At 40.3% G+C, this 129,164-nt stretch overlaps 5 protein-coding genes across 5 annotated transcripts; 3 read left to right on the top strand and 2 right to left on the bottom strand.

Moving 5' to 3' along the window:
- Positions 1 to 6,194: 6,194 nt before the first annotated feature.
- Positions 6,195 to 10,511, top strand: zranb2 (zinc finger, RAN-binding domain containing 2). The gene is made up of 10 exons (XM_079158064.1): positions 6,195 to 6,304; positions 6,985 to 7,037; positions 7,128 to 7,236; positions 7,396 to 7,478; positions 7,573 to 7,649; positions 7,826 to 7,975; positions 8,066 to 8,250; positions 8,680 to 8,739; positions 9,274 to 9,423; positions 9,635 to 10,511. Exons 1-10 carry the CDS (start codon positions 6,249 to 6,251, stop codon positions 9,690 to 9,692), a joined length of 981 nt encoding a protein of 326 aa, XP_079014190.1. The 5' UTR covers positions 6,195 to 6,248; the 3' UTR covers positions 9,693 to 10,511.
- A 1,319-nt stretch (positions 10,512 to 11,830) lies between these two features.
- ptger3 (prostaglandin E receptor 3 (subtype EP3)) lies at positions 11,831 to 14,111 on the top strand (the record flags this gene model as incomplete). The annotated part of the gene is made up of 2 exons (XM_079158664.1): positions 11,831 to 12,619; positions 13,443 to 14,111. 2 exons carry the CDS (start codon positions 11,831 to 11,833, stop codon positions 13,731 to 13,733), a joined length of 1,080 nt encoding a protein of 359 aa, XP_079014790.1. The 3' UTR covers positions 13,734 to 14,111.
- A 46,033-nt stretch (positions 14,112 to 60,144) lies between these two features.
- LOC306694659 (cystathionine gamma-lyase-like) lies at positions 60,145 to 72,099 on the bottom strand. The gene is made up of 12 exons (XM_079157591.1): positions 71,883 to 72,099; positions 70,001 to 70,082; positions 69,719 to 69,814; positions 69,405 to 69,514; positions 69,010 to 69,144; positions 68,833 to 68,890; positions 68,531 to 68,608; positions 66,998 to 67,150; positions 66,231 to 66,352; positions 65,603 to 65,655; positions 64,001 to 64,139; positions 60,145 to 61,349 (listed from the first exon to the last, which is right to left on the bottom strand). The coding sequence occupies exons 1-12, from the start codon at positions 72,066 to 72,068 to the stop codon at positions 61,332 to 61,334; spliced, it is 1,230 nt and encodes a 409-aa protein (XP_079013717.1). The 5' UTR covers positions 72,069 to 72,099; the 3' UTR covers positions 60,145 to 61,331.
- Positions 72,100 to 75,167: 3,068 nt separating this feature from the next.
- Positions 75,168 to 98,883, top strand: LOC306695388 (ankyrin repeat domain-containing protein 13C-like). Its single transcript, XM_079158618.1, has 13 exons — positions 75,168 to 75,810; positions 77,971 to 78,012; positions 83,671 to 83,775; positions 88,830 to 88,915; positions 89,576 to 89,621; positions 90,356 to 90,422; positions 91,748 to 91,892; positions 92,089 to 92,220; positions 93,175 to 93,336; positions 96,326 to 96,405; positions 96,584 to 96,682; positions 97,132 to 97,232; positions 97,392 to 98,883. Exons 1-13 carry the CDS (start codon positions 75,435 to 75,437, stop codon positions 97,520 to 97,522), a joined length of 1,572 nt encoding a protein of 523 aa, XP_079014744.1. The 5' UTR covers positions 75,168 to 75,434; the 3' UTR covers positions 97,523 to 98,883.
- A 22,365-nt stretch (positions 98,884 to 121,248) lies between these two features.
- LOC306695132 (zinc finger BED domain-containing protein 4-like) lies at positions 121,249 to 123,661 on the bottom strand. Its single transcript, XM_079158281.1, has 5 exons — positions 123,555 to 123,661; positions 123,167 to 123,290; positions 122,812 to 122,951; positions 121,659 to 122,724; positions 121,249 to 121,579 (listed from the first exon to the last, which is right to left on the bottom strand). The coding sequence occupies exons 1-5, from the start codon at positions 123,651 to 123,653 to the stop codon at positions 121,254 to 121,256; spliced, it is 1,755 nt and encodes a 584-aa protein (XP_079014407.1). The 5' UTR covers positions 123,654 to 123,661; the 3' UTR covers positions 121,249 to 121,253.
- Between the last annotated feature and the right edge of the window lie 5,503 nt (positions 123,662 to 129,164).

The raw sequence follows: 129,164 nt of genomic DNA on the forward strand, positions 1-129,164 counted from the left end.
TTTAGCTGCCAGCCACTAGTTCCCACTGTGCCAAATGGGCACTTACAAATGGCCAGTTAACAAAACCTGCACACCAAGGAGCTTCTGCCATATTGTCCACTGGACAGCACTCCCCCCAGAGGAAACCCCTCAAACAAAGGTAACACGGTGGAGAGGAATGCCATGAAGGCTCTATCTCATTCCTCCCTGCCACTCACACGGCTCACACATCAATCACAGCCCGCCGGCCTCAGATCCGAACGACTCCTTGGATGCAATTCGTCACAGGTCCTTAGGCTCTGACATGCTTCTTAAAAGCTCAACTAATCTGCCTAACATAACGGTCTCAGATTTCCTTGGTGGGTGTTAATCAAAATGATCTGCTCTGTGTCCAAGAAATGACCAGTGGCCACTATGAGGATGGACGTTGCAATTAAGTACATCGTTAAGCTAATGTGAATGGATGGGCACAGATGTTGGGGTGATTTTTGACACTTTGAAGAAATGCTTCTTTTTTAAAAAGGGAAAGATGATGTTGGGAATGATTAATGAGAGATCTACTTTTTTATAGAAAAGCATACATATATGACAATATGGCAAAGGAAAATGTCAGTGAAAAACCTCAATCTTTGGAGAGTTTTGATTCTACTTTAATATTTGAAGTCTCATTCTTAGATTCCTTTAGCGTGAACTTTTCAATCCGGCACAAAATTACTCATGAATAAGGGCTTACATTATTCAGTGACTGGTGCTTTATTCACCAGCCTGCATGGTGGAGGAATACTCCAGCAAGGAGGACACATGCCACCCCTTCAAGAGCAATTGCCACTTTCAGTGAGCCCTCCATGGGAGCAAGCCACTGAGAGGTGGGTTGTGATGGGCCCAATTTAATGCTCCATTATGCAAATTGATCATCTCAATTGACCATCACTCTGGTAATAGGACGGGCTGACTGGGTGTGAGGGGCAAGTGTGTGTGTGTGTGTGGGAGGGGGGGGGGGGGGGGGGGGGGGGGGGGGGGGGGGCGGGTGGTTTTTAATCTTAAAAAAACATCAGACCAAAGTCCCAGGTGCTAAGAATAAGCGAGGTGAGTAAAAACATGAAGAAATGCATCACAACCTCCACCAATGAGGCATGACGGGGTAGAGTGACAGGAAATTAATGGCTGTCTTGGTGACCTCTCTAACAACCAGCCACGTTTAAAAGTCACCTGTCTCGGCAGTCCTCTGAGAGATGTAAGAAAAAACTCCAGCATTTGCATGATGAGTTTTAGCTTGATAACATTTTCACACTTACTGTATATTCATTTGGGGTACGGTTTTTCCCTCCAAAGCCGACTCCATTGTATAATTCCATTATTCCAAATAGATTAGAGGAGCAAAGCAGTGGTATTTGTTTTCATTTTAATCCAACTTGAAGTTAATATTCCACAAATCATGGATTGTGGTTAACGCAAACGGAGTCAGATATTCTTTATTTAATGGGGAGATTTTCAGCACGCTTATCCCCTCGGGACCCTGTGGAGAATCACACGACACACTTGAGTTTCCCCCAGAATGGACAGGGCGCAGGAAAGTCAGAGTATGTGCGAATTAATTTTGTCAGTGCCTAATTGCATTTATTGGCCATGCCTGGCACCTCCTAATCCTGGATTATGATGATGCATTAACAGCTGTGACTGGCTGTTTACAAGGCATTTATTAGCCGGTGTCAACATAACGAGACAAATTCCACCTATCACATTAATCACCCCACTGCCAGAACTGTGTCACTGCCAAGAGCAGAGCCAGATGACGCATAGGCCAAGGCTGCGCCGAAGCTGCTTCCCATTTTCCCGCATTAGCCATTGTTATATGGCAATCAGATTACCTCCTCAGTAACTGTCAGCCCGGCAGTGAGGTGGTGACGTGAAACTTGAAGTGAATAAAGAGCAATGAATTGGGGGAGGTTAAAGATAACGGGAGAAGAAATGTGGGATCAAATGCACGGTTGAGTGCGTCAAACCAGAGAGACAATTTCCACACATAATGCTTCTAATTGAAGTCAGGTCACTTAATTACAGTCTATCTACCGAGTATTGTTTACTGTGAACCCATCTCCTCTTTCTTTTTCTCTGTCAATCTGTCAATTTCCCCTCTCTCTACCTCTATTTCATTTTCATTTTCTCTCCTTTGCCACAAGAATACACAACAGCCAAACAACAAAGCTGTTGTCTGTGGAGAGTGAAATATTAGCAAATTGAGTGGTGCAAAAATTGAGAAGATGGTTTCATGAATTATGTTTCATAATTGATTAAAGGCTGATTCAGTATGAAGCATCTTCACGGTTATATTACCATCAAATGAATATAAACAGCTTTGGTACAAAACAATAAGCATGTTACAATATTTTTAATTACACTCAATTGAGCTATAGCAAAAGGGTTACACGATATTTTCCGATGGAACTTCTTTTGACACAAAGGGGTGCCGGGTGAGTGATACTTTATTTTGCCTGGGGTTGGAGCAGGAGCGACATTGATTTCTATCCTTTTCAAGTGATCCCCAAAAGTGATGTGCAGCAATTAAACAAGAGTTTGCGAGACAGACCTGACAAAATCATTTGAGAAATGACATTGGAGAACGTCCCGCTGGCCTTGCTGTCATGGAGGCAAGTGGTATAGACATCGCATTTTGTACAGACGCACAGGAATCATCGAATGAGATCGCCGCTCGTCCTGTAAACACTTTATCTGTGGGGTTGTCTGATTCCATTTGAAGAACAACGTCTGGTCTCGGACTTTGTGCCAGCATCACTCGTCCAGTTTTCGGGTCAGTCAAGAGCAGCTGGACTTGACACATTAATATTGTCGGTGAGGAATGCTCAAGATCTCCTGCTATTTCAAAGTATGGTTGTTACAAGAATGTGATTATGAAAATGTTCTTCTTCATGGTGATTTTTTACTGCTTCAGAACATGAGAAAATATAAATTGGCTTCAAACTATCAGCACCAGTGGATGAATGCTTGACATGCACTTACACAATCAAAACTGATGATCCAGTGGAACTCGCTTCGTCTTGCATTTTATTACTGCTAAACAGTGGATTTATTAGCTACTATCACTTTTTTTTTTTACACATGTAGATTGCTTTTACAACAAGTGGTGAGACTGGATTGTAAAATGTGTGCTCTCTGGCTCCCAAAATGAATGTGCTTTAGTGATAAGGACCGGATGAGAGGATGTGAGATACGGCACAATGCAGCGGCGCATCTCCCAGCACAAGCTGTTTCACTGTGCAGTAGTCTGTGTTATATAATTCTGATGGGGTTCGCTGGCACCTTACAGTTCACCCCCCACCGCTAAAGTGTGAACACGGGGCCAGCTCTCTGGTTTTCCGTTGGACTGTCCTCTGACAAATGTGCAGAAACAAATTGACATACAGACATGCCTCATAAGGGCAGAGAAGTGGACTTGTGTTTGGCGCTTGGGAAATACATGTCATCCTCGTGATTAATGCGGAATCATGATACTGAGATAAGAGCGGTGGGTGGAGTGCACCAACGTCCACCGGCCTCCAACACCCTCACAGCACCCATTTTCTCGGGGAACAGCTCCCTGCCATCTGTCAGTATTGGAAAGCCCTTGTGGCTTGCTCCAGGTTTTTCCAAACCTATATACATGGCTGCTTTCCCCTGTCAGAGACTCTGCTGTGCATGACGCTTCAGCCGTAACCAGCCACTGGGCTAGAAAACGGTGTCAGCCAAGCCAAAGCCTTATTGACACCATGAAAAATCTCTCTTAGTAGTGTTATTGACCCCTGGACATAATCAGCTGGTGGGCTGTACATTGGCCAGAAAAGGAAACAGTGAAGTTAAGAAAGCACTACCCCCGGTGAAGCCACTTTAATGTAATTGGACGTTGTTTACCTAAGTGCTATTTAATCGCCGGACTGCTCGCTGAATCTTTCATGAAACTCTGTGCCGCAAACAAACATACAACAGCATTGGCAATGTCTCCTTATTAGTTATTCATGGCTTCATTTGCTTCATATCTCTGCTCACTCTTTTTTGTGCAACACTGAAAGCTAGCAGAAAGGACATCCTCAGCTGAAACCTGAGAGTGTAGATGGCTCCTGTATTATCTGTGAGGGGAATAGATGCTTCCTTTATCAAAAATGACTTCAATGAAGTCAAGAAAACTCAGAACAGAACGGAGAGGATGCCTCATCTTCAACAAATAATAATATGTGTTTAGCTGTTGTTTTCATGCAATATCACACTACTGGCTTCTACGTGCAAATTATATCAAAGGTGCAAGAGTAATTTCCTTTTACAGAAATGCGCCTCTCTCCCCTCTGGTTCCTTTTTCTTGCTGGCCGCTGTAGTCATAATAAACCTAGCGCTCATAAATCAAGTGCATGTCTCCCTAACAGATACATGATGATTAAAACAAAGTATGATTAAAAAGACTTGTTCAGTTCATCTCGAGTGTACTCAATTAAATAAACCCCATCTTGTCCAAGACATAAACGACATGCATCAACAAATATTTCAGCCCTGTGAAAGCAGGCAACAGGAAAAGAGGGCAAAGAAAAGAAAGTAATAGACTCCAGTTGAAATACTGAAATGGCTACTTGTGTGGCCTCAGGTTCCTGGACCAGCTGTGACAGCGACCTCCAAGAGTCTTTGACTTTGACCAACAGCAGATTGGGTGGACAAGGGTGCTTCTAGAGCACCCGAAGCTCTGCTGTCTACCTAAGTTATAGCTTTTGTTAAGTATTTTCACAGTGCAACTTAAAGCATTTCCTTCTTAATTAATAGCATTAATATCTCAACATATGGCGTGCATCTTAACTATCCTGATATTAAGAGCAGTCAAATGGACTGACCCTTTTCTTGCAAGGTCCAATCTGATTGACAGTTCTTTTTGCAAAACAATATATGTATAAAATATCTAATAATGGTAATACAATTTGTGATTCACACTGATATGTTGGATATGAAATGTAATAGCATATCAGTTGTCTGATATGTCGCATATGTCCAGAACATTGTATTAATCTATAAAGACTACTACACCTGGCAAGTTAACAGTAATCATCTCTTAAGTGTTTATTTGTGAAAGTGACTGTAAAAGAAGAGCATATTCTTCAAAACTCACAAAATAAATTTGAATCCAAATTTAATCCGAATTGCTCCTACTTTGGATAGCTATGGGAAAGACTAGTATAGTTTAATTTGTATGTTGAATTCAGATAAATACATGTAAGCACACACACTCTAGCCCGTCTTAAAAGTTACTTTTCACATTATCTTACACAGCCCTTATTTAGATTAACAAGCAAAATCATTGTGAACCTGTGAGCAGCAGACAAAGACCAAAACAAAACAGGAGGGTTTATGAACATGTGCAGTGTTAAACGTTGGCATTACGTGCCATCTAGTGGCTAATACTGGCATTGCAGAAAAACAATACTGGAAATATCAAGGTTTCATACTCCTATATTTGGATTCTGAGTGAATAATATTAATGAGCTACATTACTGTCACTGGACATCCACCGTCTCAGTCTCAGTATCTTCCATCATATACTATTATAAAGTGAATGCAGACTTTCAGTATTTTTAATCCCAATATTAATTATTTACCCCTCTGTCTATTAGGCCTGATTCCCTCTTTTTTAAATAAAAAACATTTGATAAAGAAAACAAAATATGATTGGCTATAGGCTACGGGATGTATAGTTTGTCTTATAGCTGGTTTATAGCCACATTGTACTCTGCATTGCTAAGAACTTGCATATTTGTTCATGAGACATAACTTTTTACTGTTACCCTTTATTGATTGAGTAACTGACAGAATTATTTAAAGCTAATACCACACCACCACATTTGAGAGGACTATTATCTTACTATTTGACATGGTTCGTTTGTCAATGTTGCGTTCCGGTCTTCGAGTGGGGTGGGGAAAGCAGTTTATTGTATATAATACAATAATATATAATACTTTCGTTAAAACTTGCAGTAAAGCGACTTATTTTAATACACCAGAGTGTAATTAATTTACATCACCGAAAGCAAATAACGACCGCAAAGTGATTATTTTTGGTCAAGGTTATGTGCAAAATAATTTCCAAAGAAAATCCAAAGAAAGGCGAGTTCATAGTGTTACCGGATGCACCTGAAGGCACCAGCAGAGGGAGGAGGAGGAGTTTAGCTAACCGTTAGCTGCTGCGTGAACATTGTGAGCACACCCTGCCAACGAGCCAGCGTTAGCTAACGAACACAAACATGTCGGGGAAGAGTTTTCGAGTTAGCGACGGGGACTGGATTTGTCCTGATAAGAAGTGAGTGCTGCTCTCATTTAGAATATATATATATATATTATTTCACTTACTAGCTGGTTAAATGTAGCAGCATCTTTTTGCTTTAATTTATGGTCGTGCTAACATGCAAACGGTGGTTAGCTTAGGCCTTCTAGCATTTCACGCAGACTAGCTGAGTAACAGAGCTTCCTTTACATTTACCATATTGTTTTACTTCATTGAGTGCCTTATATGCAAAATAAACACGGGGAATAAATAAAGCATTTCATGTCGGGGAAATGTTTTGGATTTACGTGACAGGGAGTCTGCACAATAGTTTTCAGTGTGCACAGACTCATTAGAGAGCAAGCTAGCTATCGTTAGCTTCTGGGTGAGAGTCCCCACTCACTATTGTGGGCGGTGTTTACAATGTTGTAGAAGCCAAGTTGTCATGAGTTTAGAGTCTAACTTAGGTAGAGCAGTGTCATGTTACACAGGAACTGCATGAAAAACGTCTTCCATGAACGACAAGCCAGCTGTAGTCGTCAGTGCACAGGCCTTTAACACAGACTGTCTGACAGACTACAAGCTAACGCTGTGGCACATGCACCATGAATAAACATACACCACTCATCTTGTAGCACACCCTGCCTGAATAATGAAGTTACAAGCTCATGTCCTATCTGTATATATAATTTATTTATTGTGTATGCTTTTTGCAGGTGTGGAAACGTGAACTTTGCTAGAAGAACAAGTTGTAACAGATGTGGTAGGGGTGAGTCCTTTATGCTAATACATTTTGCCGACGCTTATAACAGAGCGTCAGAAAGCAGCTATATTAAATACCGTGGTTTTGCTTCCACAGAGAAAACCACAGAGGCAAAGATGATGAAAGCCGGAGGAACAGAGATTGGGAAAACTCTGGCTGAGAAGAGCAGAGGCCTCTTCAGTGCAAATGATTGGCAATGCAAAACGTACGTGTTTATTATAAAGAACTACCAAGATGTTTGGTTAAACACAGACACTGGCGCAAATAGACAAAGATTTTCCTAATGAGTAAAATACACAAGAAAACATGCATTTTAGCAAGTCAAACATTCTTTTTTTGGTCCTTTCCTCCTGTCCTCATACAGATGTGGCAATGTCAATTGGGCTAGGAGGTCAGAGTGCAACATGTGTAACACCCCGAAATATGCCAAGCTTGAAGAGAGAACAGGTAACCCAACAAATATATAGTTTGTCAGTTTTTGGTTTCGCCATTTGAAAGACGGGTGCTGATTGCCATTTTTATTTCCTCCTTTGCCTTTCAGGTTATGGTGGAGGTTTCAATGAAAGGGAGAATGTGGAATACATTGAACGGGAGGAATCCGATGGGGAATATGATGAAGTGAGTTCTACCTGACCATTTACTGTTTTGATAGTTGAAACAATGCAGCTGAAAGGAGCATGCAAGCATACAAACCTTTAGCCGGTAGAACGTGTGTCCTGAAAGTATTTAATTAAAATGTCTTTGTCAAAGGTAATTTTCACTTATACGGTTGTGTTCTCTTTTTAACGTCCAAGTTTGGTCGGAAAAAGAAAAAGTTTCGTGGAAGGTCCGGCAGCACGCCGCCCTCAAAAGAAAGTGAAAAGAAAGAAGTAGCTAAAGGTCCAGATGATGAGGAAGATGAAGAGGACGAAGAAGATGGTGACCTTTCCAAATACAAATTGGATGTAAGTTCTGTGGCTGGAGCTGGAAATTCATGAATACAAGTACTATAATATTTGCCAACAACAATGGAATATTATACACTTCCTCTGTAGGATGATGAAGATGAGGACGAAGAGGGGGGAGAAGGAGGAGGAGGAGATGCCGAGGGAGACCTGTCAAAGTACGATCTGGTTGCCAGTGATGAGGAGGAGAAGCCAGCTAAGAAAAAGAGCAGCCGCTCGGGTTCGTCCCGTTCATCTTCGCGCTCCTCCAGCTCCAGTTCACGGTCGAGGTCCAGGTAAAGGGTACAGGTCAAGGGTAACTCCAGGCAAAATGTCAGTATCAGCTCAATCTTCCTTCTGATTTACTGATCAACATAAATTACATGTCGTATTCTGCTAATTTGTTGTTGTTGTTGTTTTTTTCCTCAACCCCTCCCCGTCTGTGACTGAATACTTTTTCTGGATATTGTTTTGAAACGCCAATGACTTGCACTTGTTACCGCTACATGTTTTAGTTGTCTTTCTATTTAATGGGTTATTTCTCCAAACCCCCTTATGCTCATTTTGTTAGTCAGACTATTTGCTCATCAGTTTTGCAAGAATAGCTTTACTTAAATACTCAACATTCATATGCAGTGAAATCTGTCTTTGTGTTGCCGTGTGAACCATCAACGGTTTTTTCTTGTTCAGGAAATATTGGAAAGGTTCTGTTTTTTGTCTTTCAGGTCCCGCTCTAGAAGCTCATCCAGTTCCAGGTCTGGATCTCGCTCGAGGTCCCACTCCAGGTGAATGAGGTGACATGCACTCTCTCCCTTAGAGAGTGTATGTATGGGGCTGAAAGCTCCAGAACGGCCCTGTTCCCTAGCTTAAGTTTGAACAAAGACTGGATCCGGCTTACTCCACTACAGTCCTCTTTCTCACTCTGCAGATAGTCATTTTGGTCTGAAATCATTAGGAAAGATTCTTATATTGCCCTGAAGGTTTTCAATCATTTTGATGTACGGTTCTTTCAAGTTTCGATTAGGCCCGAGAGCTTAAAAAGTACACGGAATGCGAACGACCTGAACTAAATTTGAATGTTACCGAGGCTCAAAAGTCTGAATAGGCATCTGGGGTCTTCATCAAGCATCTCACAGTGGTGCTGGCTTTCATTATATCCAGAGGAAGCTAAACATTCTCTTCAGAGTCTTGGTTAAAATGTTCTCAGCACCACTAACCTATAGTTAAGTGCTCTTAATCAGAGAAGCTTGATAAATACCCACACTGTTGAGACTCTGTCTTGACCTTACTGACCTCGGTGCTTGGTTTTCCTCCAAAAGATCCAGTTCCAGGTCTGGAAAGGGCTCCTCTCCCCAGAAGAGGTCCCGCTCACCTTCCTCCTCACCTGAGAGGGGACAGAAGCGCAGTCGCTCCAGGTCCTCATCTGGAGAGAGAAAGCGGAGGCGTTCTAGATCACATTCGTCCGAAAGGTTTGGGTTTCTGTGGAATACCACAATGGTACTGTCTAATATTAGCCATCTGTCGCCTCGCTTAAGGGAGTTCAGATTTACAGAAATATGTTCACATTTTGCCTTGTTATATTGTTTTGTCTGTGTACTTGTCTTAACTATGCATAAATGAGAGTTAATTGCTAAACTTGCTGACCTTGTGCTTCTTCCCATGGTGTTTGTATGATTTCAGGCGCCGCGGCCAGTCCTCTGGATCATCCGATTCTGGCTCCAGTTCAAAAAAGAAATAACTCAAATACAGCCTTTTTAAAACCAGTAACGGAACCGTAGTAGAAAAGTGCATGTTGTGTTTCGAGGATACAACTACATAATTTCAGTATGCTGTCCATTTTCCTAAAAAAAAGTCTAATTTCCCTCAAAAGCGACAGCGCCAACATGGCTTCTCTCTGCCGTTACCCATCATTACAAGCTCCCTTTTCAAAACCACATACATCCCAATCTGTGACAAGTGTCTGTAACTGCAGGTGTCCAATAGACATACATGTTTGGTCCCATAGTACTGTGAGGAGGCTGTGTGCCATTTTAAACCCATATCTTCGTGGCAGTACATTTTATTCAACTCATCTGTGGGGAAATTGAAGTAAATATTTTTTGATTACGTTTATTTGACCACTTTAATTTTTTTAATGAATACATTCTTCTTCTTTTTTTAATCAACAGTGAAGTACTTAAGCACCAATTTACAATAACAGACGTAGCAATGAATTTTGGCCCCGTTGTATTTTCTTCATAAATATATATATTTTGCTTTGTGTTTTCAAGGTAAGTATTTTACTTTATGATATTGCTTGTTTTAACTAAATGGCAGTCAATTCAACATTCTTTGGTTTAGGTGTTTACTGTCTTTTTCTTTACACAGTTGTCACCTGTTTTAACACTCGATTATTCCTCTTAATTTGTCTCTTGGGAAACTATTACTTAAAAAGAAATATTCGTGCTCCAGATTAGTACACCTAGAATAACCAACACCGTACAGTATATCCCGATTCATGGTAGTGTGGCAATACTACTTTATTGGTGAAACAACTCAAATGTACACTTGTAAATAAACTCCTGTTGAAATGGTTTCTTGCTACTCCCTTGTATGTTTTATTTTTCCACGGTAAGGCTGGTAAGTAGACCCGGTATGTCGAGCACTGCTTTAAACATGTGTGTAATAAATCTCGCTATCACTGTATTTAGTGATATCGTTATTCACAATCTGACTAACTATATGATATAGTCTGGCTAATTTTGACTTCAAACTAATAATAATAGCCCTCAATGCTTGGGTTGAGGTAGGCCTACTGGGTAGTTGAATATAGAATTGTCGTTCTCACATCGGTCAACAGGTGGCACTTCTTACTCGTATTATGCTGAGTTTAGGAGAGGGACCTCTGGATGAACACATCGATGTCCTTAATATACTGTAGTGGGAAAGTCACTTAAGTGATGTTGTTGGCTATTATCTCCGATACGTGTTGCCTTTAAGGTCTGATACAACATGCCCCGGACTGCATTCAAACTGGCTAAAATCGTTTTAACTGCAAAGTTTTGGACATATGTACGTAGGTTGGCCGGCACTAGCCTGCTGCAAGATGCTGATGGTGGTACTGTGCTGAGAAAGAAACCCCACCTACACGTGACTGTGCAGCCTGCTGGTAGTTAATATGCTAGTGGGTTGTAAAGTAGACCTATAATATGGTTATTCTTTCGTGTTAGGAGTCTAATCTAAACTCATTAACAGTCGTATATATTGCTGTGATAAATGATGCAGACTTGGCATACCATAATTGCCTTATATGTGAATTTCCTCATCACCAACCAGAGGTTAAACATTTAATCCTGCCAGTAAACCCCGTCTGTTTTCAGATGCTCAATTACAATGTCTCAGTGACTTATCTGCTTAAGAGGCGAAGAGCCGGTTTGTTTGTTCCCCTATCTCATTAGACAAATCTGCCTGTCTGTGCTCACTTCACTAAAATGTGATGATAATCTCTAGGAAATCGACTCGTGCGGGTCCGAAGCAGGTGGTGCGTCTGCGATAGTGTACACTTAAGTGCCGCACGTAGTCTCTACTTCTAAATAGACATTTAATGATCTCGGATCAAAATATCGCAGATGCCCGACAAGGTTTCTAAAAGTCGGGTTTATAATTCCAAAGTGTGTTCAGAAGCTTGTTTGCTTCCTCTGGGTGCTTCACAGTCCCGCCTCCAGCGCGTAAAAGACCCGACGCGCTTTTTACGCACTGCATTCAGTTGAAGCAGTTTGACGAGGATGCCGGACTCACACACACGGGTTATCAGCTGCACGTAGACTTGTACTTTTCGAAATGTTGAATAAGGACGGCTGTGATTCTTTGGAGGGCTTGCAAATCACAATTGGAGAAATGTTGGACTTTAACGTCTCCAAGTCATTGCGCGAAGGCAATGCCACCAAAAATTCAAGTTGTGGATCCGTATCAGTTGGTTTCCCCATAACCATGATGATCACCGGCATGGTGGGCAACTCATTAGCTCTCATGCTGGTGTATATCTCGTACAAAAAGAAGGAAAATAAAAGGAAAAAGTCTTTCTTGCTCTGCATTGGATCGCTGGCGTTAACTGACCTTTTTGGACAGCTTTTGACAAGTCCAATAGTGATATCAGTTTACCGAGCTGATCTGAAATGGGAGCGTATCGACTCATCGGGCAAATTGTGCGCTTTTTTCGGTGTGTGCATGACAACTTTTGGCCTGTGCTCTCTCTTTTTGGCCAGCGCCATGGCAATTGAAAGGGCTTTGGCGATAACAAACCCCCACTGGTACTCCAATCACATGAAGACAAGTGTGACAAAGCAGGCTTTGGCTGTCATATGGGGTCTTGTGTTGCTCTTTGCGCTGCTGCCCACTGCAGGGGTCGGTAAATACACACGCCAGTGGCCGGGCACCTGGTGCTTTATCAGCACGGGGGAGAGGAAAAATATGTTTTTCGCCATCACTTTCGCTGTACTTGGGATTTTCTCACTGCTTGTTACACTTTCCTGCAATGTAGTGACGATCCGGGGCTTAATTATCCGGTGTAAAACAAAGTCTGGCACGTCTCAGTCTTCAAAGCACTGGGAACGGCTGACCACGGAGACCGTCATTCAACTGTTGGGGATTATGTGCGTCCTGCTGATATGCTGGTCTCCTCTTCTGGTATGTGTCTAGGGCGATTGCAGCCTATACGTTTCTTACAATCAATAGTCCCATATGGCCGAATGAAACTGATTGATATAATACTAAATACTTTATTTGTGTATCTTCTAATAATGCCTACACACTTTTTCTTAAAGTGGCATTCACTGACAGCAGTGTACGAACATGATAAATTGTCCTGTGTCATAATTCACAGTTTAATTGGGTTTTATTGTCAGCTGCCTGTCAAACAGCTGGGGATGTCTGGAGATGCTCCATTTCCTGTTGGCAGGATTGCAAGAGTAGACACTGCACACACCACACTTTTCTGTTTCCCTTAATCACTCATTCATTCAGTCACCCTCTGTTACTCTAATTCTCTTCTCTCTGTCCCACAAACACAAACCAGTCAGATAAATGATGTCATGTATGATTCTTTTGCCATGTAGCTGCCATTTTCCATGAAGGAGCAATCCACTTAGCCGAGTCCTGTTTGGGGGGTCTGCTCAGTGTACTATGAGGTCATGTCAGACACATATTTAATAGTCCCACCAAGGACATTAGAAACCACAGCACTGTGTTAGCAGTGATGGCAGAGTGAGTTCCTAGAAAGTGAACATTATTCTGTTTATTTATATATTTTGTTTGATACAGTATCTACCCAGAATTATCTTGAGAATAGCGACATTGAATATAAAAAACTATTATCTCCCAGCCAACAAGTGTGCATATAATATACATTGATCTCTGAGAGGCTTTCTCAATGGTACATTTTCACTGAAGAACAGAATGTGTCTTCATTATCGTATTGGTTCATACAACTTGTGCCTGCCTCTCTCCTCAGGTGCTCATGCTGAGGATGATCTCCAACCAGGTATCCTCACACGACTGCAAATCAATCGCTAGCCGGGACGTCCAGTTGGATTGTAACTTTTTTCTGACAGCGATCCGCTTGGCCTCCCTCAACCAGATTCTTGACCCGTGGGTTTATCTGCTGCTCAGGGAGATCCTCTTCCGCAAGTTTTGCATCGTGGCTAATGCAGTGTCCAACTGCTCCATAGAGGAACGGAAGGAGACCCAGTCGGCCATGGATGCCCTTAACAAGCAGAAGCAAGACACCATCAAACTTTCATAAACCACAATGTAGCTAAGTCAACCTTTGACAGGGATTGCTGTCTTGTGACGTTGAAGCAGGGACACATTGGATGGATGTGAAAATGGATATTGTCTTGGATGTGCCGTGAAAAACATGGGGACAACCTTTATCTCCATGTCCTTCACAGAAGGATATTGTGCAATGGGAGACAAGGTTATAGTCTTAATAGGAAGCAGCCAAGTCTGGTCTGGGCGCATTTGTTTTGCTTAAAACAAATTCCATTTAAAGTCACCTAACCAGCATAAGGATGCATGACCGTGTCACCTCTTGCTTTTGGCTGCAGCCTGGGGGCAAGGAATCTCCTCATTGCTAGTTTTCAGTTTTGATAACATCTTCCAGACCCAAAAACTGAAAATGGGTGACTCTAAATTGACTTAAAAGGAAGTGATGCATCTCATGTTTGTGAACTGAGTCATTGCTTTTAACAACTTGTAGCCATAAACCAGTTAAAGGAGAAGTTGTTGTTTTTTGTGACTGCCTGTAAATTAAGAAATAAACTGTAAATTTGCTTGTATTAAGTTGTAAATAGCATTGCCATATCTTACATGAAATGTAACCATGGTGGCCATTCAAAAGAGTCCTAAACTGGAGCCAGTTGTTGATAATAAGATTATTTATTAGTGTCTGTAGTAATAATAAGTGAGTCGTTTCTGAATGCTGACAAAGCTACATGCTTGGTATCAATTGTTGTATATTTTATAATATACTGTACGTGGTGTTCCTCGGCGAGCAGCCAGGACTATAAAATGTGAAGCTTTTAATTTGTCTCCACTCTCCCTCCTGAATATGAGTGCACTGGTACATTTTTGTGCAAATGTTTCTCAGCAATTTATAGCTTCAATTTCACTCTTATGAAGAATTGTGTGAGAGAAATGATTTGGTGTGTTTAACATTATGACATTATGGATAACAGAGTGGCCTGATACTTACAAGGCTGTCAAAGTGTCATTGAGAACTCCCTGCGTATTCCACCGGATTACTAGTATTCTTGTTCTGTTACAATACACGGTGTGTAATAACAAGTGTTTCTAATTTCACCAGCCAAATGTTTATGGAGAGAAACAAACATAATTTGTGAAGTCTTTTGTCCAGTTACATCAATATAAGTAGAGAGAGAGGAGGTCTTTGGATACAAGGCTGACGAGAAGAAAAACAATGGAATGAAGGACGCCATGTCCAAACTGTACAAATCACAATTTAAAAAAGGTCAGAAAAAGCTTTTTTTGGCATGCCTGAAACTGCTTGTTCAACTGCTCAACCCAATATATGCGGCTTCACAAGCTATCAACAGTATGTAGGCCGACAGTGTTAGGTAGTCACATTAGTACACTGGGGCTGTACCCGCATGTTTAAGCATCTTCTTTAGCTACTGCACGAATTCATGCTTTTAATTCTGGGGTGATTGACTCGGACATCTTGATTGTGTCATTTCGTATTTAAAATGTTTGGTTCTTATCAGCCAAATTGTGTCTTTGTAGGCTTGATGCTACCTCTAAATATTAGTAAAAGTTCATTTCTTTCGAATGGATACAGTGCAATTCACCAGAGGTCTCAGATTTGAAATCGAGGTACTTTTCAATGAGGTGATTTGGTTTTAGTGCCAGATGACTTAATGCCATTTACCAAGAGTGCACTTGGAAATCCATTTCTTTTACAGTGATGTATATATCATCTTTTATTTTCAGCTACGTTGACATGTATAGCACTGTAAATGTATTTGAAGAGATCCAATATCTCACTCAAAGCCATATCAAGGATGGACACATTTGCTGTCATGGTAACCTTTGTGTTATGGGACACTTATTCACTTATTCACACCAACAGCACGGCCTTCTCAGCACATCAACCAACAAGATTAGACTTATGTACACTGCTTTGCCCAGGCCTGCCTTTGTCTCTCTGGAAAAGCCACGTGTTAAAAAAACAAGTTATGTTGTTGTACAGTTTATCTTGTATCGATTGAGGAGCTGGTCTGTATTAGAAGACCCACTCAAAAGATTAACCTTTCGAGCGAAAGCAAAAATATCGACGGAAACAAAGAAATTGTTTCAATCAATAATTTGGCATTATTCACCATTATTATAAAACTCATTACCAGCTATGAATGTGCAGAAAACACCAGTGTATTCCTCTACAAGTGATGGATTTCAAGTGTAATCACACTAACATTTTCAAAAATGCTCCACTTATTGAGCTTGTGGCTCTGCACATGTTCATCCTGTGCAGCAGTTAATATGCACTTCAACAGAGACATCTGGGGTTTAGTCCATGCATTTAACACAATGATTACGTTTGTTCTCAAGCCTCAGTGGGATATGGGATGTTTACAATTGACTCAATCAGCTTCCATATGAATCTGCGTCATGTAATAATCTCAGTTCCCTGTCCAGGAGACTCTGAAGCTTCCTGTTCAGAATAAGCAGAATAATTCCGCAAAGGAATATCCCCATGAAGCTAATTGGCCCTATATTTGGTTTGGAATTTTCCAGTGTGTTACATCCCACCCAGCCGCCACTGGGGAAAGGAAAATGGCAGAATAACAATTAATTCTTTGTAAAGAGAAAATATGATACATTTCCACTCTCTTTAAGGCACGGTGTTTACGAGGAGTGCTTTTTGTGGTTCTGCAGTAGAGGTTCAATATAAATGTTCATTAGAACCAGGGGAGATACACATGAGATCATAAATTCTGCAAACTCCAGTTTATTGATCCACGCGGTGTAATCTTCATAGGCGATGATAGAATGATAGCTTCATTAAGAGGTCAGTTAGAATTGAATTTGCCCTCTAGTCCAAACATATTGCATATTGATCTCAAGCTTGATTGTACGGACTGTGAAGGTTTGCTCACGTGCTTGAATCCTGTCCATTTGCATAAGGCACAGGCTATTTCAGCAGGCAATTACACAAGAGTCCTGCATTTACAATGACTGTGTACAAGTACATAATGATGTTGAAAAAGGCTTTATGAGGTCCAGAGAATCTGGTGTTGCCAGCTGGCACCATCTCTCTCACTCAAGTCACTAATGCATGAAAGTGATTTACTGATTGCCTCATGAGCTGAGGAGTCACTTGATGTCTTGAGATTTCAAGACAAGAAGAGATTGTTTACGATAAAAAAAATGTTTGATCGTTTGATATTTTGCATTTTTGCTCACGCTCATTTTTTTCTACACCCTGTAAAACAATGTTGTAGTATTTAGATGATTACTTTATGGCCCTGTGGAAAAGAATATTGTGCCATAATAATAATTTTGACCATCTCTCTAGGTTAACTCTGTGGTATCAGGAATTCAGAGACTGGCCCAGCTACTGTAGTAAACATGTTGCATGAGCAGTTCACTGATAAGGTACATGATGGTTCTTTGCTGCAATTTGGAGCTGCCACCGAGCCAAGTCGCCTTGCAGAGCTCGTAGAGCAGTCTCACAAGTCTATTTAAAGAGCGCATGATGCGTATCACAAGTGCACACAGTACAATGGAAACAGGTTTGGCTCACCAGCCATGGCTCCGAGCACTCATGAATGTTAATACATACCGGATGCCTATTATATGTCCATCTTCTTATCTTGTGTTCACAATACGCTGCTGCTTTTGAATGTTTAACATTAACTCTTTAAAGTGAAATGTCTCCAAACTCGCTACATGCTTTCTACTGTTCTGTGCTGTACATTTTGCAACCTTTTTGTTCCTTCAGATATCTTTGATATCTGTCACAGATAGGCTTTCATAACATGTTGCTAAGATGAAAAGAGAATTATCTACCTAACTATCAAAGTGTCCTTTTGGTACTTTATGTCTTTGTCCTCTACTTGACTTGTCTCAGTTCAACATGCACCTTTGATTCATTTTGCCGCAGTGTGCTTTGGCTAATGTGGTGGTGTAAAGTTGTAATTCCATTAAAATATATGAGCATATTTTTTCAATATGTGTTGGGCTTTTGGGGGCTGCTGAAGCATGTTTTCTTATTAAATATTTTACATTCTCACCATCACACCAAATAATGGTTGATACTAGTGGAGTGTTTTACAGTGTTTTACAAGTAGTGTGCCTCCCGGTTGAACTGTGGTTAGGCTGAGCCATATATATAAAATATATAAAAAATAAAAAAGAGGAATGGGTGTGTTCTGGTGCATTGTCTAAAGACTCAAACCATGAAGACACTTATGTCCGCTGGTTGGCTTTGTTGGCTTTAATACTCTGCTTGAAACTGCTTGTCATTTGAGAATGATGATTCAACTGAGAATGACGTGAATGTATTTTCATCGGTGGATGTTTCAAACACTGTGAATCTTGTTGCTGCTGTGCATTTCAAAGCATGTATAGGCTTCTATTGTTTGTTGGACCTATAGTGCAATGTGTGTTCACATGAGTCAATAAATGGAACAATGTGGTACGAAACACTGCATGGATCAATTTCATTGAGAGGTGTGATGCATGAGACCAAGGTTTCTGGATGTTTCTGTTTGGTAGTGCAATTCATATGTATATGAATATATACTGCATTTAATATGCTACATATCATATACAAGACAAACAATATTCATTGTGCTTTAAATCTCATTTTATTTTAAACTTAAATGGCTTTGCACTGTTAAAACAGATGGATTAGGCTGAAACGTATAACAATGTCTACTTCAGATAAACACCTATGTGTTAATACAACAGTGTATTGTTAACGATAGAGGCACAACGGAGCACCAGCATTTATAGTTTTGCTGAAGAACAATAACATAAATGTAAATGATTGTATCCTACTTTGCTCAAAACAAAACAATAGAACAATTCAAACCTTTAGAGACTTAAGTATTGAATATTTACCAAATATCAGGTTGCATTGAACTCACACTGCTTTTTTCATTATCACATTTATTTAGTTTTGATAATTATCACAAAATACTTCCGGTTTCACTTCCTGTTTTATTTTGTAATCCATGCTTCATGTGTCCTATGTTTGTTTGACTTCCTGTGTTTATGGCGTTCCCTCCTTTCTTGTATGCATCACCTGTGTTTTCTTAGTCTCGTCTTTTTTTGGGCTCTCTGAAGTTAATTCTGCATTCATTATTTAACAGCACAAATCTGCCTGCCTTTTCTGCACTTGGGTCCTTCCCCTGCTGCCGGTTTTCCAGACTGCGAGACAAGACTGATGAAAGTCTAGAAATAAAACCTTTCATCATTAAATACTTGCATTAGAGGAAGTGTGTCGAGCCTTCTGTATCTTGACACGTTGACCTTCATACACCTCAGCATTTTGTCGTGAGTTTGGTGATCCTCTCAAAAGTATTCGCCAACTTTCTCAGAGTTTTAAAGTGAATACTCAAATGCCAGGTAAAATGGTACCAATTTGTAAAGTATATGGCCATGTTCAGCTGCAGCAGCCTCCTCTTTAATGTCAAAACCACTAATTAGGATTTTAAAAGAAGAAGTTCTAACTGTATTTGACTTTCAGTTTCCTTGACTCACCAAGCTCTGCAGTAACTACAACTAGCAGGTAATCCTTAAGCAAGCCATGTGAAGCTCAAAGTGTTCAGATGTTTAACCTCCTTAGTAAACTGTGGTGACGATGAAGTGCTCATTTAATATATCCCTCATGAATAAAAGGTAAAAGGCCTTTCCATTGTATATATATATATAGATGACATCTGACACCAATTTGGATGCTTTAATTCAATTAGTCATGAATAATGTAAATCACCGGACTCAGTCTACCGGATCTGTGCACCATGTAGTCATTTTACTGCTGAGTCAGGGCACTGTCGGCATTTGAAAAATTCTGGTGGGCCCATTAAAGCTTTATCCTGCCATTATTTATTGCTGTTAAGCTCAATAGACTGAGGATGTGTGTATATATATATTATGAGGAAAGCACAGAGCACTTTTATGAAATATGTAGCTCTATGTTGGTGTTTTAATATGAATTATAGATATAAAACTTACCGTAGAGGGTGTGTAAAGGTTGTAGAAATAGGAAGAAAAACCCATGTCTAAGTTAATGTGCAGATTGCCTCTTTTTTTAGCTTGCGAAGGTGAAAACATGCTGGTGTGGCGCTACAATTGTCTGTTTCTTTAATTGGTCTATTCTTGTTTTTTGGTAAAGTGTCTATAATAAGAACTGTGCAGGGCCTCTACTAACATAACCATTTCCCTATTACCAAGTATTTTTAAAGAAGCATTGTTTAAGTGATTTATTCAGTCTCACGTCTCAGCAAAGCACTCACACAACAGAAACGTCTTAGCAGTAATATCCTCACCAAGTTGATCTTTGATTAAAAGGAAATATATGTAAAGACTTTTCTATAGTCTGGACTGTGGCCTTGAAGGATGTCAGTAGACCACTGCTGCTTTTGTTTATTTAATGCTCTCCTTCCATTGACCATTATGCTAAGAGAGATAAATGTCTGCTCACTCTAAATTACATAATTGCTCCTCTAGGGCCTCTCTCGGGAGAGCGGCGGCATGACTTTAACTGAATTAATCAGGTTGGTGATGGATGCTTCTACTTTACCTCGCTTATGCTTTTAATGCATACTTTAAATGTATTGACCAGGTCTTTGTTCACAGAGTGTGGACTGTGGGAATGAGGCAAGCCAATGCTGCTGGGCATTGGATGAAGTATCCTCAGTTCAGATAAGCAACCAGGGTGAGTCACAAGGTCACCTGCCGGCTGCAGAGAGCATCCAGCAGCCCCTGAACACAATTGCTCTGCTGCTGTGGAAAAGATTGGGCTGCATGTCCTCAGGCAATTACCCATTATGGCCCCAAATATAGCGGTTGGAAAGGTATGTGATGTTGCCGTATGCTCTCAATGAATGACAACGAGGATGAAATATTTAATGCTTGTTTACTCAATCATCAGTGAGTGGAGACTTGGTTTCCAGTGGGACCGAACACATATGCCAAAATGGCAAAATATGAAGTGTCAACAGATGCTGTCGATCGTATAAGCAAATTGAAATAACCTCCCTCATAATTTGATACTGTATATAGACTGTTTCATTGAAAGTCACTATTTCACTGCAAGACCGTTTTACTCTCAATCTCACATCTGATTTATGTGTTTTATTAGCATGGGGAGAATTGTGGTCAGTCTTTGCGAGACCCCTATCAGTTTCTACCCCGCAGTCTGTCACTGTTGCTCTCTGCTGTTTAAACTTAAACTAATGAAGCCATAAATCCATCCAACGCCTGCGTGGCACTTCCAGTCCAGCAAAGACACTCACCTATGGTCAACAGTTCTCTAATTTTTCAAGCATGCATCCTAAAAAACATGTCATGTCACGCTGTTACCCTGCTAATGTAGTACTCTGTACAATAAATATGCCAAATATTAGTGTGACGAAGTAAACTTATGCAGAGAATACTTTTAGCAACCATTAGAAAGCTTAAAGATTTTCTTTAATATCTTGGCAAGCCAATAGTAATTGTGGACATTTTTGTATTTGTCCACATGGTTGCAATAAAAACCCTGTAAGAAGATGAGCACAATAAAATGTAATTATAGCTTCAATAAAGTAAAGTGTCAATAATGCAAAAGAAAATGCATGTAGGCTGTTTGAGTAGAAGATCACTAAAATAAAAATGACATGTTTTTGATCCGATGGATAAATAAAGTTGCCAGTGTTCAGGAGGGCAAACATTAAATGGTAACCAGAGTACCTCTGTGGACAGTTGTGTGTGTGTGTGTGTGTGTGTGTGTGTGTGTGTGTGTGTGTGTGTGTGTGTGTGTGTGTGTGTGTGTGTGTGTTCAGTGTCGTTAAGGGCAAGGATATGCTAAAAAGGCCCTGTTTGTCTTTTTTATTATCAATCAAGCTTTTTATGACCTTGTGTCATTTAACATCAAGACAACATCGATGCAACACAAACCTGGAATTTAGACACGAGCCAGATGGGGTTCATTTCACCCTCTTAATGTTATTTGATAGCGGGGTATGTAATAAAATTAGTAAAGTAAACAGTCTCACTCAGCTGCGCTCAGCACACACAACAGGTAGACACTGGATCCATGGCACTGATACGTTGCTACGGTAACACTGTTACTTGTTGATGTTGGTTATTCCCGTCCGAAGGGAAATTGTCCATGGTGTTCATGGTATTAAAACGTTTTTTTTAATGTGGCATTCTTAACATATTTTCTCCATTGTATGGACACAACAAATGAAACGATGTACACAATTCTTAAAAAATAGAATGTTAGATTGGAATGTTGGATGCAGCCCAAGACCGATAAACACAAAAAACAAATCCTTTGTTTTCACTCAAAAAGAAATTCCACATCAACCAGGACTAAAATCTTAAGGATTGCCTCTTTTAGGGATCACCAAACGTATTACAATTCCTCCTAAGGGTTCATGAATGTGTGTACCAAATGTAATGGCAATCCATCCAACAGTTTTTAATGTATTTCACACAAAACCCCCCAAAAAAATCAACCTTGTGGTGGTGAAGGGATCACCAATAATATTAGGGTTCATCCTCAGGGAGCCGTGAATATCTGTATCAAATGTTGTGCCAGTCTATCTGGTAGAAAATTAGCTATTTAATGGGATACATGGAAAAGGAAAATTTCTGTTTCCTGTGGCTGACTATACAAACACGCTACATTTGCATGTTCATGGATGAATGTAAAAAGAAATGGGTGCAACATCTTCAAGGAGGTCAACTGTAAGAGGTCTAAGCCCAATGAACACACTGCTGTTTACATGGGGGAAACCTTATTTAAATTCAGAAACAAAACTTGTGGAAACATCGTAAAACATTGTTTCTAGCTTCCAGTTGACCGTTATACACAACTGCAATAAAAAGAAAGCAACATAATAGTCATGATTGAATTTTACTGCAGCCATATTCTCCAGGGCACCACTGCAATAAAGACAGTAATACAATCGTAAGACAAATCACTCGGTGCTACATTCCAGCTTCAAATATTTTTCGGGGATGAGATTCTTTTGCCATCTTTGGACCCTCTAGCTCTGCTCCTACAACAAAAGTTCTCAACATTTCCTCTAACTTCAATCTGCTGGATGTTAATATTGGCCGCCCAAAAGACATGAATTTGATGTTTTTCCACGTGGCTGGGTGTATTGATCCGCAGCTTGAATGGCTTTGAAAATTATGTGCTTTGCATCCTCCACTCTGCTTGGCGCTGCCTGAGCACTTACGGGTCAAATCCAACCGCATACATCTTTATAAAAGCACTCTGCCCTCTTCCTCCTTGTCTGCTCCGCAGCCAACCCTGTCGGAGGTTCAGTGTCTGTCTTTTTGACCACAGAACAGGAAGGGAAATTAAATGATTAAAAAAATGCTAATATAGGGATTTAAAACTGATGACTGCCTCAGCGACAGGGTGTGATTTTCGGATTAAGCCCATTCTAACAAACAACAAATCATGGTGAAATAAAATCAACAAAGTTTTCTAGATCTGTATTATGTACAATAGAAAGGTGTTTTTTGCATGCACTATGTTGACAGCAATGGTTGAAGAAGACTTTTTACTTTAAAAAAAAAAAAACAAGAAGCAGTACAACAGTTTAAAAGCACTCCAACACAAGTCTCAACATGAATTTTAAATCTTAAGTTAAAGTGAAAAAGTATTAACAGAAAATCTATGTTCTTAAAATATTAAAAGTAGAAGTATCTATTATGCAGATAATTGCTAATGTTAGTTTTATATTGTATTTGCTGCTGTGTTAATATGAAGATCATTATAAGTACTTATACTGATGGGTAGATAATCTATAACAATGCATTGTATTTAGGGAACTGATGTTATATTTTATATGTAAAATCTTAATCTGCAAAGTAATTTACAACAATAGCTGTGGTGGAAGAAGTACTCAGTCCCTTATGTAAAAGTAGAAATACCATCGTCTAACAATACTCCATTATAAGTAAGTCCTGGAGTTTTTGGACTAAACAAAATGAATTGAAATTGAATTAAAAGTGTTGTAAGTGTGCAACTGTGGCTAAGTGGGTAGCAGGGCCGTCCTTCAATCAGAGGATTCAGCGGTTCGCTCCACTAGTCGCATGTCAATGTATCCTTGAGCAAGACACTTAACCCCAAAGTTCCTCCCGTAGCCGTGCCTACGGTGTAGAAATGTGATAGAATCTGAATTGTAAGTCACTGTGGATAAAAGCGTCTGCTAAATGACTGTAATGTAAAAGTACAGAAGTATTATCAGGGAAATGTAATCAAAAGTATGGGCTCCGTTCATATTTTTTTTATAACACATGTAATATTTTTATGTTGTAGTTCATCAATGTGGAGCCAATTTACAATGGCCAACTTTGTATCGGGCAGAAATTGGGTAGATTAGTTAGTATACAACATCATATCATGTAAGCATATCATGTGTTTTTTTTAAAACATAAAAAGTAGTCCTAACTAAGGACTAAATACAGAGGAGGGAAAAGTACAATATTTCCTTGTGAAATATATTGGAGTAACGTTAGAAGTATAAAGTAGCATATAATGGAAATACTACTACTTAAAGTACAAGTACTGTATATCTACTTGAATACCTAAATGTACTTAGTTACATTGCACTACAGCATACATGTACCGTTAGTGGATAAACAGCAGCCTACATCAGCATGTCTACTTCATTATATCACACTGAAGATCTTTACAGTGAACTAACTGGCGTTATTTCTGCAAGTTAGTATGCCAGATATTTATAAATTTTTAATGAAGTAAAACAGCGCCCCTCCGGCGTTTGACAGCCTCAAAATGTCACTGCGGTGTTTGGAAGAAGCAGGTGAAGTTGATTAATAACTTCATGTGAAACTGAATGGTCAAGACTGTACTGACCGTACTGTGGCTTCACACCGTTCCCCAAAAATATCATAATCCGTGCTTTTGTTAGCCAGTTAGCTAACGTTAGTTGTTGCGCTGGAGGGAGGATTCCTGAACATTTGGTGCAAAACAACTACACAAAATGGTTGAAATTAATATAAAGAGGGACGAAGTCGGCAACAGCCGGCTGCACTATCGTTGTCCACTGAGGGGGACGAACTCAGGTCCAATGTTTGAAGTGAGACATGATAATGTAACACTCTGGATTCCACAGACGACAGATGATCTTCAAAAATGGAAGGTGAGTTTCACAGCTCCTACTCTTTCTCTGTGGCTTTCCTGGTGATAATATGGCCGGCTGTGGTTGTCCGTAACGTTTCTATAGACTGTATAATGTTAGATATACCTTTTGATTGGCATTCTTGTTGTCAAATTGGAAAAGGTCTATATCCTACTGTTGTTGTTGTTGTTGTTGTTGTGGTTAAATTGCTTGTAAAGATTTAACTTCTACTCTGTTGAGGCTTGACCTTGCATGCTATCCACACACACACACACACACACACACACACACACGCACACGCACACACTCAGCACCATGGGCAGGGCCTGCCAGGGCTTTGGACAAAATAGAAACCCCCCAATTAGGCTTGTTTTTCCTCTTGTGCTGTAAACACCTTTAATAGGTATTTGATATGTAGGATATTGTTGTATGACATTCATTGAAGCGGTGTATAAGCTAATGCATGATATATTTGATGTAGGATTTGCTGTACTGTAGTACTGATCTGTACTTCTGAGTAGGTTTTTATGTTAAAAAGACAGAGAAGTGCAAGACAGATATTTCTTAGTGATACATGCACCATTTAATTTTAATTGGACCATAAATTATCATCCTGAAGCGGATAGAAATCTACTGCATACTGAAACCTTGAAAATTGCACATATAGGTCTCACTTTGCACATTTACAGATGACCTGTCTCCCATCCAGTAATTTTTTACTATGCCAAACTACCTACATTACTTCTGTAAGAAGCCAGGCCATTACTCTCTGCAATACAAAACGTAGTAGATGACTCAAACAATAAACTGGCATTTTCACATTGCTTAGAGCCTTACAAATAGTGGGGTTAAACATGTTTAAAGCTTCTCTGATTGTGGTGCCAGTGAAAAAGCTATTCATTGAAATAGTCTTTATTTCCATGTTAAATCCAGTCATTATATATATCATTATATATATATATTTTTTTTTCTATTTCATCGTGGATATTTTAGCTTGATGGTGGCACTCTGAAACATTTTAGTTCGACAAACATTGACTGACAGACTGAGATCACCGCAAGTCAATAAATGACTGAGGCTGTGGTTAAATATTTTTCCAAGCAAACATTACTCTTGAAGGACATGGCACCGATGAAGTGTTAATACAGCAGAAACATATACTTAGATTGGGGCTTACACATAAAGTAATCACAAAGCAGCTGATTTATGACCGTTTGATCATTTTTTAAATGGCCTGTTAACTTGTGTTTTTTTCCCAGTAATGGCAGTTCTGTTTGTTTTCCGTAATATATTGACCAGCCTGCATCTATAATTCAGTTTTTTTTTAAATGGGTTTTCTGTTATTACTAATATGGTGTCGATTGAGGAAAACAACCTCGCTGACCCTGAATAGCAACAACAACACGAGAGGTTCCATGGGAGGTTGCAGTTAATAAATTGAGTAGTAAATTACATTTTCTCAGCAGTAAATCCATTTGTGCTCTTTCTATGTTTGAAGTTGGAAGTGCGACAACAAGAGGTGCATTGTTCTCGCTTAAGCTAGACAAACAAGTGCCAGAAAGATAAAGCCTATCTGCTCGAAACCCTCCAGCTGAGTGGCACAAGAAGGAGCTAAACGAGAGGAGTTCAATCAGGTTGTAACAGAAACTGTAATTTTTCCACAATGATTATCCTGCCAATTAATTTACAGCAACTATTTGAAATTGTTTGGGGCGATTACACATTGACGATCTAATTATCGTTATTATTGGGCTGCTGATATAAATGCACTCACTTGAAGAGGGAGGATCGTAGTGTCATGACACAGATGTCCGAGAGGGATCAGATACATGACTGTCAATCCATGTGGCATGCACCATAAGGTTTGACTTGTGGGCTACTGAAGGCCAGAACCATTCTTTTTATGATAAGATCTAAGTCAAGTGATATTGCATATTTTTCTGAACGTCAACTAATCCCATTCAAAGACCAAAATCTACAATTAATTGATCCCACTCGCAAGTATTGTCTGTGCAGCCTGATATATCTTATTCCTCTGTGCCATAGAGCTCCACTGTTTTTAAAAATACTATTAAAAACACATCATTGAGCTTTACTGTTGCACTTGCTGTTGTTTTTTGCTACATCTTTCATTATGATCACAGGCACTGTAATTTCAATCAAATACAATGAAAGCATGATGCTGCCTGATCACTTCCCATTCATCCGTCCGTTTCTGTGGTGCTATTAATCAAGTATTGTGAGATGGACTGATGCATTGTTGGATTTGATCACTCGGTCGTGAGATTTGTGCTATTTTGATATACAATATAACAAATATGTTTGAATCTTAATGTTTGATTGCGAACCTTCTGAAACAGCTTTTGGAATCTAATGAAACAATCACTCCACTGATATCCATCCTGTTATTTGCTGTTCTGTCTTACAGCGGATCATTCTGTAAGACAGAATGATCCGCTGTGTGTATTTAGTTGTAAGTGAAATTCTGGTAGAGATTACACCTAAAATTATTTAATTAACAAAACAGTTCACTGAATGTGAAGTGCAAGAAAATTAAATGTCGGTGCATGCTTTGAAGAGTTTAATGTAGCTTTGAGCAGAGATAAAACTCATTAAAGGCCACTATCAACAAATTGTTTTCATCTAATTAGTCTATGACCCACATGCAAGCTCTAGTAACTATAGCCATCTATCTCCCTAAATGTTGCCTTCATCTTTGTGTGCGTGCGTGTGTGTGGTTGTAAAACAAAGTCCTATTTTAAAGAAGTCTATGAGAAAATGAGCCTATACTTCCCACTTGATTTATTCCCTCAGTAAATATTGTAAAGATTAATTTATGGTCTCAATCGATAGCTTCATGTTTTCTTCAATAGAATGTTTGACTTCTGATTTGAAAAAAAAACTAACAAAAAGGCCACAGACAAAACCCTAAATGGCAACGGTCGAAATCCTGAATCAAAGGCTTCAAAATCGTAGTCCACAAACCAATAGATGATGTCACGGTGAGCAAGAGCACTTCTTACAGTCTATGGCATCACTAGATACCAGTATTATTTATTTTCTTTTTGCCTGCTGTTGAGTTCATTCACTTTGCTTTAGTCATGCAAAGTACTCCACAACAACTGTAATGGCTACTGGTGACCACTGAGCTTTAAATTAAAACGGTTAATACGAATACAATGATCTTGACATGAGTAGAGGGTAAGATGAGCCGTCTCACAGCAACACACAATTTGTGTCATGAGACCTAGAATATAGTGAGAGCCCTTCATTTCACTAAAGCTGTGATGGTTTGTGGTTTACGGATTAATGGCTTTGTGTATTTTCAGCCATTCAATGAAAAAATTTCATTTTGTTTTATTACCAAGCACTAAAATCCCTTTAAAACTGAACTAAAGGATGACTGCAAACAAGCATGAAGGCCTGTACTTGTTTATCAAAATGGTGCTTATGGGGTAAGCTATGCCAAAATACCAGGTGTAAGTAGGGCTGGGTATCTTACATGTTTGTGCCTAAACAATACCTTTTTAATACCTCACACTGAGAAATATAAAAGTGTTTTCTGTCTAACATAACCACCAATTATTTTGATAATCAATTCCTCATTAAAGTAATTTCTCAAGCCTAAATGCCAAACATTTGCTGGTTCCAGCTTCCTAAATGTGAAGATTCTTTAGGTTTATTTGTCTTGTTTGATAGCAAACTGAATATCTCTGGGATTTACGCTGTTGGTTTCACAAAACAAGCAATTTTATATTACCGGTCACCTTTAGAACTGGGAAATTGTGATTGGAATTGCTATTTTTTCACAACCAACCATGTAATGCCTACTTCAATACTTGACAGTTTTTTACTATAAACAAAAGTTGGTGTGCTGTAGTACCAGACCCATCCCTGAGGAAAACATGAGACAGTGGTTTAACTTTCCCTGCAAATGTAGAAGTTAATGTAGTACAAAATTGATAAACATTACAATAACAGTATGATTACAGAAGAAATTTAAACTCCAGTCTAGCTGCTTGATGACGCACGGACGCAAACACTCACCATTTACATGAACCGTCACTCGTGAGTGATACTTCTTTGCCTAAGCAAAGATTTTAATTAATCATCTAAATAGTTGCAGATTCTTTTTCTGTTAATCGACAACTCGTTTCAACGCGAGCCATGACACCTAACGCAATCAGCAAGAATCGAAAAAAATGTATGCAACTCTCCACTAAGGGTAAATGGAAGTGTGGGAAGACGAGAAGAGTGTCTGCTCCATCTCAATGGTAGAAACGGCTTCCTGATGCTTGTTGTGAGTGAGACAAATAAGTGAGAGGAAATAACCTAGGGAGACTAAAAGAACAAAAATCCATACACCAGTTACAAGGCTCGCTCACTTCCTGGAGCCACAGGTTGACAGCAATATTGCACTTACACGGTGCATCTGGCTTCATCTTTGGATTTTAAAGAAAAAGAAGAAAGTGTTGTGAAATAACTTGTTTTAGATCATCATTAGGATCATCATTAGGCTCAGCATTGCTTATCACATGATTCATAACGCATTCCATTTCAACCCTTTATCCTAAAGGAAATTATGTTTCATCCATCCACAATAATGCAACCTAAAGTCTTTTAGACTATCAGTTCTTTTTCATCTTCCCCACAGTGAATGTGATGTGAAGCCTGATGTCTCACGTCAGGCTTCACATCACCCAGTGTGACTTGCTGGCAGGATGTTCTCTTTATTCAGATGAAACAAGGCGTTCCCAGACCAGCTGGGAGATATAATCCCTCTAGCGTGTTCTGGGTCTTCCCATTATCTGACTCTTTTCCGGGGGAAATAGTCTTTCTTTGCTTTGACTTTGAGCATATTGACTACTTACTGAAACGGATGTACATATCAATTCTCTCCTAGGACATCATGCTTAGGGCAGTCTGACGTTGTTGAAGAACACAGTGGAGCCGCTTCTGCATTTTTAGCCACATGAAAATTCCAAGAGCTCAAGGTTTTTGGATCTACTGCCAATTTGTGCCGCCCTACAAGGTCTCTCGTGGACCTCATGTCCACTTCGTGTCCAGTTGTGGTCAGCCTACAATTCTCTGTTGACATTCCCTGAACACAGAGTGGATTGCAAGTTTTAAGGAGGATTTCCTGAGAAGTTAGGGTCAGGCTTTTTGTAGTAGTCACAGTACAAAGACTTGAGTAAAATGGCATTTTCACATGATGAATTGTATTAAAAGATCCAGTTTTTTAAAGCAACTTCTAAAGGAAATTCCGAAAATGATAAATCAAAAAAGGTCTGTAACTGGTGAAAGCTTCCCATTAAAGCTGTGAGCTGCTTTGACGTTTTTTTGAGCATCCTACGTTATGTCAAACTATTCTCAGCACTGTGCTGCTCTGATGACATGTTGGCAGCTTATTATCTTCAAACAGTTTCAGGTCCCCTAATAGGAGAACTGACACTGCTCATTTCCAAAAGCAGTATTTAATGGCGTGTGGTGTGAATGGCATTTGTGAAGGAAACTTATCCAAAAACTACATACCACATGTTCAGTTATGAGACATTGGGGAACATGACTAAGAAACCTCACAGAAAAATAAAAAAATAAAAATTCAGGATAAGAATAGGAGCATGTTTCAGTGTGAGGCTCATTGTCTCTAAATTACAGTCTGTGAATTTCAACGTTTCAGTCAAAAACTTGAAGTGAAACTACAGGCAATAAATTATTGTGGTTTTCTCCTTCCAAAACTTTCAGCATCAGTTTTGTTAGTTACAGTAGATCAAAAGGCACGGATTGATAACAGCTTTCCAAGACACACAGGCAGGGGCTTGGCAAGTACGGTCACGTTAAGGTCACATGTTTCCATAAAGGTGAACAGAAATACAATAGGAGCAGCGCTGCCGCAGTGGGCCACCAGCCCGCTGTCCATTTTAATGCTACACTGGTGACAGAAAACAAGCTGAACAAAGTTCCTGCTCACCTGCAACAGCAATGTGCTTTACTACGCTGTGACAAAAGTGTGCGGATGAAGCATAGAGTTTCCATATTTTACGCATTTACTCTGGCTCTCTACGCTTTGTGACATACTCCACTGCTCTTTTTAGTTGTTACTGTCAAACCTCACCTCAATGAGTCCGCTTCTTGCCATAAGCTGGTTTAGTTTGTACAGAAATTAATCCGCGACATCTGTCGCAATGGCAACAGTGCACATAACAATGTCAGCCACTCTGATCATCCTTCTACGTGGATTTGAATGGGAATGCACAGCTGTGTCTCTGATGGTGAGTGACAGCTCCCAGCTGCGTTGTAGCTAGTAGTGCACCACAGGTGGGTAATGTATAATTAGAACAAGAAGTTATCAAATTAAACAACAAATTACCTCATTGGTCCATGCTCTCCAGAGCAACATACATGAGCGTTTTAAGATTTGACACCACTATCGTTAAATTGAGTTTAGACACAAAAATAACTTTGTAAGGTTCAGGGAAATATTATAGTTTGGGTTAAAATAACTATTTGGTTAAGGTTATTAAAAAACCACCTACACAGTTAAAATAATCCAATATTAACTGTAGAAAACGGGAAACTGTAGAAAACGGGAAACGAACGGCAGTCTCCCACATTTTAGTTCAGCGTTTGTTGACCCATCCATCCACCCCGACCTCCTCCTCCTGCAGACTTTGTGGCCCTATAATAACGTCAGACTAGTTCCTACTCACGGATAAAGGGGCTGGGTAGAATCTGTAAAATCTGTCTTTGTAACTGTGTTCATTTAAAATGTCTTCACCTATACATTTTAAAGGCCTAGCTGACTAAGATGTCTTTCTGTCCTTTGTATTTTTTTATGCTTTTTTAATGCTAAATTACCTATTTCCAAGAAACGTATGAACACATCTCTGATAAACACAATCTTCTAAGTGGTGCTTTTACGTGATTGTTTGAGGGGAAACTCAGTTTTACAGATCTGCTGATTAAATCAATTAGCTGACAAAATCATACAAGTGTTAGTCGACAAGAATTTCTTTAGTCGAGGACAGCAACAACAGTTGATGTATAAAGGTTGAGTGTGCCTGCCTTTGGTAACGGGTGGAAAACAACTGTTATGTTTTGTTGTTGCAGGCAAACACATTGAGTTTCTTTCTGGTTTGCCAAGTTTCACCTGTGTATAATGTTGTTTATTGTGTATCGAGTTTTCTTCTGCTGTTAAAATTGAATTTCCTATCTGGATAAATAAATTACTCGACTATTGTTTCAGAGGAGGGAAAAGGAAAATGGATCTTGTTGATGAATGTGTTTGTCTGGCAGACGTATCACAATAAAGGCACGGGATCAAATACAGCAGCTCTGCTCCGACAACAAACCAACCTGTTCACCATCTTTATTCAGATGACATTTTCTAGAGCGTTTGCAGTGACTTTTAAACACCATCATGCTAAACCGTTCCTGTCAGAGGGTTTATTGATCCAGTGGTATTTTGACTGAAAGGGTTCAAATTGATTTATGCATTTCCAAGAAAAAAATTATTTCAACGATGCCATAACATTCAGAAATTAATAAAGATAGGCACATCAACAGAAGTTAATCTAATGGAGCATTGAAATGCTCTTTAGAGAACGTCAGGGAGGTTGAGCTCATCCTGCGCTCTCTCTGGTTTATGGGAGTCGCTTTCATGTTTTGACTTCAACTCATAACAAAACAACCAAACCCCCCCCCCCCCCTCCCTGTCTGGACTCCTGTCCTGTCCTGGACAAAAGCGGCGCATCCTCCTTTGTTTTATTTTATGGGGGGAACACAAGATTTTCCCCTTGAGACGTGCCGAGCATACCCTGTCTATGCCAACTTTGCATTTTCCCCGTCAAACAAAATACAACAATCTTATCTCAAGCAGCAGAAGTCATCTCTCGGTCTGGCAGCTGCAGCAAAGGTGGAAGCCCACATCTCTTATTACATTTATCCCTGCCAAGAGGGCATAATGGCTCCCAGGAGCATTTATTCTTGAAACTTCCTCTGCTGTTATTAAAGCAAGGGGGGCAGAGTATAATAACTCAATTTAAAGGATGTATTGGGTGATTGAATTTTAAAGGTGTACTTCAGTTTATTTGAGAGCTGCCTTGACTATGCAGGTTCAAAAACACTGAAGCGTCAAGGAAAATATTTGGTCAAATCCCTTTTGATCACATCGTATTACCCTCCAAACAACCAAACTGAGTCAGTTCACTGGCATTTGAAGGGAGAACTGAGGCCAGTACCAAAGTAAGATGACTCACTTCTCATTTACTGGTTCTTTTTAATCAATTATTTATGTGTACTATCCAACATTGTCAGAAAGGAAGGCTGTAAGAAGCACAAAAAGATGCTCTGCAAAAAATGAAATATATTAAGACACTCATTTGACGATTGAGACAATAAGGAACACTTTTATTGCAACATAGCAATAGACACACTATATCTGTTGAGATTTAACAGGATAATTGATCAAAACCGAGGTATCAGCAATTATTTTCCAATTTGCTGAGGTTCCTGCCTGACAGAACATATTTTCCAGTCTGGTCGTTTGAGACAACAGAGCCACTCAACCAGGGAGGAGTGTGAGTGAGTGGCGGTATATACGTTCAATACATTTATAATTCATTGAATGTACAATATAATACATCCATTTGAGTAACACCACAAACTGAGAGTTTAATCAACACCTCCCTGACACAGTCTTAACAAAACGTTATTACTATAAAGGCCTCAGTATACTTTAAACAAAGTGCTGGTCGGATTGTCTAATATTGACTGAAATATTTGACACTTTTCTTTTTGAGATACACCGATTGCAATTTTCTAATTTTTAAACATCTGACCTGCCAATTCAGATTTTTGCTGATTCAGATTTTCTGTCTAAGAATTATAATTGACATCAAGGCAACAGACCTTGAACCATCCCAGAACCGTCCTAAAAAATCATTTTAAACGTCAGTCAGTGTAAACCGTCAAAAATTCTTAATGTTATCTCTTACTTTGGTATTGTCATCTATAGTGGTTATTTGCATAAAAACACAGGATAAGGAAATAAATGATAAAAAATCTTGGCATTAGTTGGTGGTGGCACGTGTTTGTGTGTGTGTTAATGTGACAGGCAAAAAATTGGTAATATGAGACTGACTGGCCGGTCACCAGTCATGGCCCATCAGCTGACAATTGGCCGATTTCAATCATCAGCCATCGATTGGTGCATCTCTACATTTGTTTTTATGCCCATGCCCTTGAGGAAGACTGTGGGAGAAAACGTCCTATTAATATTTCTATTCTACATCCATTTTCCCAGAAACAGTGGATTTGACAATTTATCATTGTCAAAAAAATCGTATCACAAACGTGACTCCCTTTTAGTTTCAAGGAGCCGATGCCGGGTCCGAATACAATAGGAGGTTTTCACAGCTGAAGAACAATAATTGTGCACCACATAGTTTTCAGTGAAGCATTTTGTTTTCCTCTCAGAAGTGCATTACTGCTGGCCAAAAGTCATTTATCAAAGGGAGGACAGAATGAGACTTTTCTAGCTTACAGCTTGCATTGTGTTGATGCAGACAAAAGACCATCCTCTAGTGGAGCAGAAGTGCTTTATTGTGTTCACCTCACAAAAAAAAAAGCTTCTTTCCTTCTCTGCACCACTGATTAAGCTGCTTACCTACCTTTTTCTGAGGGAGTAAGTGAAGCATGCATCAGGATACAGTGAGATACTTTTACAGTCATGTGCTGCAGGCATTTTTCCCGTTTCAATAAATAAAATGTAATGTACATTTCCATCCGTTATTCAGTTCACAGTGATTGATGTAGTCAGGGCATATACATACAAAATATAGCATTCAGGACATCCAGCTCAAGGTTTTATAGGCCAGGCCCCTAAAAGGAGCAGCTGCTGCTTAGTATGGTACCATGAAATACAAAGAGCAACCTGGCTTGGCTTGTGACTGCAATTATAAACTACAGTGTGCAATTCCATATCGTCTGTGAAGGAATATTTAGTTTGTTGCGATGTCTGAAGAATAAGCCTTGCATACATACCAGTGGTGCAACGGATCATAAAGCTCACGGTTCAGTTCGTTTCACGGATCAGATCACAGATCGGATCAGCATAACATAAAAAAAGGAGCATATATAACTTTTAGAGACCCCTGATCACGTTTTTTTGTATTATTTTCTGATCGTTGATGATCCATATTGGCAGATACAGATCACTTAGTTGTTTGATTATAGTAGCTGGTCTACAAGGCTCCTGTCTTTTTTTTCTTTGCCACCGTCCTTTCAACCGCTCTGAAGTTAGTGTAATCCATCACAATTTCTGAATGCCATTATTTTACTTTATAGTCATCTATAGTGTTTTTTATTTTCTTCGCCCAATACTAATTTTCACTGAAGAGAGCCTGAACGCATCATAATGTTACCAAACAGAACCTTTCGTTAGCCGTTAGCGATGCTGCCACGGTTATTAGCTCTTCTGTTGATTTAAACTCGGATCGATTGTTTACAATGTAACATCATCAGAGATCGGCTACTAGAAAAGCATAAATGCAGATGTCCTGATGTAAAAAGAAAAAAATGTTGTAACAACCAGTAGTCACCTGCTGTGGGTTAGTATTCAGTATTCACAGCAAACTGTGTCATCCAAATGTCACAGCAGTGTTGCCAGTATTGACTATTAAATTGTTATAATTAAATCAACCATAACACTTTTCACAGCTAGTCTACACCATGACTCAGCGAAGGAGGACCTCATTCAAATACTCTGTATTGTTTAAAAGCTCTAAAACACTTATTGAATAATGTATGGCAGTCTCTGTGGGGCCCCGTGGTATATTTATGGATGATCCGAAGGCATGGAATCCATTAGCTTTATAGTGCAATAGATATGAATGCTTTTTCAGTCTGCAATAACTACATGAGGAAGATGGACCCGAATGGCACAGCGCCATTTAGTCTCTTTGGAGTCACCCCAGATCCATCTGGATCTGCTATATTTATGTCGATAATTATGTAGAAAGTACAGATTGTTCATGAGTGGAATGGAGATGGTGGAGGTTGGTGTATTCCCAGGAGAAATAACACAAATTCCTTCTTCTTATCCTTCATGATTAACTCATGCTTTTAGACAGGCTCATGTCGTCCTCTTTTAAAAGTTATTCTATAATTTCTTTTAGCCATGCAGGTAGCATGGCTCTATGCCCAATCATCGTCCCCAAGGGACCCAATGACCTTGGTGATCACCCATTTTCTCTTGCACCACCATGAGGTTGACGTTCTTTGGTTGACAGTGAAATGTCTCAACAAATATGGGATGAATTGCCATGAAATTTCCTCTTTTTTTCTGGATGGATTTCCATAACATTTGGTCCAGAGATTCATGGTCGAATGAATGGATGAATTGTAAAAACTTTGATCCCTCGATCGGTCATTTACCTCCGTCATCGGGTCAAATGTGGTTGATTATCCAGTGCTTTGATTTATGAACAAACACAGTATATGGGGAATGGAGAACCTATTCCAAATGGACAGATCCATTGGGATTGTATGCCTCCGATCTTATCAATTAGGGATGCTAATTTAGATTTTTTTTTAAACTCTAACTGATGAAGAGGTTAAGTCCATCATTTAATGCCAGCGGCCGTTCATACGCAAAACAGGCTAATGAGTCCCCAGCTCACCCATACGGGAGCGTTAGCAGCCACGAAGTTGCTGTCGTGGACTCATGCAGCCACTTCCCCAGTAAGTCTCCACCCCATCAATTAGTTTAGCTGCGAGGTTGTCAGCTGTGTGTCTTCCTGGTGTACTCTGTCATGGTTTCTGCCAGTGTACTGCAAGCCCGGCATATGGTTAGCAAGAATCCGTTTGAGAGAGAGAGAGAGAGAGAGAGAGAGAGAGAGAGACTGTGTGTGTGATTGTAAGTATGAAGTCAGTTGGTTGACTGTTAACGGTTAATTATTAATATCCCTATTATCAATTCCTTTTCATCGATGCCGGCATGTTTTTCTGTGAGCTGCGCGTTGCAAAAGCTCATGCATCATTTGCAACATAAAGGCGTCATGGCAGAAAGGAAGAAGTGGTCAAAAGCACCAGTTTTATATTTGATTCAAGTTTACTCCCTTTTAAAAAATAGTATTGCAATTTATTTAAATGTTACTAATTTCTAAAGAAGAATTAAGAAAAGGATTGTAGCTTATTTTAACATGTTCAAATGTTAAAAGGAAGACATTCTACATTGTGTTCAGACTTAGAAATCATCTAATAAAACAGCTGCGTTGATGCTATAAACCTGTGTGGGTAGAACATTTATCAGGATTTCGGGATGCACTGATACCAGAACAGATCAAATTTTGGGTACTTGCCATTAGCGAGTAATAATAACTAATAAATAAAAACTTGACACATGAAAACATTTTATTTTCATCCGATGTTCCTCACTTTCTGACTCTAACAAAGTAAATGTATTTATACAATGATGCTGTTGCTAATATTTTAATAGTCAATGTTTGTTTTCTCCTGAACAAACATTTCCTTTAAATGTAACCTGTAGCACATTCAGTGGAGTTCACTGCCACCTGAAATAATATGTATTCAGGGGTTCTTTTCCTTATCGTTTACATGTAAACATTGTCCCTTCCTTCTCACCACATCGCTCCACTTGAGCTCGTATCCTACGAGTTAACAGTTCCATATCATATATTTCATTCACAATTATCAGCCTTCCCTCTTGTGAGGGGGGTTCTGCCTTTTACCATCTCTCTTACCATCGCTTCTTACAAGCTGCTAACTAGATTTTCAGCAGTATCCCCTGTCATATTAAGTAGAGTAACATACATTTTATTTTATATACGATTTAGTTGTTTATCTGGGTCCGGGATTTCTGCAGCTGAACTGACTAGTTTTGATTTCTCCAGCTGTAACTCTGATAATGATAAATGAAGCAGCTGTTTCGAGGCTGCTGCTTGAAAGTGTAGGAATTGTTGGCAGAGTTTTGCACTCTGCCAAGAGCCTTTTTATTTTTAAATTCCAATTTTTCCATGTCTAACAAACTATAAAAGGAAAGGAAAATTCCCTCGCTTCACTCGTCAGTAGCGACAGCTGATCGCATAAATTCCTCCAATCCTTTTATGAATGTCTCACACCAGAGCAGGTGAGATATTCCGAGGGAAATGGAGTAGAAACACTTCTGTCACAGCCCACCATGTTGTCAGGTCAAATCCAGACCATTGAAGTGCCCTGCGGCTTGTTATCTCTTCATGCTCAGTGTGTGCTGGTGGTCAATAAGTGAAGCCAAAGAGCCAAGAAGCTGTCAGCAAAGGTCAGCAGTGACACAAGCCAGACACAGAAGTCATTCCTGAGGTTTAGCCATAAGGCAGCTTTTTTTAAGCTGTCAGGCAACCGTGTCACACACTGGACACAGCATTTACAGTAGATTTGTACTGCAACACTAACGGCAAATATCAGTTTTAGAAAGGCTCATAACTCACAACTGTTCTAAAGCCCTTGTGACTCTTTAGGGGTAGAAGGGAGTAACACGCGTCTGCCTTACATGGCTCTATAGAAACAGGACTTCTGTAAACTAATGCAGTGGTTTAACACTGATGTTTCTTTTAAAATATGCCTTTAGTTTTTTCTGCTCTGGTTATACATGTGTACAATAGTGATATAAGGATATACATAAACACAAGTGGAAGGGAAAAGGATACACAGGGGGTTGTCACGATTAGGCTTTGCCTCTGTGTTCTGTGTTTCTCTACCCTCCTCACTCTACCTGTCAGTCACTCCCTCAGCCTATTCCCTTCACCTGCCTCTGATCACTAATCAAGCACTTCCCCCTCATCAGCACAACTCCTCTCACCTGTTCTTCCCCCTACTTAAACTCCTGCCCCCTCAGTCACTCCTTACCAGATCCTTGTAATGTCTACCCGCCCGTTCGGCTTGTCCTGTTCCCGGGTTTCCAGTCTGCCTTCCCGGTCTCATTCCTGCTGGATTTCCCCCCCTTGTCTCTTGTCTGTTCTGTGGATCCCCTGCCAATTCCTGTATGGTCTGCTATTGGATTGTTTTGTTCATTAAATATACCCTTTTCACACTACTCTGCCTGGTCTGCGCTTGAGTCCTCCACCATGCCCCGTGACAGGGGTGCCAAATCAAAGAACTTAAAACTAAACTCGCCTAAATAAGAAAGTACAACTGTAGACTAAAAAAAGGACCTTTTCCCAAAAACTGTAAGCATACTGTTTACTTATTACTGATCATTTCTACAGTTGACTCGCAAGTAGTCTGACACTCTGGTTAGTCAAAGACACAGGGAGAGGGAGACAGCAAACACTAATGGAAACAAGAAACCAAGAAGGAACACAATAGCCAGGAGACGGTTGCACTAACAGTACAGAAACACAGAGCTGTAACGCTGCCAGTGCTGAGAAACATCACAAGACGCAGGGTGTATATTGTATACCTGACGCTGAACGCCTTCCATAATTGAAACGTTGTAAACAATTGTTTAGCTGAGTTGTACTATTGACAAGGTTAACTGGTGCGGTAAAATGAGTCCATAAAGGAGACATGATTTTGAGAAAACTTTAAATAATATGACTATGGGAATAAAGTGACTATGTAACATTTTTGATTCAAAGTTATTTTAATAGCATAACATGTATTAAATGACCTAAGTAAATCCAAATCAATTTAATTCATATATTTAATAAATCTAACGTAATCATAACCAGATGTGTGTAAATATTGACACATTTTCCTTGTAAAATTAATTTGTATTACATTTCAGTTGCATCACATATTTTGTGTACATTTTAGTGACCTGTTTAATACATTTTAATCAAAGCTTTGATACTATTCATTCAATAATAGTATGTGTCAGATTATTTGATCATTTATCAGATATGTCACAGTGCAGTTTCTGTTCGTGTTTTTCAGCAGCTGGGCTTGTTCAGCTCGGGTACCTAACTTGGCCTTCATCGTCTAATTAATTCTCCATGCTCCCCACAGACTTGCTCAAAGTTGTCTCATTTCCCATCTCACCATGAACATGTCAGACACTGTCCTTTACTAAATTAAATAACTCCATTGAAGATAATTATACTGATAAGATTTTCCTGGAACTATGAGCTTAATCATTTTTCAGAAACCACTCCAGCATCTCCTTGTATAAATGTCAACATGTTGTCATTTTAACGCAGCTTTCCTCTGGTCCACCTCCACAATGCACGATCTCACGTTGCTATTTAATTAACAACACGCTTTTATAATGATTAGTTACACAACAGCATTTGAAATGAAAAACATGTATTTCCACCATTCACACAGAGTGAAACCTCTCACTTCATGAGGGCGGATAGTTGCCAACACTGGGGCTTGAACCCTGCTGCTCTTGTTCGATTGTGGAACTACTTTCTTCTCCTCCATGCTGTCTTAGAAGAATGTTGGCAATTGTTCAAACAATGAATTATTACTTTGCACAGCTTGTTCTCTCCTGACAGCACACTGAAGTCGGTATGAAATGTGGAAAAAAAAAATCAAATGCTCTCTGAACCTGCACTTCAGAAACACTGCCCTGAGGAGAATTATCACAAAGTACCAGTCTGTCGAAATCAAAATGCAAAGAGGTAATTCGATGTTTCTGACAGCAACAGATCAGAGAAAACAGCTGTATAAACATAATTACTTATTACTCATCCAGCAAATCAGCTTTGTGATGAGCAAATGGCTTGTCCTCAATTGGGAAAAAGGTTTCAAACAACAAAAACAATTGCTGCTATCTCCATTTTTGGTTTTAAGCAGCTTGAGCAAAACAATCACCTGTACCAAAACATATAGCTAAATGCAAAAGTCACATGCTTATATGCTCAAAATGACAACGCTAACATGCCAGTGTAAAGCAGGTTTACCGTGTTTAACACCTTAGTTCAGCATTTTAGTTCTGCAAGTATTTATTCATGAACTAAAGTATTGAACACATTATTTGACCTGATGATGGCCATAGAAAGTGATTACCATTACTCCTGAGGAGAACATACATATATTAGAAGGATCGGGAAATATCTGTTTTACTATTCTAACTAATGCTGTTTGGTTGTTTTGTCTTTGAGCTTTGTGGTGCTATTTGTGAAATGTAATTCAAAATCTTAACATGTAATGAATTTTCCACTTTGTATACAGTCATAAATAGGCTACATTTTAACAGCTGGTTCTGGTGGTCCTTGTCCAGCCCTCTTGACAGAAACACTGAAACTAGAGAGTTGTGGCTGGAATCTGAGAGGACTAAAGAGAATATATGTTCCAGGGAGCCACAAAAGATCATATAATCAATATTTTACCATGAGACACTGTGTGCAGGGGAAAAGCAGTGCTTCATATTTAAGCATCTACACACCAGTCTGAGCGGCCCAAAACAAGTCGGCTTCAATGTGACATAAATTCCTGACTGAAGGTTAAATGAGCAGTAAGTTTGTTTATCAGTAAGAAAATGTTAATCATTCATTTTTTCAAGCCAGCATGGGGATTGAAATCCTTAATACTCCGGTAGCCAACACACCTCTCTAATCTTTTGAGGTACATATTTTGTAAAAACAGTTGAAGCTGTCAAATCTTTCTTTTCATACTCAGTCACAGAAGAATGTTGATCTCTCTGGGCAGATGGTTCAATAAAGTAATCAAACACTGCCTTGCATCTGTTTTTATCAGTCCAAACCTTTCATTGGACACGAAAACGTCTGCAAGGCACTAATGCCCCGATGTCACAAAGTAGCAGACAGCTTTCTAATTGCTTCACAGGGGGAGAAGTCATGGTCCATGGCCAGCTAATCGGTTTGGGTAAACAACTAAAAGTAGTTTGTCGTGCTGTGGTTTCAATGGAAATCCTCCCCAAGAATTATCTTCTCTGCTCACGTGTTAATGATATTTTCCCTGATTTGCAGGATTCCTTAACCTCAGATTAAGCTACAGCCCCTGTGGCTCTTCGTGTGGAAAAGTCTGGCAACGTGGGAAGATTCGACAGTTTGAAGATTACTGATATTCTCCAGAGTAGGAAAATGTGACTGTGAATGTTCCCATTTACTGCAGTAAGATAAGCAATGTAGTACTATTTACGGACATTCATCTGCACAGTGAATTAGATACCATCCTCAGCTTACCTGACCGTGGGCCTTATTGGATGATGTATGCACTTTGTTGGACTTGAACCCTGCATAGCAACTCTGTTTGCCCTGGCAACAAATGTTCGGAGGACACAGTTCAGCCTTTGAAATGCTAAGCGACTCGCACAGAGTTGTGTGTTGGCTTTTCATATGGAATGGGATTTACTGGAGCAGCTACAGCAATAAATCAATGAAGGTTGGTATAGAAACTATTCACCCAAGTTGTAATAAAAGAGCTTTCGCAAATCAAACTGACCAGGGGGCAGAGTTTTCGATTACAGGTCGTTAGGTATAAGGCTGTTAGTGACTCATGTGTTTCAGTAAATCATAAACCAATTACATTAAAACAGACAGCCAGCTTGGTGCATGAAGGCCATTGGCTTTGGTTATTGTGTTACCATTCGTGGTGGACCACTGCTGCTCCCGCCTCAGCAATCTCATCGTGTCAGAGACTCACAGAGTCCATACTACATAAATAAATGAAGAGGAAAAATAAATCAATAAATAAGCAGCAGTATAATTACACCTTGTACAATAGATTTTATATAATGGGATTTCAGTGGCATGTGAAAAAGATTTTAGCATAATTATGCATTGTACACTCAGCAATCACCAGTAAAATAAACCATAATGAATCTTCTCATCCCTAATTGTCCGTAACTCTTGATATTTCAAGATGTCTTGTTTTCTATCTTCATGTACAGTCACTCAGTAAAAGGTCTCATGCTTCTGACCTGAGACTGCACTGAATTGCAATGAGCCTATTCTGAACCAAATGGAAGCTAATTGTGCTGAGCCGGCATGTGCATAGCCTGCACATGCCGGCTGAATCAGATAATTGCAGAATGTACTATACAGTAAAACCAACGAGTGCTTCTATTTGACAGAATATATTGGATCGCCTCCAATAGAAATTACATTTCCATGATGCTAAGAGGTTTGCATTGATATGTGACTGTAGTTAGGAGTGTTTGTGGACTGTTTCTCCTGGCTTACAGAGTACTTCTACATTATCAGAGTTCTGTTTGATACCATTAACACAGCTGCCAACCACTGTGATGAATTCATTTAATTTTCTACTTAAAAATTGATTATATTTGGGATTAAGGGGAAACAAAACCTGGCTTTCAGCAACATAATTTGAATGTATGTGCATAATATTATTGTCCCACAGCAACTGAAAGAAGTCATGAGTTATGTCGAACATGTTAGCGGACTTTTTTCCCTAATTTCTTTTGGAGAAACAAAATTAAAGTGATTATTTTAGCGGCCATCTGAACTTCCTCTTCGGTCTTAATTTCAGTTTTCCGGAGCACGTTATCGCATGTGGAGCTGCAACGATTAGTCAGCAGAAATCCACAGAAAATTATTTTGCAGCTATTTTAGTCTTCAATGAAATGCTAAAGCTGAATCCTACTTCCAGGTTCTCCAGGGAGAGGGTTTGCCATTTTCTCTATTTTATGTACAGTACCGTAAAAGTAATATATGTTTTTCATATAAAACATTTTTTATATACATGTCTTTATATACTGTAGATATACGTGGTCTGGGTGTATAGTGCAAATAAAACAGATTGTATCTGTGAAGTACTCTTTTAACATAAATAAAGTCTACTAATTATCAGCTCTGCTTCTGAAATGTGTTTGTGAAACTAAATTTCTAAACAGCAAACCTTTCCATTAGTCCAACCATTTTGACAGTCCACAAGGTTTAAGTTATTTAACCAAACCTGTTCTTAACCACATTTGTCTTTAAGTAAACAATAATGCATGTGTTTGCATGGCTCGCACTCTGTGTTAACTGTATAATGTAGAAAATAAACCTTATGTTAAGGTTTACTAACTGCTCGGTTAAATTAATGCAGGGCAGGAGCACATGCTGCAGGTCCATAATCAATTGAGACTCTAATGACTGTTGTGGTGATTAGTGCTTCTTCCCCAGAAAAAAAAAACCTGCACCCACAACAGATGGAGTTGCAGTACTGCAGCCTGGGGAAGCAAGAGCTCTTGTTTAAACACATTAGACATAGGCCGAAACCTTGAATTCTTTACTGTTCGCTGCACAGACGTGTTCATATACTCATCCATATCAATGTTCCCTCAGCCTGAGCTGATCTGCAGTGTCGACCAGATGGCTACAATCAGTCAAGCCAGGATCAGATGAATGCAGTCCACGTTTCATTGGCTTAACTGATGGGGATAATGGGTGTTTTCGCTCAGTAAAAGGTCCCTGCAAAGAATCTAGTCAAACATGTTTTTATATGTTATCATTTAATTGATCTTAAAAGTGTGCATCTCAGCTGTTTAAACAAACTCAGTAGCTGGTAACTATGGCTTAGCTTTTAGTTTGGCCACAGGTCGGACATCTGCACACATTTCAGTTTTTCCAGCAACATTTGTACTTTGGAAATAAATGTGTTTTGAGTAAGTGTACCAACATTGAAAACCTGTATAAATGGAGGACTCAAATATATTGTGACATGACATCTGCAGCGGTCACAAATAGTATTGTTTTGTGAAAGTAAGGCATATTTCTTCACAGAATCAAAAAAAGTACAAAACCTAAACTATAACTGAGTTTTACTTTGCTTTTGTTCAGAGGAATTTAAGATGCTGGATATAACATTTAGGATCATGTACTAGTCTTTGTTTCTTTTAAAGCAGAAGTCATGGTTCACTGTGACAAACAAGTAGCTAATAACCATTGTAGTATTAATAATAATACAAATCAATGACCAGCTTGCATAGTTGTTTCCTCTTTTCCATCAATATTTGACTCACATCTTTCCACCTGTTTCTGACAAATATTCACAACAGTTCCAAATGTTTGTTTTTAAGAAGTAGGAACTATTTTTAAACACCCAGCTGTTCACAAAAACTGTAATTTACATTTTGGATCATGTGATACTGTTTTGTTATTTTTAATTTATAGTAGAAATCGGTTTACTTTTACCACAAAACAACTAATGGTAATCATCAGATGGTACAACTGCTCTTGTCTTTTCTAAATCGTACTGTATTGGTCTTGTACGTCACATCCACTGAGAAATTGCTTGACACATAACACACTGTTGACAGTATAGCATGTATCAGTATGGTGACTGACGGTGACTACAATGGCTTCTTGTGACTTCTGAGTCATTAATGTTTATGGTTCAGAGGCCACAGCTGCCAAAGTCGGTGTTAAAGTGATAAAGGTCAGGTCTGACTGAGAGGAATATAGGGAGTCATAAGTCATCATAAGTTATTTCATACAGATCATTAAGTGTTGTATTCCTATTATTCTTATACCTGACCCGTCATGTGTAATATTGGAATATTATTAAAATAATGCATTTAACATGAATGAGTGTGGTTACTGTAAGCATCTCTGAAGTCTCCGAACCTACAGTATTTGAATTTCCATTAAATAAAACAATGACACCTTATTCTTATCCTTTTGTTGGCTTCAGTTTTCTAAGTCTAATCGGCAAAATTCAGAAACAGCACTTTCAACAAAAAACTACTGAGTAATAAATCATGAGAGCAATGTCACTGTTTTGTGAACGGTAAGTTTAAAAGATCAGATGTGTGTAAGTAAATACTACATCTGTTCCAGAGTTGAAGTATTCATTTATTATTTTGAGGGCGATGGTGAAATGCTGACTCATGCTGACTCTAGTAAAACCTGCATTAGCATAATGTCCAAATAAATTTGAGAAGAATCATTCACGCACTTATTACATTGCAAAGCAAAGAAAGTACTGTGGAAGAGTATTAAAACATTTTCAATATTCAAAATCTCACTTTCATTTTCTCATAAGTCAGAGTGTGTCTGTTTCAATGACGACTGTGGAGGTTTTTTATGGAGGTCCTAAAGCTGACTGAAGCTTTTGTGAAGTCATAAACTAGCTGAAGAGAAATCTTATTGACTGACAGAACAATATTGTCATCCTTTTACTACAAAGTTGGCGGTTCGATCCCCGGCTCCTACTGTCCGTATGTTGAAGTGGCTTTGAGCGGAACACTGAACCACAAGTTTTTCCCTGGGCGCGTTACAGCAGCCCACTGCTCCTAAAAATACTTTTATGTTCGGGTATATGTATCACGATGTGTCTCGTGATATAGTTTTAAGCCCCAGATTTCACTTTAAACCCAGCGGTTTATTATGGAGCGTTCGGACATTGTTAATTATTTTCTTATCATCAAATTGCTGATCTGAATATGCAGATCTTTAAAAGCAGATAATCATAAACCAATGTTTGCTACTGGGTGAGGATGTGTCGTTGGAGGATAACAGAATAGAGTTAAAACTCTCAGAGGGAGAGATGCTTTCCAGACATGATCATCGAGTTAAACCTAAATAAATGGAGAAAAGCAACGGCAATACATAAAATTACTTTCCAACCCATAGCTTTAATCGGAAACTCAGTTAATTCATTCACTGTCAGGAATGTCACCCCCAAATCGTATCATCATACTCTGATTTAATCCTGCTGCTGCTGGTGGTAATGGTGAGGATGACTATGTTTGGGTGAGTCTGCTGTTCTTTCTCCCTCATGTCTTGTAATTACATTTTGTAATGGTAGGGTATTACAAAAATTGTCAGACTGATGAACTTATAGACCCATACTACCTTCCACGCATCAGAGCTTTATCGGCTTGCTTAAAAACAGAAATTTCTTTAAAGACGTGTTTTTGTACAATCATTTTCCTGAGAATACGATCATTTTAAGCCTCTGGTACGATAGTTTAACATTTCCCATCCAGCAACACTGTACTGCAGAGAAAAGCAGGATACAAGGACAATCACACTCCAATGTAATAGCTTGGTGGAAGAAATGAAGGAAGAGAAGGAAAAAGCTTCATTATGCATTTTTTATCAGTTGATCGCAAGAGCTCTAAGCTTTATCGTGTTGGCTATCTCTTCTTATCCACAGGGCTTCAGTCTGAAATCAGCTCGAAACCTATTATGTCAGGAATCACTTAAACAATTTATTTCAGATAGAATTACAGTGTGAGATATTCTCTCAGGCATGTTCCCTGTTGTAGTGGTATAACACAACAACATTTCAAGTAATTTGTTGATGGAAATACAGTTTAATAGACTTAAAAGTCTACAGCCATGCTAGTGGCTCTTTGAGGCTGTACTTGGCTAATTGTTAATGCAGCATATTAACATGGTCATAATGACGATGTTAACATGCTGATGCTAAGCAGGTGTATTATACATAGACTGTATATGAATACACGTTTGAGTCCACGTTTAAGCCTCCAGTTCGGCGATTTCACCACCATGTTTTTGTTTTTTTGCAACCAATGGAAGTTACCATATTTGGAATGCGGAGGAGTGACATAGAGACGTCTCTGGTGGCGGCACAATCACAGTCAGCCTGCCATAAAGCATACACTGCTACAGTATATTGTCTATTTTACTCTAAAAGGGACCATAACTTACGAAATAAAAATCATTCTGGATTGAAGAAGACTTGAAACTAGCGAACGAAAATGCAAGTTTTAAGACGCTTCTGTATCGCTGACGAAAGAGCGAGGGATAGTGCCCTAGAAATCTATTTGAACGACGATGAAGGAATTAATATACTTCTCACAAAATTGGTATCTGTGTTTTTGAAAGAGGATCGCCAGTACGATGTGTACACAGAGTTTGACAGGATCACAAGAGAAAATGGGGTCTCTAAGGTCACACACACAGGTTTACGGTTTACTGTCGAGCGTGAAAGTAATGTCAGGTCAAGCCCACAAATCCATACGTCTGTTCAAGAGAAGAATCCACTTAACAGATATGGGAGTACGACGAGCTGTGCAGTCTGCCAACACACACATATCCCTGGGCAAAGGATTGTCCTCACAAATATTAACATGCAAAATTGACAGAGGATGAGAAAGTGACAGATGTTGAAGAATGCAACATTACTTTGTTGTCAAAAGAATCGTTGTCTTGACACAGATATTCATGGTGGAATCTTTAGGATCATCTGTTATTGACACAGCTTGCACTAGAACTGTGTGTGGACTAACGCAACGGCAGTTATTGAAAATGGGAGACACGAGTGTGAGAGCATTCAAGTTTGGTGTTCATTCTGCAAGGAAAGTGAAAAACCCAGCCACGATAGGACAGACTAGATGTAAAATTGAAACAGAAGTGCGCCCAGTAGATATCCCATTGCTTTTAACCAAAACTTCACTGAAAAGATATAGCAAAGCCAAAGCCAGCAGTGGGTTTGCCAATGGCCTCAACCTACGATGAAACTGTAGCCGTGGATTTGCATGAGCTAGAGCCGGGAGTGTGGTATCTGCATGCAATTGACCACTTCACACGCTTCAGTGCAGGATCGTCACCACCAAGAAACCCAGCGAGATTGTGAAGCACTTCATCCATTGCTGGATACGTGTTCATGGTTCTCCATGCAGACTGTTCAGTGATAATGGCATTGGCAATTGCAGATGGCATTTACAGTGCAGTCTTCTTGGCTACACTCAGAACTTCCTACTGGTGATTGCACACGCAACAATTTGACCATTGTGTGTGTAACGGACAATCACTCTCTTCCTTATGCTGTCAAGTCCACCAAAACCGAAACTGAAAAGAGACTCTGCCTCGAAATCAGCAGCGTCAAGGAGCTCCTCCACTCTGGGACCATCCCGCAGATCATGTGGTCAGCTTCCAAGAAATAGCTTGACAAAGAAGGGAACATCTGCACTCGTTCTGCTGAGGGCTCTCATCGAAGGTGTATGACAAGAAAAGCCTTTCTACCCTCAAACTCTAGTCATTAAAGTTGCAGGTTAAAACCTATGTTTATCTTTTTGTTTTGTTTTTCTTTAAAAAGGGAATTTGGTAGGTGTAGAAAACAGCATATGAGGCGTGTTAGCAGCAGCATGAAAACATCAGTTTCATTTGTCAGTTAACAGCAGCATAATTAAGTACCGAGATGTTTTGTTTTCATCCAACACGAGCAGCTGACTGCACTCCTAGGTAGAGTCAGTTGTTTAAACTCAGACCAAACTGTGAATAATTGGGCTTCATAGGATTTCCATATAAGGGAGGCCTGCCACTGAAAGGTACCGTTCTGTCTTCACATTTGTTTTTAATATCCTGCATATCAGAGTGTGAATATTTGATCAGGCTCTTCATTAGTTGACCTCAATAGGAACTTGAAATAAATCACCTCACTGTTAATCTACAGAGCGTCTTTGAAGTGCAGCTACATTCCCCGCACATGAAATGCTCATCAAGGAGCCCGGCAGCACTAACATTGGCCTGTGAAACACCAGAGCGAGGTCTTACATGTTTGCTTCCATCTAAAATAAGTGACAGAGCTGTTCAGTGGAGCACAGGAATAATATAGAGGTGCAGAAGGTTATTCTGTTGTTAACATGTGCAGCAGTGTTTGCTGGAGCAGATGATAATTTCAGACTGTGAATTTCTCACAAAGTCTTAGTGAACACAAGACATCTCAAGTCTTAAACGAAAAGGGGCTCCATGAAGTGAAATAATTCTCCAATATCAGCTTAACTGGAGATGTGGTGGCGGACAGAGTAAATGGATTTTCTGCCAGGAGACGGATGTACAGCATCTCGTTTCTCCATGCTCCCTAAGCTACATGTGTGACTTTGGTCATGATTGAGTTATTGATTGAGTTAATGAATGAAGTTCATGTTAAGTTCAGTTTAACAGGCCTACACGGTTAATTACAAATTCAAATTGCAACTTGACAATGAAAAAACCTTATTAAGTTACCTAACAAATTCAGATTATTCTTAACGACAAATAGCCAAAACTGTACACACTAAATCATGTGTCGGTATGAAAATCAACATTAGTATTACAAGACGAACATGGACAAGGGAGTAAATCTGGCAGTGACAGATGATTGCTTTCCATGAATCACTGAGATTAGAGTTATGAGTTATTGGTAGAAACATAGACATTTTATTGAAGTAATTTATATTTACATTTTTTCTTTTTTAATAGAACAACATCCGGAGTGACTTGAAAGCAGGGCTGCACAATTTTGTTGAAATTGGAATATAATATAATATATAAATATCTTTTGCAACATTTGCTTTTCCATATACAGATATTGTAGAGAAAGACTTAAACGGTGGCATTGGCTGTAAAAAAGTTTGTCATAAAAGGTAATCCAGGTTTTGACAAATATAAACGCTCTTTTCTGGCGATGTGGTTGATCTGTTGTGCAAATTTGCCTCTAGCAGCTTTGGACTCAAATATCACAACCTTAACCATTCTATAGAACTTAAAGTTGGGGGAAACTGTGACAGAGATGTGAATGTGCCAGACTCTGGCTTTAGCTGCTGAGAATGGAGTCAGCAACATAAACCGGACTTCTTGAGCCTATAGGGCTCATCTGACTTATGAGGTCCTTTACTATAACAGACAGATCTGCACTGGTGTTGAATGTGTTGCTTGAGAAGGTGTGGCTGTGAAAATGCTCGTTTAGATTTTCTGTCTCATATCTTTTCAATGTATCACAGCAGGGAACCCGTAATGTGTTTAAATAATTAAATAAATGAACGGCAATTTTACACACCAGCAAACACTTCCTGATCTGAAACTGTGACATATTTCTGTCACAGGACTTATATTGGAGGAAGAAAGCCAACCTGAAATTAAGAATGAACGTGCCAGAATTGATTATGTTAATGTGATTAAAATGTTGTCCTCTCTCCTCAGATCAATGGACATAAAATCTATTGGCAACAATCAGCTGAATTGCATCACAAGACACTCCCCTCTCTGCTCCGCTCATGCATGTCCCGGTAGAATAAGCAGGACTCTTAATGGCATAGTAAATTGGTGTTGTCAAATGTTGTCAAGAATGCAAATTTAGCATTAATGGTGTGTCTCTTCCATCCTTGTGAAGTGTCTTTTTTTTTCATCATAATGCACATGAAGTAAATAGCTCTTTGTGTAACGGAAATCGATCAAGATCTTAATGAGTTAATCAGGTTAATGAGGGAAAAGCATCTCATGAAACATGTATCATACTAACGAGGGGAGGTCATCAAAAAGTCCCCTGATAAAATTAATATCGGCCTACAACATGTCTGTAATAGTCAATCCATGTTTTAATTTAGATGCCAATTTCATGACAATTCATATTGTTACGCGCTTCTGTGTCTATTATCGATCTCATGATTATAACTCAACGTCATAACACAACATAACATTAGGATCAGTAATTAGTGATGTTTTTGCTGATTGTCATGATGCAAATCAGCCCATCATTGCCACTCAGTTTTATGGCCATGGCCATTTATGTCTCATACATGCAGTTTTCTAAGAAATACGTGTCAGAAATACATCACAGTCTCAAATTAGAAAGTGTTTGCTGGTGTGCAAAATTCACATCGAGAGGATATGAGACCGAGACTAGAAAAAACAAATCTAGATTTCAGAGCATTTTCACAGCCACACGTTAAATAACTAATTCAACACCAGTGCAGATCTGTCTGTTATAGTAAAGGACCTTATAACTCAGATCAACCCTATAGGTCCAGGAATTCAGGTTTATGTTGCTGACTCCATTCTAAGCAGTCCGAGCCAAATTTTGTCACAGTTCCCCCGAGATTTGTTTTATGTTAAGGTTTTAAGTTCAAAGCTGCACAGAACAACTCCATCGCCGGACAAGAGAGTCGATATTTTACAAAGGTTCGAAAGGTATACGCCTGTCATCTTATTGCATATATGCATTTACATAACCTTTATTCAATCAGATCAAGATTCTCTTTTGCAAAAGAAACCCGAGTACAGCAGGTTACAGGGAGGGTCACGCAAAATAACAAGATGAGACATCTTAACAGAGGTTGATTATGTAGACACAATTTCCATCTTCAGTTTCAGTTTTGTGAGGACAATTGTCCGCATCTGAAGAACAGTGCCAATGCAGTGCAGATATATAAATAAAGATTTGTATGTAACTACAAACTGATTGTTAGACAGAAAAATCAAGCAATTAGGCTATAATTAAATGTATCTGATCACAGTAACTCAAACAAATGGTGAATTGTGGTTTGTGTTCATAAAATTTAAATGTGAACTTCGATTTGTTAAGTGTGCGTTTGTTATTAACATCCACATTAAAACCATACGCACCTCCACCTGCTCCACTCACACTGCTCTGTCTTTGAAATCCCATCACTTCATTCTCTTTGATGTTTTTCCTCTCCGGCTGTTCCTCACTCGAACATCCAACATTCTGATCCGCTTTGGCTTAAATCATGTTTATGTGCGTCTTTACAGATATAGATTTTATGCGGTACTAACCCATCAAAGGACACTGTAGAAGACGTCAGGCCGTAATAAATCTGCAGCATCTCTCACCAGCGGATGGAAATGTGACAGGCCTGAGAGTGTGAGAGCAGGTTTGTGTCTGATGTCATCCGGTACACTTCTCATCTGCCAACACGGATGTGACCATGCAAACATCAGCTAGATCCAATTTTGAAAATCACTGGTGAAAAAATCTATATAAAGAGACAGAAGATTAATTTTGGGCTGTTGCTGTAGCCAGTGAAGTGCTAAACTATGATGGCTTTGGCTTTGAGTAAGTTTAATTATGTTAAGTGTGCAAGGTTAAACAAATATGTAAGTCTGAAAGTATCATTGTTTCAATCATTTAAAGTGTAACTTCACCCCCGTGTCTGAAAAAACAAGGTTATTATTAGAAATAGCTCTTTCACATTGAAGCCACGAATGTGGAATTTTGCCCAGCCTGAAAATTGAATGAACAACTTTTTAAAGTCATCTGAGGCAGAAAAATCAATCCAGTGTGCTGAGGGTCTGCCTCAGCACACTGACAAGACCGTTTTGATGTCAGAGCACAAATATTAAGTTAAATTATATCCATCTGCCTGGCAATGTTAGTCCCAGTCCAGTCAAAATGCCATATGACATAGATTATAGGATAGAATACAAAAAAATAACAAAAACAGCTTCAAAACTATTTGGCGTAGATCACCTGTATCTGTAACTTCACATAGCTGTTCATCATTTGTTTACCTTTTTTACTTTTACAATTTTGCCACTTTTACTCACCAACAAGACATTTTTCATGGAATACTGCAGGTCAAGTTTTATCCCAAAAAGGATACTAACTATAGCTAACAATTCTTTTAAGGGAGAAGGAGGAAGGAGCCACAGATGTAAAGAGATTGAGATGAACAAGTAGAGAAGTGGTCGGTGTGCATGTAAACCTGTAAAGTATACTGCATAATGTGGCCTTTGATCTATAATAGGCTAGTGCCTGCTATCACGGTAACTATAGTGTGACAGCCTCAGTGGCCTGTTGCCTTGGTCCTGGTGCTGTGAGTCTGTCCTTGTGTGTTTGTAGGTCCTTGGCTGGGTGGAGCTGAGGTGCCAGCACCCTAATTGTGAACACCTGGCCAGTGTTGAACATGTCTGCCAAGTAGCAGGTGATGGGACCATTTTCAGTTTGGTGACCACTTCGACGTGTGATATGACGCCTGTATTTCACAGAATGTACAGACTTAATCAGTATATGTCAATCTAACGTGGAAATGTTTGTTTATGTAGATCCACATTAGCTACTGTAACAACAACACAGAAATGTATTTACAATACTTCTGTCATTGTTCTTTTGTAAACACACCGAACTGATGCATTCATTTGTTGATTGATAGATTCTGCCTCAAACACTACAAGAGACCGTGCTCAGCCTCCGCTGACTTCCCAGCTTTATACATAATTATTAGTGTAATACATCTTAATAATAATGGTGTATGTAAGGTGTTGTCTTCACCGGGAAGCGCTTTAAGAAACTGAGAAGCTGGATAACTGCAAATAGCCAATACAATTTACTTAAGAGAAATTAAACAGCTGGGCCAAAATACAATAGAATTGTATTAATTACATTACATATAATCACACATTTGTATCGTCGAATTTTTATCGTTTATATTTATTTTTCTTAGTTTTACTTGCATTCCCAATATCATTATTATCACACACTACCATTGTTAGCACAGCCTCAAGAGTATTCTGGGTATTTTACTACACTTGATTTGACAATTAAAATCCTTGAATCTCGAATCTCTTCTGCAGATTTATCCAATTGACGCCACATTTTCTTTCACAGTGCAGCAGGTTAGCTCTACTTCTCTTATCTCTTCGAAATAATTACAGAAAAACCTCTGAGATACTCAAACACCGTTGGATATCATTAAATGTTGACAGCTGTTGTAATTATTCTTGTGCGCGTGTACTATGACTCAAGCTGAGTTTACCAGACATCTAACACAGATTTGATCAACGTTTTCATAATGCTTGCAGCAGGAATATGGCAGATAGCAGCAGAGTGAGGAAGCTTTTGATGTGCAGATCCAGGTGCAACAATGGGCTCCCTCAGGAAGATGTCCATCAATGTGCTTGGGCTGCAAAACCACTTTTTGTCCTTCATGCATCCTTTTCCAAAAATAAGAGCCCCTGGGATGTTGTTCCTGCTCAGATATGGTACAAACCTCACATCTTTTGTGTTTTCATTGCGTATAAAAGAAAATGTAAGCAGTAATTCATTGTTGGTCTCGTGTCAGCTCATTACAGCTGAGCATCAGGATCCTTTCCTTCTTCAAAACACTATCACCAAGGTCAATGTGTCTTTGGAGTGCCTGTGTGTATCAGAGCCATTTCAGAAACGGAACAAAACATCCTCTGATAATCTGGCACAATAGGAACAACACTATCTTGTAGAGTAAAAAGCTCTTTCTTTGCTTTTAGGGTTTAGAGAGCTAGAGAGCCCACTGCAAATCTTATCTCATATAAGTTCAGTTCAGTGCAGATCTTTAATGTCCCACAGGAAGAAAAACAATTATTGCAGCAAGACAGCATTAAAACGCAAACATGAACACAGTAAAAACAGACCATTGAAGACAATAAAATTGCTGTAGTTAATTCAGAATAGAATAAAGGCTGTATTAGAGAAGTAGCAAATGCAACAACACAAAGAATAATGATGGGTAAAATAGAAGGCTAAGCTGTGCGGGGAACCAACTGTATCATTAATAATGTATTTCATTAAAGAGCCCTTAATGCACATGGGATAAATAAAAACTCGGTGGGTGCCGCTGTACTAGTGGCCACTAAGTGAACATTAGTGACTTGAAATTGATGCGAGCAGCAACACAGAGCCAGTGGAGAGTAATGAAAAGTGAGTGTTTGGCTGGTTGAAGAAACATTTTGTAACATTTGCAGAGGTTTTACTGTGCATGCTGGCAGTGCTGAATGTGTATAGTATCATAAAATAAGAAAATTCATCCAAACAACCAGCCTCAAAAACATATTTACAAAATGATGTAGTTAAGTGCCCTGCTTAAAGGCCCCTTGATGGAAGCTGTGATGGGGAGAGGAGTGTGTCTCATTCACCTCCTTTCTCTTTAGTTTTTAGGAGTTGCATTGGGTCAAATATAAAATATGGATCATAAGTGCACCTATCATATTACGAGTGATTGATTTTATTTACCGTGCTTTATATATATTTCATATAAATATACTGAACTACATGACTGACACGACTCTGGCTTGTATTCGTCTAATGCCATGACGTGCTCTATATTCTCTTGTTGTGACAAACAGCTGATGCATTTTTAAACAGTCACTTCAAACGGTCCCTTTTTAAAGACACTCAGAGTTGTCATCTGATTCAACAAAACATTAATCATAATGTTTTTGTTAGTGGTCTCAGTGTTTGAATGACTGAGGGTCAGACATCGCCCCCCACTGTGAGGACAGAGGGGAGCGATGTGCTGCAACTCTCACTGTCCGTGGTCCATATGGGATGTTTTTATTTGTCATTTTCTTTACTTACTCAATGATGAATTTCCAGCGGCAAAGACAAGGACTTCTGGGAAACAAATAAAACATCAGATTGAGACAGAGAGAGAACAGAATCGGCTTTGTCTGTTCCCTCAACAACACAACACACCTCAGAGTATAAACAATTGACAGAAAACCTCACCTCGACAGGGTCAGGAGCAGGGGAAGTATTCCCACCAGCTCAACCTGCTGACACATCCATCTCCTCCGTGTTAACACTGACAACTTATTTCGTTACTCAAGATGTACGTACTTTATTTAACTGTCTGATTTGATGGACTCCTGTTGGACCTTGTTCTCGCCGAGGAGGCAGCGCAAACACACAGCGTATTGATGACCTCTTAGAGAAATGCACAGGTCCAATACATCTCAGCAGATGGAGGGGTGATAATGAAAAACAAGAGGACATTTTCTGCTTGATCTATTTCCATGCATTTACACAGACGGCAGCGTTTCATGCTGAGCTAGTACAGATTTTAGCCCCAAGTAAGGAACATGCATATGTAATGATGTATGTAATGACTTTTGCATGACATGGTGAGAAACGCAAAAAGGCCTCCAAGTCATACAGCGGTGTATATAACATAAAGCATACAAGCATGAATTTATCTGGTCAGAAACGACACACGGACACCCATGCACACAAAAATAGAAATGCATCTCTCTCGTCTCATGAGATTTGTTTTTGTGGCTGTCAGACGCCCGCGCTGTTTCAAGACAGTTAGTCTTTTAAGTGGTAATTTGCAACATACAGCACAGTCTGTCTGGTGTTATAATGCGTGTGGTGCCTTCAAGCTTTGTTTATTGTGTCCATGGTGTGAATCCAGTTAAACAACCCTTTTATGACTGTTAATTGGAATTTTACTGAACAAACTTCATGACATAAAACAATGGAAGTTGCATTAAAATAAAATATATATATATATATCTTTTTTGAAAATGAAACAAGTCAACTTTCCTTAAGTTGTCTGCTGCTGCTTTCGTATGGCTTTAAATTTCACTGAGGCAGCTCATGCCAAACATTTATGAATTATGTACTCAATATAGATAGAAGTGTCTACCAAATAGTGCCTACGTAAGCACAATTTAATTGTCCTTGTAGATCTGCCTCCTGCCAGCATCACTCATGACCTTTTACATTCAAAGACACGGGGATCAATACGTACTGTAACAAGGGCGCAGAGAGTTAAAGGTTGTCACATGAGCACACCTCTTCTGACAATAGTAAATCTGTCAGTTTTTTCAGTTGGCAGTTGAACTGAATTTTTTTAATGAAATGTTGGTGAGAGCTAATGGGGGCATTTGTAGAGTCCGTTTTTGAGAATTGGCATTAAAGCATTTATTTCAGCATCTTTGTTGAGTACATTTGATTATATCTCTTGTTCTGGTGCGTAATGGTTTTTTCCCTTTCCGGTCTTAACATCATTATTTTTAATGGCAGCAGTATTTCAGCAGACGTCTACTGACTGAGTCGTACAGTATTACAAAAGAACATCCAAAATTCCCCAAAAAATTTTTTTTCCGATTACTGACTTCTATTTCTGTTCACACGATCAACATTTGCTGCTGTTTCTGTTTTTCCCAGAGCAGCAGCAAAATTGACAAGAAGAATGAGAACTGAATAAGTAATTATCGTTTTCTGTTCACCTTTTATACTGTTAGGATTTCAGTAAGGCCTCTTTATTGATTCAGACATAAAAATAGATATACTCATAAAGCGTTATGTGGACTGCTTGGCTTTTTGCTACAAGCGAGCTTTGTTTTATTAATTTAAGAATAAATAAATGTATATATATTGAGTTAGCCTAGTGCTATTGAGTTAGCGTTTGTGCTAACGTTACTGGGTTAGCTCGCTGAGCAGCGGCCCCCACTCATTCTTTGGCTCAGTGGGTGTGTGCTCATGAATGAGTTAACTGCTGGACTTCATTGTCGGTCCATTTGCGTTATCCTCCACTTTTTTCACTATGCACTGCTGTTTGTATTTCGTGTTGTCTGTTGCTTACACGGCAAACAGGCTAAATAGAAGCTAAAAAAGTCACTCAAAACAGCATGGAAATACGATCGTTCCTAGTTGTTGCGGTGCGGTCACAGAAAAAAATGGGGATTTTTAGAATGAACTTCTTAGAACTATGACAAAATTCCTCTGGTCTAAAGACCCCTGCATGTAGTCACCCTCTGGTAAAACTAACTGTCTATTTTCACTTTGGTCAAACTAAATGATCTGTGAAAATGATTTTTTTTTTCTTGTGTCAAGTGTGAGACTAAACTCCATATTTATAGTATTTCAGTGTGAGAGCTGGCAGGGCTGACATTCAGGGCTGCAGGACCATTTATAACAAACAAGGCGTGGCAGACTATAAAAATGAACATCAATGTTGACATCCATTACAACCAAGCTATATACCATGACACTGTACACAAAGTGTAATACTGTAAAGGTCAGCTATACTGGAGTCATTTATGTTTGGTTCATTTGGTTGTCTCATTCAATATACTCCTTCTGTATGCTTTAATTGTAACAGCTTATACATTAACTACTCTAAAATCAAAGGACTATATGCCCCTTTCAACATATATTTTAGTTTTGTAGGATAGGTCATTTCGAGATGAGAATCTATTTGTAAAAGTTTACAGTATCCCATGCTGTAATCCTGCATTGCTGACAGAGCTAAAAAGAAAGTGCAGCGATTAAATTGACAAAATGCGGGTTATCTTGAGGGCTTCTTAACTGATTCGAATTATCAATGTGTGGGGCATCCCTAAAAATTACAGTGAGGCTATAACAGACCAGAGCAAACCGCTCCCATTTGTTGAGATGCTATGCATTGTTTTGTTTTGTTATCTGTACAAACATGCTATAGTGGCAGTGACTGCTTCTGCAGAAATAGTCCGGCACATAACTGCACGAAAAACTACAATATGTAGTTCATTTAATTGTCCGGGGTAAATTATAGCGTCAGGTATAGTCATCACCTGTTCATGGTAAAAAAATCAATTTTAAAAGGAAAATATGAAACCGTAAATAGGAGCAAGGAAGGACTTTTTTCCAGAGACTGCTGTACTCACCACTCTCTCATCTCTTTGGTATGTTTTTAGTAATATACTGTAGTTCTCAAAGACTGTCCAGACTGACAAACGCAACTGTGCTGTTTGCAGTTGATGTCACTTCACAGAATTTCTGGGAATCAAAGTCATTATTTCAAACTCCTGCTGCCATTTTTGCCGCCACAGTCACTGACACACAGCAAGTCGCCCTCCAAGCTCTTCACCTCTTATCTAAAGATGTGCTTACATGAATGTCATCTATGACTTCCGATGGAGTGCAGACGGCCTAATGCAAGTGGGTGTTTTGTTTTTATTCATCTGTGACGCATCTGCGAACAGATTGAAGTCACGCATTAGAAGTAAAAACGGCTACTTTATGTTTATATTGAAGATTTTTGCTGCACTTTTTGTTATTTAAACTGGTGATAGTACACATCACTTAGCAGTGAATGTATTTTCATATCCATATTTGTTAATTTAACAAACGAAAGCCCATACAGCCTCCACTTGTTTGTATCATCAGTAATCAGAATCAGAACCGTTTATTGCCATGGTATGTTAAACAGACAAGGAATTTGACATGACTTTGTATTTGTTTGAGGCTCAACTGATGAAGATATATTCTCCAAAATAGGCCCTGGCTGACTGAAGGGAACTGACAAACACTGAAAACCTGCACTGAATGATGAGGTTTTCTAGAAAAGTCTAACCACACACACACACGAGTCACCCTGGACGAGATGGGAGCATAATTTCAAACACATCAATAGCACCTCTTCTTTAAATGCAGAGCCTCTCCGTTTTCATTTAGACCACCTCTTCCCCCCAAATCCATACAGTTTGAATGGACGTGCCAGGTTTAGTGAAGTCTTCTGAGGCCGCGTTTGATTGCTAAATTCACATCAGCCGTGGGCAGAGAGGTAGCATGGCTTATACAAAATGTTAATGGCTGATTCAGAAGATTCCCAGATGTGTAAAATCCATTACATGGTCATAGGCAACAAGAAATTAAATTTTCAGTGAACCAAAACCTTTAAAGATAACCGATTTACAGAGAACCAAACCCGTCAGTCTCTTCATGGAAACGTTATTCATGGTTTCGTCGTTAGGACGACAACTAGCTCATTTGATCCATCAGCTAAAACCCCAGCGTGCTGCCTTCCACCAGCCGGGCTAAATGGGATGTGGCTTATCGACTTGCTACGGTTACTGATTACACTGCTCGTGTATTTTTAAAGAGGGATGGTTGAGAGGAAGCGAGAGACACAGACACTCGACTGCAAACTGACTTTAATGGATTTCTCAGTTACATAAATGACATTGATCGCAAGTTGTGTGTCCCAAATGAAGCGTATTCTTGGGTAGTTATGCGACTACAGGGGGAGAGCTGAAGGGGGAGTGCCTCAGTGAAACATTTTCTCTGCACAGTTTAAAAAAAAACAAAAAAAAAAACATGATTTCTGACCTGGGGGAAATTTAGCTTTTGTCGTCGACCCAAATTACATGAGTTCAAGAACACACATCAAGTGTTTCATCAAACATTAGAAACATTTAGGAGACATATTCCTGTAACAGCCTACAGTTACTATAAAAAACCTTCAACATCATCATTGCTGGAAAATTGTCCTCAAAACCAGGCCCATGCTTACCGAATACTCCTTCGTTTATTGGAAAATGTCCCGATTAGTCTCAAATGTGAGGAATAGGATTCCTCTCCTCTTCAGGACAAGGCATATACTAAAGATATCATAATATCACTCAATATTCTGTAACCAAATACACAAGATTTCTATTCATCATGTTTGAATGGAGATATTGTTTGTTCTTAATCAACTTATTTAAATGGTTCTGAAAAGCCTCTGAGCAGAAGTTCACAGTAAAGAGAAAATATTTCTGAACATTGACAGTAGGTGGCGGCATTAGCTACGCCTGTATGAGACTGTTTAACCTGACTAATGACAAAGGAAATATGCCAGCTAGTTAAGAAATTATTAATACAGATTACAGATGCAGTTGTACTCGGGGCCATGACATTTGGAGACTGTTCTGTGCATCAAAAGGATTCTACCTGAAGTACACACATTTAATAGCAAGATTATACACGATAATAGAGTTTGGTGTTATTCCTGCAGTAACTTATACAGCATAAGCCTTTATTGAATAGTAATATGCCCCATTAACACCCTCCAAACATTAAACATAGCAAACCCAGCATAAAATAACAACTGATGTACTAGTAAAATAGCCATCAAAACAATTATTAAAAAATGTTGTCAATTATCCACAGAGAGCATGATTTGTATTTCGCAAAGAACAAGTTGTTCCCTGATAGTTGACTCTTGTGCGCTGAACGTAGGTTCCAAGTGTTGATCTGCGATGAGTTGAGAGTTCACGTAGCTCACGTCTCCTTACTGACTTTGATTGATTCAACCTCGGCCTCGAGCGTGGCCTGTTGACATTTCACTTCGTCTTTGGGTGCTATTAAAAGACAACAGGAAAAGAAGAAAAAAAAAGGACCAGTGAAATAAATACTCAGTAAACATCCAGCAAGCAGCAGACAGACCTGAGGCTACAGTTAATAACATGCTCAGATTTTTCTGAAATTACACAATCACATTGTTGAAAAAAATAAAACGGCAAGATGCCAAAATATCTGCACTAAAGGCAGGTCAAAGGCCGGTTAACAGAGCGGCGCACTACAGAGAAAACTGATCAATAAAACACCACAGACCCAGCATTTTACAGCTACGTACAAATGTCACCGACCCATTGGAAAGTGTGAAATGATTAATGAACAGCCAAGTTTGTGATTCTAAAACTAACCCGAGGATGAGAACCCTTGTCCGGAAATTGAACCGCCTGCCCCAATCTGACCTGCCATCCTATCCAATTAAACGCATCACCCATCAGAGGTGCCTTTTCCCCGGACAACACAGTCATTATAGATATTTGTCTCCATTTAATTTCCATTTGCTGCAGATGGGCAGCAGAGGGACTCAGAGACATTGTCTGATTCCTGAGGAGAGGAGGTGCCCGCCATGCAAGATACGTACAGCTGCAAGATGTGGCAATAAAGGTGTTTTCGGAAACTCAAATTCCCTACTGATGGTAAAGCAGATCGGTGGGAATTAGTGATGAATCGTTCACAAGCAGTACACTAGAGCTTGTCGAATACATTTGTTATAAAATCTCAACCATCTTTATATGCCAAATTGATTCTAAACCAGCTGTTGCATTCTAGCAGTTTCTATGAATGATGGTGATTCAATAAAAATACTGTGTTTTATGAAACCACAGCCACTTTGCCAAGAGAGAGAAAAAAAAAAGACAAAAAAGGTGCAATAAAACCTCACCAGCCTTTGGAGTGGAGAGAGAGGTAATAAAAATGCAGATGTCTGGACTGGATCAGGCCAGATTTGAGTCAGCATTACACAAAAGTGAGAAAAACTGAACTTTTAAAAATGGTTTCGGGGAACACTGGAGCATTTCTGATGTTGTCTACTTCGCAGAAATACATACGATTTTTTTTCCACAACAAAAAATACTGACAAGAATCATGCAGCTATTAAATCAACTTCAAGTATTTTTAAGATATCATGAGTCTGTTTTGGGGACTCTATGAACATGTTTCCAAATGTTAAGAGGGTAACAAAGAGTGACATTGGTAGATGACATACAAACAATATAAATTGTCAGGGATTTGCTGAGCAAGTGGAAATGGGGGAAAATGCCCAGTGGACCACACTTAAAGTGACTTACCCCAGACTGCTGTAAAGACACAGAGACCTCACAGTGCATGAGGGATCTGGTCATGCAGCAAAGGGGGTTCATCAGCCCTCTACAAAGTTCACAGCGTGCAACCACTACATACTTAACTCAATCCTGGTCTGCAACTCTTCCTGGCCTGGCTCTCCCTAAATGTTCCCAAGATAATTGCTACTTCTTCTCCAGGCCGGATTTGTCTTTTGAAAGCCGTGCTGTATGCAGATGTTCTAAGATTATATATATATATATATATATATATATATATATATATATAAAACATTGTACTTGTAAAGCACACAGACGCATGGGCGCATTAATCCTCTGAATAATAATTAGCGAGCCACATGTGACACATGGGCGCTTTAGCGAGCCACATGTGTGGCATCTGGATCTCCTTCACAGAATTCGAACAACAAAAGTTCACCATGTGAGTGAGCGGTGGTTGAGCGGAGAATGTGGTGCATTAAATACCGACACATTTGAGCGACTTTTTATTTTAAACATTTACAAATAGTGCAACTTGCTATTTATATTCTAGAAGTTACCTTAAAGCAACACCGTATCTCATCACGCTTACAAGATTCTGAGCCTCGATAATGGCAAATATTATTTATTGAACAACATCAAAAACTTGATAAAAGGGAATTTGGTCACCTCCATTATTACTATACGTCTTACTCCTATTTGGTAGATAATCATGCGCTGCGTTTTGGAACTGCAGTAACCATCATGCTTCTGGGGGTGTAAGAAGGAAGTCTAGGATTGATGTGGAGATGAAGAGTTTTTTAGCCTGCTTTTAGTCTTACATTTCTGGCAAATTGGCATGATTAGAATATATATATTTATATTTGACTAAGTCTCAGTCTGGGTATTTGGGTTGCAGCTATCAATTGTTGTAGTTATCAAGTATTCCACCGATTATTCCATCGAGTAACTCTAAGAGAAAAACTAAGACGGAACAACTCATCTGCATGGCTTGTTGAATCATGTTTGCTGCTCTAGGTTCTATTTCACAGTTTGTGTGTTGGTAGGCACTCCAGATACGTAAATGTATGTGCAAAAGGCTAAAAAGGTGTTTTTTCCATGATATGTCCCCTTTAAAGCAGGTGTTTTGAAACACCTGAATCATGTTGTTTGTTCTGTAGTTATTCTGTATCGATCAAATCTTGAAAATCAGTGCTCTCACTTTGAATTTCTGAAAAACTAATTAGTATGAGGTAGATTCCTATCACTTATTTAGAGACCGGAAAATGATTCCAGACTCCCATAAACTTGGTGTCATAATTTAAACTTTTGAATATTAACAGAAACCACAGTGGTTTGATGGACTATCTGGTACTCCACCTGTGTTAGATGTTACTTACAGCAGCAGCCAGCGCTTGTCTCAGGTCTTCGATGATGTCTTCCTCATCCTCCAGACCCACAGAGAGTCGGATGAGTGTGTCACTGATCCCCAGGATAGCCCTCTCGTTTTCTGGCACTGATGCGTGGGTCATAATCGCCCTAAATTGACAGAAGACAGTGCCATTTACAAGAGTCATGAACAAAGACGTCCTGCTGTTTTAACAGAGATCAGTGCTTAGAGCAGAGACAAGGGAAATAAAGTGTCTCAATTAAAATCAGAGTCTCATAGGGATGTTTTATTCTAGGTGTCTGCTGCCCCCTTGTGGGGCTACTCCGACATTACATCTTAGATTCCAGTCGCTGAAAGTTTCAGTTTGAGATAAGAAACCTGCTCCAAGGGCCAAACAGGCTTCAGGCTGAAGGCCCAGATCTAGTATCATCTGCTATCCTGAAATGTTGTGCTAATGATCTTGCCCCTAGTTATCGTGATCTGTTTGAACGGTTCCCTGCACAGCAGAGGCCTTGAACACCTATGCAAGGGTTTTGTTTGTAGTTTACAATTCAGCTTTTAATACTATTCTCCCATCCAGGCTGTATGACAAACTTTCACATGGGAGTTTAACAGTTGTTGGGTAAATTAGCCCTCGACTTCTTATTGGAGAGGTCGCAGGTAGTCAAACTTAACAAAAGTTAAATTGCTGATGTGAAGGATTCTCCAAATCCTTTATCATCAGCTCTGTGGCTCCACAGTAGACAGTGTACTGTCCCCACAGTGCACTGTGTGCTTTCCCCACCCAGATACTGAACAGCTGTTTTCCCCACTTCCAGTCCGTCATGATGTTTACATTTGCTGATGATGTTAGTGTTTTGGTTCTATTTTTTAAAAATCTCAAACAATGATGAATCAGCTTACAGGAGTGAGGTTTTATCACTGGTGGATTGGTGAAACGCAAACAACATGGAATTACAGGTTTCCAAAGCCAAGGAATTAGTAGAGCACTTTCACAGAGGCTGTGGGGATCAACTAAACTTGATCAACAACAACAGAATTTAGTGGACAGCTACAAATTCCTGGAAGTGATAATCTACTTCACTTTGAAATGGGGACAACACCACTACTATTGTTATTATAAGAAAGCACACCAGAGACATTTATTTTTAACAACTATTTTAAAAAAACGTGGCATATCCGGTGATGGTTTGATTGCAATTTTCAACATGTCAGCTGAGAACAGAAGACAGCTGAGCAAAGTGCTGCGTACTACCACCAGAATTATTGGATGTGATCTCCCACCGCTACAGGAAATCTAGACTAGACTGCAAAAAGAGGGGCCTTGAAGTTTGAAAAGACTGGGAAGCATTAACACCAGGTTTCAGAACAGGACATTCTGTTCCCTGAAGCAGTCAACCTCCTACAACACTACAGACAGCACTGCAGGCCACTTGGTGGGTAAAATTGCGCAACAGTGCAGATGGTTTTAATGGGCTTGAAGCACTTAATCTTGTGGGTTGTTTGAAGTTGCTGCTGATTTACCTTTAGGAGCTAGTGTTTTATACACGGTGCTCTTATGTGTTGGATTGTAGTAAAATAGTAAAGAGTAAAATTCTGCATGGATACTTACGGATGTTCTGCTAAACTTTCATAACCACCGAGACTCTCAGCTATCGCAAATAACTGAAATAAAAAAAAAAGACAACAGAGGACATGAAGTGAAACATAGTGCAGGATATAAATAAGGTGTAAACCTAAATAGAAGGAACAGAAAAATGAAATCACACAAAAGACAAGTAACAATTACATTTTGTGGGTCAGATCATTTTCAAAACAGTGAGCATTTGGAGGTCTGTCAGCAAGTACAATCTAGTCATCTTGTGACAAGCTAAATAAGAAATCCTGTAATTGAGGTTAGTCTCCAAGGAGAACAAGTTTAACGACTGTGGGATGTAAACAAAAACATTCTTTGAATGCAGTTCAGTTTTGTGTCTATTCTCGAATTTGCAAAATGCATCATTTCTTGAGTAAAACATTGAAATTATCGGTTCACCACAGTAGCTGCAGGAAATACCTGCCAGTAGGACTTTAGTGCTTTGCTGAAGCACCCTTGTAGTTAAGGTTCCTTTACCTGTCCTCTCAGTCTGGGACTCTGATCCAGTCATTTTGCAAAAGCCCGTCAGGCCTCACAACGTTGCCCACTTCCAAAACACAAAATCGAGCTTTCCAGATCAAATAATAATGTACTGATAAATTACTTTGAGGTTACTGAGGAAGGCGCTGGCGTGCTCGAGTGTCCCCTTAATGTAGAAGGTGATCATCCCCGGACATCCGGTGCATTGTCTCTTCATCACTTCATGCTGGGGGTGAGAGCGCAGGCCTATGTCCAAAGAAGGAAAAAACATTTTTTTTAAAAACAGTCAAGTGGTGATTACATGACGTTTCTGGACAAGTGGGCTTTAAAGACACTTTGTTAATTTGCATTGCTTAGCGTTATTTTCAAATATACATGCATCGACTTAAGAGCTTCTTTTAAAGTGTGTAAAAGGGCACATTTACTCCAACATGCTATCACTAGTTTATTCTACTGGTTTTTCTACTCCTCTTCCTTGTTATTCAAACAGTGTAAGTGTAGTTATACGAGTCATCAGAGGCAATGATTAAAAAAACAAAACAGCACAACACAAGGTTTAATGGGTGTAAGAAGACGGGTTAATGGCAACTGACAGCCAGCTGTTGTGAATGATTAGCAACCCATACATGAGATGAAGGGTTTGAGTGTATTTATTTAGCTTTTATGACAATCAGATAACAAAATTATAGGTAGGCGTGCTGATGAATCCATTATGCCGACATAAAAGTTAGAAAGACGACATTCTTTTACTCTTTTTCTGCTGCTTATGAGAAAATTAAGCTTTTGATAATGAGCCCTGGCTTGTTCGACTTGGTCTGTCCTGAGGGCACTTTCTGCATTCCTACACTCACCATGAAATTAAGAAGTAAGACTCCAGTGCTGAGGGATTACCTGGGAAAATGACACGCTCCACTCTGGGATCTGCCTCCAGGAACTTTGCGGCAGCCATGCCGTTCTTGAAATGACGCTCCATCCGCAGGTGTAGCGTCTTCAGTCCTCGGTTACACAGGAAGCAGTCAAAGGGAGACGGTACACAGCCCAGAGCTGAACCAAAGCAAGATCACATTTGGGGGAAATAAATGTAAAAAAAAAAAAAACACAAACAGGTTGTAAAGCCTCCCAAAACCCAGGTCAGTCAAACGACAAAAGCATTAACAAAATACTTCCCTCTGAAAGGCTTTTGATTGGTGCTGAACTTTGGCCTCAGGAGCATGTTTTGGTTGTTAGATTAGTGAATGTAGGTCAGGTTGAAATAAGCAGTGCACCAAATACAGAGCTTGTCAGGACATGAAGTGATTATATGACAAGAGGACTTCTTGAGATCAATGTCCTTAAAATTGCACCTAATTTCAGATACATAACTGGTGAAACTGGAGCCAGCAAACATGTGGCTTGTTGTTTGATAAATGACTTAAACAATATAAGAGAATGTTAAAATAAGTCTGTTATTAAAGTGGTATATTCTATTGTAAATTTTCACTTTTATTTATTCTCTTATACTTCTGCACTGCATGTATTGTCATGCACCGATCACCAAGCCAAATTCCTTGCAAACGTACTCGGTAATAAACTGTTTCTGACTCTGACTTTAATAAATCATCCATCAAGATACTTGCCAACCCTTCAGACAATTGATTTATTGTTTCAGCACTCATCTACTGTAGAGCGTATCTGATGAAGTCTGTCGGACCAGCCACTCGTTGACGTAACCTGATCAATGGCGTTTTGTCAACACGTGTTCTGTTACCAGACACATTTTGTCAGAGCAATTTCTGATGCATTCCCACACATACCATGAAGTTAAGAGGCAACATTGGGTGTGTGCTGTTGTACGATTTGACAGAGTGATAACAGGCGTTACCTAACAGTGATTTTCCCCCACTGTTTAATCATCATAGTGTGAAATAAAGTTTTACTGCCGCTCGTACTTTTTCCGGTAATAAGTCTCTAAATATCTATGCAGAGTTGCAGTGAACAGATATAAAGCAGTAGTGTGGTCACGTGAACAGAGCAGGTTAAAGGCATTTGAAGTCACGGCGAGCGGAGGAAATTCAGAAGCCCCCGGCGTCATTTAAGTCAAATGTTTGGCTTTCCTGTAACTAATAATGACGGGATGAGGGTGGTGGACAAAACCGTTACGGTATGTAGGCGTTGTTTAACGAGAAAGACATACGACAACGGCAATATGTCGAGCATGTCCACACATATGAAGCGACAGGGGCCAAGGCACAACAACAACAACAACAACAAATCACAGCGGCATCTTTCATTTGGATTTACTTTCACCGGGGATCGGTATGTATATTTGCTGTATTATGCTACAATGTGTCATTTTGTAACTTGTTTGGTTGTTGGTGTGCCGCGGGATGTTTTTAATGTTAAAAAAAAAAAAAAATGTACCGCGCCTCAGAAAAGTCCACTCACCATTTTGCAGAAACTTCAGTCGCTCATACAGATCATCACGGTTCATTGAGGCCAGACCCATTACCACGTCACTGTGACCTGACAAGTTAAAAGACAGGAATATAACAAAGATTGATTATTAATACAGTCCAAACGTCAAGTAGCTTGGAGCAGAAAATCATTGGTTTGTGTGTTAATTAAGAGTAAAGTAATTATAATAATAAGTAATAATTTTAAGATATAATATAACAGAAATATTGTAGGTTATGATTGGATCAATTAGACTGAGATTTTAGTAAAATGAGTAAATGTACACAACCTACCGTTCATGTATTTGGTAGCTGAATACATGCAGATATCAGCTCCCAAAGCCAAGGGGCGCTAAGAGTGCACAAGACAAACACACAAGTTAATCAATTACTTGTTAACTGGAATTTGACTGTTGACTGTTTGACTGTTTAAACTCATAAGAGCACAAATTGCAAATCTGTCACTCTCACCTGGAAGTAGGCAGACATGAAGGTATTGTCCACAACCACCACTATGTCTTTGTTGTATTCATGGGCCACCTTAGAACAGGCCTCGATGTCTACAACCTTCATGGTGGGGTTGGTGGGTGTCTCAATCCACACCAGCTACACAAAGAAACAGCGTGCACAGAGAGGGAGTGTCAAAAATGTGGCAACGTACAAATCACAGCAGTAAAAGCTAAGCGACAGCTTAGCCACAACAGTCATCACACAAAATGCTGATTCACAATGACTGCTTCAACTTCGCCCAAAAGAAAAAGGATACGCCCGATTATGACACTCTCGTAAAATCAGACCAAACTACAAACAGCAATAGAAAAACAGACACAAAGGGCACTTCATTCTTATATCAGTCTTTGACTTACTTTAGTGTTGGCCTTCAGAGCAGCCTTCAGCAGCTCTGGTTTTGTACAGTCAGCGAAGGACACCTTCAGGCCAACCTCAGCTGCAATTCTTTGGAAGTAGCGGTTTGTGCCTTTTGCAATTGAGAAACAAACTAAGTTAACATTTCCCCCCCCAAAAAGAACGTGGTTCAAAACCAACTCGCACTATATACTTCCACTTTCACAGCAGCAGCCATTTCGTACAAGTGGGGAAATTGTGGGTTTCTAATGGCATACGTAGTTAGTGTTGCATCATATTTTTCTACACAGTTGTCAGTTGCAAACGGGTGTCTCACCTCCGTACACGTCGTCCATGCAGACGATCCCGTCACCCGTTTTGAGCATGTGAGTGATGGTAACTGTGGCTGCCAGCCCCGAGGCAACAGCAATGCCTGCAGGGGAAAAGCTCACGTCAACAAGACCCCAAATCCGTTTTCATGTCAGAGGGAACAGACGTTGCAGTTTGCATACATTTCCTCCATTTTGATTCATGTTTAAATCATGATCCATTTTGTTAAATCTTTCCTCTTCATGTGAAATATGCCTGTCACGATTATGTGAGCGTCAGTTATACTTACAATACTTTGCCCCATCCAAAGCAGCCACAGCCTTCTCAAGACAGTTTCTTGTAGGGTTTCCACTCCGGCTGTATTCATAACCCTATATCAAAAACATGATTAGAAGATATTTCAGCCACCTCAATCAACATCTGCAATAATATACCGTGTTTAAACAGAAAGAGGAAGCAGTCTTTTGGGAGACAAGTGTGTATGAATACATTTTAGGTTTTTGCCCTGGTGGCAAAACAAGGCTTTACAGGGTTTAACAACAGACTGTCCAAACCTATAAAGCAGGCAGGCTACGCCCTTGTTTAACCGTTTCTGTGTGTGTGTGTTTCTGTGTGTCTGTTTCTGTGTGTGTGTGTGCACACAAGACTGCGAATCGTGCTTGAGCACGACAGTGTTATTTTTCTGTTGCACAATCATTTTTTAGGGGCTTGGGATCCTCGAAAACTCACAAAAGTTACACGGCGTGGTGAAAATGTGATATACAGCAATATGACGTTTATTTAATTTGCGTACGATCCACCACTAACCCCAATGGGCTTGAAGGTGCGAGGGCCTGTTCATCGCTGCTTGCAGCTTTAATTTACCATTATAATAACTGTAATATGTAACAATGATGACTGTGATGGGAGAATACTAAAGCTGTTCTGGTTTAAATTAAAGTAGAAAATATAGGCTAAAATGAGTTTGTGTTTGCTCCAAGGACATATATGAAAAACATATAGAGAGATCTGCCAGTTTAATCAAAATGCAGTTTTTGGATTCTATGAAAATAGTTAGCACTTCTGAAGGACGGTCGTCATCGAGTACAAATGAAGGCGGCTTTACACATCAAGGATGCGGTTTGACCTCAAGATTAGTCGAATAACTCATAAACATAAAAGGCTGCTCATTCCCCTCCTAAATTGATTGTGCAAAAAGTGGAGATGAGAAAGCTACTCCCTGCACTCTTTTTGTATGCGATATGTGTTCTCTGTGTGACGACTAACCTACACCAACTATAATCATTGACAGAAACAAATGGCAGTTGTAAAAGTTAACCTTGATTGCAGTTTAAATGCCTCGTATCTAAATTACAGGGAGAATGATAGTGATGGGAGAAACTTTTTCATTTTAATCCCACACAGACTCATTTTAGTCCCAATTCCCAGTCATGGCCTCTGAGTCATTGTTACAACAAGAGAGAAAAATGAAGTGAAGATGTCTCTTTTCACATAGATTCACTTTTGACTGAGGAAGCAGAAGAACATTCACAGCTGTGGTGATTTATTTGTCATTTACCAGGTAGAACAGGTGTATGACCAGGGTTTGACATTAGCAGCAGTCACCAGTCAAATCCCATTAAAAAAAATGCATGTGGCTGCTAGATTTGCTTCACTTAACAGCCCCAAAAAAAACAATGGCAATTTATTGGTTAGCTGGAAGATTATGGAATCCACCAGCCACCGTGTCAGTTGTTCTGTATAGATCTAGACTATGATCCTAGTCTTGTTGTAGTTTTTAGTTAAACATTTTTATTTATTTTTGAAAACTTTTTTTACATACAATAAATTAATATAAGGACGCCCAATCTCGCTGTATTTATAAAATGGCCATGGAAATACTAGCTTTTGAATTAGTTTACTATTCCAAAGATTGTTTATTTAGGATAACTCCTTATGTGTTTTAAACATATACTCTGATAAAATGTATCATTGAGACTTTAGCTTTACTGTCAACGTATTTCTAAAACTCAAATAATTTAAAAAACAATAATCCCTTAATAATAGCCCCATTAAATCCTCGTGCATAACGCTAAATAGGGTCTGCTTCACACACGTGTATATGTCACCGGATGACCCTCCACCCACCACCACCTTGGCCTTAAGTAACCAAGACATAACGGGCTACTTACAGCATGGTTTCCAGGTTCAATCTGCTTGAATGTGGTAGACAGAGAGATCGGCGGCACTACAGCCATTGATTTCCATTGCTCCGGTTCCTGACCGATGTGAATTGCTTCTGTAGCGAACGATTTGTACGCCGTACTGAAGCCGGCGAACAAATCGGTCTGCTCTTCTTGTTTGTGATTTTGATCCATGGCAATGCGCTGTCGCAACTGTCTACCCGGCGAGAGATGACTTTGTAATACCATGGCATGGATCGGGAGAAAGCGATTTAACTGGCCCTGCGCTGCACCCGTCGCTGTGAGCCAATCAGCGCCCATCAACAATCGGATGAAGGCACTGATTGGTGATCCAGAAGGGGAGTCCGATCCACGTGACGCTTCACGTTGTGTGATTCTGTGTGCGCGTGCGGGCTGTGTTCTGGTGATGCAATATGTTCCGGTGTTTGAGTCAGGCAGGGTTACACTTTTTTTTAACTTTCAGCTCTCGTTTTATAACAATTTTACTTCATGAACCGAGTTTAAAAATCCGATTATTGGAAATGCCGTAAAAACCGTCTCATTATATCTAATGAAGATATCATTTTATAAAGTAAAGCTAAAAAGAATGAACAAAAACTAAACTTCTCTGTAATCACTAAATACAAAAATACGTATATTTCTCAAACACCACCAGAACATTTGTTGTTATAAAATTACACGCTGAACTTTTCCCGTTTTCGTTCCTTGTTGTAAACGCCACAGAGACGTTTGGCTGTACTTCCATTCTTGAGCCATAGAGGGAGGAAGTGCTCTGTTGACTCAGTGGTATCTCTATAGAGGTCTGTTCTGCTTCTCCCTGACTAAACCTGGCAACATTGATGCTTCAGGTAGATACTACAACCAAGTCACAAGTCATTAATCAAGCCTCAGTGAGGCAGGTAAGAAAATAAATATAAAGTCATAGATAGTAAAGAAAATCAACCAAAATGAAGTCTATATTGAGACTGAAATAAACAAGGACCTACTTCAACTTTACTATATATTTAATACACATTCTATAATGATAGTTCCATAATAATGCACTACAGACATGATACATGATATTGTGTACTGTATTAAGGTGCTGGATTGAGCATTCAAATATACTTTGTAGCTGTAGTTACAGACACCCATGCATGCATAGATGCCATCTGGTAAGTCAGACAGCACTCAACAAATGAACAACAGGTGAGCTCTCTTCTCATTGCAAACCAAGTTTATGTCAAGCATTGCTGCAGGCTTATTAGATTAACATATTTTTTTAGGGAGAACAAAATGATCAACTGTAAGAGTTTACTGATGAAATAATCTTTATATGTCCTTTCTGACTTTAGCCTGAAGTCAGCCACAGGAATGGAAATAATTGTCCATCTGTTTGCCTGGGGCTGCTGCCGGTGTGATCTTTAAAACAGTTTATAATTGAAATGTAAATTGAGCTTAAGCCTTCTTTTCCTCAGGCATTGGTACAGTTAATTGTGTATAATTGTTGTGTGCTTACAGGTGAATGTCTGCCTGAATTCACATCCGTAGGCTTCTGCAAATAGAGTTAAAATACACACAACTTTAAGATTGTTATAGTTGAAGTAGTAGCACTTCAGTAATTAGGTACATTTTTCAAGTACTGTACTTGGGTGCAGTTTTGAAGTAGCCTACTTTACTTGAGTATTTTCTATTTATGCTGCTTTACAAATCTACTTAAGATACCAGAGGGAATTTATTTTTGCTCAACATTTATCTTACAACTGGAAGTCACATTTTTATACTTCAAGTACATTTTGGTGATAATAGTTGTAGTTAACTTGTACTTTTATTTAAGTTTTAATTTAGTAATACATCCAACAATTTTACTAATGGAGTATCTTTGAAGTGTGATATTGGAACTGTGATCTAAGTCAATGATTAGAATACAAACTCTAACTGATATAAAATATATTTGGAGGAGTTTTTCCTGTACCGATGTGAGGGTCCCGGGACAGAGGACGTCGTATGTGTACAGACAGTAAAGCCCTCTGAGGCAAATTTGTGATTTGTGATTTTGGGCTGTACAAAATAAATTGAATTGAATTAAAGTAAGATGCACTCCTACCGACAGCATTGGAATGCCACTAACGCATTGATGTATAAGTTGTATTGACAATTGTGATGTATATGTGATGTATGTGATGTATAATACACAATAACAAAGGTACTTGGAGTACTTAATGTTTTAAGTTTGTTTTATTGATGATGTTTATGTACTTTTACTGTAGTAATACTTCTTCCACCATTGCCAACCCATAGGCTGTGTATAAACAGGCAGTGGGGGAAGAAATATCCAGATCCTTTTTTAATGTAAAGATACTTTATTACATGTAAATGTCCGGCATTCAAAATGTTTGGACTAAATGTCGTAATGAGAAAGGTACTCTTTTTCACTTTCTATAGGAATGTCCAAAGATTCAAAGCTTCTTGAAGGTTGTTATACAATTTGTGTCAGAGATGTTTAATACCAAAGTCCCTTTAAGTGTCAAACTCTGTGTGCTTGGAATATATAAGATTGAAACAGACTAGACTTCTGGACTTTAGTCTTCCTCAAGCCACGAGAGCTTGTATTTCACTATGTTCCAAGAGTATGGATGCTCCATCATTGAGAATGTAGATAAAGGAGCTTTTTGGATTGTATGGGTCTGGACAGACTAACTTACATTGCTATGTGCAAGAGGAACGACTTTGTTTAGCTCTGGGAACCACATGCAGATTGTGAAAGTTGGAAATGTGGGGTTTATCTGAAGTAAAGAAACATACAGTACCAATACAACAGTTTGAGTACAGAAATACTAACTTTACACACACAACTTGCACTAATATTAGAATACACAAATATTTCCCTACATTCTTTACAATTTCCTTCAGGAAATATAGGGAAATATTTTGTTTTTATTTGTATTCTAATATTGGTGTACATTTCTTTATATAGTAAAGAATATAGGGAAATATTTAGTTTTTATTTGTATTCTAATATTGGTGCAAGTTCCTTTACCGAGATGACAATAATAAACAACAAACATAGCCTATTGGGAGGAAATATTATTTAAAATCATGACCAGAAAACCAACTGTAGTTGCTATAGCTGTAAACATTAATATTACAGTACGTTGTTACTTTATATAAACAAATGTATTAAGGTAATATCTGTTGGCTATGATCGTTAGTAACCTTTACTGAACTCTCGCGATACTACGAGGCGGAAGACAGCAGGCGAATACTCCGTACTAGTTAATAGGAGCCGCTTATGTTGTGCAGCAACCAACGGCAGTTTGAAAGAACTAGGAGGCCAGTGAAGTGGTTGTTTTTATAGGAACCCAGTTATAGGAAGTCGCTACTCGTTCGTTTCTGAACACGCGGTCGGGTTTGCCTGTCCGGTTGAGGATTAAGTGTGTTTTCATGTTGTGCAGTTTACGGTGCGTTTACGCGAGGACTTCCACCTGGCGAATCGCATCAGTTCGCCCGGGAGGGTCATCGTCAGCGACGACACCCTCTGCTGCCATAACTGTTTAGAAAATGACCGGAGAGAAGATCCGCTCCCTGCGCAAGGACCACAGGCCGAGCAAGGACGAGGATTTACTGGAGCCGGACGAGGAGGCTGCAACCGGGACGTTCACCGCCTCCAAGACGAACAGCAAGAGCAGAGCGAGTAAAATCTTCAGCAATCACAAGTTAGTCAAGTCTTCATCCGCGCAGCAGCAGCAGCAACAGTCACAGATTAACGCTAACGCCAACACTTTGTCAACGTCGGATGTTATCGATGACAACAACAAAAACCCCATTATCCGAACCGGGCAGGACTTCCCGGTGCACGAGTCCGTGTTCAAAGGAGATGTCCGACGCCTGTCCTCACTCATACGGACGCAGAACATCGCCCAGAAAGATGTCCACGGTGAGTCTACCACACCTCTTAACCCCGAAGGCAGGAGCCCAGCACTCATCACGACCCACCAATTGTTTAAGGTCCAGCAAAGGCTGTGTTTTAGTGAGCTAATAGGCCACCAGTCCCTATCAGAGAGTAGGCGAGGCTTCTCCCTAACAAGGCCAAATTTAGGACTATTTTTGACCACCCTAGTTTCTTCAGATCCGGTGCCCTCAAGTCAAGTATGTAAGAAGGAGTGTTTTGCTTCAATGCCTCCTCTCGCCTAGAGCACTGCAATTCCTAATTAACCAGAGCTAGTCACAAAGCCCCTCTAAGATAAGCCATCTTTGATACACGCTCATTAGAAGTTGCTCCACAGCCATTGTGTATGTATTTAGGGATCATTCGCAAGACCTTTCCCAGACTGATAGCTCCTCTGCTGCAGGGCAAAGTCTGCTCAGATAACGCCACCATTTCCACAGAAACCCCCTTCCTGAACTAACATAAAAGGGACATGATTGTGTTGTTCCGGTTCACGTGCTGAGACAAAAGATGGCCTATTAGTTGTGCTCGGTGTCAGTGCTGGAATGTGGTCTGTCTTTAAATCACAGCTCTGATGTTGTAAAGCAACACGGTGCCAGACGGGGCATTTGCCTCTGGTGTTGTTTTGGAACTTGAGCCTGTATTGTTAAAAGTGTTTTTGCCGTCTTCTTAAGGATTGGTATGGTTCAGTGGGGTTTGTGTGTTTACGCACACATTAGTTGATCCTCCACCGGAAACAGGATGAAGCCCCTACTGTCACATAATGTCGTTAAAATCAATCAGTATGTTTACACGAATGAAGAAATAGAGCTTTATTAGCTGTTGTGTTAGCCCAACATACACACACAGTTAATGGTTGTAATAGGCTGCAACTAAGTTATTTTATTATTGTTTAATCAGACATATTTTTGATTAATCTGTGTCTGCAAAATTTAAAATAATGTAATGATGAAAATTATGTTTTTAAATGACTTGTCCGTCTAAGAAAATTATAGATATTCAATTTGCAGTGACATAAACGGTGAAAAGCAGAACATTGTCACATCTGAGAAGCTGGAACCATTCATTTTAGGCAGTTTTGCTTGATGAATGAGTTAAAACAATAATGTTACATTCAAAATTGATGCCTTGTGTAATAGATTAAACACTACTACGCTAAACATTCGGCACTACGTGTTTCATACTTTTTGCAGATGAAATACTGGCAATGAAATCGGTTGACACCAAGATCTGGAATAACTAGAGCAACCGGTATACTGATTTTGGAAAGCCACATACAGATACAATTCCATTGAAATCCTGGCGTGTCTGTTTATCACAACATGTGGCGGGACTGCTAGCTGATTCCCAGCTTTGATTTTCACGTACATCATGGCTTCTACTAGGCCGGCCCTCTCTACTCTGGATGCTTGCCCACCACGTTCTCTCCCTGGAAAAGAAGCCTGAAGGAGCTGACCGGACAGTTTGGCTTCCCCTTGAGTGGTTCTCCTATGCTTATGGGGCACATTTCACATCCTAGGGAAAGAAAACCGGTGCTTCTCCACACCTGACTTGTGTTAAGGATTCTGGGAAAAAAAATGGCTCAATGAAGCCCAGGAGCCATCCTTTGCATAAACCCTCCCCTAACACTATATAAAATCTAGAGCACATGGCATCAGGGGTTCTGGCCGGCTTTAGTCTCTGCCCATAGAGCATGTGCTTTAACACTCTGCAAAAGTAGCGCGCAGCAGTGAGATGGCCAACATGTTGTACACTGTACATGTAATCAACCCTCCTCCACGATTGGGCATAGTTTTAGAGCCTTTAGTGTGTATTTTTATACACGTGCTGATTTTGTTTTATTATTCATTCTAATTTGTTTGGGTGGTTAATGGCACATTTTTCTGTGGTGTTACAAACTCAAACTCCTGTATTGTAGTATTACCCGGAATTAATATCCAGCTTATTTCGGGGGCGCGGTAGGTTAATACATTATATAATATTGCTTGTCGTGGTAGGAGAACACTCAATAGTCATATACTTACCGTATCATTTAGAAACTGAGTGGACTCACCAGGCATATAGGCGCAGTGCTCATCACAGACTGTCGTTTCTTATTGTGATTATCAAAAGCAGCCAACAGAATCAGTTTTTTCTTCTCCTCTTCAGGAAACACACCATTGCATCTCGCCGTCATGATGGGGCACAAAGGTGAGTAATGTTTAAAGATGCACGTGTGTGTGTGTGTGTGTGTGTGTGTGTGTGTGTGTGTGTGTGTGTGTGTGTGTGTGTGTGTGTGTGTGTGTGTGTGTGTGTGTGTGTGTGTGTGTGTGGTTTATATTTGTCTCTCTGCTGCTTTCTAATTTAATCTCTCTGCTGGTCTGAATGTGTGCATTTGTCTGGCTTAGCACCACCAGACATTTGTCCCAGATCACCACCACACAAATTCCATCCCAATTTGTGAATTCTTGCCTGGTCCAAAACAGAATTACTGAAGAAAACTATTTTCTCTCTTTTCTTATGGGCTTGTCTTCTATTTGATACATTAAAGAGAAAGAACATATTTAATCAGCGTGGATTGGAAAATGATGATACTGCAAGAAATAGGATCCTCTCAGTGGCTCAAGTCTTTTGTTCTGATTGATGTTCCACCGCTGACTCAAACACTTTAGTTTGCTGCCTGGTGAAAGGGGTTATTAGTTGGGATGAGAGATGTTATTTTCACCTTCAATAATATTTGCTTAGTGAGCTATTATTAGTTTTCTGCTGGCGTCTCTTGTCCTGACAATCTTACAGAGTTATTAGTTTGAATCAGTTGTGATAAAGGTCTCGCAAATGATGTTTCACACAAATGGTACAACAATGTGTGTTGAGTATTTATGTTGGGAGTATAAGACGGATATTTCATGATGATTCAAGGCTTTGTAGAAGTCTTTACATGATTTTGTTCTTAGCTGAAATGCACGGTTTGGACTGAAAGCATGTGCATGAAATATTAATGCAATGCAAGGAGACTTCAGAACATGCTATTGAAAAATTAATCTCCCCTCTTCTGCAGCAGGTTCACAGTGAACAATTCGAGCAAAGGGTTACTTGTTCTGCACATTCCCATTTGTTTAGCGTCTGGCATTGGAGCAATTGATTTCCCATTCAAGTTCAATTCCTGTCGACGAAGTGAAGGCCCCGACACTGCCTGTCGGTAATCCACACAGTGGACTGCCGAAGTGTAGTGGCGGATGGGACACTATGGAATCTATTGTGCTAATGAGGTTGCTTATCTGCCTTAGCCGCTAGCTAGTCCTCCAGGGATGCTCGGACCAGACGGGCTGAAGGCTCCAGCATGAGGTCATAGTCTGGGTGTGGCTGGCCGGTTGGGATGGAGAGGAAAAGGCTCTCTTTGTGTCGGGCATGTGTTTATTATTTACCAGACTAGTAACGGCAGTGATGTGTTTCTCATAGCCCAAGCTGACATCTTTAATAGCTTTGTTTTGTCTGGCCAACACTCTACAACACTCTACATACAGCTTACAGTGATATAAAGCAGTACATTTTCATACTAGAGAAGCTGTGACCACAGATTTATGGTTCAATTATCAAAATAGTTGCAGGGATTTTCTGTCACTCATGCAATCCTTTTTCAGTGATTTGTCTAATCGTTAACTGAAGTAGAAGACGACATGTCAAGTGGACACAAATAAGTAATATTAATACAACACCAGAATCAATGATGATGAATCAATGATGATGAATGAACAACAATGGCTTTTTCTATTCAATGAATACTCTTCTCTTCAGGTCACTTTCTAACTCATTATTTTTGTCCTAAACTGAAATGAAAGCTTGCAGTACACTTATTACTGTACTTCCCACCCAGGTTTGTTTTGACTCCGTGGCTAGAGGTATTGGATACACAAGGTTTCCTGTCATGTCCCCTCAAAGGACAGAAAATGTTTTTCTTTTGTCCAGGGGTTGTGATATCTGTTCCCTTGGCCACACTATTTTAAATTGGTTTCAGATATAACAACATAGAGAGTGTTTGGAGCCAAAGAGCCACTCTGGCGGAGATCAGGAGAGGAGATTAGAGGCTCATTGTGTACATTAAGCATAACATTGGTTTGGGATAATCTGCAAAACAAACCAAGAAACATTAAAGAGCACCAGTTTTGTCTCAGAGACCACAACAATGTGATTCTTCAACTGCTGTTTGATTCGGTCACCGAGTGTGTGATCGATGGCGAGGAAGTGAGCAACAACGCCGTTTTATAGATGTACTCTGCCTGGATCAGAATGGGTGGTGATGTTGGGGGTTTAAACAGCCCACAGAGCCTTTTGTCAAGTGCCCCATCTGTAGCCACTGCACGTAGTGAAGCAATAGATTAGCACTTTATTTCTCCAACCTGCTCTGCCTCCCTCATTCCTCTGTTGGAGTTGTACCGTATGTGTCTTGAGCTGGACCTCCACACAGCTGCTGCACATGGAATTAACCCAGAAACCCACAGAGAGACTTCCTTTCAATACTTTCACGACTGCCTAACAGATCGAAGCAGACAGCACATCACTGTTTTAGAGTTAAAGGCTAATTGTCAATGTATCCAGGCATATCCTTTTGATTTGATTCAAATATATCACCTGCATCTGTTTGATTATTGTTTCCCAGATTAGTACGAGTAAATTACAGATAAAACCACAACTTCAAACAAACGCATTTACATTACTTTATACTAATACTGTATTATATGATATATAGCTGAGACAACTAGTAAATTCATTAGTTAGTCCATGGTCAGAAAACAGCCGTTTAAAACAATTTTTTCAAGTCATAATTTACATCTAACGCCTAAGACCGTTATCTGTAAACCGATTAATAATAATAATGTTAATCAGTAGAACAAATATTTAACACATATGTAAATATATTAAACAAATGTTTTAACCCATGTGTCCATACTTTATTGTGACTCCAATCATTCATTTTTTAATCAATATTGGTTAATCCTCAAAGCCAGACAGGCTACTCCGAGTACCTGAAAGTCTGAAGCCAGACCAGACGCTGGCAGGTTGGCAGGTCAGGACACAGGGCCTGGCTGTTGTCTTCATGGTTATATAATGTATGCTAAACGTAATCATGATCATTACACAATCATTGGTTTTAGCAGTGGTGATATATAGGTCAAAGGCCAGAGGGAATATATAGGGCTTACATCAGAAAGCAAATGCTCATGCACATGGCCGCCTGTATTTCCTTCAACATCAACCTCTGTAATCGGCTGCTCCATCCCCAGGCCGGGCTACGGATCAGACAAATGCATGAAAATAGTTTTTATGTTTGCTGATGTAAAGCGCTTTGCGAGGCACTTTACAGTTACATCCATCCTTTCTGGTGCCAACGCAGCATCTTTTATTTAATTAAAGCGTGCATTATGGCCGATGTTGTTCCGTCTTTCTGAAGGGCTGAGGACAATAGTCAGAGCTCAACATGCAGATTGCGTGGAACAGGGTTGGGCAGCAATATTATAAAAATAAAAATAAAAATTCAGACTAGTCATGAGCCACGCCTTTGACCCTCAGCTGCTCGCCTGGTGTGAACTCAATGACTTCCCATTGGTGTGACTTTGTTCATTTTGATTTCTTTGCCATGCTTCCACATGGAAGCATGGCACAATTATCAGCACAATTGTGTTGCTGATAATTGCTTCTGTAAAGAATATGGACGACCGATATGTGCTTTAGGTGCTGTCACAACACACGTTTCTGCAACTACACTCCTGGGATAGCCACGTTCCTCTTTCTTGTGTGGATAATATTTTTAATTGGGAAGAGTTTCAAAATGTATTCCTCTTTCATAAAGAATGCATGAGGCCCTGGCCTCTTTGTCATGAATAAAACATTGAGTATATAGATCAGAGGGGTGAGGTGCTATTTAAGACTATGTGACAATGTTGCTCTTGTGTGCGTTACATTCTCTTTTTAAGAAGGCAGAAGTTATTTCTAGTTCTAGGCACCAGGTTGGCTCTGTGAGTACACCACTTGAGGCAGGTTTTTTTTTTAATAGCTTCCATACTAATGTTAAGCAGAGAAACAAGTCTGAACATGAGGGAAGTAACCGGTTTGAATTTGTATACAAGACTAATGGGGTTGGCTCAAAGGTTCGCAGTGAAAGAAGGCTTGTATTGAGAGCTTCTATGTGGCTTTAGTCAGCGTAAACGATCGCCGGTCAAACGGCTATAATAATCCCACCCCATCAACTGAGAGCCCTATGTATCCACTCAGCAGCGGACAGTTAGCAGTTTGCCTCTGCTTTGCATTCGAGACAGCTCCTGGCCAGCACTGAGACAGAGTTGAACAGACGCCAACAATATAATGAATGATGTCACGACAAAACTGACAGCTGAGCCGGAACAACAGGCTTCATTTTTGGCTTGCTGTAGTTTTGGTGACAGGTTGCCCAGAGACTGAAGGGATTTTGCGCCGCATTTACTGCTGATCTTGCCATTGAAAGAGGGATGAGGCCCTTTTGGCTGATTTCCCATTGTTGGAATTTCAAGCACAGCTCTACGCAGTACCAGGGGATGTTTTGACATTTAATTCCTGAGAATCCTTCCACATGTTTTAGCAGTATGGATTCAAAAGTCGGATGCTGAGTCTTGTGTAACTGTTGGTCCCATATGGCTCTTTGGTTAATCAGTCAGCTGAAATCTCAATCCTACACACAATTTTGCTCCTCTATAAAACCAGGATTATTTATTTATTTTATCATTGATGTGATTCTACAGGAAACGTCTTCAGCTTGTATCACACATTTTCTAGCAGTCAGTCAACATTTGTATCTAAAATCTACTGCAAAGGGATCAGATACATTACAAGCCAGTAGAAGCGTCTTCATCTTCCTTTTTTGGTTGATTCGTCTTGTGAATATGAGCTGGACACAAAATTAGAGCTGGGCGCAGTGTTGGCATGGAGTTAAAATTAGTTCCTTGGGCCTTGATTATGAATTAAATGTGGATGTCACCATAGCAACATTGAAGGTGATGAGAAAAGGCAGCTCGTGGGACGATGGGTCAGTCTCAACTTCAATTAGTTTGAGGATATAGTCGATTTCTTCTGTTTTTAAATATTCATGTCTTGTGCACATTTGAAGACAAACGGACATAATTTCCCTTTTTTTTTTTTCTCTGTCTTGACATTTTGTATTCATGCGTTGTGGATGAGTAGCATCAGCAGGACACCAGAAAGTCATTAAAGCTTGTTCACACATTGGTGTTTGGCCTTAAATAAAGGTCCTTATTGCTTAATACCACACCACCTTTTCTGTGCCATGTGTGTATTCTTGTCTCTCTAGTTAAATAAACCCCCAAAAAAACAATTTCCTGTTACCTGTGAGTTGTCTCTGAGACACCGTTTGATGCACTTCGGAGGAAGTTGTTCATACTTTTTTTGCCTCTCTCTTTATTACCTAAATTAAACGCGTCTCCAGTGCTTCCTGTTAATCAGAAAGCTGCAGACAGGGTTTTAATAGGTGGTCAGAGGGAAAAAAGCAACTTTCAATGTTGCTTCACTGCTTACCTGCTTGTTGCAGAACCACCTTTTACAGATTTGCAGATTATATTTTCAATACACACACACCTATGTTGACCTATGTTGTTATGGGAGCACCTACCGACTCATGTTTGTGAGGCACATATTCATTTAGAGATATCTCTCTTTCCTCTCTTGAGTTGTTTTTTGCAGCTGGTCTTTTATTTGCATACTGTATATGTTTTAGTTTGTCTTAATCGTGACATCATTACTAGAACTTCTCATTTAAAGAGAGTTGTTATGATTCAAGTAATTATTTATCTATCTGACTGTCTTCCCTTCCCTCTCTTATAGAGTGTGCCCACCTGCTGCTGGCCCACAATGCACCTGTGAAGGTGAAGAACGCTCAGGGATGGAGTCCCCTTGCTGAGGCCATCAGCTACGGAGATCGACAAATGAGTAAGTATACGACTGACTGAGGCACCGCTCGGCAATACACTGAAACCCCACACCCGCTGCTACACACTGAGTTCATGTTGGTCAGTAGGCATATTTACTGACATCGATGTGGCTTCAATCAGGTTTCAGTTTGGGTTTTCCAGTGTGAAAACAAAACGGTGACGGGGGTGAGAATAGATCCGATCAACAGTCCACGGCGCCGGCTCCAAGAGAGGCCATGACGCTGGTCTGCCTACTTTGTCCCTCAGAGAGAGAGGGAACATTCCTCAAGGCCCTCTGGCTTTTGTGCTTCGATGAAAGGCAATTCATTAGATGTTTCTCTCTCCCCTCATCGGACGATTATGCACAAGCCCCCGTCTCGCCCATGTTTTCGCCCACAGTTCATAGTTGCTCAAACTTTGATTTAAAAACGCTTTTGAATGTTTTAGAAGACTTATTTTAATTTGATGTATCCATGTTTACTTGTAACCCTCAGCCTCTAAAAAAACATGAATGTGAAACCAATCATTTTTGTTTTTATAGGTGTTGGATGAGAACACCTTTGTACACTGGCAGTTTCATTTTTAACATATTGAATATTTAACTTAGCGCATTTCCTAAAATGTGCTGCTTTGGAAGCACACCTCATCGATCTAGCAGTTATCCCCTTTTCTGTAATACACCTTTAAGACTACATCGTTTTTCTATATCTACTTGTATGTCATAGGTGCATTTAGTCCACTATCTATTTAAATCTCTTGATACTCTTCTCATGGTAACAGGAAGGCCTGAGGTTTTGTTCTGTGTGGTGGAGCGCTGCAGCAGAGGTGAGGATCAAAATAAGAATGTGTCTCACTGAATTACAATACTACTGCTCCATAACTACCGCCAGACTGAGTTGGTGAAGGGCCGGTCGGTGTTGTCGACTGGTAGTGGAATATCACAGGTACATGGGGTTGGAACATTATGTTTAATCTTATAATTAAAAAATGCAAAAGAGCCAAGACTTTTATTTTTTGCGCAATGCTCATAGTTTGATTTTAAAAAAAGCTAAATGATCGATAGCCGATGGGTTCCGAGATTTGTTTGTTGAAATTGCTCTCCACATGAACCATTCAACCAAAGCCTGCTGTAACGTGAAAAGTCAATATTACTCTCTAATCTTGCCCAGCTGCCTAGTGTCTAAAGATTCTGCATATGAAAGCAATAAGACTATGATAAAGCTCAAAGGCAGAATGCAGTTGAAGTTTCTCAAAAAGACTTTCAAGTATCAGTCCACCAGAATGAAATAGTTGGGGCTTATTAGCGCTGCCACTTGGCACCACCATTGAGCAGACTAAAGTGTCTCCTTTGACTGCATCCTCTAACTCTCTAATGCCTCTTACCGTACCGTAACAGGTTTACAAGTGTCTCTATTGACTGAAGCCTGTAATGAACTCTGTAGCACTATTTTACTGTACCATTGACGGGTCCTCACCTCGTCTAGCATGTACAGACCACCGTGCCATGCAGCTACATGACATATTGTGTTTATTGCGGTTGCTACAGTCACCATTGCTCGTGCATGCTGAATACAGCATGTTTGCTTCTGGTGTCTGAATATTGTCAAAAGACATTCTGGGAAAAACAGAAAATCTCTTGACTGAAGTTATGTAGAAGATGAGGCAGGTTGAAAGAACGTGGTTGTACTATAAAAGTAAACACTTCATAACTAAAAGCTAATAGTGTTATATCAAGAATATATAAGGTTTTTCTTTAAGTAAGAGGCATGAAAGTTCATCGTTTACTGTGGGATCAGTATGTGTGACAAAATAATCTCAACTCAAAGTACACTTATCAGCTTTATTAAGTCCAACAAACGTGAAATAAATAAGGGATTGAAACTATGAGGTCATGAAAAAAGCCCCTCCTTACCTTGCTCAAACTGGATTTCCTGGATCACATTTCACTATCTCACTTATACCTGATGCGACAAGCCCCAAACGCAGCCCCCTGAATTGTGTAAACACAGGGCAGACTTCGGTCTGAATGCCCCACAAACGCTCTCTTTTAAAAAACAGTAGAAGTTATTGTTTTCATTGTCACAGCAACTTCGGTACTAGACAAATGTGCACCATGCGAGGGACCAAAGTAGGAGGGATTTAAAGACCTCTATGGAATGGCGTTCAGGGAAAGAGGAATTTCACCAGGACTGTACCTGCTTTTCCTGGAAGGGGGCCAGGTAGAGGAGTTTGTAGGCCAGAGCGATGTCGGAGATCAGTAGACAGGCACCTGCTAGCAGACTGGTACACGAGGTCAGTCTGCTGATTATCTGAAACAAAGAAATCTGCCACTGACGACACACACTGTTTAACCCTCGTTAACTCTTTGTGTTCTTTAATGTCGGTCCAAACTACAGGGCGGGGCCTCTGTTGTGACAAAAGGCTGAGTCTGAACACTGTTAAACAATCAAACTGGCTGTTGTAAAGCGCAATAAATGTTGCGTCCCTCACTGGCTTACTCGCAAGCAGAGCCCCACCTAGCAGTTATCAGTAAGAGCTGAGTCAGTGCATGTCAGGAGTCTGTGAGGGAAGTGGAGACCTAAGAGCTTTGTTAGTCTCATTTACAGTAAGGCATATGTCCTGAAAACTGGTTACATCATTTAATGTAGTTATAGAGGTCTGGTTCTCCTTAAAGTCAGTTTATGAATGGGATTGATACAAACGATCCCTAACTCGGTGCTCTCGCTGCGTTATTTTTAGTTTGTGACTAATTTCCATTCATCAACCCACATTTGTTTGTGGTTTGATGTATTTTTCACCAAAGCTTTTGTCACTTATGTTTTTTTTCATTTGGACAAGGAGGCAAAACCTGGTTCAGAAATAGTTTTTGTGTGTTTTGTTCACAGTAAGAGCTGTTTCTGTCCTTCCACTCACACAGCTGGGTTTTCTGTATCAGGAGTTCATTTAAAGTAAACTTTTACAGACAATTTAAGTCGTAAACAGCCAACATTTGAAAGATTTGTAATATTGTAAATATATTGTATGTTGGTGCCTAGCCTGTGCTGGAGTCCTCTACATCTATAGTATTAGTCACATTCCATTTAACACGTAATACCACCTCTGGCAAAATAACATTCCAACAAAATATTAGATATCACCCAGGCTGAAGCCGAAGTAAATTATTTTTCCTTCCCTAATAAAGCGGCTTATGAATTTAATCAAACATTAAGAGCTCCCCCTCCTGTACGCGGTGTGTTACCTCCAGTTAATATGGCCCTTTTTGAGTCGTTTTTAGATTTCTTGTAAAAATTGATTGACAATGCTTCAGTACGTGTAGTTCTTTTTAACTTAATTCTGATTGGACTGTTTGCTGCCTGCCTGCTTTGCTCCACCACACAGTGACTCCAGCGTACCTGAGTCAATATTGACTGTTCTCAGATTGTTGGAGACCGGCCAGCAGCAGTTGTCCAGTTAGATCCATGGCCTAATAGTTAAATAGTTGCAGTTTGTGGTGGTGTAAATACAAATAGTCCTGACTCTGTCTCTTTTCATTAATGTGTGGAGGTGAAACTATTGAGATCACTCGTCTAATTAACGCCAGTAAAGAGCCCTAATTAGTGTCTCAGTGAATTAACTCCAGCGTGCAGAGTCAGTTTGGTTTAGTGTTAAAGAGGTCGGCGTTGGTTTGTCGGCCTTTGTTGGCTGGGTGGTCTGTGAGCAGATGGTGAGATTCTTCGTTTTTTGCTTGTCCCGCTGAGAGGCAACGAGGATCAGGAGGAGCCCCATCCAGAGCTTGTCCACACTCATTAGGCAGCCGGACCTCAAAGACACCTCGTCCTTTACTCGTGTCTTGTGTCAATTGGCACGTGTGTCATCATGTGTGTGTTCGTGTATTGCATGCCTGCCCTGCGCTCCATCGAGCCCTCCACACTAGCCTTGTTGGGATTATCAATAAGACAATATGTAGGACATGTATGTTAGTGTATTGACTCAGCACAGGAGTTACTTAGGCTGATGTTAATGCCATATGTCCTTTATTGCTTTTAGTCTTATTAAAATGTAGGGCAGTCTGGGTGTCACAAGCCAAACAATTTCTGTTTTTTTATTACTCTTTCCATTAGTTTATAAGTGGCACAGTTATGTCGTCATTTAATCCCCGCCTTGCTTCATTAAAGCACCACAGTTATGTGGTGTTGTAAACGGTAAATAACATTTATGTTTGCTAGTTGGGTGTGGATGTCTTTCTCTTGAGTCTCTGCAGCCTGAGGGCTAAAGAGCTGTGAATGCTTGTTAATGCGAGTATGTCTCTACCCCCAGGTAGTCATGGTGGTTAAAAGTGCAGCTCATTTATAAGGAGCTCCATACCTGCCAGGCCTGTTGCCTGTGCCCTTTGTTGCCCTTTATTGCCCTTCCTGGAAACGTTTTGATCTCTGCAGGCAGTGTAGAGGGATTGGCCCGATGCTGCTGGGAGTGTCCCATCTGGCCCCGGAAAGTCAGCGCATCTCTAAGCTAAAAGCCATCGTTACTGTAAACTGCTGATATTTGCCTGTAGCATGTCACATTGCTGACTGGATAGGCATAGCAAGGCAATTCCTAAGATGATGGTGGTGACTCACAGTAGATCCACGCAGGCATAAACACAAGCCTTTCCTGAACAGTGCTACATTAAGGCAGCATTCATTTTGGCACCTTAAAATGGTGATATGAACATTATATTTACTTTCTCTTTTCTGTCCTCAGCCGACTAATCATGATTGAGGAGAAGCTGTCTTGCATGCCATGTAAAGAATGATGCCAAAACAAGAGAATTATGGTGGAATAATTTGTTTTTGAATATGGTGAATAAATGTTCTTGGAGCAAGTTAAGTGGTGGGATTGAATTCCATGAAAGCTAAATGTATTTGAAAATATTCACATTCAGCCGTTATGGGAACAAATAACATTTCTCCAATACACATCTTTTACACTTTTCTGTGCTGGAAAATCTCTTAAGCCATCGCTCTTTTTCTACGCTGTGAAAATATGCCTCTTTCTTGACGCTTTTTGTCTCACTCGTGCTTCTGTTCTTCTCTTTTTTTTCTTTTTGTCTTCCAGTCACAGCGCTGTTGAGGAAGCTGAAGCAACAGTCCAGGGAGACTGTGGAGGACAAGAGACCCAAGCTGCTGACAGCCCTGAAAGAAGTAAGTAGTCCTTACTCAGTTTTCTGCTCCTGTTTCTTTGTTTCTGCTCATCGGGTCTTTTGACTTTTCATTCTGCTCCCCCTCTTGTTGTCCTTTTTTCCATCTCGTCTTGCTCGTCATCTCAACAAAGCAAAGCCAGGAGCCACACACAAACACACATTATCGACTAGTCAGACTCTTAAGACGTGGTGTTAAACATTGTGTTTAACACCAATGTTTTTGTGGCTGCCTGGTATGATGTCACATGTTCACACACACACACTGTAAACATTTCGTCATGTACAGAAAGACATGTATGCTTTTCGGAGCGACCAAACAAGTAGCCTTTCTGTTTTGTTGTTGCTGCCTAACATGTAGTTATGGAGTCCATCATCGTTTGGCGATTTTAGCTTTAGACGTGGTTTGGTGATTTGTTGTGGATGGCCGTAAAGCCTCATATTTAGGTCCATGTAAACTGAAAGTCTTTGATACACTATTTTGAGTTCTACTTTGCAGATATGTCTTGTTAATTGTTTGTACAATTTTCCAGTTTCTCAGTTTTCATCATTTTTGTTGCATGCAAATTAAATGCTTCTAACAAATATATAGCATACTGTATTTCCATCTTTTCCACTCGTGTAGTTTCGCGTGTGATTGAGATGTATTTGTCTTCATTTCCAGCTCGGAGACTTTTACTTGGAGCTTCACTGGGACTTCCAAAGCTGGGGTGAGTCAAGCCCCACCTTCTACTGTCTTACAATAGTGGCAGAAAACATCATTGTTTCACAGACGCTATCCACTCTGGAAATTAACCGTGTGGAAAGAATGTGTCGTGACAGGAAAATGTGATGGAATCTGCCAACGTCTGTCTGGTTAGTGAGTGTTAATCTCTGCCATAAGGCACATTAGCTGGAAATGACTTCCCCTGCTGGACATGAATTGACAGACCATCCTCTAATGTTAACATCCTGGAATATACAGAGTGACTAAATGTATCTGCTGGCCTCAGATTGTGAGCCAGGGCTGAATTCTGTGTACTCACTGTGTCTGTGTGAATTATTGACACGGTGGACACGGTTATGTAATGGACGCATGAGGGTATCTCAATGTAAACTGGTTGCGTAACAGTGTATTTGCGTAGAAAGTAAATAATTTGTAGGTTAGAGAGATTAAGATTTATGTCCTTAGAGAAGCATCTGGTTTAAAACCAACACAGTCTCAGATCTGTGACGGTCACAGGGATTTGTTTTTTAATGCGGCCCTTCACGGAATAATTTTGGACTGTTAAAATACCTCTGGCATTTTACGCAATGATAGGACAGCGAGGAAAGTGTCTGTCTTTCAGTTACTTCATATGCTGCCGAGGCCTTGAGGAGGATGACGATAGTCTTTGCTGTTGAGTGCGTTTTCTAAATGTAGACGTTGTTTTACATGTCCTTACTGTTTCTTGTCACGTTGCAGTGCCTTTGCTCTCCAGAATCCTACCTTCAGATGCATGTAAGATCTACAAGCAGGGCCTCAACATCAGGTAAGTCCTGGCAACATAATGTATTGCATGTATGTTTAAAAAGTGTGATGTTTGAAGACAAATGAAGACGACTCAACAGCTGCTTTGTAACAGGATTATATTGTGTGGTCTTGAACAACAACACATGGAAACAACATCAAATTAAACAGTAATTTTTGGAGACAACCTTTTATCAAGGCACTTTATTACTTTTGAGTTTCACTACTTCATCTGTCATCCGCTAATAACAACCTCTCCCCTATTTCTCCTCTCTCCTCTGTCTCCCTTCAACCTAATTTGGTTAACTAGATTGGGAATATGAGGAAACTGAACAGTGAGGCCTATGAGCACAGATCTTTTACTTCTGTGTTTTTTCAATTAATGTCACAGGCCTCATAGAAGGAGAGTTACAGTAATGTGCTGCCGAGCTCGCTTACAAAGGGCACCAGCCGAAATTTGTCAGTCTGAGGGAAGCTGACACAAAATCACATCAATGAATCTACAGCAGGAATCCACCATGTTGGTGTTTTATGGTCTTGTGGGCCGAAATCTAACACCAGCCAGCGTTCCACAGCCCTGAGGTTCAGCACATCAACACTTGGGTTCCAGTTTTGTTACTCAGTCATATCGTAGACAAACCCTGGCAGCCCTTTATTCAGCACATGCAGATGCTTCTGTATTTGTGTATCATAACATATCAACTACTTCTATTTTGAAGAATGAACTCGGCACATAACATTGTGTTTGAGTATCTGCAAGCTGGAGCGTGTCATTGTTCTCTGAAACCGCTCCTGGCTGTCTAATTTGGTATTCAAAATGCCCTCTTATTATCCTGCAGTTGCAGGGGGAGAGAGAGAGAGCGAGAGACACAGACACAGACAGAGACAGAGAGAGAAAAAAACTGTCACAGCAAGTTAATTTACATTCTAGTGCTACGGTGTGTCAGGCCTGTCGTATGCCTACCCATAGCACCTACCACGTTGTGTCTGGTCTTCAAAAGCAGATCAGCTGTTCTCTTTGCTGGCTAATTCCATGACCACTCACTTTGACAAAGTGGAAAAATAAGATTCTTGGAATGTGCTGCTGGTCTCCCTTGGCAATGATTACCATACACATTGTGTCTAAACTCTCAGAGCAAAGGTGTGACATCCATCACAGTTTTTTTCTTTTCACGTACAGTTTTGACACTGTGTTTGCTGACGTGTGGCCAAAGTGAAACTCTGTGCAGCTCTTGTGCTGTCATCCTCCGTTTCCTTGTTTGTCTGTCTTCTCCTTTCATGTATCTAAAGTTCCTACACTAAACCTGCTCTCTGTATGTGAATATGTGTGTGTTTTGTTGAGTGTAGATTGGACACTACCTTGATCGACTTCACGGACATGAAGTGTCAACGCGGGGACCTCAGTTTCATCTTCAATGGCAACGCCATCCCCGCCGAGTCTTTTGTTGTGCTGGACAACGAACAGAAAGTCTACCAGCGGATACACCACGAGGTGTGTGTGAGACACATGCTGATGCAAGACTGAAAGACTCACTTGCAGCCTCTGCAGTTTGCAGTGTTCATAACAACCCACATGCCAGTGTTCTGACACATTTCCAACTTTTTTTTGCGCAATCTGCCCAGTAGTTATTGAAATATCTTGTGTTGGATGCCTCTTTAGTTTCCTGACACTGTCCTTGTATTTTCAGGAGTCCGAGATGGAGACAGAGGAGGAAGTGGACATACTGATGAGCAGCGACGTGTACTCCGCAACTCTCTCCACCAAGTCCATCACCTTCTCCAGGGCGCAGTCCGGCTGGCTGTTCAGAGAGGACAAGACGGTCGGTGCCCGTTGCTGTATTGTGGTTGTTCTCATCATGATATTGCTCCCACCACCACAGCTTTTCCAAAGCCAGCTGTGGGTCACAGGGTTTCACCTGGATGTGTAATTTCTGGAATTTTTAGTAGCTGTGACCCAGACAGAAAGTTGGGAATTTCATCAATCGTCTGGATAAGTCAGGAAGTGGAAGCTACACAGATAAATATCAGAATGTGTATTACAGATTACGTGTAACATCAGCTGCAATACATGATTCTTGGTGAACTCAAAAGGAACCCAGACTGTTGAACCCATAACAACATGTTTGACCTGAAAAACATTGACGAACTAAAAGGCATAAAATATTAGGTCTGGTCTGAGAAGTGCTCTGACAGTGTGCTAGATGTGCTGACTTGTAAAAATCAACAGAAAGAAAAAGATACGGATCCCTGTACTCTCACTTTTTACTTTTACTTTTACTTTTAAGCAATAATGCAGGCAAAGTAAATATAGCAGATAAATTAGCAATAGTTTGACATGTCTGGACAGAATCCGACTGTTTTCTTTTGCTCCTTTTTCTTTTTCTTTCCATCTTTATAGATAAAACAATTTGGTCACCATTATATGTTATTAGCCTGACCTGTAAATGTTTTTTCTCTGCACCTTTTTGATATCTCACCCCAAAAGCATTCGTCTGTCAGCATATGACCGAGGACATTGCTGTAGACTCTGTCCACTGTCCTGATCATATTTGCTGCACTACATCTCCCATACCAGACAGTAAATATATCAATGATAACCCCAGGAAGGAACCACAGGTGATAGGCTCAGAGTTGAACAACAACACAGGCCGGGCAGCGGCCACGACGGTGGTGGATGAGTTATGAGGCTATTGCTTTCTGTCCCCTTGACATGTTTAAAAAGGAAATTGGTGAGTCAGCGGGGGGACTTATCTAACGGTTTCCTCTACCTCCAGGAGCGCGTGGGAAACTTTCTGGCAGACTTTTACTCTGTGAACGGCCTGGTGCTCGAGTCCAGGAAGAGACGGGAGCATCTGAGCGAGGAGGACATCTTGAGGAACAAAGCCATCATGGAGAGCCTGAGCAAAGGAGGGAATCTCATAGAGCAGAACTTTGAGGTGAGGGGGGGGCTTCTAATATGGCTGATGGTTACTTCATTTCAGCAGCGTGATGGAGGAAGCAGAGAGACTTCCACCAGAGGCTCAGATGTACAGCCTTAGGCCACAATGCCGCGCTATCATCACCCATGATTTGATTATTGAGTTTATAAGGCCCCATGAAGCATCACATCGCAAACACTTATCATAGATTGGTACTTGACACCTGCATGTTGATAATATGTTACAGCGGATACGATGACTAACATCCACCTTGACAATCTTAAAAATAGGCACAGAATCGGTACTGACTCAAATGTTCCAGGAACTGTACAACCAGAGGAACTAAAAGCCTCTTTGCTGTTTCCTTATTTGTGCTTCCACAGAAGATTAAGCAAACTAGAGTCTGTCTGACCTGGTTAAACTTGCACTTTTTTTCTGTTGCCCTTCGATTGGCCAAACTGTGACAGATAGTCACAGTTAGAGGTTGTTCTCAGTGTAAGATATAGAAGCATGGATTGAGTGCAGCTGTATACTCGGGGTAAAGATGCACATTTAAGGTAACTATGACTCACTGCAAGGTAAACCAAGTGGAGCATGGCTCTGTCGATAAACATCCTGTTTACTTATACCTGCAGCGTAACCACCAGTCCAGTCCCGAAACTGTCCTGTCCCGCTGGAACCTTGGGGTAGGACATGAGTCTCAGACAGAATAAACCTCACAGTTCTCACCACTGTGTCTGTACAAAAATCAATCCCGTAGAAACATCACGGAGATCCTGCCAGAACCTGTCAATCAACTGTGCATGGTGTATGGAAACACTCCTGTCGTAATGTTGTTTCTTTGATGTTTTATTTGTTTTGGACATGAAAACAGAATGAAAAGCTGCCCTCGATCACTCACTGAGACAGTCCCCCTCCCTCCTCATCCACCATGCATGGACTTGAGTCCCAGCACAGCCACCTAGTGGTAAAAGCTACAAAGCTGCACCTTCACATTCACAGGGACGACTCCACCATCCCCTCACTATAGTACGTTCTAGAGTTTGCTTAGCAAGCTCTTGTCTTTACACTGACCATAAAGCCAGTCGCAAAGTCAAAGCCTCTCAACACTCAATGGGTGCCTTTTTAACTGGTTGTTTTTTGTCGACTCCCACTTGTTCTGTGCTGAGCTTTGTCTCTTCACAGTGTCCTCTGTTTAAATCAGTGCCCACTCATGTTTAAAGTGAAAAGCCTGTAGTTTAGTGGTTCTTGGTGTCAATGTAGGAATAGTTTTTCCTTCCACCTCAGTGGAAAATGATACATGGAAAGTCTGTGACGGGGGAAAAAAAGCAGCTGCGGTGACGTAGCTTTGTTTACAGCAGTGAAGGAGAGCGGGTCAGATGTGCGCCTGTGGACACAGGGAAGCGTGGGGGAGCTTTTAAACAGGGCTTGACACTATTGATCACATGGATGAAGGCTTAAACCCTCGGTGCAATGGAATGATGGTAGGGTGGGACCGGCATACCGGCAGACCTGTGTGTACTCTGTCCTCGACACAACAACACGCCAGAGCTGATAAACACACACACACGCAGGGTGAGAGCAAGGCCGCAGCCCACAGTGACATCAGCAAAACGTGTGTGATGATTGCAGTGTAGGTGGGAACGAAAGTGAACTAAGATATCGTTTGTATTCACGCTACACACGGCTGACTCTTGGCACAGTCAGGTGTCTCATCATCCACATTATTCTGCCCTAGTGCCTTATTTACTGCTCACAAAAGAGCGGTCAGCTGGTGTCATTCAGTGTGAGCTTTGGCAAGAACAATGAGTTCATTTTAGCAGAAAGTACATTTTATGAGAAACAGGAACTAAGTTTATAATTCAGGGTCAGTAAGAGCAGAACGTCCAAACTTAGTTTATTCAAGAAGGCAGAGTTGAAATCATTTTCCTTAGATTTGATTTTGAGAGCACAGAGCGCAGTATTTTGAATGATTGATGATGAAAGGACGGCAATCAAATTTTTTTTTTTAACCACTGGAAGCAAATCTTCCAATAAGGCTCGGAAAAACTGGCCCTACTTTTAATTATGATTGACCGATGATCTTTTAGTATCCCACAGTGTGCACTGCAGCCTTTGGCTTCTACATTTGTCCATGTTAGATTCTGATCCTTATCATGCTATGAGTACTTTCATGTTGTTGTTACAGGCAGCAACGGTTTAACAATTTTTATCGTACATGTTCTGTTTGTTCCCCAAGTCGGGTGTTTGCTTTAGATGTTTTGTTAGTGCACTTAAGAAAAAAAGAGAGTAAACTGTAACAAAAAAGTAAACACATCAATTATTTGGAAAGTTTACACCTCAGCATATATTGATCTTGGCTGTAAATGAAACCAACTGCAGCCTGAGATGATGTCTTCATTGCTTTTGTTTCATACGCTTTACAGCTGCTGTATATGTAGAAATCAAATCCTGTAGTGTGAATACAAAAAGGCTTGAGAGCAGGAACACTGAAGGTCAGGAAATAAGGGCAACATGTACGAAACTAGATTAGACTGCACTCTGTGAAATAGTATCACGTCTCAGATATCAGATGTTTAGTGTTGGTGTTCTAAATTATAGTAATTCAGTTACTCTGAAAAGGCCAAACAGGTTCACAGGTTTAGTGATGCACTGGGGCCCTCTAGTGGCCTGTGCTGTGCATGGCGTCGCTCTGTGGGAACAAATCAATACAGACCGATGGATTAGAAAAAAGTGTTACAATACTATTTAAGAGATTTCACTTTCTTCACACAGGTCCTCGTGTGACTTTTGTCAAAGTTGCTGCCAAGCAGAAATTGGCAGCTGCATATTTTAGCCCATTGTAAAAAGAAACACCTGTGGACAAGCTTAATGTTCGACTATTCTCAATTTAGTCATTATGTTTGGTCTGTGAGTCTTAATCTCTGTTTTTGTGTTTGACCCTACAGTAGTTTAGTCTTTAGATCTGCCCTTAACATGTTGCTTTTGTTTTCTTTGTGCTCTTCAGCCGGCGAGGAGGCAATCTTTAACTGCCCCTTCACCCAACACTGTTTCCTGGGAAGAGTACATTTCTGCTGACAATGGAAGGTAGGTTTTTCAGGGGACACCAGACCATTAAGGAAAAATAATGTTAAAGTAATTCAATTTAAGATTAATCAAATTTCTTTACCAAATATATTGCTGCAATATCATTGTAACGTATAGTTTCTATTCATATTATCATGAAATTATAATCTGACAGGTTGTCATTTCTCTCTCTGCTCAGAGCTCCCCATCTAGGAAGAGAGCTGGTCTGCAAAGAGAGCAAGAAAAACTTCAAAGCCACGATAGCCATGAGTCAAGACTTCCCTCTGGGCATCGAATCGTGAGTCTTCTCTTTAACTTTGTATCCAGTTATTAAAAAGCAGGCAGCTATAATTCCCCCATCTTGGTTTCTGTGGTGATCAAAAGAGAAATCACTGATATGCGCAAACCACAAAAAACTATTTTATTGGAAATATTTCCTTTTAGATTTACTAAAAACTGTTTTTTATTACTGACAGTTTATGTATCAGCAATGTGTTACAGTTCTGTCCTGTGGGCTTTAAATGGTTGATATAATTGCGTTGATATAAGAAACAATTGAGGTTAAATGAATACTGTTGAATTGAATATTGAAATAAACTATGACAAACTAATACATCTAACAAATTATGCCACGATTGAAGAACTTGTAAATTATAGCCAGTAAAATTTCCCTGGTATGGTATTTATTTCAGCTATAACTTTAATTATTGTTAGTGTCTCCTCTACAACCAGTGTTTATTTTGTCAGGTTATTGAATGTTCTGGAGGTGATTGCACCCTTCAAGCACTTTAATAAACTCAGGGAGTTTGTGCAGATGAAGCTCCCGCCTGGCTTTCCTGTCAAACTGGGTAAGTAGATGTAATTCAAAAAGCATGCTGTGTAAGATAGATAGTAAATTGAAAGGGACTTCTTTGTCATTTGATATTTAAAATATGGAAAGAAATCTATCACAGGCGGGTACAACAAAATGAAACGTGATTCATAATTCTGCTCATGTCTCCCTGCAGACATCCCTGTTTTTCCTACGATCACAGCCACCGTGACGTTTCAGGAGTTTCGCTACGATGAGTTTGATCAGTCCATTTTTACCATTCCCAACGACTATAAAGAAGACCCTAGCCGCTTCCCTGACCTTTAACCTCTTAAGCTGGAACAGGAAACAAATGTGCAACGAGGGAACATAATGCTACAAAATGTACTTTTCATCTTAAAAAAGGAAAAATGGAGAGAAAAAAAAAATAGCGGTAATTTTTCCTTGACAGTTTATGGATTTCTATCTTCCATCCCAACCCTGAACACAAATGGCAACAAGACAACCAGAGTTTGACATACAGGACTAAAATGCCATCATAAGAGCTGGTGCAGGCCGTCTGTGGCAGAGAGGTCGAAATCTCCTGACAGTAACGAGGCGTTTTGAAGCAGCCGAGGCAGGAAACTTGTAGCTGAGGGTCTGAAAGGCTCATCAGTGAGAGGGCATTGAAGGTAAAGTGAGTTTTTTGTATATGGGGTATAAGCAGAACACAGACAATCGGTTGATGCTATGTATTTAAGTATGTAAGTAATGTTTATAAAGGGAATGTGTTTAACTGACCTGTAGTAAAGCACTGTGGGAGAGGAATTCCACCAAGAATTACTTTTTAGGTCCTTTTTCCTGCTAAAGTAGACTTTTAAAAATGTGGGATATTAGATCTGAGGTCAATGTGACATAAACTGTATATAATCTAATGCCCACCTGTGTGTATGAGAATAAAACCACTACTTTTTTTACACTCAATTCTTTAACAATATCACCCAAAGATGTAATGCCACTTGAAATTCACAACATTGAAAATAAGTTTTGGAAAATGTTAAGTGAAGTAGTGTCTTGTGTAGGCTAAAACCCTAAAAATGAGTTTTTGCAGAATTCCTCAAATTGTTTGTAAATGTGTGTAACATTGATTTTAATGGGCATCACTGAACTTTCGGGCACTAATAAGATCCATGACAGCCACTCTGCCTTCAGCGGAGTTCATAAACACTCATTTTGTGATACACCTTTAATCCTGAATTTGAAATATTAGTTTAATTAAGGCAATGCTAGAAATACTGCATTTTTTTATGGTACCACAAAGTCTTCTCTTAGTTTGTTGGCGTGTGAGCGCGTGTAGGTAATAATATCAAAGCCTTTTGTTTCTTACTACACCTTTTTAAACTATGTACAATCATGCTAAAATAAGTTAACTATGGATTGTATAGTGGGTACATATTAGGGAATGAATGAGTGACTACAACATTCATGCCATTTTTACACCATAACAAGAACCAGACTTTTCATTGCACAGTATGTAAATACATGTTTTATGACCTTTCGTCTTTTATGTTCTTTTATTATTCTTTGTTGGTGATTTTAAGATTTTTTTTCTTTTTAAATGTAGCATCACGAGTTTGTGGATTTTTTTGACGTGGTGGCAGTTGCTATTTTTGTACATACATGTAATGTTTTAAAGAAAAATGAATCTCTTAATTCTTCTGTCATTATTTCCCTTCCAACTATATCTGATCAACCTCCTCCAGGTGCGACTATCAAACAATCAACTGCACAGGGTGAAAAGCACAAAGCACCAGGCTTCCTCTGGAAACAAAGTTATTTGTTTGTAGCTACTGCTATGGTTCATGAGCCATTAATTATGTCGATACCTACAAGTGTTGTGCTCATGTTTGTTGGTTAACTTGCCTGCTCCTGGAGTTCAGTTTCAGTATAACGAAAAGTAGTACATTTAATGCATTTTATTAATTAGTTACATTCTTCCATATGGGCGGGTGCAGCTAACAAAACTGAAAGTGTGCCTCCTTACTGACATCACTATACATTTTATTTCATGCTCCTTCCTGTGTTCAGCTGCTTGAATTTTCCATGTTTTAAGTAGGAAATGTATCATTCATCTACATGTTCGTTGTACAGCAAAGACTGTTGTATAAATCTGCAAAACTATTTTCATATAAAATGTACTAAAAATTAAAATTCCACATATCTGAAAGTTTTTGGACTCATTTTTTTTACTACCATGATTTACTGTTACTTACTAAAACCTTTTTTAGTATGATGAAAAACTATCATAATACATGTCAGTATTCTATTAAAATGTCCCAAACAGGTCAATTTTATAGAATACCGTAAGAGATCAGAGTAAAGTCAGAGTATTTCATAACAACGTCATATGTATGCATGTCATAGAAAGGTAAAACATGTCATTGTATATAGTATGCAATAAAAATGTTATGTATTATGGCATTAAAAATGTCGGAAACATAGTATTCCGTGAACAATTATAATTAATGTCGTATGGCATAAAAAGGTCATGGTATAGAACGCCATTGAGATTCATTTATGCCATTATCTAAAAAAGGTATAGTATGTATGCCATTAAAATGTGTACCAAAAAAAATGATAGAATAGCATGCAATAAGACAATTAAAATATAATAATGTATTAGGCCATTACAAATATGAACGCTATTAAGAACATAAAAAAGTCAAAATATAGAATATCAATAGTATGCAATTAAAGAAAATGGTAATAAAAAGTAATAGTATTTACATAAACATACATGTCAAAAATGACATTGAATTATATCATAAAATGTATTTAAAAGAAAGATGGAATGTTCCAACATGTAAACAATCTTCTACTATGTCATAAAAATGGTATGTTAGAGTAATTTACTTAATAAAAAAAAAGCAGTATAGAGTATATCGTAAAAAATGTCTAAAACCAAGACACAGTATGTCATGAAATCAAAATGTCATTCTATGTCAAAAGAAAAGATCACCTCTTGGACTCTTTCAAAGTCCATGTCCGAGTCAGAGGGCTCAGTCAGCAGCAGAGGAGAGCCGCCAGGCTCACTGCTATTGAGGTCGCAGGCATCCAGGGAGGACCCCATCTCCGTCTGCATGGCTGGACCCCTCACTGGAGCAGCCCTCTGCTCCCCCGGTGTCGATCTCAGCACCCGTGTCTCATCTGGTTCTCCCTGTGTCCGTTCCTTCGGCCGCGTGCTGTCCCGTGGCTTGCCCACCCTCCGATCAAGTTGGCCGGGCGCAGTCTCTGGTGCCGTCGCTTCTCTGGTTTTCGTCTCTGGTGCCGTTGCCGCTTTGGTTGCCGTCTCTGGTGCCGTCGCCGCTCCAGTTGCCGTCTCTGGTGCCGTCGCCGCTCCGGTTGCCGTCTCTGGTGCCACTATCAGTCTTTCCGGACAGGTCTCCGGTTTCAGCCGCACTCTGCTGCTCCTGCATCTCCTGACGACTATGAGGCTGACATCTGATTGGCTACAGACAGGTCTATGTTGAAAAAAACGCATTTGTGAATCCAGCGACGGCAGAACAGTCTCAAAAATCCGTACATGAATGTGAAGCGATTTGCAAATGAATGCAGTGCGATCCACAAATAAATACATACAAATCCACACACAAATACATACAAATCCACACACAAATACATACAAATGCAGAAATATATTTGTGATTTTTTTTTTTACATTTATATAAATCGTAATTTATTTATTTGTGCATTGGAATGTATTTGTGAATTGTTCTGCATGCATTTGTAAATCGAATATATTTGTAAATCCTTCTGTGTGCATTTGTAAATCGAATATATTTGTGAATTGTTCTGTGCGCATTTGTGAATCTTTCTGTTTGCATTTGTCTGTGTGCATTTGCAATTATTGAGACTGATCTGACCCCATAGACGACATACAAAGTTATCCTGCGCATTCTGGCACTCTGTGCACTTTTTTTCCTTTTTTGGTGTGCACTCTCTCGCATAATGGCTCTGCACCCCGCATGTATGGCACGAGAACTCCGGGCACTCTCTCTGAATGTGCCCGGGCTGCATACATATCCTGCATATTTGTGTCTGTTTACCATCCAGCACTCGGAGGTATGGGAGGGATTGAACTCTTTCGTTTAAATCTCACCCTCATGAACCCGGGTACCGTCACTCTTGAGCCCGGCCACATCCTTCTTTTTATGGGGGAAACTGCTGTAACCCCCCAGAACTGTAACTTCGCCAGTATGTCCTCGTCCTTCACATACAACGGAAGGTTCAAAAAGGAAACAATAAGTTCATCGTTGGAGATTTCTTTGGCGTGCACCCTAGTGAATCCCTCCACGAGCCTGTCCTTTCCTTTCGGATGGCTCATGGTTATTTCGAATTTCCCGGTGTTGATTACTCGGCACGCCAGGAGTGTGCCGCACAGCTGCTGCACATGACCAATCAACTCCATTGCGTTCATCGCCACACCTCCGTCCATCTCCAAATTCACCGTTAAACTCCTTGGGTCATACTCTCCTTTTCTTTTTCCGCAATCTATATTCTCGCTCTCTCCATTCGCCACCAACTTATTGGGGTTGTCCATCGGGGTCGTCGTTGGATCGGTCCGGGTCTGGTTCACGAGCGGGTCCGTAATGTTGAAAAAACAAAAAGCGCCCCTTTCAGCCAAAAAATGAGAACGGGGGATATTTAAAAAATGGATCCTCAAAACTTTCCCCCAGTCAGTTAAACACTGACGGGGGTACTACATCAATTGAAGACCTAACTAAAACACCTTCACTTATGGCATAGAATACGAAAAGGAGAGAGAGGAAAAATAGATAGCTGCTGCCTCAACAGAGGATCACCACGCTCTTACTTCACACACCACGTGGAGCTCGTTAGCGATCAGGGTGGTATGGCCGTAAGCGAAGAAACAGCCTACCAAAGGAGAGACAGCGAAATCCTCCTTGTGGCACTGGCACCCCAGTGGCAGGTCTGTGGCAGGTGTCGGAACTGTGGCAGGCGAGCGGCACTGTTCCACACCTGAGCGGCACTATTTCGGCAGTTGACGAGCTGAGCGGGCGGAGTGGGCGGAGCCACATTTCCTGAGAACACCCATTGTTGTTACGATAGGTCTGCTGCCATAAATCAGTTTTATGATTTTAGTTGAGTCAACTGAGCCATCCGTTCTCTGTATACATCCTGAGAGTAACCATGTTGTAGCTAATTCTTTGTTTCTCATTCATTTTATTTAAGTATGATTTTGCTGGTTTTGCAACGAAAGGGAACATAATACACTCTTTCCAAATTAATTTCCAAATTAAACTCTTTACAGAGTACTTGTAATGCATTAACCAGGACCACTTCCATTGTGTGTACATCGCCGTAATGCTTGTCATGTGTGCTTGTCGGAAGAAGCAGCAGCGCCCTTTGCGTCTTGTAAAGAGGAGGGGGAAAAAAAGCTTAAAGCACCTGGTATTCCCAGGCGGTCTCCCATCCAAGTACTGACCAGGCCCGACCCTGCTTAGCTTCCGAGATCAGACGAGATCGGGCGTGTTCAGGGTGGTATGGCCGTAAGCGAAGAAACAGCCTACCAAAGGGCTTTTTATAGAGGTGTGAGTAAAGTGTTTACTTTTGTCAAGAGATGTAATATATTTTGGGATCATGTTTCTGTAGACAATCGTGTGCAGTTATTTGGAAATGCCGATGATAAAAAAAAAACATCAGATGAGATTTTAGAGGAAATGGTGCAGTTACAAAATCACCTCACAACAGGTTAATAGCAGACCACCTGAAGGTGTCACTCAGAGAGAACCAGGACATTGTGACGCTCCAGAGCTCCAGAGCCTCTGCTGTTTTGTAAAGTGGAGTGTAAAAAAAGAAAAGCTTACAGCACCTGGTATTCCCAGGCGGTCTCCCATCCAAGTACTGACCAGGCCCGACCCTGCTTAGCTTCCGAGATCAGACGAGATCGGGCGTGTTCAGGGTGGTATGGCCGTAAGCGAAGAAACAGCCCACCAAAGGGCTTTTTATAGAGGTGTGAGTAAAGTGTTTACTTTTGTCAAGAGATGTAATATATTTTGTAATTATGTTTCTGTAGATAACCGTGTGGTAATCATATTTGGTATGGAGGACAGAAAATGACTATAAATAAATAAATGCATCAATAAATACAGGAATAAATAAATGTATAAATACAGAAATGAATGAATAAAAGAATAAATAAATGATGAAATGATCCGACTGGACCCAAGTTCAACAACCCTTAAAGTACTTTGTTAAAGTAGTACTACATGTATCTGTGCAGTACAAGTATGTGTTCATATTTTATTCAGATTGTTTGATTAGTTCGGATGTTTTGTATTAAATTCCTTTAACACAAAAGTAATTAAAATACTTAAATGCAGGAATAAGAAAAGTTCTTATGAAATGAGAAAATTCCTTATCTTTATAAAATAAATATAAAATCCTCATTTAGAAAACTAAGAACACTTATGAAATAAGAAAAACACAATTATTAATAAGAATAATCTTTAGTGGTGAAAAAAATCAAAATCCTTAATTATATAATATTGTAAAATCTTAATGAAAAAGGAAATTTCGTTAATTACAAAATAAAGCGAAACGCTCATGATTTAAGCAAAATACTTTATTAAATTTGTTTTTATTCCTTAATTACAAAACTAAGTCAATTTATGAAGTACAACAATTTGTTAAATTCTTATCAATATGAGCAAAATCCTTAACTGTGAAAAAATGTAAATACCTTGATTGCAACATTAATGAAGTACAACAATAAGCAAAATTCTAATGAAATAAGTAAAATCCTTCATTACAAAACAAAACAAAATGCAAATGATTTAAGTAAAACACTAATTATAAAAAACAAGCAAAGTCCTTCATTACAAAATGAACTACAATGATTAAGAACAACAATGAGCAAAATAGTATAAATGTCTGAATCTGAAATAAATGAGTTTTAGGGGCTGATCACATTTTAGATAAATGTTGCTCACTACAATAAAAGAGTCATGTGAACCACAAGGAGCGCTAAAGTGAAGTCATGAAGCTCATATGTTTTAAAGGACAAACAGCAACAGATTGTGAACATTGAGTATCCTTTCTACAGAATGAAGAAGATAGAAGTCAATGTTTCATGTTTATTCTAATATCTCACATTAACATTGTTCCTGATAGTCTTTGGTTCCTGCTTGGACTCTGGTAAACCTGCTCTCAAGTCTACTTTTAAATGAAACTTTATATCTGTGAGGTGTTTTTAAAGATTCACGTCTTCAGCAGGAACCAATGGGTTTGGAGCTGAGAGCCACAGACAGGAAGTCAGAACGTATGGAGAGACCAACACATTGTTGAGAGTAAGACAGACAGGCTATAATAAAGTGATATCATATTCAGCCTTCTGGTTTAAGGGAACATGCGTATCAAAGGGAGCTGATGGTGGTTGTGTGGTAGAAATCATCTGGATGTGAGATGAGCTCCTTGGAGGAGCTACTCTGCTCCCTGAGCTCCTTCTTCTTCTTCAGCTGCAGGAACACCCAGGTTATAACGATGCAGCTCAGTGTTCTTCTGTCTGCACGGCATCCGCCCCCTGTTGGCCTGCAGAGACATGACAGCATAGTCCTGTCTTCAGTTCACTAAACACAGAGCGAGAGCTTCATTTCAGTGGCTGGTCTAAACAACAGACGTACCTTACAGTAGACGTAAAGGGCAACGTTCACCAACAGCAGAGTCAGCGGCAGGACGACCGCTTTGATGATCAGAGGTGTTGGATCTGAACAAACACATGGACAGTCATCATCACACGACATCATGAGTCCAAAAGCTCCCATTGACCCTGAAATCTACAATCACTGACACGTATTACTCTTCATGTTTACTTCCTGTTCACTGTTTGAACCACAGACGTTATAGAAGAAGTGGACGGAGTCGTCAAGACGTCACTGATTGGTTTCTGGACTGTGGCCGTCGCCATCTTGTTTTATTTACAACCAGTGAACAGGAAGTGACCATATATGGACTGAGGAGGAATGACGTAGAGACCTGTCAATCACTGTGTAGCCCCTAAAGCATCACCTGCTTTATGGTCTGTTTGACTCTAAATGGACCATAATTTACTAAATGAACATCATGCTGTGTTGAAGAAGACTTGAAACTAGAGATTGAGACCATAAACTCATGTTTACAATGTTTACTGAGGTAATAAATCAAGAGAGAAGTAGAGTCATTTTCTCATAGACTTCTATACAACCAGAGGAGTCGCCCCCTGGTGGTCATTAGAGAGAATGCAGCTTTAACACATGAAGCTTTGACTTCTCTGTTCAGTAGCAGATGTCGCTGCCTGTAACAACCGTGTTCGTGGTTAAAAGAGACCAACATGATGGTAGAAACAGGAAGCAACAAGTGACTTCAGTTAAAAACTGTTTCCATGAACTCGAGGGTCTAAAGACAGACGGTGTCACTTTTCATACAGAGTTTAAAGTCTTCAGCATTAAATGTTCAGTTTTAGAGCCAGTCAGAACGAAGGTTTGTGTTTTTGTTACATTGTTACATTTTATCTGGTTACTTTTTGTTTCATGTTACAATGATGTCATCACCTACATCCTGTTTTCATCACCAGAGCTCCTGGTCAGAGCTGGACCGTGCTACGCTGTGATTGGCCAATCAGCGCTAGAGGGGCTGGACTTAGTGAAGAGTCAATTGAAAGGGTAATCGCCATCGTTAACGGCTGTCTCAACGTTTGGTCTCCAGGATAACCCTGGTTCTCTGAGTGAGGGATCGGAGCACACCGCCCTTCTTGCTTCTGATTGGTGGAGGAACTACACTTGAAAATGGTGAGTTGGGGGCTAAGAGGTGTTATGACCGATGTGGTGGCAGAGGAGCTTTGTGATTGGTCAAGTCAGAAGGTGCTTCAGTTCTCAGAGAACCAGAGTTATCCTGGTAACCAAACCTGCTCTGTCCTACAGTAGATTGTTAGCTGTTGCCTTTGATAGACTGTGTTTAGGTTTGGTTACTATATGACATGTGTAACACAATGACAGGAGTCACAGAGTCATTCCAGAAACAACAACATGCATGGACTCTGTGGTCAGCTGATCATCTTCAGTCACTTTGGACCAATCATCTTCAAACCTGCATGTAAACAGTCAGCTTACCTAAGACAGTGATGGAGAGCAGACGGCTCTCAGAGGAGAAGGTATGATTAAAAACATAGAGCTGATAAACACAGCTGTAGCTTCCTTGGTGGGCGGACTCTGCAGCAGGAAACAGGAAGTGGGCAGAGTGATTGACAGCTGGCTGGGTGTAGTTGTGTGCTGAGTTGGAGGAGGTGAAGGTGAGCTGGAAGGAGCCTCCTGGGTACTGTGGCTGGATGGAGCAGCAGATGGTGAAGGTGGAGCGTCTGAGCACCGGAGCCCCCTGCTGCTGGGCCTCAGAGACCCCGTACATTGAGGAGGACACAGAGATGATTGGCTGAAGCAGCAGCTCTGTAAACACAGAGAGATGATGAAAGTTCATGTTTACCCTCCATTGAACACGATGGACCCTGAATAATGACGTGATGTCATAGATGATGTCACTGATGGACTTACCTGAGCAGATGAGATCCAGGATGGAGGAAGAGGAATATGATGATATTACACAATCTCTCAGAGCAGATCCAGACTGAACACAGCGAGAGTTGATACTCCACACAGATCTCTCTGAGGACTCCTCTCTCTGTCTGATAGAAACAACAGAGCCACAGTCCAGATCTCTACAGGCAACAGCTGTTGTCTTCAGGCTCCAGTCATAGTCATATGCTGGTCTCCAGTCTCCTTGATGTTTCACCTCCAGTGTTCCTGCACAGCGACTGTCTCCTCCCATCAACCTGACAGGCTCTGAACAGAAACAAGAGAGTCGTCAGTAAAGAACAAAGTGAGTTTCAGTAGAACAGAAATGAACCAGATCAAAGCTGCAGCTCCTCTTCTACCTGAGCAGGTGAGTCCAACGGCTTTGTTAGGTGAGCAGGTGTTTCTATCTGAGCCCGAGCTTCTACAGTCCAGGAGAGCAGACTCATGGCCTCCACACTGGAACTCTTTGGTCCACATTGGAGCCTCCACTTCTCCATAGAGCGCCCCCTGGAGGACTGAAGGAGCCCCACAGCCAAGCTCCCTACAGACCACCTCTGCATCCTGCTGGTCAAAGTCCTCTTCACACACTGAGGACCACCACTGGTTAGACTGGTTAGTCTGGTTAGTCTGGTTAGACTTGTTAGACTTCACCTCCAGTCTGCCTGAGCACAGACTAGTCCCGTCCACCAGCCTGACAGAGTCTGGAGAGATGATAGAAGATGAAAGAGAGAGAAAAGACACCAGACACTAAATAACAAGATGTCATGAAACAATAATTCAGAGATTAGATTGAATAATACAATAAGTCAATAATATTTACAATAATAATGATAATCAGTAACCAGCTTGCTAAGTTCGCTCAAAACACAAATATCAAAAGATCATAAACTTAACATATTTAGTCAGACTGGGAGGAGGATTCTTTTTTAGTTCACTAAAATCTGAACAGCGTCTGTCTTGTCTGCAATGTGAGCGTGGTCTTTCCAAAGTAGAGCACTTTGGTGCGTCATTATGAAACGGTGCACAGAAGCTCAGAGACGCATTAGTGCTACTGGGTTCATCATGTTGTGCTAACACAGAGAATGTTCCTCTACTTCCTTTATCATCATGTAGAATTCACCAGCAAGCGTTGTGGTGGAAGATGTTCAACATGAAAGAAGGGAGGGATGTTGCCTTGAAGACTGTGAGTTGTGTTGGGACCAGGACTCTTCAGAAAACGGTATTGTGGACTCACTTGGAGGAGAAGGGCTCTGAACACAGAGACCTACTGATGCACACTGATGTAAGATGGCTGAGCAGAGGAACATTGTTGTTGACATTCAGTGAGACCTTGTGAATCTTTCATTACATGCAGAAGATGCACAGCTAGAGGACTACCAGTGGCTTCTGGATTCAGTGTGTTTGACAGATCTCCCTTTACTGGTCAACGAAGCTGGTTTAGAGCTGCAGGACTATGATGAACATGTCATCAACAGGATCAGTGAAGGAAACACGTTTAAAAGACACAACTGCTGTCAAGTAGGCTTTAACGCTGTGAACTTTCCACACATGCAGACGGAAGTGAAACATCAGGACAAAGACATTGTGCAGCTTGACTTCTATGAGGAGCAACATGAGAACATCAGCAGAGCTTTACTGAGAGCTAAATAGTATCAGTGTTCCACCTGGACAGCTTTGCTGCTGAGAAAGAGATTCTCTCACTGCACATTCACACTGAGATCAAATCAAGGGAAACACCTGGCATGAATGAAGAGATATGGGACGTACTGATGGAACACAAGTATCCACACCTCAGAAGATGTGCCTTGAAGTTGATGAAGAAACATGTCTCCACTTCAGCAGCACCAGGTGCTGAGCCAGTAGAGTTAAACATGCCAACAAGTCACGTTTGAAAGCAGACAATGAGAATCTAACGGTACACCGAATAAGGAAGAGACAGGTGAAGGCTCATGAAGGGACAGAGCCACCTCAGAGAGTGTTTTAGAGACTCCCAGGATGTAGTGGGGGAGGGACTGGACCAGAACATGAAGTAGATTGGCACATAGATGATGTCACTGATGGGCTTACCTGAGCAGGTGAGATCCAGGATGGAGGAAAAGGAATATGGTGTTACACAATCCTTCAGAGCAGATCTAGACTGAACACAGGCAGAGTCGATCCTCCACACAGATCTCTCTGAGGACTCCTCTCTCTCTCTGATAGAAACAGAAGAGCCACAGTCCAGATCTCTACAGGCAACAGCTGCTGTCTTCAGGCTCCAGTAATGGTCACCTGCTGGTCTCCAGTCTCCTTCATATTTCATCTCCAGTGTTCCTGCACAGCGACTGTCTCCTCCCACCAACCTGACAGCTTCTGAACAGAAACAAGAGAGTCGTCAGTAAAGAAATGAATTTAATTAATAAAATATAAACTAATACATGAATGCTGGTTCTGCTTCACTGGTTCTTTATTTCTCTTTTCTTTTTCTGTTTACCTGTTGATGTGTGATTTCCTTCAGCCTGGAGTCCTGCAGAAATAGACACATATTTGTTTTTTTTAGTAAATATAATAGAAATGTATTTGCAATTTACATCAAAAACTTATTGTGATGTTGTTACATTAATATTCAGACAGTTGAACCTGCTTTAAAAAACAAGACTGTGTTTACACGTCTCCTTCTGTTTCAGCCAATCACAGAAGAGGAGATTAAAGGGTCATGTGTTTTTGTGACAATACGACAAAACAAGAAATGTATTCTTTTTTAAATTTAAATTATTATTAACAAGGACTTCCCTCAGAAGGCAGAGCATCGTGAGAGGAGGGGCTAAAAGAAATGTCCAAAGTTAAGAAGACATAATAACAACATATTATATTGATTATCATCAGGCAGCAAAGAAAAGGGTTTAAAATGGTTCAGCCAATCAGAGGCAGCGAGTCATGATGCTCTCTCAGTACTCATTGTGTTTCCTGTGAGTGCTTCACAATAAAAGCCCCCATTGTGATTGTCTTGTTGAGGTGTTTTAATGTGAAGCAGCAGTAAATACTGAGTCAGCATTAGCAGTAAATCAATGCTGCTCTGATCCGTCTGTAGGAGAGTGAACAGGAAACAGTGAGGCTGATTTCAGATTACAAACAGCCTCACTGATCACATGCTGCATCGTTTCCTGTCTATTAGTCATGAGTCTGAATCTATGGAGGACTCGACCACCAACAGTATAACACACTGCACACAGAGATCATTACTGAGTACACATTGACTGCATGAATGTTAATTTACTACAAACATAATCAATAACTTATGATTTGATTAACATGTTGGATTTTAACTTGAATGTGTTCGTTCAGGAAACATCACGTTTTATAAACTAAGAGGAAACTTTTGAGGAGTTTTTATTTTAACATGGAGGCTGGTACAGTTCATGCAGTCAATAATTAATCACTTTATTATTATTATTCACCAAGAATTATTCATTTATTATGAAACTTTTTTATTTGATCGCAACAATACGACCTCACTCCATTGTCTTCATGTTCTGTGTGTGTGTGTGTGTGTGTGTGTGTGTGTGTGTGTGTGTGTGTGTGTGTGTGTGTGTGTGTGTGCGTGTGTGTGAGTCCTCTCAGGTGGAGCTCAGCAGTCTATGGAGGTTTGAAGCTTCCAGAAACAAGCCCACCTCTCTACACTTCAGGATGTCATTGTCCTGGATAACTTTACAGTTCAGTCCAGTGGAAACCCACTGACTGTCACTGTGACAGAGGAAGGAACATACTCAGATGTCATTGATGATGTCACTGATGGACTTACCTGAGCAGGTGAGATCCACGATGTAGAAAACGGAATCTGATAATAAACAATCTCTCAGAGCAGATCCAGACTGAACACAGCGAGAGTTGATCCTCCACACAGATCTCTCTGAGGACTCCTTTCTCTGTCTGATAGAAACAGCAGAGCCACAGTCCAGATCTCTACAGAAAACAGCTGCTGTCTTCAGGCTCCAGTAACGGTCAGATACTGTTCTCCAGTCTCCTTGATGTTCCACCTCCAGTGATCCTGCACAGCGACTGTCTCCTCCCACCAACCTGACAGGCTCTGAACAGAAACAAGAGAGCCGTCAGTAAAGAACAAAATGAGTTTCAGTAGAACAGAAAAGAACCAGATCAAAGCTGCAGCTCCTCTTCTACCTGAGCAGGTGAGTCCAACAGCTTTGCCAGGTGAGCAGGTGTTTCTATCTGAGCCTGAGCTTCTACAGTCCAGGAGAGCAGACTCGTGGCCTCCACACTGGAACTCTTTGGTCCACATTGGAGCCTCCACTTCTCCATAGAGCGCCCCCTGGAGGACTGAAGGAGCCCCACAGCCAAGCTCCCTACAGACCACCTCTGCATCCTGCTGGTCAAAGTCATCTTCACACACTGAGGACCACCACTGGTTAGTCTGGTTAGACTGGTTAGACTGGTTAGTCTGGTTAGACCAGTTAGTCTGGTTAGACTGGTTAGACTTCACCTCCAGTCTGCCTGAGCACAGACTAGTCCCATCCACCAGCCTGACAGAGTCTGGAGAGATGATAGAAGATGAAAGAGAGAGAGAGAAAACACAGCGTCAAGTCAAAACTGGATTTTTCTTTCATGTCAATAGAAGCAATATAAAAGGACTGAACAATATTATTAGTAAATAAAATCACATGTAAAGCAGTAAAGTAATTCATATACTGACAATCTGAGTATTCAGAAAAGAAACAGGACAGAACCAATCTGCCTGGAACTGTAGATAAGCAGAGGCCCAATCTAACCTCCACCCTCACGGACTCACACACTGAGGCTCCGTGAAGTCCCTGAGGGTTTAGTTCTGTCCCACTGTCAACCATCCAGTGTTCAAGTCTCTCAGACACTTTGAGTCCTTTATGAACCCGTTCTGTAAGTCAGCTTTAGATGCAGACTTTGCCTCAGGGGATTACCCACAAGTCATTGCAATGTGACGTTAAACACAGTGGCGGCTGGTGGAACATGTCCTAGGGCCATCCAATCAATGTCAGCAAACATCCCAGAATGATTTAATGCAAAAACATTAAGGTATCAAACACACATTACTACTTTGCAGTTAAATATTTAACATTTATTCCAACATGAAAAAAGCAGTAAATAACACTTTGACAAACACGTCAGGACATCTTATTGTAGTCACCCTCACAGGCAATTCAGTGTAATATATATACACAGTATAATATATATCATATAATAATATTCAGTATAATATAAAACACACACACACACACACATATAGATATAAGCTATGATGAGTTTTCACTGTTACTTTACCATCTCTATTAAATGTTGATGCCTCCATGACCAAGTTGATGAAACTATGTAGAAGAACAGATGTTCACTTTGCTAATATGTAGCTTGACAGAGTTCTCATGTTTCCTTACCTCCTCATCCCTCACTCCCTACCCCGGTGTTCTCATGTTTCCTTACCTCCTCATCCCTCACTCCCTACCCCGGTGTTCTCATGTCTCCTTACCTCCTCCTCCCTCACTCCCTACCCTGGTGTTCTCATGTTTCCTTACCTCCTCATCCCTCACTCCCTACCCTGGTGTTCTCATGTTTCCTTACCTCCTCCTCCCTCACTCCCTAACCTGGTGTTCTCATGTTTCCTTACCTCCTCCTCCCTCACTACCTAACTGTCCGTGCTGGATCTGTCCCCGTTGTTGTAAAAAGATAAATAAGTTGTTAGCATGACATCATCCAGGTAGCCAAACCTGTCTTGTGCAGCTAGTAGAGAAACTTCATGTACTGCTTCCTTTTCTCGCTAGTCTGCTGTCTGATTGTGAGGTCAGGCTGATCTGGGATCAGCTCTTTAACTGAAGTTTCTCCTCAAACTTCTCAAACGGGTCTTGGAGGAGTAGTGCTCGCGCTCGCCTGTAGAGACTTCTCCTGACGAGAATGCGCAGGCTGAATCTATTTGAGGACACTGATTGGATAAATTGTATGTCACTCATTTCTATTTTTAATCAGCAATTGGCTAAACTGCTCCATAGACCCGCCTCGCCCTCACTATAGCTGCGCGTTCTGAAACGTGCACACAAGCGGAGATGATGAGCAGACAGGCTGCATACAAAATCCCCTTCAAAATAAGAGCACAGGATTTTCTTTTCTTTTTTGGGGGGGCTCAAGGGGGGGCCAGGCCCCATGGCCCTCTACTGACCAGCCGCCACTGGTTAAACACGAGGTAACCAGTGGACGCATGGAGATGTATACAAAGGTACAGAAAGAGGACGGCTCAGTGTTCAGCCTGCAGTATTACATTTACTCAGAAACATTCAGGCAGTGGTTCTCAAACTTTTTCTGTCAAGCCCCACTTCAGAGGAAGAAACATGTTCATGCCCCAACGCCCCAACAAAATTGTAACAAAATGGCAAAAAATAGCTTATTGAGGCTGCAATTAACCTGTTTTGCACTGCATATCTTTTCAAGATAATAATAATAAAGTGTAACCTGTGAAAAACTAAACAAAACAAGTTCAAATATTTGAGTTTTACACTGCATATTTTTTCAAAACAACAACGTGCAACCTGTGCAAAACAATACAACATGAGTGCAGATATGTGTGATACCAGGAGCATTTTATTTTAAATATGAGCTTTAAAATGTAGCATTCTAGTGAACTCTGAGAAGAAAATTAAGTGATAAGATATTTACTTTAAGCAAAAAGCTCATTTATTATTCAGTTATTAATCAGTATTTCAGCTCTATTATTATTAACCTTTAAAAGTTTTAGTCATATAAAAACAAAGATAGCAAGAGTAGCGAGAACCACAAACGCTACACAAACAGCCTCCTCTTCGTGTTTCATCACGTTACGTTTTTTCCTCCTAAATCGCGATAATGATGAACAGTCCACATAGTTCTGCATGCAGTGAACGTTAACTTAACCAGCAAGTCTGAACTGTAACGGAACATAACGGAACTTAAACTGTAACGGAGGGAAAGACGCTGTAGACATCTTAACGCTGATTGGCCGAGACTCCACACGTCACATCAAAGATGTTTTGATGTTGATATTGTGAAGATCACCACATCACCTTTTCTCCTCGTCTCACTCCAACCTGAGAAACGCTGGCTGGCCAGTTGACACCCACCCTCCCCTAAAAAAAAAAACTCTACTGATCTACATGGATGATATATTTTTATTCAAAACGGCGAATTTTGCCGAAAAGCGACAAGTTTGCAGGTATGAATAAAGTTCTTGAAATAAAAGAAATCTGCATTTCCCCCCACAGTGTGAGAGCCACTGCATTAAGGGTTAAAGATAGAACATGAAAACATTATCAGAGGATATTTATTCATGAAATATTTGATTTTGTCATTGAAGCGGTTTTGACAAACACTATAAATAGATTATATGAAATGACCTCATCTTGTGAGGAAAGAGCCTGAAGACGTTCAAATCAGGGAGAACAAAGTTTAAAATAAATACACACAATTATACATCTTATTTATTGTCGCTGTCATGGTAACGTGATATGTCCCATTCATATTCACACCATTTCAAACCCTCACACTCTCTCACACTCAACCACTGACCAGAAGACCTCAGTGAGTCCTCAAGGGTTCAGGGTCTGAGGCTTTAGGGGGGACGTCGGTACTGAGCCAGACACGCAGTGACACGCAGTCCAGAATCAGACAAACACCCAGAGAGACAGAGAGAGAGAGAGAGAGACAGTGAGAGAGAGAGACAGAGAGAGAGAGACAGAGACAGAGAGAGAGAGACAGAGACAGAGAGAGAGAGAGAGAGAGACAGTGAGAGAGAGAGACAGTGAGAGAGAGAGACAGAGAGAGAGAGACAGTGAGAGAGAGAGACAGAGACAGAGAGACAGAGAGAGAGAGACAGAGGGACAGAGAGAGAGAGACAGTGAGAAAGAGAGACAGTGAGAGAGAGAGACAGAGAGAGAGAGAGAGAGAGAGAGAGAGAGAGAGAGAGAGAGAGCGAGAGACCCTCAGGACAGTGAAAGAATTGTTTGAGTTCAACCAACTAACAACAGCATGTGGATGATCACATAGCGTGAACGTCTTTACATTTATTACTATTTTGCTCGACAGAGTTTGAATCCAGGTCGTTTTGATCTTTCCATAAATATATTTTCTTAAATGTGTTTCTTCACACGTGGCTGTGATGTTGTCTCACTGATACAATCAATGGATATGAGATGTGGCTTTTACATCTCCAGCAATATGTTTGTGAATGTGTGACCAATGTGTCGACAGAGGCAGAAAACAGCTGCTGCTGTTAAGTGAACACAACACACGCACGGAAGGAAATAACCCTTTGTTGTATAATATCGTTGTTGGTTTATGATCAATTGTCCGCAAATGTTTTCTATCTGTTTGTGAATCCTGTGATGGTGAAGCAGGTGAATGGTGATAGTTAAAGAGCTTTCATTGTTTGTTGATGGTATAATAACATCCTGGTTCACTTTTGGTCGCTAAAAGTGCTGAAGTGAAGTATAATATATATTATGTCACAACATGTTTAGATTATAGAATGTGGCTCTGGTGCTTCATACTCAAACCATCATGAATGCTTTGCTGTGGACGGTGTGGAGATACTGACGAGTCCTCGGCTGAGCTGAGCTGCTCTAAGTTGTGTCCAGCAGGTCATTGGTTCCTGTTATGGTGGAAACCAAAGAAGCTGCTGGTGTGAACCAGTGAATAAGAAAGCTGTGGAGCTGAAGGAGGAGTCCTTTCAGGCTGGTTGCTGGTCGGTTCAGAGGACTCCTGAAGCAGCAGACATGGAGGTTTCACATATAAAGATATCTTGGTGCATTCAGCACCTGATTTACTGAGGCAGCAGCTCATCAGACAAGTCTGCTGCCATTCTAGCTGCTGCATGTGTGTGTCCACCTGCATACATTACTGTCAGAGATGATGTCACTGATGATGTCACTGATGGGCTTACCTGAGCAGGTGAGATTCACGATGTAGGAAGAGGAATGTGATAATACACAATCCTTCAGAGCAGATCCAGACTGAACACAGTCAGAGTCGATCAACCACACAGATCTCTGTGAGGACTCCTCTCTCTGTCTGATAGAAACAGCAGAGCCACAGTCCAGCTCTCTACAGACAACAGCTGCTGTCTTCAGGCTCCAGTCATATGCTGGTCTCCAGTCTCCTTGATGTTTCACCTCCAGTGATCCTGCACAGCGACTGTCTCCTCCCACCAACCTGACAGCTTCTGAACAGAAACAAGAGAGTCGTCAGTAAAGAAATGAATTTAATTAATAAAATATAAACTAATACATGAATGCTGGTTCTGCTTCACTGGTTCTTTATTTCTCTTTTCTTTCTCTGTTTACCTGTTGATGTGTGATTTCCTTCAGCCTGGAGTCCTGGAGAAATAAACACATATTTGTTGTTATAAGTAAATATAATAGAAATGTATTTGCAATTTACACCAAAAACGTATTGTGATGTTGTTACGTTAATATTCAGACAGTTGAACCTGCTTTAAAAAACAAGACTGTGTTTAGATCAGTGGCGGCTGGTGGAACATGTTCTAGGGCCATCCAATCAATTTCAGCAAACATCCCAGAATGATTTATTGCAAAAACATTAAGGTATCACTCCCTACCCTGGTGTTCTCATGTTTCCTTACCTCCTCCTCCCTCACTCCCTACCCTGGTGTTCTCATGTTTCCTTACCTCCTCCTCCCTCTCTCCCTACCCTGGTGTTCTCATGTTTCCTTACCTCCTCATCCCTCACTCCCTACCCTGGTGTTCTCATGTTTCCTTACCTCCTCCTCCCTCACTCCTTACCCTGGTGTTCTCATGTTTCCTTACCTCCTCCTCCCTCACTCCCTACCCTGGGGTACATCCCAAGTTTTTATTTTAACATGGAGGCTGGTACAGTTCATACAGTCAATAATTAATCACTTTAATTATTATTATTCACAAATAATTATTTATTTATTTTGAAACTCTTTTATTTGATTGCAACAATACGACCTCACTCCATTGTCTTCATGTTTAGTGTGTTTGTGTGAGAGAGTGTGTGCGTATGTGTGTGTTTTTGTGTATGAGTGTGTATGTGCCTATGCGTGTATGCGTGTGCGCGTACGTGTATGTGCATATGTGTGTGTATGTGTGCGTGTGTGTATGTGTGTTTGTGTATGTATTTATAAAACACATCTTCTCTAAATCAGAGTCCTACCTGAGCTCCACAACAACAGCATCAGCATCAACAGGTGATCCATGACGTCCAGGTAGACCGTCTCTCTGCCCGTCTCTCTGCCCGTCTCTCTGCCTGTCTCTTTAACCGTCTCTCTGCCCGTCTGAGTGTCTGTGTCCTGTCCTCAGTGTATATCTGCATACAGGAAGAGGTGGAGCTTTACTGATGGCTTATCTGTCTTTAGTTTTACAGAGAAGAGTCTCTGTCACATGATCAGCTTCTTCTGTCAGCCATGTTTCCAGTGTGACCAGTGGATCAGACTTCACTCTGGTGTCTTGTTCTCACTTTGGTCTGACACCAATCTGTTTAGTTATTGTCCTGTACAGCATGTGGGCTCATGGAAGTATAGAACCATAGAACTATAGATCTATAGAGCTAGACGAATAGAAATATAGGAAAGAGTTTCATTCTCTTTATAGTTTTAAATCTTCTGTGTTTGTTTGAGTCTTATTATAGTAGTTTCATATTTTCTTGTAGTTGTTTTACATGTTTGTGGTTTTCTTTAACTTTCATGGTTGTTTGAGTCTCTCTGTAGTTGCATTATGTCTCTCTGCAGTCATTTTGTTATAATGAGTCCTTCATGAAGCTGCAGGATGTGTTCAGCTCTGAATCCATTGGTCCATCTGACCTTCAATCAACAGATCAATATCTCTGTGAGCACATCCAGCACCTTCCTGTGTGTTGCTCTGGTGATCTTACATCATGTGTCGTCAGTTTGTTTCTCCTTCACTGAATAGTTTCTAGTGATTTATTACTTCTGATGATTTAGTGAACTCCTGATTCAAACTGACTCTGTTGTTGCTCTTTCTCAAGTTTCTCCTGAGAGAGATGGAAGTACTCACATCTTTTAATGCAGTAAAAGTACTAATACGACAGTGTAAAAATACTCAGCCCACCAAAGGGCTTTTTATAGAGGTGTGAGTTAAGTGTTTGCTTTTGTCAAGAGATGTAAGATATTTTGTGATTATGTTTCTGTAGACAACCGTGTGCAGTTATTTGGAAATGGCGATTATTAAAAAAAACAATGCGCTGAGTCTTGTATCTGCTGGTATCAATCTCTCCCCCGGTCAAACACAGAAATGTACTGAACACGGGGGTTAACTTCAAATCACATTCATGAGAAAATGTGTCTAATTTCAGATGAGATTTGAGAGGAAATGGTGCATTACAACATCTTCTCACAACAGGTTAATAGCAGACCACCTGAAGGTGTCACTCAGAGAGTACCAGGACATTCTGATGTAGCATTTCAAAATTAAAGCCCTTCAAAATCTCATTAATGAGCTAACTTCAAATCACATTCATGAGAAAATGTGTTTAATTTCAGATTAGACTACTAAAATCTAATTAGTAGTTTGCACTAATCAATTGAAATATTGAGATGTAATGATCATGTTTAGCAGAGATAACTTAGTAGGTTACGTTTCTGTAAGGGGGGGGGGGGCGTTTGAATTTCACTCGATTAAGCATTAGTGCCGTGTGCAGCGCAGTGACGAGCCCAAAGGAGTCCGCTCGTCCTGCGTCCGACCGCGAAATGTAACCTGGCTTTGACGGAGCTGCGGGATTTCTGAAACGTCTTTGAACCAAGTGGAATGGTGAGTGTGTAACTCTCACCATATTGACTGTAACGTTAGATATCATTCTGGGAGCATTTATTTCAACAAGTAAGCTAAATGCTAAAGTTAGCTGAGTGTTAGCATGCTGACGATTTTCTGTGCGGTCCAGTTTATAACTTTAACACGTGTGTTTTAAGCTAGCTGACGATTAGATTACGTTAGCTTTTCAAAATGGTGTTCGGTTAGGTTGCACATGAGTTATTTATTGCAGTTATAGCAGTAACTTAGCTAGCTTCTCAAGGCACGAGGTCATTAGTTGGTCATTAGCAGAGGCTGGGTAACGTTTTGCAGTGGATGTAGTGGCCATTTGTCATATAAACCAAAATAAAACAAACAATAATCAAACGCGCACCGTTGTCGGTATTTTACGCAGGCAGAAGAGAGTAGATTGTCCATGCAGGATTCCGATTTTCTTATTTATTTAGTAAAGCAAACAAAACAAGCAAACAAACAAAAAGAACAAAAAACTCCTGTCGTACCGTCTCACCTGTGCTGGTAAAAACTATAAGCCCACCCGGTGCTTGGACTCCCAGCGTAATAAGTCATGAAAATGTCAAAAAATAAATCATCGTATAGTATATCATAATGTTATGGTCATTTTTTAAATAATCAATATGAAAAAGTAGCAAGTCAGGGTGTACTCTTTACAGAGTACTTGTAATGCATTGACCAGGACCACTTCCATTGTGTGTACATCGCCGTACTGCTTGTCATGTGTGCCTGTCGGTGTCCGCTGAAGAAGCAGCAGCGCCCTTTGCTTCTTGGAAAGAGGAGGGAAATAAAAAAGCTTACAGCACCTGGTATTCCCAGGCAGTCTCCCATCCAACTCCCTAAACCGTTTCCCATTCATTTTCAATGGTAGTCCTAAACCATGTAATATATCTTTGGCCACCAGCAGCGCTGTGGTGCCGTTTTGCGAGTGACAGACTTTCACCGGTGTTCGTCAGTCAGTCGCAGCCTGGAAAGAGCATCGACAGCCCGCATTCTCTGGAGCTCTTCCCTGTGTGGACACTACGTTAAACGGTAAGTCATTAAAATGAATAACAATGAATTAAAATGTCACGATAATTAGTCTGGGCTGTCTGACATTCACTTGAAAGCGATAAAGTTAGTCGTGTTTCTTCAGTTTTATTGTTCATACGGGTTCATTCATGTCGGACTTTGTTGTGTTTTTGTGGCCGAAAGTATCAAGTTAACACGAACGTGCATTTAAATATATGACTTAACGTTTACTGCTGTACGGTGAATATAGAGGCCGGTTAACGTCAGATATACTCTGGACGTTAATTTACGGACACGTAACGAAAGAACAACAAGCTACGACCGGACCCGGTGCTTCATGTGAACCACGTTAACGTTAAATAAACACGCACGTGTCCGTTGTATCACGTCACGTATCGTCATTAATGCATGTAGTTCATAGTTATGTACATTTACTGCTCCACGTGTGTTTGACAGCATTAGTTACTTAGCAGATTAAGGATATCAGACAAAATATACTCAACTAATAAATGATTATGTGTTATTACAGATTAAACTACCAGCAGTATATAAAGTGATGAACACATTAATGCCTCAATAATTATAATAATATAATGTATAATATTATGCATCATGAGTACTTTTATTTTTGATCCTTAAAGTTTATTTTGTGTACTTTTACTTCAGTCAGACTTTGAGTAAGTAAGATTTGAATGCAGGACTTTTACTTAAAGAGTATTTACACCATGTGGTGGTATTAATACATATTTTTTTCAGTGAAGTACAAGATGTGTAGACTTTCTCCATGTGTCTCAGTTCAGCTCCACACCCTCCTCACTCTACTTGTCAGTCACTCCCTCCTCATCAGTCTAACTCCCTTCACCTGTTCACTCACCTGCCTCTGATCACTAATCAAGCCCCTATATAGACTCTTGCCTCCCAGACACACGTTGCCAGATTGTTCTTCGGTTTTCAATGCCAGACTCTCCAGCGCGCTCTCACGAACTGATCTCCTGTTACCGACCCTGCCTGCCCCGGTTCTACCCGCCTCGCCTGACTCCCGGTATACCCACCAGCCTTCTGATACTGACTCTGATTAACTCTGCCTGCTGGAGAGAGGGATGCTGAGGATCTCTCCTTCAAAGCAACATGTGCAGAGCTGTGAGTAAGCATTTGCTGTCTTTTATTTCTTTGTTTCTACCACTTGAAGATTTAAAGACAGTTACAGTTCAGCCGGTTTGCTATTAACCATGTATGTATATATGTGTGTATATGTATGCATGTGTGTGTATGTATATATATGTATATGTATATATATGTATATATATATATATATATGTATATATATATATATGTATATGTATATATATATATATATTAGTGATGGGACGATGATACCTCAAGGAGTGTATTGACACACTAAACAAACTGTGTCGGCACTGTATTGATACTGTGTTGGTCACCCAATAGTGACCCCTGCAGTAGTTATAAAATCATTGCAGGTAAAGAAAGTCCTTGTTCGTGTAAATGCTAAAACTGAGTTGGTATGTAAAATATAGCAAATTAGAGTAAAAATTCAGAGTTACAATTTTGTAACTTATGTGCACATTTGTCAACTTAACTGTTAAATCATATGAAATAAAAGACAAAAAAGTGATCAGTTCATGAATTTTTATTGAGAAACAAAAGTTTTTCGAGTGTCTTTGCTCCAAGGCGATTTCTCCTCTTACACACCAGCTCCCCAGCCTTGGAAAATACTCTTTCGCATGGTACAGACGATGATGGTGTGCAGAGAGTTTTAAGTGCAAGTTGATGAAGATGTGGGTATATGTTCTGGTTCCATTTCCAATATTGCAAAGGATCTTGGTTTCTGGGTGTGTTTGTTTCTGCCAGGTAGCGTTGGACTTCAATAATGGAGTCAGCTGTTGCGTTCCTCGTCTTCTGGGTCTCTGCAACCTCCATATCGAAAGTCTTCCAGAGATTGTGCCCTAAAAAAATAGTCAATCATTACTTCATTATCACATGATAAATCATATCACAAAGTGCCACAAAAATGTATTTTCATACCTGAACTGGGTTCTGACCCATGTGAAGAGCTAGGCTCTCCTTCTCTTGGGTCAGGCTCTTGGCTCCTCATTTCTTCTGCACATTCTGACTGCAGTCTCTTCACCGCTTCACTTGCCTTTTGCTGACTAACAAATCCATTCTTTTTAAATCTGGGATCTAACAGAGTTGCCAGAGTCATCACACTGAGAGATTCTATGCCGCAAATAGCGTCAGTTAGCCGCTTCCTCAGGTTTTCAGCCAGTTGCTGAGCAGCTGTTTGTGTCACTGTTGTGGCCTGACGTTGAAGCTCAATGTGGAGCATTCTCATCATGGGAATGACCTTCGACCCAGAGACCCTTTTTTCCTCAGACAGTTCTCTTGTAGCTTGGTCAAAAGGAACAAGAACCCTGAGCATCTCTTCAATGATCTGACATTCTTCTGGAGTCAGTGGAGTGATGCCAGGTTTTAATAAGGCCAGTGACACCCAGACTGCCTCCTTCTGCTCAGTCATTCTTTCAAACATTTGGTAGGTACTGTTCCATCGTGTTGGCACCTCGTTTATTAATTTATGGCCCGGTGTTCCCAGCTGTTGCTGTATTTGAGTGAGCTTCTCTTTAGCAGTCACGCTCGATCGAAAGTATGTCACAATGTGTCGTGTTTTGTTGCGTATTTCAGTCATTGTTGGGATTTGATCACATGATTTTCTCACAATTAAATTCAGGGAATGGGCTATACAAATGGTATGCCGTATTTGCAGCATTCGAGCACATGCAGTCATGTTTGCTGCTGCATCAGTGACAAGACACCTGACCTTTCCTGCTATGCCCCACTCCTCCATGAGGCTCCTTTTAACCGTGGCAATGTTTTCTGCAGTGTGTTTCTGAGGAAAATGCTGCACTGCCAAGACTGATGAATGGAGTTCATGGCTTTCTTTGTCCACATAGTGGCCAGTAACAGCTAGATATGCCTCCATATTCATGGACGTCCACATATCAGCTGTTAAAGTAACAGCAACAGCACTCTGGAGGTCCTTTTTGGTTTTCTCCTTCTCCTCCTCATATCTCTGGCTCACCAAGTCCTTGATGGTCTGAAAATAACCATACAAATACTGTTACACCAATAAAATATAGTTATATAGTTAGTACAAACATATAATTAAAATTCTTAAACATACCTTCCTGCTGGGTAGAGCATACGAGGGTACAATAAGCTTCAGGAGCTCCCTGAATCCCTCATTTTCAACAAAGCTGAGTGGCTGACAGTCTTTGATGATCATATTGACCACTGCCTCATCCACTGCTTGCTTGTTAGGAACTGCAAGCCAAAAGGAACTATTTTGTCAAAAGCTTAATAAAAGGACTGTAATTCTTACAAACAATATCAAATAGACATAAGACGACATGGTGGTGTAGTGGTTAGCACTGTCGCCTCACAGCAAGAGGGTTGGAGGTTCGATACCAGGCCTGGAGCCTGTCGTTTTGCATGCATGTTTTTTTTTAGCACAATTTTTAGAGAGAATTTTAACATACCTGGGGTACTCTCACGAGTATCTGCCAATTCTTCATTGCCATGCCGAGCTCTATAATGCCTCAGCATTGATGAAGTGCTCTTATTGATATAAGATAGCTCTGTGGAGCAGAGCCGACACTTCACCTACAATAACATAAAAAGTTAATTTATCTGAAAACAATTCAAACCTCTTACCAGAACATTGCATTCACTTGTTAAACAAAATAGACACCCTATCTCATGATTACGAGATCAGGATCTCATAATTACATGATGACATGAATAAAGCAACTGTAAGGCTCTTTAACTGACTATCATATGAATCACAGGTCATTCACTTGATAAACTGATAAAGTGATTGCAATGCGCCACCGTAAAAAATAGTATATAAAGGAGAAAAAGATTTACCTTGTTTGGCGTCACGAGATCAAAATTATTCCACACCGGGGAAAACTTCCTAGGACGATCCATGATCAAGCAAAACTCCATCCGACAAACCCACGACATGTTGATACAGTTTGTTTCCTGATAAACACACTTTGGCGCGGCACATCCAAACGACACAGTTCCTGTATCGGTCACGTGATTCTTTCTTAAAGCAATACACGCACCGATACGAGGTTTCCCTCTTGAGCTCTCGGCACAGTGCTGATGCACCAGTGTCGCTCGTCCCATCACTAATATATATATATATATATGTATATATGTATATATATATATATATATGTATATATATATATATATATGTATATATATATATATGTATATGTATATATATATATATATATATATATATGTATATATATATATATATATGTATATATATGTATATATATATATATATATATATATATGTATATATATATATATATATATATATATATATATGTATATATATATATATATATATGTATATATATATATATATATATGTATATATATATATATATATGTATATATATATGTGTATATATATATGTATATATATATATGTATATGTATATATATATATATATATATATATATATGTATATATGTATATGTATATATATATATATATATACATATACATATATATATATATACATATATATATATATATATAAATATATATATATATATGCTGTTTCTGCATCATCAACAGCAGGCTTTAGGAACAAAAAGAGGTTTTTAACCAAAAACGTTCTGCCGTCAACAGTCAGCCCTGGGACCATGACTTCTTACCCCACATGAAGACTTGAAGCGTTCTGTCTCATGTTTTGGTGTTCTGCTTGTTGTCCTAGTGACTATGAATTGATACCAGTCATGATGAGGGTACGTACCACTCTTAGTTTTCTTATATGGATAAAAAGAAACTTGTATGTATGAAGCTGCTGTGTTACTAACACCTGAATGCATGTGTTTGAAGTGTGCCATGTTGCTTCGCCTGCCTAGATTACATCACAATGACTGAATATTACCCATTGAAACAAACACACGTGTATGAATGAAGTATATTCTTTATATATTAATCTGAGAAACAGTCTGTTTCATTGGATGAGGCTGAGAAAGGTGAAGTAACAATACTAACTAGTGTTTCTATATTGTTTTCCGTTGTAGAACCATCTGCTGCACAAACTCATCTGAAGGGTTCACAAGTAGATGGGAAATGCATCCAACATTCCCCAGGAGCTCATGTGTCTGCTGCCAGAAGGAGCGGGTCGTCCATCAACAGAGGCGACTGTCGCAGTTCCTGGTGTGTATTATTTGACCTGTATTTGCATCTTAAAATATCCTATATGTAGTGTCCCATCAAAACTGTTGTTAATTCTATAAAGTTACTGCTGCACGGTATTCAGACAAAATGTAGGCGGCACTCCAGTGTCCAGCTTGCTGAGTTTCACAGACTACAGTGTAGAGATGTTATATTCTTGCTTCATGGTCAACTGTCACCTGCACAGAGAGATCAAAGTTAGTATTAGAATGTTTTTCATGTCAAAAAGATTAAATCAAGTCTCGCCCAAAATCGTACTAATTTGCTCTGTTTATTCTTGCCTGACTAGGTGAGCCGTTACCCAGACCGTGAGCTGTCCCCACCCGTCCTCCTTCACAGCTCCCTGGCTACGACCAGGATGTCAGCCAGTGGACCTGTTCACAGCAGCAGAGGATCTGGATGAAGACAGAGCTGGAATCCATGGGTCTCTGGCCAGGCTCCTTTCCTGTGCGCAACCTCATGAAGATCTCGTGATATTCAGTAAACGGCAAAGTTTGGGTAAACATTTCTTTATCATTGATGTGTGGCTTAGCCCCAACTGAGACTCGAACCTGAGTCCAGGAGCTGAAACCAGCGCTGTGAAAGTGGATTTTGGACATGCTGAACACGAGAACTCCGGGCACTCTCTCTGAATGTGCCCGGGCTACATACGTATCCTGCATATTTTTGTCTGTTTATCATGCAGCACTCTGAAGTATTCAGTGCCGAGCGCTGTCGAGAATTTCGTGGAGTATGGGAGGGATTGAACTCTCTCGTTAAATCTCACCCTCATGAAGCGGGTACCGTCCGTAACTCTCGAGCCCGGCCACATCCTTCTTTTTATGGGGGAAACTGCTGTAACCCCCCAGTACTGCGACTTCGCCAGTATGTCCTCGATCTTCACATAAAACGGAAGGTTCAAAAAGGAAACAATCAGTTCATCGTTAGATATTTCTTTGGCGTGCACCCTAGTGTCCCCGACTTTGAATCCCTCCATGAGCCTGTCCTTTCCTTTCGGATGGCTCATGGTTATTTCGAATTTCCCGGCGTTGATTACTCGGCACGCCAGGAGTGTGCTGCACAGCAGCTGCACATGACCAATCAGCTCCATTGCGTTCATCGCCACACCTCCGTCCATCTCCACATTCACCGTTAGACTCCTTGGGTCATACTCTCCTTTTCTTAATCCGCCATCTACATTGTCGCTCTCTCTATTAGCCACCAACTTATTGGGGTTGTCCATCGGGGTCGTCGTTGGATCGGTCCGGGTCTGGTTCACGTGCGGGTCCGTAATGTTGAAAAAACAAAAAGCGCCCCTTTCAGTCAAAAAAGGAAAACGGGGGATATTTCAAAAATGGATCCTCAAAACTCGCTCGTTAGTGTTCAGGGTGGTATGGCTGTAAGCGAAGAAACAGCCCACCAAAGGGCTTTTTATAGAGGTTTGAGTTAAGTGTTTGCTGTTTGTCAAGAGATGTAATATATTTTGTTTGTTTCACTCTGCTCTTTGCTTTTATATACAATAACTTTACCCAGTTAATATATTTATCCCCAAACCCATATTTACGCAGTACCTCCCACAGAAAGTCGTGCTCCACCCTGTCAAATGCTTTTTTTTAGGTCTATACCCAGAAGGCACCCTCCCCCTCTATTCATACTATCTACCATATTTTTTATCACTATTATATTATCATTAATATCTCTATCGGGAATACTATAGGTTTGGGTATCTATGACTATGGTTTTTATCACTTCTCTCATTATATTTGCTAGTATTTTCGCTATAATTTTATAATATATAATATAATATAATACGAACATGTTCCTTTTTTTGGGTTAAAATGCTCATTGTTGCACTTCCTCCGGATGGCCGCTCGCACGTCCGAGGCTCTGGTTTCGGGAAATTCCGCAAGTATACTTATTGGCCTATAAAATTCTAACTTATCCCTTGTGCCCTTCTTTTTATATATTAATGTAATGATCCCCTCCGTTATCTTTTCTGATGTTGTGTTTTTCCGCTCCATCTCCTCAAACACTTGACGCAGGATCGGAGAGAACAACTCAGGAAAGCTCCCGTACAGCTCTGCCGTAAGGCCGTCAGCGCCCGGGCTCTTATTTTTGTTGAGGCTTTTTATGGCCACCTCTATCTCCTGTGTTGTTATTGGGAGGTCGCAATAGAGTTGGTCACCTCCACTAATCTGGGTCCTAATCTGATCAGTCATCACCTCAGTCTGCTCTTTTTGTGGGCTTCGCCCTCTGTACAAATCAGTATAAAAATCCCGCACTATGTTCAGTATGTCTCCACATGCTCTATCGTCAGTCGTCAGTAGTTGGTGAATGTACTGGCTTTCCTGAGTTGTTCTCTCCAAGCCTAGGAAGAAGGCTGTACTTTTCTCCCCTTCTAGCAGCATTTGAGACCTGCTCCTGACCGCCGCCCCCCTGCATCGTTTGGCCTCAATTGCTGCTAGTTTATTCCTATATATTTCATAGTTCTCACTCTCATAATTGCTATCCAGTTCTCCCCTTCGTACTTCCTCGCTCAGCTGATCAGTTAGTATACTCTCCTGTCTTTTTTCCTCCCATCTTTTATTCCTACTAAAGTTAATACTCATTCTTTTAATTCTTACCTTAAGGCCTTCCCAATACTCTATTTTATTTTCGACATATAATATATCATTTGCACTTTGCATTAATAAAGTCTTTATCTTATTTTTGTAGCCCTTATCCTCTAGTAGGCTATTATTATAACACCAAATCCCCTTTCCCCTTTTGGCGTTGTTATCCCCTATTTTCAGGTCAACATAGGAGTGGTCACTCAAAGTATTAAAAACGTACTTCATATCAGTTATTTTTTTAACCAGACCCGAAGCAACCAGAGCCAGGTCGATACGGGATTGCTTCAGCCTTCCCAGTACCACCTGCCTCCTGGAATAGCCTCTAGCCCTGGGGTTAAACACTCTCCACATATCAGTTAAATTCATATTTCTAATCATATTTTTTAGTGCTGTCCTACTTGTATCATTTTTGTAGGCATCACCGGAGGTATCACTACTATTCAGTATTACATTAAAGTCCCCTATTATAATTGTTTTATTAGTTATCCATCTATTTAGGCCTGTATAAAATATTTTTCTCTCATCCTCTGTTAGGGGCATGTATATTAATAGGTCTAACGATTTCATTTTCAATTAGGATATCTATAATAATGCACTTGCCATCAGTAGCTTTATATATACACTTACTATTAGTTATATTTTTTACTAATCAGTACTGCTACTCCCCCTGCTCTCCCCTCTCCTTCCTGGGAGTATAGCGTCCCGTCCCACTGCTTTTGAACAAACCTGACGTTAGTTAGATCCCACCCGGTTTCTTGCAGACAGATGATGTCCGCTTGTTTGTTTCTATCTAACACAGCTCGGACCTTGTTGGTGTTCTTAAACCCATTTGTGTTCAGGGACGTTATTTTCAGGTAGTCAGTAGCCATCTGATCAGCGAGTACAGGTATATATAATAAAAATAGAAAATACATGAATTATTATTTAACCATCCCGCTTCTTCTTCCTCCCGTGTCTTTTTACCGCCTTGCTCAGTCTTTTTCTCACCTCTTGTACCCTGTCCGAGTCGGAGGGCTCTGTCAGCAGCAGAGGAGAGCCTGGCGGCTCACTGTCGCTGAGTTCGCAGGCATCCAGGGAGGACCCCATCCCCGTCCATTCCCTCGCACTCGCCTGCACGGCAGGACCCTTCGCCGGAACAGTCGTCTGTTTTCCCGGTGTCGGTCTCGGCCCCCGGGTCACATCTGGTCCTCCCTGGGTCCGCTCCGTCTGCTGCCGCGCTCTATCTCTTGGTTTACCCTCCCTCCGATCACCGAGGCCGGGCGCAGTCTCGGTTGCCGTCCTCGTCGCAGTTGTCGCCTTCAGTACCTCCGTCGTCGTGGTCGCCACCTCTGGAGCCGCCGCCGTCGTTCCGGTTTCCGTCTCCGGACAGGTCGCCGGCCCGACGTCCTCCACCTCCTCGCTGTCGGGGTCGTCCTCGCGCTCGGTATCGGTCCCCAAGGCGCCGACCACTTCCTGCTGCACCTGCATCTCCTCCACTCTACATATGCAGTCATCACGGGCATTTCTGCAAACCTTACAAATCAGTCTCTGTGTGCACTCTCGTGCATAGTGTCCTTGCACCCCGCACTTGTGGCATGAGAACTCCGGGCACTCTCTTTGAATGTGCCCGGGCTGCATGCAGATGCTTGTCGTGCAGCACTCGAAAGTACTCGGTGCCGAGCGCTGTAGCAAACT

This window comes from Pholis gunnellus, assembly GCF_910591455.1.
Source record: "Pholis gunnellus genome assembly, chromosome: 4".
Taxonomy (NCBI): Eukaryota; Metazoa; Chordata; class Actinopteri; order Perciformes; family Pholidae; genus Pholis; species Pholis gunnellus.

Bases quoted from the DNA above. Each gene is read 5' to 3' on its own strand.
- zranb2 (XM_079158064.1), top strand. From the start codon at position 6,249: ATGTCGGGGAAGAGTTTTCGAGTTAGCGACGGGGACTGGATTTGTCCT. The intron at 8,251-8,679 runs GTAAAGGGTACA...TTTGTCTTTCAG, and splicing joins AGTTCACGGTCGAGGTCCAG to GTCCCGCTCTAGAAGCTCAT. The intron at 9,424-9,634 runs GTTTGGGTTTCT...GTATGATTTCAG, and splicing joins AGATCACATTCGTCCGAAAG to GCGCCGCGGCCAGTCCTCTG.
- LOC306694659 (XM_079157591.1), bottom strand. From the start codon at position 72,068: ATGGATCAAAATCACAAACAAGAAGAGCAGACCGATTTGTTCGCCGGC. The intron at 69,145-69,404 runs GTAAGTCAAAGA...TTCTTTGTGTAG, and splicing joins CTCTGAAGGCCAACACTAAA to CTGGTGTGGATTGAGACACC. The intron at 67,151-68,530 runs GTGAGTGGACTT...GCTTTGGTTCAG, and splicing joins ACTGAAGTTTCTGCAAAATG to CTCTGGGCTGTGTACCGTCT.
- LOC306695388 (XM_079158618.1), top strand. From the start codon at position 75,435: ATGACCGGAGAGAAGATCCGCTCCCTGCGCAAGGACCACAGGCCGAGC. The intron at 88,916-89,575 runs GTAAGTAGTCCT...CTTCATTTCCAG, and splicing joins TGCTGACAGCCCTGAAAGAA to CTCGGAGACTTTTACTTGGA. The intron at 91,893-92,088 runs GTGTGTGTGAGA...TTGTATTTTCAG, and splicing joins ACCAGCGGATACACCACGAG to GAGTCCGAGATGGAGACAGA.
- LOC306695132 (XM_079158281.1), bottom strand. From the start codon at position 123,653: ATGTCGTGGGTTTGTCGGATGGAGTTTTGCTTGATCATGGATCGTCCT. The intron at 122,725-122,811 runs GTATGTTTAAGA...GGTTATTTTCAG, and splicing joins ATGCTCTACCCAGCAGGAAG to ACCATCAAGGACTTGGTGAG. The intron at 121,580-121,658 runs GTATGAAAATAC...CTATTTTTTTAG, and splicing joins TGGGTCAGAACCCAGTTCAG to GGCACAATCTCTGGAAGACT.